A 131,273-nucleotide genomic window follows, 5' to 3' on the forward strand; every position below is an offset into this window, starting at 1 on the left:
GTGCCAGGAGTGAGTCAGAAAAGTCTCACCGTGGTGCTGTGGCTCCTGAGACTGGACGGGTTGCCCCTGAGAACAGTCCCCCAGTGGTCATGGGGTGTCTGCCTTAGGGTAATCCACGAAGCCCTCGATTTCTGCATCTGCACTCACAGTAAGAGATCTTTTAAAAAGTCCCTCTGAGGGCGAGGAGGCTGAGGGGCATGTCCGCCAACTGCTGACCCTTTTTGCTTGATGGTTTCTCCTGGGGCCACTTCTAGGCTGCGGAGGGTGGGGACAAAGGGAGCCCTTGAGAAACCCAGGGAGGGCTTCTGCAAAAGAAGGACTGGGACCTCCAAGGAAGGTGGAGAAGACAGGAGGGGCAGTGATGGGTCTGCCGTGTCCCCTCCACCCCAGGGATGGTGCGCCCACCCCGGTCACACCATTCCTCACCTGCATCCCAGGGGGACAGCTGCTGCCACGCTGAAGAAGTCATGCCTCAGAGCCCCTCGCTGGCACAGGGCCCTACAAGCCCTGGGAAGAGCCCTAGACTTGTGTTGGGGTTGAATTTTGTCCCCTACAGAAGACATGCTGAAGGCTGCCTATTTCAGAATGGGATCTTATTGGAGGTAGGGTCATTGGATGTGAGTAGTTAAGATGAGTTGATGCTGGTGGGGGTGGGGTGGGTATGCACAATTAAAAAGGGAGTTTGGGCTTTCCTATACACCCTACTAGGTATAAAATAGATAGCCAACAAGGACCTACTGTGTAGTTCAGGGAAATGTGCTCAATATTCTATAATACCCTAAATGGGAAAAGAATTTGCAAAAGAATAGATACATGTGTATGTATAACAGAATCACTTTGCTGTACAGTTGAGACTAACACAACATTGTTAATTAATTATACTCCAATATAAAATTAAAAACAAAAAGGCAAAATCATGCTCCTAATCCAACAAGACTTACAGGAAGATGTCAGTGCAGGAACAACGCCATGGGAAGGTGGAGGATGTGTCATCTACAAGGCAAGGATGAGCCAAGGAGGGCTGGGACAGACCTGCCCTCAGAGTCCTCAGAAGGAACCAACTGTACCTTGGATTTCTAGCCTCCAGAACTGAGAGAATTACTGTTGAAGCCTCCAGTTTGTGATACTTCGTCATGACAGCCCTGGAAAAGTAATAGCTCATGTATTCTTTTTCTAAAACCTGGCCCTCAGATAAGCTTTAGCCTCCACAAAACTGGGGTCTGGAGCTTCCCTGGTGGCCTACTAGTTAAGAATCTGCCTTGCAATGCAAGGGACACCAGTTCGATCCCTGGTCCAGGAAGACCCCACATGCCAAGGAGCAACCAAGCCCGGGAGCCACAACAACTGAACCCATGCGCCTCAGCTCCTCAAGGGCAGACATCCCAGAACCCATGCTCTGCAACGAGAGAAGCTGCTGCATTGAGAAGCCCGTGGACCACAGCGAAGAGTAGTCCCCCTCACCACAACCAGACAAAGACCTCGTTCAGCAGTGGAGACCCACCACGGCCCATAAATAAATATATCTTTAAAAAAAAAATGCAAACAATCCACAGTTGGGATCTGCCCCTGTCCATTCCCAACTTATTTCCTTCCAGGTACGTACTGCTACCACCGTTGTCCCATCCAGATATGTGCTTGCTTCAGTCATGAACCATCGCATGGGCTCTGGGAGAGAAAGGGCCGTATTTGTTTGCCACCACATCCCCAACTCTCTAACAGAGCCTGGCAGGGCTCACTAAACTTTCCTTGAACAATAAGTATGTAAATTGACTGGTTAGACCTATTTTCTCTTATTTTTAACTGGCTTTCAAGGACATTCGGGATACACGGAGCATGGCACCGTCACCGAACCAAATTCAGGAATGCTCACCCAAAAAAGCCGATTTACAGACACCAGGCTGTCGTGAAGGGCAAGTGCAGCATTTACTGCAGGCAGCGAGCAAGGAGTCCAGGTGGCGAGTGCTCAAAGGGACTGAGCTCGTCGAAGGCTTTCAGGGAAAGGTTGTTTTTTTTTTTTTTAAGGGAAAGGTTTTTAAAGAGGGTGAGGGAGGGGAGTTGCGGGGTATGTGGTCAGTTTGTGGACATTCTTCTGATTCTGGATGACTTTTTATAACTCTGTAATTTTTTTTTACAAATTCCTTTAGCAACAAAAAGATATATGAACAAAGCCATCCACAGGTGTATTAAATGGCTCTCCCATACCTAAGCTGGTCATTCTGTCTAGGCTTCTCACAAATAACCCTTGTTTGTGCCAACCCACAGGCAGTATTTAAGAGTACTTAAGTCCTCTCTGCTTTCCTGAGTAACCATTTTTTGCCTTGTGACTACACTTGGGGCATTATTTAAACCCTAGACCTTTGAACTTTCTATAACTGTGCTTTGTTTCCTTAAAGAAAGGGATTTTCTTTGTGGATAAGACTTGCCCAACTCTGCCTCTAGCCGTGGGTAATTTCCTTCATCTGCAGACTGAGGATAGTAGACACACCATCCTCCCACGGGTACAGGGAGAAGTGAATGAGCTAAAACCTGGGAAGGCAGCCAGCTCACTGCCCCTCAGCCTCAAGGTAATGACCCGTGAGGTCACAGGAGTCCAGGTATGACAGCTCTGCACACCTCCTTCCCTGCAGAGGTTAGGGGTCATTGATGGCACAGATGGAGCTTGAGAGAGCAGCAATGCAGTCATGCCCTACCCTGGAGAGTGAGGAGGATAGAGACAAGACCAGACAACCAACCTGGCCTGTTAGGAGGCTAGAAGGTATCTGAGGGGCCGCACATCCAGCAGGAAGAGGCTGCCCAGGGGTCACTATTTTGTGTGCAGGTCTAATGAAGATGTAGGTAGAAAGTGAAGGCACAGTGGCCCAGTGGGGAGTAAATGCCTTTGACTGATGGAAGTTTAGGTTCCGAGGCCTCCTGGGGAAGAAGAAGGAGCTACTGACGAACAGCAGTGGTCTAGTACCCTTAACCCCAAAGGCTGCCTGCCTCTCTCTCACTTCTTGTTCCCACTCATCCACGTAAAACAACCATTGACCCACAGACCCACAAACTGGGCTCTGCCCCTTCCCTCCTTTTTCTTAGCAGCACGTACCTCTCGTTCTATTTGATGTGCGTGTGCATAAGCATACATGTACTTGGTACTCTACAATGGACATCACCAGATGGTCAACACCAAAATCAGACTGATTATATTCCTTGCAGCCACAGATGGAGAAGCTGTATACAGTCAGGAAAATCAAGACCAGGAGCTGACTGTGGCTCAGATCATGAACTCCTATTGTAAAATTCAGGCTTAAATTGAAAAAGTAAGGAAAATCACTAGGCCATTCAAGTATGACTTAAATCAAATCCCTTATGATTATATAGTGAAAGTAACAAATAGAGTCAAGGGATTAAATCTGATCGCTAGAGTACCTGAAGAAGTATGAACAGAAGTTCATAATACCATACAGGAGGTGGTGACCAAGACCAGCCCCAAGGAAAAGAAATGCAAAAAGGCAAGATGGCTGCCTGAGGAGGCCTTACAAATAGCTGAGAAAAGAAGAGAAGCGAAACGCAAAGGAGAAAAGGAAAGATATACCCATTTCAATGCAGAGTTCCAAAGAATAGCAAGGAGAGATAAGAACGCCTTCCTCTGTTATCAATGCAAAGAAATAGAGGAAAACAACAGAATGGAAAAGACTAGAGATCTCTTCAAGAAAATTAGAAATACCAAGGGAACATTTCATGCAAAGATGAGCACAATAAAGGACAGAAACAGTATGGACCTAACAGAAGCAGAAGATATTAAGAAGAGGTGGCAAGAATACACAAAAGAACTGTACAAAAATGATCTTTATGACCCAGATAACCACGATGGTGTGGTCACTCACCTAGAGCCGGATATCCTGGAATGCGAAGTCAAGTGGGCTTAGGAAGCATCACTACAAGCAAAGCTAGTGGAGGTGATGGAATTCCAGTGGAGCTATTTCAAATCCTGAAAGATGATACTATGAAAGTGCTTCACTCAATATGCCAGCAAATTTGGAAAACTCAGCAGTGGCCACAGGATTGGAAAAGGTCAGTTTTCATTCCAATCCCAAAGAAAAGCAATGCCAAAGAATGTTCAAACTACTGCACAACTGCACTCATTTCACATGCTAGCAAAGTAATGCTCAAAATCCTTCAAGCTAGTCTTCAACAGTATGTGACCAAGAAGTTCCAGATGTTCAAGCTGGATTAAGAAAAGGCAGAGGAACCAGAGATCAAATTGCCAACATCTGTTGGCTGGATCATAGAAAAAGCAAGAGAATTCCAAAAAAAATCTACTTCTCTTTGTTGACTATGCTATAAAGCCTTTGACTGTGTGGGTGGATCACAACAAACTGTGGAAAACTCTTAAAGAGATGGAAATATCAGATCACTTAACCTGCCTCCTGAGAAACATATATCCAGGTCACGAAGCAACAGCTAGAATTGGACAGAGAACAATGGACTGGTTCCCAATTGGGAAAGGAGTACGTCAAGGCTGTATATTGTCACCCTGCTTGTTTAACTTGTATGCAGAGTACATCATGCGAAATGCCCGGTTGGATGAACCACAAGCCAGAATCAAGATTGCTGGGAGAAATACCAATAACCTCAGATATGCAGATGGCCACCACCCTTATGGCACTAAGTGAAGAGGAGTTAAAGTGCTTCTTGATGAAGGAGAAAGAGGAGAGTGAAAAAGCTGGCTTAAAACTCAACATTCAAAAAACTAAGAGCATGGCATCCCGTCCCGTCACTTCATGGCAAACAGATGGGGAAACAACAGTGACAGATTTCATTTTCTTAGGGTCCAAAATCACTGTGGACAGCGACTGCAGCTATGAAATTAAAAGACGCTTGCTTCTTGGAAGATAAGCTATGACAGATAGCATATTAAAAAGCAGAGACATTACTTTACCAACAGGGGTCCATATAGTCAAAGCTATGGTTTTCCCAGTAGTCATCTATGGATGTGAGAGTTTTTTCCAGTAGTCTATGGATGTGAGACTATAAAGAAGGCTGAGAACCGAAGAACTAATGCTTTTGAACTGTGGTGTTGGAGAAGACTCTAGAGAGTCCCTTGGACTGCAAGGAGACCAAACCAGTCAATCCTAAAGGAAATCAGTCCCGAATATTCATTGGAAGGACTAATGTTGAAGCTGAAACTCCAATAATTTGGCCACCTGATGCAAAGAGCTGGCTCATTGCAAAAGACCCTGCTGCTGGGAAAGATTGAAAGCAGGAGGAGAAGGAGTCGACAGAGGATGGGATGGTCGGACGACATCACTGACTCAGTGGACATGAGTCTGAGCAAGCTCCGGGAGATGGTGAAGGACAGGGAAGCCTGGGGTGCTGCAGTCCAAGGGATCGCAGAGTCAGACACGACTGAGTGACTGAACAACACTTGGACTTATCAACTCCGTGTTTTTATCTCCCCACACCTCTCAGAGGAATGACTTGGGTTTTGCTCCAGGCTGAGCTGTACTGTCTACAACTAGCACCAAACCTGCTCTCAGTCGTCAGTCAAGAAATATTTGTTGAACAAATTAATGAAATCTCTCCTCCCACTTATATGACTGCCTTTCAGTTTCTGATTTCAAGTTACGAGTGGACTATGGACTGCAAACTACTATAGCTACTGTGCCCTGATGCCAATGAAAATTCAATCATTAGACTCACCTTAAATGAACTTGAGTTTCATCTAGCAGCAGAAACTGTTATGGGTTCCCAAATGCAAACAAATTTAGGATTCTTCATGATTTGAGACCTCATGTAAATCTGAAAGTCTTCCCCCTTTTCCAGCTTTGTCACATGCTGAGCAGCAGGAAAGAGGGCTCCTAGTATCTGTCCCTCAGCCCCTTTGCTGCCAATCATGTGTGTTCCCTGCCCAGCACACCCTCTTGATCTGAAAAGCCTCTCCTGCTCTCTTGCACTGTATGAAAGGAATGCGTGAACTTCCACTGGGACAAATTTTGTCATGTGTCAGCTCACCCCACAGCTAGCTGTGTGGATTTAGCTAAAGGTGAAGGAAAGAAATAGGAGGGGGAAACTGTGGCACCAAAGCCATCCCTGGGTTGGTAACTCTCCAGACTTCACCTTGAGAAGGAGGGTGGCAGGCACGTCTGGATGGCCCATATTTGCTCACCAAGGCTGGCTTGTTTGCTTGGTCAAGGTCAGCAGAAAGCCAAGGTTGAACCCACTTTTTAGCTTTCTCTTTTGTTTTCAACATGACTGAGGCTTTACCTGGTCATGTGTTGTTATTGTTTAGTCGCTCAGTAATGTCCGGCTTTTGCAACGTTATGGACTGTGGCCCGCCAGGCTCCTCTGTCCATAGGACTTTCCAAGCAATAATACTGGAGTGGGTTGCCATCTCCTTCTCGAGGGGATCTTCCTGACCCAGGGATTGAACCTGTGTCTCCTGCATTGGTAGGCGAGTTCTTTACCACTGAGCCACCAGGGAAGCATACAATATAGAAGCAGCCAATAATATTATAATAATTTTGTATGGTGATAGATGCTGGCTAGACATTGTGGTGACTAATTCACAATGCATATAAATGTTAATGTACTATATTCTATACCTGACACCAATATATTATTGTATGTCAACTATATTGCAAGTGAAAAGAAAATCACCTAGGGAGATTCAAGTTGCAGCCCCCCAAGCCCCACCCAGGGACTCTGATTCAATAGGACTGCAGTGAGGCCCAGGTTGCATTTTTTAAAAAACATTTATTGAAGTAAAGTTGATTTACAAAGCTGTGTTCATTTCTGTTGTATTACAAAGTGATTCAGTTATATGTATTCTTTTTTGTACTCTTCTCATTATGGTCTGTCACAGGATACTGACTATGGTTGCCTGTGTAATACAGTAGGACTTTGCTGTATATCCATCCTACATATAATAGTTTGCATCTGCTGGTCCCAAACTTTCAGTCCTTCCCTCCCCTCCACCTTGGCAACCACAACTCTGTTCTCTACGTGTGTGAGCCTATTTCTGTTTCATAGATATGTCCATTTGTGTTGTATGTTAGACACCACATATGTGATAGCATATAGTATTTGTCTTTCTCTTAGTATGATAATTTCTAGGTCCATCTGTGTGGCTGCAAGTGGTATTTCATCCTTTCTTATCGCTGAGTTGGTGGGTTCCCTGGTGGCTCAGAGGTTAAAGCGTCTGCCTCCAATGCGGGAGACCCGGGTTCAATCCCTGGGTCGGGAAGATCCCCTGGGAGAAGGAAATGGCAACCCACTCCAGTATCCTTGCCTGGAGAATCCCATGGACGGAGAAGCCTAGTAGGTTACAGTCCACGGGGTCGCACAGAGCCGGACACGACTGAGCGACTCCACCTATTGCTGAGAACTATTCCATTGTGTATGCGTACCACATCTTCTTCGTCCATTCATCTGTCAGTGGACATTTAGGTTGCTTCATGTCTGGGCCATTGTAAATAGGGTTGCTATGAACATTAGGGTGCATGTATCTTTTCAAATCACAGTTTTGTCTGGACATATGCCTAGGAGTGGGATTGCAACAGTTTTGTCTGGACATATGCCTAGGAGTGGGATTGCAACTCCATTGTTAGTTTCTTGAGGAACCTCCATTCTGTTTGCCATAGTGGTTGCACCCATTTATATTGCCAGCAACATAAGAGGGGTCCCCTTTCTTCACATCCTCTCCAGCATTTACTATTTGTAGATTTTTTTTTCTGATGTAGACTATTTTTAAAGAGAATTTTATTTGTTACCATATTGTTCCTGCTTTTTATTCTGTTTCTTTTTGGCCAAGATGCACGAGTGATCCTAACTCCCTGACCAGGGATCGAATCCTCCAATGGAAGGTGAAGTCTTAACCACTGGACTGCCAGGGAACTCCCTGTAGATTTTTTAATGATGGCCACTGTGTCTGGTGTGAGGTGTTACCTCATTGTAGTTTTGATTTGCATCTAATAATTACCAATGAGCATCTTTTCATGTGCCTATTGGCCAGCTGTATGTCTTCTTTGGAGAAGTGTCTGTTTAGGTCTTCTGCCCATTTTTTGGTTGGACTGTTTAGGGGTTTTGTTGTTGTTTTGAATTGTATGAGCTGCTTGTATATTTTGGAAATTAAGTTCCTTATCCGAGGCATCATTTGCAAATATTTTCTCCCTATCTGTAGGCTTTTGTTCTAATGGTTTCCTTTGCTGTGCAACAGCTTATAAATTTGATAAGTCCCATTTGTTTATTTTTGCTTTTATTTGTATTGACTTGGGAGACAGGCAGATAACATATTTTTTAAAAGCCTCAGTTGATTTTTCTGTCATCCAGAATTGAGAAACACTGACAGAGGATTCAAAGGGCTCTTGTAGCATGACAATTCAATAGTCTTGAGAAGGAGGCCGTAAGTAAACTGGAGGTAATAATCTGCAAGATAAAACCCAAATGGTAATGCTGCTAGATGACCTGAGATCCCTGGAGATGTGGAGAAATAACCATTGTTCTCCAGAATTCAATGGAATTTGACAAGCACAATGCAAACAATGGTTTCCGATTATGCCTAAGGAGGGACTTGAGCATTGTCTAATGTCCCCAGAGTTAAACATTTTCTTAAATCTTTTACTCCCAAGGCTGGAGAGTAAGATAGCTATTTCTCTGCCTACACCCTGTTGTTGTCCAGTCCTGTCCAACTCTTTGCGACCCCATGGACTGCAGCACGCCAGGCCTCCCTGTCCCTCACCATCTCCCGAAGTTTGCCCACGTTCATGTAGATTGCATCAATGATGCCATCCAGCCATCTCATCCTCTGATGCCCTCTTCTCCTTCTGCCCTCAATCTTTCCCAGCGTCAGGGACTTTTCCAGTGAATTTTCTGCCTCCAGCCTACCTATTTAAAAATCACTATTTAAAATATACACAGGCAGTATCTCCCTGGTGGCCCAGTGGTTAAGTCTACAAAGCTTCCACTGCAGGCAGTGAGGGATCAATTCCTGGTCCACAGGTTCCAGCTCTGATTGGGGAATTAAGATCCTACATGGCACATGGCAGAGCCAAAAATAAATGTATGTATGCATATATATAAAACTTACACATGGCATTTCTGTATACATATGGATTAAATGATAGGTTGTCTCAGACTTCCTTCACAATTATTCAGGGTGGGGAGTAGCAAGGGAAAGAACAGATGAAAAGACTGAGCGTGAGGTGATCGCTGGTGAAGCTGGATGATGGGGCACATGGGAATCATTCTATTTAGTTGAACCATGTGGCATTGGTAAATTTGATCCTTTTATAAAAATGACAATTTCATTTGGTATAACAATTATTTTTTTATACATATATTTGAATAGTTCCATGGTGAACAGTGAAATCACACACTCAGCTATATCCTCACTCCTCTTGCTTTTACCTTTGTGCTTACATTTTGCAGTTTAGAGCTTGACCAACAGTTAAGTCCTGAAAAGGACCCTATACAGTCACTATACTGACAGAGTACCTGAAGAACTATGGACGGAGGTTCGCAACATTGTACAGGAGGTGGTGACTAAAACCATCCCCCCAAAAAAAGAAATGCAAGAAGGCAAAGTGGTTGCCTGAGAAGGCCCTAAAAATAGCTGAGAAAAGAAGAGAAAGGCAAAGGAGGAAGGGAAAGATATACCCATTTGAATGCAGAGTTCCAGAGAACAGCAAGAAGAGATTCTCTTAACTGAACAATGCAAAGAAACAGAGGAAAACAACAAAATGGGAAAGACTAGAGATCTCTTCAAGAAAATTAGAGATACCAAGGGGATATTTCATGCAAAGATCGGCGCAATAAAGGACAGAAACAGCAAGGACCTAACAGAAGCAGAAGAGATTAAGAAAGGTGGCAAGAATACACAGAACTGTACAAAAAAGTCTTTTAATGACTCAGATAACCACGATGGTGTGGTCACTCACCTACAGCCAAATGTTCTGGAGTGTGAAGTCAAGTGAGCCTTAGGAAACATCACTACAAACAAAGTTAAGTGGAGGTGATGGAATTCCAGCTGAGCTAATTCAAATCTAAAAGATGATGCTGTGAAAGTGCTGCACTCAATATGCCAGCAAATTTGGAAAACTCAGCAGTGACCACAGGACTGGAAAAGGTGTTTTCATTCCAGTCCCAAAGAAAGGCAATGCCAAAGAATGTACAAATTACTGTACAGTTGCACTCATTTCACATGCTAGCAAGATTATGCTCAAAATCCTTCAAGCTAGGTTTCAGCAGTATGTGAACTGAGAAGTTCCAGATGTTAAGCTGGATTTAGAAAAGGCAGAGGAACCAGAGATCAAATTGCCAACATCTGCTGGATCATAGAAAAAGCAAGTGAATTCCAAAAAACATCTACTTCCGTTTCACTGACTATGCTAAAGCCTTTAACTGTGTGGATCACAACAAACTGTGGAAAATTCTTAAAAAGATGGGAATACCAGGCCACCTTACCTGTCTCCTGAGAAACCTGTATGCAGGACAAAAAGCAACAATTAAAACAAGACATAGAACCTACTGGTTTAAAATTGGGAAAGTAGCACGTCAAGGCTGTATATTGTCACCCTTCTTATTTGACTTCTATCCAGAGTCCATCATGCAAAATGCCAATGCTGGGCTGGATGAATCACAAGCTAGAATCAAGATTACCGTGAGAAGTATCAACAACCTCAAATATGCAGATGATGCCATTTAAATAGCAGAAAGTGAAGAGGAACTCAAGAGCCTCTTGACGAAGGTGTAAGAGAAAAGTGAAAAAGCTGGCATAAAACTCAACATTCAGAAAACTAAGATCATGGCATCCAGTCCCATCACTTCATGGCAAATAGATGGGGAAAAAGCGGAACAGTGAAAGACTTCATTTTCTTGGGTTTCAAAGTCACTGCAGATTGTGACTAGAGCCATGAAATCAAAAGACGTTTGCTTCTTGGAAGAAAAGCTATGACCAACCTAGACAGCGTATTAAAAAGCAGAGCCATTACTTTACCAACAAAGGGCCATATAGTCATAGCCATGGTTTTTCCAGAAGTCATGTATGGATGTGAGAATTGGATCATAAGGATGGTTGAGCACCAAAGAACTGATGCCTTTGAACTGTGGTGGTGGAGAAGACTCTTGAGAGTCACTTGAACTGCAAAGAGATCAACCCAGTCAATCCTAAAGGAATTCTACCCTGAGTATTCATTGGAAGGACTGAGGCTGAAGCTGCAGCTCCAAAGCTTTGGCCACCTCATGTGAACAGCCGACTCACTAGAAAACACCCTGATGGTGGGAAAGACTGAGGGCAAGAGGAGAAGGGGGCGACAGAGGATGAGATGGTTGGATGGCATACTGATGCAGTGGACATGAATATGAGCACACTCAGGGAGACCGTGGAGGACAAGGAAGAATGGCATGCTGCAGTTCACGGAGTCACAAAGAGTCAGACATGACTTAGCAGCTGAAGAACAAAGAGTCACTTCAAAGCTTGTCTGCTAAAATCTTATGAGTTTTCTGAGTGGCAAGAGTGTACAGAGGTTTCTGATATTAGCTGCTTGAGTTCAAAGGAAAAAAAAATGTTATTCACTATTTAATAAAGAATATTATTATTACAACTCAACACTAGTTAATGACACAGAAGTCCATTTTCTGCCCCCCAAAGCCAGTAAGATGTAGGAGAAGGGCAAAGTCTTTAAAGGCAATACACTCTTGAGTTTGATTTTTCCAGATAATAAGTTATTAGCTGAGAACCAAGATAAGTTGTTCAACCTCTGAGAGCCTCGTGCTAATTTGCTGCAGTTGTGTTTGATTCTTTGTGACCCTATGGACCGTAGCCCGCCAGGCTCCTCTGTCCATGGGATTCTCCAGGCAAGAACACTGGAGTGAGCTGCTGGGCCCTTCTCCAGGGATCTTCCCAACCCAGGGATCAAATCCACATTCTGTCTCCTGCATTGGCAGGAGGGTTCTCACTAGTGTCACCTGGGAAGCCCCTCTGAGCCTCAGTTTCCTCAAATGTAAGATACTATGTGTCTCAGTTTTAATGTGTCAGTAAAGAAAGTTTGTAAGTCCCCCTTCCTCTTCCTCATCCCATGCCACAGGCAATAACAACAAAGCCTGAGATATTTTGTTTATCAAAGCACAAATGCTCCAAACCTCTGCCATGCAAGGTACAAAATTAAAGTGGCACAAATAATTTCATTTTAAATAAATGAATCTAAGTTGGACTACAAATTGAGTTTGACAATAAAGTGTCAGAGAATCTGTTGCTCCAACATCCAAGTTCTAAGTGGGCTGAGAATAATGAAAGAGGCAAATGAATAAAAAAGCAAAAGCAGATGTGAAATAGATGTTCCGAAAGTATTGAATTAATTAATTTGCTTGTTGTTTAGTTGCTAAGTCTGACTCTTTTGTGACCCCATGGATTGTAACCCACCAGGCTCACCCATCCATAGGATTTCCCAGGCAAAATTACTGGAGTGGGTTGAATTTCCTTCTCCTGGGGATCTTCCCAAGCCAGGGATCAAACCCAAATTTCCTGCTTAGTAGGTAGATTCTTTACCACTGAGCCACCCAGGAAGCCCAGACTTTCTTATACATATACTGCAAAACAGCGATTCTCCAGTTCCCTGAATTAAGCTACTTCTGCCACCTGGTATTTCCACTTTCAATGGCCTCAGTTCCTGTGAAACTCATTTAGCTTTCTGTAATATTAGTTTTGAGACAGTTTAAGCTAGAAAAACTTCCTGGAGTCTGTAAAGAAGACCCATTGTCCATTTATCAGGCTCAGTCAGTCACAAAGTAGGAGAGCAGGTTTTCCTTCTGTGTAAAGAAGGTTGTAATAAATATATATAATCTCTTCTTTAAAGCTTTCTGCTTTAGAGAGAGAATATTTGTGTAGACCAAGCTCTTAGAAATAGTTTCTTTTGAATGCCTTGAGCACTCCTAGAGGGGTTCCTTAGCCATGGAGAAGTATTGCTAAAAGGACTTCAGACAAGCAATAACTAAATGCCAGAGAAAGCCACACCTTCCAAAACTTTGCTGATTTCTCTTCAGAGAGCCATGAGCCATGAAGTTCCAGTCTGGTAGATTCCTCAGGTGAAAACCACATAAAATCTCAACCAAATCTCCCCACTGTTGACAGTGCTTTGTGCCATAGAGCAAAGTGATTCAATTGTGCTATTAAGAAGCTACTTTGTTCTTATTGTGTCAAGTGCTGTAATGCAAACTCTGCACACTGAGAATCTAGTACTTAAAGCATAGAGTCTAGGTCAGAACAGTGAGCAAAAAGCAGAGTGAGGGATTGGGCAAGGCTTCTCAACAGGAGTGTTTCAAGCCTGGAAGAGGGTCCTGTGTTTGGGTGGAAGGATTTGCCAGGTAATGGGAACCTCATGAGCCAAGGCTGAGATGTGAAACAATACGTTGTTCTACTTGAATGGCAATGAATCCAGTCAGGGGAGAGGAGGTTGGATGGGTGTCAGAGGTGTACTGCCTGCAAAGGTCCATGCATAATTAGACCAATGAGTTTAGGCCACAGGAGGATGCCAAGCTGAAAATGACATAATGAATAAGTATCTTCTGACAGCAATCCTGGTTTTACTAAGAGTTTGGAATAGGAGATTAATTAGGTCAAAGTAAACCTATGAAAGCTGACGACAAATTGAATTAGGTCAGTGTCTGTGAGAATAAATAATAAATGTCTGATCACTGATCAGTAGTACTCAAGATGACTTTCATCCTTCTGGCCTGGGTGGTGAGGACTGTGGGAGGAAGAGAAGATGTTTCAATGCAGAGGTGGGGCACAAAGGAAAGGAAGGAGCTGTTGAGTTTCTCCATCTTGAAGCTTACTGCAGTCGTGGACAATAGAACATCCTTGACTATGATGTAATGTGGACTGTTCACCTGCACACCTAAGAAAGAGGTCTTTGGAACAAACATTGCTAAGTTCCTCCTGCTCTCCTACTCTTAGGGGCAAAGCTTACCTGGAAGCGGGATCAGACTGCATGGCCAACATGCCATCTAAAGAAACATTCTAGGAGGCAGCATTTGTCCAGACAATCTTGATGGCTACAGACATCCTTGAAGCTCACATTCTCCCAGGTGGAGAGAGAATTAGAACTGGGGTAATTTAAACAACCAAATTCCACTCCCACTCACCTCTTTTACATCACTTTCTTAACTCTAACCAGCTGAAGGGACAGTATGAGCAACGTGCCTGGTGTTTCAGGGGAAAAAGCAACATGCGGCTGGCTTTCCTTCAAGCATACTGGGCTCTATGTGGTTCTTTACCTTTAAATGACCTACATTTTTAATACTGCTACTCCTATCCTTTCAAATTTTTGAAATGTTTATCGTAAATAAAATCAGACGAAACCATAAATTATAGATAAATCTTTATAAGCTTTTTAAAAAAAGCTTTTAAACTGAAGTGAACATACTTACAAAAAAGAGTTATGATAAGCATATGGAGCAATGAATCATCACTAAGAAAACACACGCAGGAAACTGTCATCAGATCCAGGAGGGTGTGGCCACCAACCGAGAGGCCACACCACTTGGTGCTTCTTCCAGGCACTGCCCTCTAATATTAACCGTCAGCCTGATTTCTAATGGCACTACCAGTTGCCTTTTTGAATGTTATATATTAAGTAGAATTGCCCAAGATGATTTCAGGACAGGCTTCTTCCGCTCAGTATCTGTGAGAATCATCTGCGTTGTTGCGTATAGTTCATCACTGTGCAGTATTCTAGTGCCTGAAGACACCGTGTTTACCCGCTCTACTACTGACAGATACGTAGGTTTCCGTTTTTGGTCAATTATGAATTTTGCTGTCTGCGTGTATGCATTTCTATTTTGGATATTTGTGTTAGAGTGAAACTGTTGGTTATAGGTTATTCACTTGTTCCTTTATCTTTTTTCATATGACACACAGTGAGGTTTCTATTACCCAGTGAATCAACACTTACAGTTCTCCCACAGAGGGAGAGGCTGGGCACAGTGTCTAATATTGACAGTCCTGTTGCCTAAGAACATTTAATATTTATTAAATGCTTCCTGTGATCCAGGCACCGGGCTGGATGCTAAGGAGACAAGGCTGACAGGACCCCTCCCCTCATGAAACTTAGCAGGAGACCTGAAGTCAGTCAGCCAGCTACAATACGCAGTCAGCCTGTGTATTTAATTGAATTTGTTGTCCTTATTTTATAAAAAATAAGTTGAGAATTAAAAATGCTGATGCCAGCGATAAGCATAAGTCTCATGGAGCTAAAGCAATGGAGTTAAGGATAGCATCTGAGTGATGTGGGATTCCGTTTTATCCCAAATGAAACTGGCCTCTAGGCTTTGGAACTGAGTGGTGCAAAAACATATCCAAATCCATTTAGTTCTGAGTTCAACAGTGAGAGAGATAAACAATGACTGAAGATTGTGCCTAACACGTAACTAAGTGCTTTCTCACTATTTCAGCTTTTGGAAGTAAGATCCTCTTGTAAACACAACTTTGATGGATGAACAGGAGAATTAGTTTCCCAGACATCAGTCCCTCTCACATCTTGAGGTTTCTACCGTCTGTCAGATCACTTATTCTCTTCCTGCATTTCCCTCTCAAGCCTTCAGGACTCAGCTGAGGTGAGGCATCATTTTCTTTGGAGAATTTTCCCTGACCCCATGATGAACCAGCTGCCTTTCCTCGGTGCTCCTCCTAACAGCATCTATTCTCATCCCTTCACAGCCATTTGCGCCGTTTTGCAACTTCCTCCTTACTCGTCTCAACACGTTATTAACTAGGATATTAGTCTGGCTGGTGTAACAGAGATAAAAATTTAACTGGCTTAAGCAAGACAAAGGTCACACATAAAAGTTCAGGCTAAATGAGACTTCAATGGTGAGCAAATTGCCCAACAAGCGCTTAGGGACCCTAAGTTTCTTATGTCTTATGGTTCTGTCACCTCCTAGAATGTCCCCCTTTATATGGGCAAAGCCAGTTCATCTTCACTTCATCATTCCAGCCTAGGGAAGGGAAAACTAGAATTAAATGGGCAAGGAGTGTTTTCTTTTTTAAACCAGGTGTGGTTTCTGAGGACATTTTCCAGAGTCTGCTTATGGGCTAAGATGCATTGAGTTCAAGGCAGACTGCCCCCAGTTAATGATAGGTTTGCAGTTCAAGCTTCTTCTTTTTAAGGATATGACAAGAACTAAGGTCATCACTGGTGTTCATATTACACTAGACAGAACACAGTCACTCTCCTGGCAGCAAGAACCCTTCCTACTAAAAGGAAGAAGGGAAGAATGGATATTACGGGACAACTGGCTATTTCTGCTATACATACCAAATTAGGCAGTAAGTTCCGAGTTTACCATTATGTTATCAGTGTGCAGCACAAAGCATTTAACGAGACTGTTGAATCTTTCACAGCATTAGAACAGAGGATACAACTCCAGATGTTTCCTAACACAGGCCTGGAACTTTTTCTCAAGAGAAAGAAAAGCTGGACAGCTGTGGACCAGAATTCAGACTGTCCCATATACACGCATGGATATACAGCAGGTGACTGTGAAGAAGCTCTTCTTCTTTTTAATAAAATGAAGATGCTATTTGATCCCTATTGTATCGGTAGTAAGAGCTAGGAGAATTAAAACAATACAACACTGTCCAGCATACAGATGGTGCTTAGAACATGTTATCTTTCCTTCCTTATGGAGAGTGTTGGCAATATTCTCTGTGACATTAGTTGGCTAACTTCCTGCCCAATAACTCCCTGCTGTCCAACCTACATCACAGCTGATTTGCAAAGCTGATGGACAAATGCAGCCTAACCTGTGATGCAGTCAACACTTGGCATTTAGGATAAGCTAAACAACCAGAAAGTTCGGTACTTTAGACCTACTTGTCTAGAAATTGTCAAGAAAATTCAACTGTCAAGACGATCTTCATGATCTCTTATATTATATATACGACATACCAGACTGCGTTTCTCTCTTGATTTGGCTGATATCAAGCCCAATTAAATCTTTTACTCAAATTACATAACTCTTTAAGACCTTCTGGCCTACACTTTATAGCTTTCGTTCTTAATCATCTATGCTGAAGACATGATCCTGATTTGCTTTTTCTTTTGGTGTTCTTGCTCTGGGGTCCTACAGCACCCTCCTTTTCATGCCCCTCCCTTGGGTATTGTGATACTCTGGTTAGAAGCCTATATTCGGTTGTGAACTTGAAAAAAAAGGAGTATGCCTTACTTACCTGACGTGCTATGATCTACTACTATTTTCATTTTATCAATCACATTTTTAAAAGTAGCAAAAACACTTTTGTAGAGTCAGGTGGAATAGAAAATTTGGAAGGGGAGAAAGTAGGTAACCAAAGCCATCTACGCAACCTCAGAAACACTGTGAGCAGTGCTGTAAATCAGCAAGGAGATAAAACATGACACAAACTCTTCTGAAGATATCAGCTAGAGACTCGTCGAAAGTGCATAGAGGCAAATGTGAAGGGGCTCCCAACTGACTGAACCTGGGACAATCTGAACATCGTAAAAGATAACACACTAAAACAGCAGCAATACCTGAGTTTGATGAGAGTAACTTTATAGTGTAAGAAGCTTGGCAGAACCCTCTTAGAGTGATCAAAGTGAATGGAACAAACCGAAACTGCACCTACCTGACAGCATGCAGTGAGAAGACCATCACGTCACGACATTTATTCCTGCCAAAGATGTACAGGCTGCATTTAATTATGGGGAAACATCAGACAAACTCACATTGAAGGCATTTTACAAAGCAACTGGCCAATAACCTTCAAAAGTGTCAAAAGTTACGACAGGAGCTGTTCTAGATTTAAGGAAAATAGCAGGATTTCTCTGGTGGTTCAGGGGTTAAGAATCTGCCTGCCAATGTAGGGGACACAGGTTTGATCCCTGGTTTGGGGAAGACCCCACATGCTGCGGGCAACTAGAGCCTGTGCTCTACAGCAAGAGAAGCGGCTGCCACGAGAAGCCCGGGCACAGCAAGGAAGAGCAGCCCCTACTTGCCACAACTGGAGAAAGCCTGCATGCAGCAATGAAGACCCAGTGCAACCTCCCGCCCAAAAAGAAAAGCAATGAGTTGCAATAGCTATTTCCAAACTAGATTCCTCTGTTATAAAGGACTTTATTGGGACAGCTGGAGAAACCTGAATGCGGCTGAGGATTTGGCAGGGAAGTATCACAGCGGACATGGCTGATCTGATGTGGATGGCTGGTTATGTAGGGGACTATCCTGCTGTGCAGGAAACAAAAGTATTTACGGGTGATCAGGCATCAGGTTGGGAAGCACCCTCAGATAGTTATGGGGGGGGGGAGTTCTTTTTACTGTAATTGCAACTTTTCTGTACAGTTGAGGTTGTTTCAAAATAAACATTTTATTTTAAAAAGGTTATCTGTTATTTTCTTTTGACAATTAATTTTTTTTCCCTTAAATAGGAGGTAGGGTGTTTCCATATGAGGTTGTCCAGATGGGAAGAATCTTCAGCTTTGACTTGGCTTCATTAATTTGAGGATAAAATGCTTAGGTGAGACCACATGTGTCAAGTTGAAAGTGGGCAGCTCAGAGCACGTGGGCATCTCTGGCATCTCGAGGCACTGGACTCCCGGAAGGCTCGCTGCTGGAGAAGTCACCGGCTGAGGGACCACTGCAGAGCCTCATACATTGCTCGATCCTGAGAGGAGAGGACAGGACAGAACATGGAGCTAGACACTGAAATGAGCTGAACTGTGTTCCCCAGAATTCACGTGTTGAAGTCCTCACCTCCAGTACCTCAGAGTGTGACTGGATTTGGAAATGAGGGTCTTAAAGAGATTTAAGCTAAAATGAAGTCATTAGGGTGGGCTTTAGTACATCCAATGTGATCTGGTGTCCTCCTGAGAAGAGGAGTAAGACACAGAGGGAAGACTACGTAAAGACTGATGCACAGAAGACCATGTAAAGATTAATTAAAAAAAAATTCTATATATTTATTTCAGTGATTTTTTTCAAGTACCTCTCTCTTCTTTTTTTTGGTCGCACTATGTAACTTGCAGGATCTTAGGTTTCCTGTCCAGGGATTGAACCTGGGCCCATGGCAGTGAAAACATCATTTTGTAACCCTTGGACCAACTCCTGGCAAGCAGCTCTCAAACAGTGTCAACAGTGAATATAAAACAGGTATTAGTGAAATGCTGAATTAACTCTGAAGTAGGGTAAGAGGGCCTTGGCATTTCAACTCACTGCTAAATAATAAAGGTATAGTAAAGACATTCAATCTTAAGGGAGATCAACCCTGAATATTCACTGGAAGAACTGATGGAATTCCAGACAACTAACTGGAAAAGTCCCCGATGCTGGGTAAGATTCAGGGCAGAAGGAGAAGAGGGCGTCAGAGGATGAGATAGCTGGACAGCATCACCAACATAATGAACATGAACTTGGGCAAACTCTGGAAGATGGTGAGGATCAGGGAGGCCTGGCGTGCTACAGTCTATGGGGTCACAAAGAGTCAAACAGGACTGAACAACAACAAAGACATTTTAAGCATGCTGTGTTTACAGCCAGATGAGTGATTCCCCTTTATTGTAGAAATATTAGAATATACAGATCAGCAGAAAAAATTAAAAAGTAATCCTTCATTTCCAGACATAACTATCATTACTACTTTGGTCCCTCAAGATCTTTTAAGTGATTATTTTTTTAGTATTTAAGTTTTTAAATTAGGTAATACATTTACATGGTTCAAAATTCAAATAAGATGAAAGGTCAATTTTCAAACTTCTGTCCTCCAGTCACTCCGTTTCTCTCCCTACAAGCAATCATTATTAGTTTCATAAGGGCCAGTTATGATGCCAAACAAGGAAAGCTGTCTCTCTACCTTAATTGTTGTGCCTTAATTTTTAAAAAGATCTCACAAAGTAATAATCAGCTTGGTCATCTCTTTATTATTTATTCAAAATTCATACTATGCCTATCTCCAAAAGAGAAGTGATAGCTTATGATTCACTAGGGTAGTTTTCAGAAATTAAATATGTGAAAGTTTTAAGGTTTATGACCATCAAAAGTATTAAAGAGAATATACTGGAATCAAGTAGTATCACTGGGACACACACGTAGCCTTCCCGTGGATGTTCTTCAGAGGATAAAAATTATACAGTGTGTGGAACTACTGGTTCAGATATGTTGGTAATAAAACCAGTCACATTGCCTTTGTCACACTGTGCTGATACCTTCTAAGCAAAAGTTACTTGCAAACTATTTTCTAAGGAATCTGAGTGATCAGGTTAATATGTATTCTACATACACATCTATGGTAGTGTTTACAACTCTTTAATTGCTCAAAATGGTTCCTAACCCAGGTCTTATGCAACTTTGTATCTTGTGAGTCTAGCACAAAGCCTGGCATGTGTATGGTAGGTACAGGATATATATATGTTTCTGGATGGATGAAAGGATGGGATCTGAGGCAACTCAATACACAGCTAGAGGCAAGAGCAACTCTACTTGGCAAGTTTTTCTCTCTCAATGTGACAGACTTGATCAAGCAAATGGATGAACCATATAATCCTGAGTGTGAAGAAGAGGATCGAAGTGTGCCAGCCAGTGGGTGTGAAAAACACTAAACCAGTGAGTTAATAAAACAGGAGAGTTTCTATGGTGTGGTTTTAAGAGAGGAGGAAGGAAAAAGAATACCTAACGTACGTTTGAGTGAGGTTTCCTTCCTGACAGTTAAACAATGTCAGAGTAGGCAGAGGGAAAGACTATGTATTTGAGATAATACATAGCTGGGGAAACAATTTCAAGGTCTCAACATTTACTGACGTTAACCCAGGCTCAGGTCTCTGGTGAGCAGTTATTACTGAAGAAAACCAAACCAACAAAGTAAGTTCTGCTTTACAAGTCTGTGAAGTGACACATACTGGGCAATGGTTTCATTCAGGGAAGAAAGTAAGAGCTGACTAAGAAGAAACTGGCAAGAAGAGTTCAATCACCTAAGTTGGGGTATGTGTCATAATGAATCGCCAATCTGTTCAGTCTTCTTAGGACCACAATAGGACGTGGCCTCTGATGAGAAACTAGGAGCCCGCAGGGATCTTCAGATGGAGCCTAAAAGTTTGCTAGCAATGAAGTAGGAATGAATGAAGAATACACGCAGAGACTAGGAAGGAATGTTTGCAAACTGTTCACATCTCACCCTCAGCTGGTTATGAGGATTTATTTATTATTTTTTCATTTCATATTCTTTTAAAAATATGGAACGCTTCACGAATTTGCGTGTCATTCTTGTGCAGGGGCCATGCTAATCTTCTCTGTATTGTTCCAATTTTAGTATATGTGCTGCCGAGGCGAGCACATGGGGATTTATTGGGTCAGATGACAAGTTTCTGCATCTGGCCTCTAAACCAGACCCTACTATCATATTAGCCAATTGCTGGACACTGAATCCACTTCACACACTGTTGTTTTCCAACCTCAAACTAAAAACCATGCAGCACCAGGGAGCCAACTGCTTCAAGGAAAGAGAAGGCACCAGCTAGCAGGGCAGATTTACCTAGCCTGAGAACAGGCTGAACTTTTCCGAACTATACAGACCAGCTCTGTGGACTTTTGGACAGAATGTGCACACTGTTCTCCTTTCATTTTTCTTTTTCGACATCTCCCAATCATTTATTTAATGTTTTAACTCACTTCAAAGCAACTGCTATCTCTGTAAGTATGTCTGAAAGGTTAAAATGTAAAATGTAATTAAATGTTCCTTTTGTGTTTAACAAGCCTAGCAGATTTTCTTTTAGTGTAAGACTTAAGTCCGCCTTATTTACGGCTTTTTATCCTGGGGCCTGAAGTCATGATCTTTAGAAAACTATGCCTCCCCTTACATTCCACCTGGCCAGAGTATCTAACTTTCGAGCTAATCATACTGATTAGTTTTGCCATGGGCTCTAACCTGAGCTGGACCAATCACAGGTTCCCTGAAACTCTCCTGTTGGAGCTATCAGAAAATTCTCTTGCTATGGGGGTTAATAAACAAGTAGCCTGTATGTCTGGGCCTGAACGCAGCCTTTTCCTCCAAGAAATGAAGCAATGTTTCTGGATCCAGCATGCCTGAAGCCAGCAGTGCTCTCAACTTCCTTATATGTGGAATGGATTCCTCTTTATTCCCACTTAGAGAGTTGGGTTTCTGTCATTTACAACTAAAGGAACCTCAATATTAAAAGTAGAAAGAGGTGGCTTACAAATGAGCCGCTCAATCCTACATTCAGAAATGTATCAACAAATGCCACACCTGTCTTTTGGTTTGATTTTTCAAATGGATTCTGTTTGACTATCCAACTCCTCTAATTTCAACTGAATTCTCCTATATCAGAAGAACGCTTCCCAAAAATAGAGTGGTCATATGATCCAGCAGTCCCACTCCTGGGCACCCTTCTGGAAGAATGAGATAATGCCCATTTGCAGCAACATGCACAGACTGAGATTATCATACTAAGTGAACTAAGTCGGACAAACAGAAAAATACCACATGAAATTACTTATATGTAGAATCTAAAACATGACACAAATGAATTTATTTACAAAACAGACTCACAGACATAGAAAACAAACTTATGGCTACCAAAGGGGAAAGGGACTGGGGAAGAGATAAATTAGGAGTTCATGATTAGCAGATACAAACTACTATATATAAAAGAGATAGGAAATTCCCCAGAGGTCCAATAGATAGGGCTCCATGCCTTCACTGCCAGGGGCCTGGGGTTCAATCCCTGGTTGGGGAACTAAGATCCTGCGTGCGTCATAGCTCAGCCAAAATAAATAAGCAAACTAGATAAAGAAGACCCCAGTGTATCGCAACAGAGAATTATATTTATCTTAAAATAATTGATAATGAAAACAATATGAAAAGTATATATACACACATACATATATAATATACATAAATATATATCTGATTCAACTTTGCTGTACACCAGAAACTAACACAACATTGTAAATCAACTATACTTCAACCAAAAACAATTTAAGGAAGGAAGATGTTCTCTGGTACAGCTGTGGACTATGAAGGATGAGAACCAGAAAGCAGAGACTGAGCGACCCCTGCCCCATCCAGCCAAAGGTAACATCCACTGGTTTCAAATTTACCAGGAGAGTTTTAGAACAGGTAACAAAATAAAGATTTACTCCTTAATTATCATAGATACAAGAATGAAAATGTGGCCCAATTTAAGGATAGGTCAAGCAAGCAATTTTCAAACTCTGCATGACATCTTTATAGCCAACTCTGATACAATTACTTAATTGTAACTGCAAAATATTACTGTAACTCTTAAATGTAAAAACATTAAACATGGAAGCTTTTCAAAATTAGAACAGGCAAATACAAACAAGATGGTTTCATTATTTTAGTCTAGAAAACTGAAGTAATTTTTTTTAGCGGTAAAGAAGGTATAAGAGTGACAAATGAAGAGCTATCCCAGGTCAATATATAAAGACCAAATGAACCTCTATAAACTAGTAGCCATTAGAGAACAATATTTTAAAAAACATTATAAAAAATAAAAACTATAAATTACTTTAATCAATTTGATGAAAAGTGTACATCCTGAAAAATCTGCATCCTGAAAATGCACAACATTACTGGGAGAGATCAAATGGCTCTAATAAGTGAATTTTTAAAAAATGAATAAATCTATATAAAAGAAATAAAATGATCTAAATAAATGAACAGATATACTAAGTTCACTGATTGAAAAACTCAGTATTTTTAATACCTCTGCTCTCCCAACTGGTCTACAGATTCAATGCAAATCCATTCAAAATCCCAGAAAGTTTACTTTGCAGAAATTGATAAACTGATTGCAAATTTTATATGGGAAAGCAAAGAGACTAAAATAGATAAAACAATTTTGGGGGAAAAAAAGAATAAATCTGAGTGACTTACACTAGCTGACTTCAAGATTAACATATCTAATCTGTAATAATCAAGGGGACTTCCTCAAAAGTCCAGTGATTAAGAATCTAAATTTCCACTGCAGGGAGCACAGGTTTGATCCCTGCTTAGGGAGCTAAGATCCCACATGCTGTGGCCAGAAAATAAATAAAAATTAAAAACTGATGTAAAATAATCAAGAGAGTAGCAAAAAATATACAGTGGCATAAAATGGATATAAAGATCAGTGGAATAGAAAAAAGAGTGAAGAAATAAATTCATGCATATATGATCAATTGGTTTTCAAAAAAAGGGCATGATAATTCAAAGGAAGGAAAATATTTTCAACCAACAGGGCCACAGTAACTAGATAGCTGCATGGGAGAAAATAATCATGACTTTTCTATCTAACTTTAAATTAAAAAAAATTAGTTTGTAATGGATCATAGTTCTAAATGTAAAAGATAAAACTATAAAACTACTAGAGAAAAGCAAAGGAGAAAATTTTCATAAACTTAGGATAATCAAGATTTCTTATGACAGAAAAAACACAAATTATTTTGAAAAATGGATTTCATACAAATTAAAAACTCCTGTTCTTCAAAAGATGCCTGTAGAAAAAAAAAAAACCCCAAACCAAATTAGGACAAAATATCCTCAATATGCACGTGTGTACTGCAGCCATAAAAAGGAACAAAATAATGTCATCTGCAGCAACATGGATGAACCTAGAGATTATTATAGTAGGTAAAGTAGGTTAGAAAGAGAAAGACAAATATGATACCGCTTATATGTGGAATCTAAAAAAAATGGTACAAATGAACTTCTATTTATAAAATAGAAATAGAGTCACAGACATAGAAAACAAACTTATAGTTACCAAGGAGGGAAGAGGGAGGGATGGATAAATTTGGTGATTGGTATTGACATAACACATACTATTAAATACAAAATAGATAACTAATAAGGACCTACGGTACAGCACAGAGAACGCTACCCAATACTCTGTAATGACCTATATGAGGAAAAAAAATCTAAAAAAAAAAGAGTGGAGATATATATACATAACTGATTCATTTTGTTGTATATATCTTGCAACACATTTTAAATTAACTATACTCCAAAATAAATCCTACAGATATTTCAGAAAAAAATGTGTATCTCATAAAAGCCAAGATAAACTAAGAATTTGCACAACTTAATAAGAAAACAACTCAATGTTTTAAGAGCAAAAACTGAGGACACAAAATAAGATATCCAAATGATCAATAAGCATATGAAAAAATGCTTAGCATTTTAGTCATTAGGAAAACAAATTTAGACCACAACAGGATACTATTTCACATCCAGTAGAATGGCTAAAATTAAAAGACTGAAAATAGTCAAGTGTTGGTGAGAGTGTAGGCCAACTGGAACGCTCACAAAATGCAAAACGGTATTACAGTCACTTGGAAAGAAGGTTGGCGGTTTCCTATAAAGTTAAACATACACTTGCCACAAGATCCAGCAATTCCTCTCCTAGTTATTTACTCAAGAGAAATAAAAACCCATGTTCTCGTTCTCTCACTCTGACACACTATTATCTGAGGAAGTCAAAAACTGGAAAAAACCCAAGTGCCCACCAGCAGGGGAAAGGCTACACAAACTGCAGTATATTCCTATAATGGAAAACTACTCAGCAAGAGAATGGATCAAACTAGTGAAAAACAGCAATGTGGATGAGTCTCTGCAACACTACATTGAGCAAAAGAAGCCAGACAAATGAGTGTATCAATACGATTCTATTTACATAAAGTTCCAAAACAGGTGAAGTTAGAGCATGATGACAGAAGTCAGATTAGGGGTTACCTGGTACCTCATTTGTAAAGGGACTGACGACTAGAAAGGAACACAGGAACTTTCTGAAGTGATGAAAATGTTCTCTATATTGACTGAAGTACCAGTTAAGTTTGCCAAAACTTACAGAACTGTAGGACTTCCCAGATGGCGCTAGGGGTAAAGAACCTGTCTGCCAATGTGGGAGACATAAGAGACGTGGGTTCGATCCCTGGGTCGGGAAGATTCCCTGGAGGAGGGCATGGCAACCCACCCCACTATTCTTGCCTGGAGAATCCCCATGGACAGAGGAGCCTGGTGGGCGACAGTCCACGGGGTTGTACAGAGTCAGATACGACTGAAGCAGGTTAACGCGCACATGCACGGGACGGTATCTGTGCATTACAAAGGTAAATAAAATTTCCATTTAAAAAAAGGAAGGTTACAGGATGAGAGTGACAAATGTGGAGCTATGCCAGTATGTCCTGTTTCTTGAAAAGCCTCAAATAAAAACTCTGATTACAGGTAATAAACATAAGGAAGATTTGTTTTTCAATGACTAAATCTTTGGGCGGGGGGACACTTATATCACTACTTTCTTGTTGATCAGAATGAAAAAAGCCAGTAAGATTAACTGTAAAACTGTTCGATTTTAATTAGTAAGACTATCTTATTCAAAGACAATGAAAGAAAAACATTTCCTCTAGTGTACAAAATGCCTGAGAGGTCAAAACAGACTTTCATTTCTCCACATATGGTAAAAGACCCAGGCCAGGTTCAGCAGATTAGACTTGAGCTGAAAAAGCAGCAGCTATATACTTAAAAGACACCATCACCAGCCCAAACTCCTTAACTGATTACTTTAGTTAAAAGTGGTAAGATGGTCAAATAAGAGTATTTACACCAGGACTGGAGGCACTGGAACACAGCAACCCATCTCATATAACTGACCCAGGAATAGAACTCGGGTCTCCTGCATTGCAGGCAGATGATTTACCCACTGAGCTATGAGGGAAGCCCTAAGATATTCAGTTTAACTCAGACATTACTTTGGGTTGGGTACTTCCCTGCAAACTCTTTTGTGTTACAGTAACCTCACTTCACTTAACAGCAAACATTTTAACTTATTACAGACAGAATATCTCAACACAGTAAGAAATAAATACAGTAAAATTCAGCATTTTTTGTAAGGACAAGTCTGAGTGATTTTTAACTCTTCTCTGACCTTACAGTGAAGGTATTTTTACTTTCCTGAAACTGGGTAAGTGTAAAGGGTGATACAGGTCAAGTAATACTTGAATGAGAATGACTAAAAATTCTGAGATTATGAAAACATACATGAGGTTATTTTCTCTCTGTGTTTAGTCTCCAGAAACATTAAAAATTACAGTCTCTCAACAACACTCTCTCAGGGGCAACCATTTTGCTTTTTGTCATGAATTCATACTTACTACTCTCAATTCTAATTGCTCTTCTACCTTTAAGAGCATTGCTTACCTCTTTTGATATAGATGATTTTACTTTCTTGAAAGCTTCTTCAAAGTGCTTCTGACTTATCTTCAGTTCACCTGTGGAGCAAATGCATGGACATACATAATATTTGGGTATAGTAAGCTAACTGATTTATAACTAAATTTCTCTTGAGAGATTTATAAGCATTCAAGGGGAACACTGAGGCAATTAACGACACTGGCTCTATTCTTTTTCAGAGTAATGTTCAAGCCAGATATATTCTGCTCATCAAAGTTATAGACAGTTTTTCATTTTCATTTAATTTACATATGGATGTGAGAGTTGGGACTGTGAAGAAGGCTGAGCACTGAAGAATTGATGCTTTTGAACTGTGGTGTTGGAGAAGACTCTTGAGAGTCCCTTGGACTGCAAGGAGATCCAACCGGTCCATTCTAAAGGAGATCAGCCCTGGGATTTCTTTGGAAGGAATGATGATAAAGCTGAAACTCCAGTACTTTGGCCAGCTCATGTGAAGAGATGACTCACTGGAAAAGACTCTGATGCTGGGAGGGATTGGGGGCAGGAGGAGAAGGGGACGACAGAGGATGAGATGACTGGATGGCATCACCGACTCGAAGGACGTGAGTCTGAGTGAACTCCGGGAGTTGGTGATGGACAGGGAGGCCTGGCGTGCTGCGATTCATGGGGTTGCAAAGAGTCGGACACGACTGAGTGACTGAACTGAACCATATTTAATTTTCCATAAATGCTTAAGTTATGTCATATATTTTAAAAGCGTAGTCTTTTTCTCCCCCAGCAATCCAAACAGTTTATTATGGGACAAATTATATTAAAAAGTACTCTGTCCATATTTAATTAGAAAAAGAGATGCTTATCCTTAAAAAAGATAAAGGGTTCATACATTCTGTCACTTTGTGTTCCCCTCAGCTTTACTAAGATACTGTTGGTACATAATAAATGTAAGTTCACTTTAAGAAGCACAATGTGACATGATAATCTATCACAAAATGGTTACCACAGTAAGGTTAGTTAACACCTCCAGCCCCTCATCATCACCTTTTTATTTATTTTTGTGGTGATACTTATTATGATCTACTCTCTGAACAGCTTTCAAGCTCAGCTGACCCTTGAACAATGTGAAGGTTAGGAGTGGTGGCCCTCAGTCAAAAATCTACGTATAACTTTAGAGTTGACTCTGAATCTGCAGTTCTTTTTCTGTAGATTCAGCCAAGCATGGATCGTGTAGTGCTGTGCTACATATTTACTGAAAAAAACCCACGTGTATAAGTGGATCTGCACAGTTCAAACCCAGGTTAACTGTATCTAACACACTGCTGATAATTAGCACATGGGATCCTCAGAATTTATTTATCATATAGCAGGAAATTCGTACCCTCTGATCAGTATCTCCCCATTTTTCCCACTCTCTAGCTCATCATATTTTAATGTAACACCCAAAGAGAACTATCACTCATTAACAGATAACCCCATTATCTTTGTATTGTTTAACTTAATGGCAATATTCAGGACGAAGAGTCAGAATTGTTCTCTTTCAAGATAACTCAAATTAATTTAAGAATAGAAAACGGAATTCCATATTATTTAAGAGCACATACACATAATCAGATGTATGGAGTTACATCATAATACACCATATATACAGATCATACGGCAACACTGGACTAGAAGGGTGCTTTGATTCCTTACAAGGTTCTGCCAACACACGGTAAGAGAAATCTAGTAACTAAATGTTAATTAAGTAAGGCTTCGCTTACAATTACATGACAACGTATGTGATGACAATTTATACTTAAAATAGTACTACTATAGAAATTAAGAAAGTGTTATTTACCGAAAAGTAAAATACAATGTGTAGCTGAACATGCCAAATGGAAGCTGAATGGCATTACTGATTTCAGGGTCAGTAAGATATCAGTGCAAAGTCCCTCAAGGACAGGCAGCTGGAAACGCAAACTGCAGCAAAGCAGGGATGTCAGAATCTGTTTCACATAGTTATAAAAAGACATCCCATCAGAGTTATTCGGAGCAGTCAATATATATACAGAGGCCTACTAATTTTTAGTGGCAAACAAACCCAAATGTAGTTATCATATTCAGCTCTCAGGCAGCATACTACCACGTAAGGATTTTTTACATGACATTCTAATTTTGTGAATTATATTCCACCCACTTCCAAGACAAAATAGCTTACATAAAAGAAGTTCAGATAACTGAATCTTCAAATTAAACAAGCAAAAAACTCAGGGACTTCATGATTAAGATACGTGTGTTGATTTTCTGGGTTTGCTGAGGCTGTCTGCAGTGGCGCAGGCACCAATATTGGACAGTATCCAGTCTATGTAACACTATTGGAGGATACTGCAGCAGTGTCGGGAGTGACAAGAGCAGCCACTTGTATGGGCCTTACTTCTACGGCAGGCTATCCACTGTATAACAACCTAGGTTCTTGTGTGACGGCATCTTATCAGACATGGTCTCAGCATTCCTCGGGCTTCCCTGGTGGCTCAGACAGTGGAGAATCCTCCTGAGATGTGGGAGACCTGGGTTCGATCCCTGAGCCGGGAAGATACCCTGGAGGAGGGCATGGCAACCCGCTCCAGTATTCTTGCCTGGAGAACCCCCATGGAGAGAGGGTCCTGGCGGGCTACAGTCCACAGGGTCGCAAAGAGCCAGACACACACAGCAGCATTCCTCATCTACACTAACACAGAAGCACTCTTAGGGCAATCCAGCCAGCCAGAACAAGTACAGCAGCTTACTGACCTCCTGGAGAACAACCCATCAGTAAAGGATGGGATTAGGCAAAGTAAGCTTTAAGGAAGGAGTAGATCTCAATGGATGAGCTGTTAACAAGATATTTGGAAAAACAAGATTTTGAATAAATGCTATGAGAAATTCAAGATGTGAAGACTCCGACAGAACTAGAGACTTTCATGCTTAAGCATGGAGAAAATGTTAGGAGCTGAAGTAGACAGACTTCTGAAGTCTGACATGCAGATCTGGAGATACTATAGACTTGATGGGATGAATCAATCTCCTTGTAGGGAGCCTCTGAAACAAGTTTGCCAAGGCTATTTTCCCACAATGAAGAAGTCCACGCTATTCAGAAGCCTTTTCCTTTTTTTTTAAAGATGGAGGCAATATTTATTTAAAGGGCAATTCAACAGTTCACGGAACTAAAGCAACCTTTTTACTTCTAAGAGACATGTTACAAGTTCAAACAATCTTCACATTGGTAAAAACAATTGGCATCCGTAAGATTATGATTTTTAATTTTGTTGCCAGTGAAGATTTCCTTCCATCAAACCTGTTAATCTTGAACATTCTGGCTAAATATAGCTTTGTGGTTTTTAAAAGTCACTCCATTTCAAAGTCTGTCTTTTCTTATACAAAGGTAGAAGTTATTTCAACATACCTTGTATTTTTGCCCTGAGCACTAAGAGGAATACTCTGCTAACCTAGTTACCCATAAATGTTCATTCCAGAAAGGGCTTGGTTACCAAACTGAAGGAGGATATTTCAGTACACTCTTTTTTTTAGGTCATGCTAGTTGCCATTTTGTAAAATTTCTTTTTTTTCCTTTGCTTTCTTCCTTATTTAGCTCAATTTTTCTAATGGTAGGAAATATAAAATAGCCCTAGATGGCTCCATGGGCCAGTGTGGTGACTGGTTTTTGTTTTTCACTAGGAGATAAAAAGAATCCGCCTGCCAATGCAGGGGATCCAAGGGATGCAGGTTCAATCTCTGGGTTGGAAAGAGCCCTTGGAGGAGGAAATGGCAACCCACTCCAGTATTTTTAACTGGAAAATTCCATGGACAGATTCAAGGGGTTACAAAGAATCAGGCACAACTAAGTGACTGAGCATACAGCATACAATGCCTTTATAAGCATTTTAACATTCTGTAAAGTGGATAGAAATATAATTTTACAGACAGGACAACATGTTTGCTTTTATTTTAAAGGAAGCATTACTTATGAAAATCTGAACTGTGGGATATTTTTTTATTTGAGAGAAGTAAACCTCATTTGCAGAAACTTGCGGCCATGATTCTGTAAAGTATCATAGTCAACAGTGTGTCTTTAACAAGTTTCTTGTAGTTACAAATAGGCAGTTAGCATACTGTGTGATTGTAACATTATGTAAGTAGCTTTCTAATGATCATAAGGTATCAAGGTGAAAAAACATGTAATTCAGCAATTGAAAACTTAGTGCGATGCTAAAGATGAAACTCCAATACTCTGGCTACCTCATGAGAAGAGTTGACTCACTGGAGAAGACTCTGATGCTGGGAGGGATTGGGGGCAGGAGGAGAAGGGGATAACAGGGGATGAGATGGCTGGATGGCATCACAGACTCGATGGATGTGAGTCTGGTGATGGACAGGGAGGCCTGGCGTGCTGCGATTCATGGGGTCGCAAAGAGTTGGACAGAACTGAGTGACTGAACTGAATTGAACAGGTGTGTCTTCATTGATCAAAACAATTCATATACACTTTAAATTGTCCAGGTACCAGTAAGCATTGTCTGATCAGTCTGGGAGCCTCTATATACGCATTTAAGTTTATTGGCGAACACACTCCAGTACTCTTGCCTGGAAAATCCCATGGACGGAGGAGCCTGGTTGGCTGCAGTCCATGGGGTGGCGAAGAGTCAGACACGACTGAGCGACTTCACTTTCACTTTTCACTTTCATGCATTGGAAAAGGAAATAGCAACCCCCTCCAGTGTTCTTGCCTGGAGAATCCCAAGGACGGTGGAACCTGGTGGGCTGCCATCTATGGGGTCGCGCAGAGTCGGACACGACTGAAGCGACTTAGCAGCAGCAGCAGCAGCAGCATCCCTCAACTTGGTTTTATGGAAAAGAGAACAGCTTTGTTTCTATTATACTGTATTCCACCTGTCTGATTTCTATGGCAGGTTAGACTTTCCTGGTCCTGTAGGGTACATTTGGCCTCAGTAAATGTTTGTGTACATAAGAGTGGTTCACTTCTTAGTCTGGAGCATTTTCCCCCCTTATAAATGTTTGTTAAACATAAAAAAAGGGGGTGGGGGAAGGAGAGGATGGGACAAATGGAAAGAGTAACACAGAAACACATATACTACCATATGTAAAATAGGTAGCCAGTGGGAATTTGCTGTATGACTGAGGGAACTCAAACCAAGGCTCTGTGACACCTGGAGGGGTGGGACAGGTTAGGAGGTAGGAAGAAGGTTCAAGACAGAAGGGATATATGTATACTGATGGCTGATTCATGATGATGTATGCTAGAAATCAACACAATATTATAAAGCAATTATCCTTCAATTAAAAATAAATCAATTTTTTAAAAGTAAAGCCTAAATAATTAAAAATTTTTTAAAAAAGGAGATATGTGTGTTGATAAATCTAAGCTAAGCATATGCTACTGTAACTGTAAAGAAAAGTTAGCTCCAAGATTCCTGGTAGCCAAAGAAAAAAGGGAAAAGAATAAATGAAATAAACACAAATAAAAGAAACATCTTCTGGGAAATCTAATGAAAAAAAGGAGATCAACACAGGTTTAACTTGAGATGAAAGTACAGGTTTTGAGGAAAAGGTAGGTCTTTCTGAAGAAAGTATTCGACAGTACTAAATGTATATGTTCAAAGATGGCCACACACTGCAACTGATCAAACAATTCTCCCAGGAACCAAGCAAAGCAGAGGCTATTTCTCTACTTGACAGTCAGACTGCAGGTCACAAATAAAGCATTTTCATCTACACACACCCAAATGGTATTCTCAAACACACTGTCAAATGCGAAGAACAGTGCAAAGCTGTTGAGATGTCCCCAAAGAAAGTGTAAGTATATGAAAAGTCATTTCCATTTTCATTTCTTATGTTTTCTAAGCTCTTCAGGTTAGGTTACATTTTAACAGTAGGTATTGCCCTAACAAACGAATGAGGAGGTTTTCCAGGACTGATAAACAGACCAAACTCATGATGAAAACAGTATATGTATGATGATAAGCAAAGACAGAACACATTGTATAAGGCACCAAGTAACTGGTATTATAATAGTTGTCAGCTACAGAGGTTATATAATATTCCAGAACAGCTGCTTTTAAAGGTCTCATCAGAAAAATGTCAGTTTTAATATCACAGGTGATAGATGCTAGAAAGTGGTCATTTTCCAGGTTAACAGTGGCATTAGGTACCCAGAGTGATAACTAACTAGGACTGAGAGATTCTGGAGAGAACTGTACCTTTTTCACTTCCACTCTTCTGTCTCGCCATTTCCTGCTTCAAGGCACAGATAGAAGCCTCCCGTACCAAAGCAGAGAGATCTGCACCCCTGAAATAAGAGAAGAGCTCTTCACTCATTCATTCTTAAGATACTGTGCAAAAGCTCAGAAAAAGTCTGAAAGCAATTTCCTTTTTTCTTTAACTGTATTTTTTGAAAGTACTGAATTTGTGATAATATTGCTTGTTTTATGTTTTGGTTTTTTGACCAAGAAGCATGTGGGATCTTGGCTCCTCAATCAGGGATCGAATCTGTGTCCCCTGCACTGGAAGGCAAAGTCTGGACTGGATCACTAGGGAAGTCCTGTAATTTTCAAGTCACATATTAAACACTTGGGAAAGAAACTGACCAATAAAGGTGGGATAAACCAATCGTGGTCACTAGGAAAGAGCTTTTAGTTCTTACTCAAAATACTTCTAAGTTTTAGAAAGAAGGAAATTATGAAGGAAACATGCAGTGAGTCAAATATTCTCACGCTAATCACTATAGATAGTAATGTTAATATAAAAAGTCTAAAACAGAAGAAAGCAACTTACACATTATTTACTGTAAAATTTTATTCACAAGGCTCACGTTAAAGTACAAACTGGCCCATTACAAGTATATACCATTAGTATATTTCCTAAAGTCTAAACTAAGCTTATATAAAAAGTCATTCATGACCCCTAGTTCAAAAGAGGAAAATACAGAGTAAAGAGTCTGATGCACTTGATTCAAGCTCAAGCTGAATTGACACATCATAAATTACTTAAAATACGACAAGAACTAACAAGCCTTCATTTAATTGGTCTGTGTAATAATATGCTGAATCATATGGTTCTTGCGTTCAATGAAAGATGCTGGGGTTGACTGGTGTTTCAATACATTACATCTTTAACAGGATTCTTAGAGATTCTTTTAGAAAGAGTTTCAACTGGGAGATAAAAACCTCATCTTTAAAAAAAAAATCCTCATCTCTAGACAAACTAATTTAATATATAATGCTGATAACCCATATACCTAAGATTATTAAATTTAGTTTAAGTTATTAACTGAACTCAATGTTTCTGCTGGTTAGGTGTCAGGTTTGCAATATTATTTAACAATCATACACATGCTGTTGCTGCTACAGCTGCTGTGGCTTCAGTCGTGTCTGACTCTGTGTGACCCCATAGACGGCAGCCCACCAGGCTCCCCCGTCCCTGGGATTCTCCAGGCAAGAACACTGGAGTGGGTACATACATGCTAGGGTATTCATTTCTTTGTGAAAAGCGTGAAAGTGTTAGTCACTCAGCCGTGTCCAACTCTATGTGACACCATGGATTGTAACCCACCAGGCTCCTCTGTCCATAAAATTCTTCAGACAAGAATACCAGAGTGGATTGCCATTCCCTTCTCCATGGCATCTTTCCCATCCAGGGCTCGAACCCAGGTCTCCTACATTCACAGAGGTTCTTTACTGTCTGAGACATCAGGGAAACCCTATATGTTAAATCAACACTGGTGCAGAGACACCATTAACTAATGGAACAAGGAGCTGAAGGCTGCAGTATTATACAGTCCCTGTGATGACAGTGGTATTAAAACCCAAAACACATACCATTCAAGTTTAACCCTGACCCATTTAATAAATGACCTCCTATGTGGTATAATCCAAAAGATTGGCCCAGGGTCAGTTCTGCATCAAAACTGTCTCTGTCATCAACTGAAAATCTTTTCAGATTTTTGCACTCCAGTACATAAACTACTCACTTAAGTCCTATTTCCTTTAGCATTAAGTTCACTAACTACAGGCTGGCAGGCATTTGATTCCCAGCGAGGGAAAAAGGTACATTCTCCTTAAAGGTAACGCAGGGCTTTTACACAGGCCCTTCAACGCCATGGCCTGGGACTGACCATTTCCCCTCCACTGAGACAGTCACCGCTTTCTTAAGTGAGACAAGAGTCCCGACTGGAGTGCACAAATCTCTCAGGAGCACTGGGGTTGCGGTAGCAGAAAAAAGATCAAGACTCAGATCCCTAAGATGTTTATGTATGAAAAAACTGAAATGAGACCTTGGATCCTGGCCACTCTCCCTAAAAGTGAGTAGCATGGTTTCAAGTATAATTATCTCATGAGACAGTTTTTTGAAATTCTTCAACCAGAGCTGGAAAGAACTGGGTGCCTTTATCAGTACCAGTAGCTATGTTCTTCAGATATAAATTCACACTGTGAACAACAGGCTCTAGAAGACCTCGAAGATTAAAACACCACCTTCCTTGACTGACTTAGCTTAGCTCAAGGCTACAAGAATATCATGAACACCAAGTATATTATGGACAATCAACAGGGCTTTAAAAATAAGCCAGAGGAGAACTCCCTGGTGGTCTAGTGGTTAAAACTCCATATTTCAACGGCAGGGAGCATGGGTTCAATCCCTGCTTGGGGAAGTAAGATCCCACATGTTTTGAGGTTCACCACCTCATTAAAAAAAAACACCAAAAACCAAAAACGGAGGGAGAGATGTGCGCTGTTAAATGTGGATTTCATTTTCTTCCCTGTGAGCCAAAATTGGGAAAGTTAATATAACAAACTTTTATGATAATGAAGAAAACAACAAAACCTCATAACCTGAAAGTAGAAATACCTGACCTCCCGTTTTCATATAGATTGTGTGGATATTAATAGATGCGCTATAAAAATGCATTCTGAGGCTTAAAAAGCTTACAGATTATTTTCTTTTAAATGCTGAAGCACCTAGATAATTTGGCAGCTGGTAATGAGATGTCTCCTGTACTATTCTGGAAGGACAGAGAGACAAGCTGTGAAGGGCAGTGATGGTGGTCAGGGTGGCTGAACACCAGCAGTTGACATATGAGAGGACTCCCCTATTCCTGAGAACTCCTCAGAGCCTCAAAATGGGTGGTCCTGTCTCTAAGAAGGAGGAAGAGCCAGACCCTGGAAGCTTTCCTGCACTCCTAACTTAATCCTCCTGCTATCACTCTCCCTCATTTTACACAGGAGGAAATGGGGCCTCAGAGAGTTAAGTGATCTGAGACTGACATACTTACGTATAACAATCACAGCGAAGGTCACCAGCAATTGCTTCCAAGTTTACATCTGCATCCAGGGGGGGTTTTGTACCATTCTGAGTGGGAGAGAAACAGCCACTTTAGTCAAGACTTTAAAGATCAGTATTTCCCCAAATAATAGGTTCTAAACAGATAGTAACGGCTGCTTGACTGAATGAATATAACTGACTCCCAGACTAGCATTACAGATTTTTTACAGATTTTGGGAAAGCCAAAGGCAAACAATTTTTGCTGGTGAAGCATGACAAATGTGCAAGCAAGACCGCCAAAAACAAAACACCGAGAACAAAACTCACCACCCCCAACCTTTCCAAAGGTGAAGAATCACACTTCCTTTGCCTGACTGAATATGGCAAATATACAAGCAGTAATTAGCTTTGATGTGTATATGTTAGCTTAGTTTTAGCGTGAGGTTGGCTCGGAAGGGAGAAGTAACATTGACTGTGGCCAGGAGAGAACAATCAGCAAACGGCTCTACAACAAAAGCCTAAAGCCCTCTGTGCTCAATGTCTTCTTTTCCAACCCTTTATCTAAAACTTAACCCTCACTCGGATGCCAACTCCCCTCCAGCTCATACCAAGAGAGGCTAGAAAGGACAAGTATCACAACAGTCTCAAAATTTCAACAACATTTAACATGCTACTTTGCATGCACCCAGTACATATTTACTAACATTTTTAGTGACTTACACTGAAGAGGCAAATAAAACAGATTTCAGTGACAAAGTTGATGATGTTAGATGTAGGCTTATATGTGCTTTATTATTCTGATTTATTCTGATTCATAACTTATATCTACACTGCATATTGTCTTGCCTTTGTAGCAAATATTACATGGACACAATTTAAGAAGAAATATATATATAGGAAAACAGCAAATAAACATATGTCGTTAAGGCTCAAGTGTAAATATTAGGTCAGCAGGTGCTCCCAGCAGAGGGTCAGATGAGCCGGCACCTTGAGCCATCACCTTCCTGTAGCACATGCTCAGCGGGTGTCTCTGAAGCTGGGCATGTTTAAGAATTTCACAAACTGTACATATGCTAGCTGCTATTATACGATAAAACGCAAATGTTCATCTATCACAGATTCAAGAAACAGTTATGTTTCCCATTCAATCCACTCTGACCTTGAAATAAACCTGGGAAAATAAACTTTCTGGGTGATCTCAGCAGACAATTTTGGTGCTTTTTTCCCTTCTCTCTCTGGTTGTATGTAAAACTAGACAGACTAAGTGACCCCTACGGTTCCTTTTAATATCAATGTTTTCAATTTTGTCAGGGGGCAGAGGTGGGCAGGGATTCAAGAAGGCAGGATCTAGGTTCCCAGATGAGGCATTGGGCCCAAGTCCACAGTAGCACCAAGTTCTTACCAATGGGCCACGAGGGAATCCCCCCAAAAAACCCAGGATCTTATTACCAGATAAATAGAGATAATTTGGTGCTATATTTAAGAGAGGGAGGGGAAGTCTTGTTTTTAAATAGTGATGATGAACATGTAATAAGGATTTATTATGATGGAGAAAAATGTTTGGACTTTCCAAGCTATGTCTGCAGTGGGAAAGCCTGAGAACACTGCCTTGCTCCAGTCCACTGGAGGAGGAGGGACGGGGTGGGACGAGAGGCTTCCTCATTATGCCTGAGCCCTTCTGAGTCTCTTTAATGTTCCTGAGAAACTATCAACCTGACCCTGACTGTCACCCAGCATATGGACGTTCCCTATGCTGCTAGAGAATTTTCCTTCACACTATCTACTGTCCTGTTTTGACCAAAAACTCAATCATAAGAAATCAATTCATGGAGGACTACCTGAGGATAATTCTTTTATACTTCTCAATATTTAAATTCTGTTCTTGGGTCAAGCTGGACTTCCACAGAGGTCCACACATCTCAGAATGCATATCTTTGCCCTTTCATCAAGTTGCTTTTAACAAACCCGTTTTTAGTCATGTCCTCAGCTTACCCCAGGACAACCACCAGCTTCAGTACTGAAAAGCTCATATTGTGTTTATTGTGTTATTATTGTGCTATTATTTGACAGGGATATTATCAAAAACATCTACCACATCTGAGTGCTTGCTTTATGACAACCTAGAGAAGAAACTTTTCTCACAACTACATACTGGGAGCAACTGCCAACTTCCTATATTCAGGGCACTCTTAAATATTTTGAGAAAGCCCAATATATACAGGAACACAATAAACAAATGCTTATCTAAAAGCAATATTTTAGAAAAATTAACTCCGAATATATTATCAATCGGAAAAAAGTAACAAACTGTTCTTTCTGGGGATGTGTGTGGTGTGGTAAACATAAGATACTTCCAAAAGTTTCAACAGCAACATTACTTTCCAATGAGTAGAAATGTGGGCTGAGGAATCTTGGGATCATTAAAATCTAATTATTCCTATCTGAAATGTAGAAATGTTTCTGACCTTCAGTAAGAAGTAAAATGAAAGGTCAATTCTATTTACTGTCAAGTGGGAGCAATTAGAACAATTTTAAGTGGAATATTCAGTTCAGTTGCTCAGTTGTGTCCAACTCTTTGTGACCCCATGAACTGCAGCACACCAGGCCTCCCTGTCCATTACCAACTCCCGGAGTTCACTCAAATTAGTAAGCATATAAAACCAAATATGTAAATACTATAGAGACTCATTTATTAAAATGATACTCACATGTGTATGAAAATATTTAGAACTTTTTACACTGGTCTTCTTCACTACTGATTTTATCACCTCTTGAAAGTGTGAAAGTGCTAGATGCTCAGTTGTGTCCGACTCTGCAACCTTGTGGACTCTACAGCCCACCAGGCTCCTCTGTCCATGGGATTTCCCAAGTACTCTTGAGTGGGTTGCCATTCCCTTCTCCTCCCAACCCAAGGGTCAAATCCAGGTCTCCTGCATTGCAGGCAAATTCCTTTCCCGTCTGAGCTACCAGGGAAGCCCCTCTTAATAAAGCTCTAATGGATGTCTCAATAATTTCATGACTAGAGAAAGCTGAGTCAAAGGAACTGTTAGAGAAAAATAGTCTCTTAAGAATCTGACTTTTGCGACCCCCCCATGGGGTTCGCCAAGCATACTGGAGTGGGTTGCCATCTCCTTCTCCAGGGCATGTTCCCAACCCAGGGAATGAACTTGGGTCTCCTGCATTGCAGGTGACCTGAGCCACCAGGGAAGCTGACAGAGTAATCAAATTCATAGAGACAGAAAGTAGGTGGTTGCTAAGGGGTTGGGGGATGGTGGAATGGGGAGTTTAATGGGGATAGATTTTTAGGCTGCAAAATGAAGAGTTTTAGAGATGGACTCTTCAACTATACTTCAATAAAATAAAAAAGAAAAAGAAACACACATCTCTGTATCTTGTTGCTGAGAGATAGTTAGTTCATCAGTAAAATGGAAATAATATTCATTTGAATATTTAAATATTAGAGTTCAAAAAGCAGTTGTAAGGATTAAGCACATTCATATATGCAAAGTACCTAGAACAGAGTGTTTAATAAGTATCACTTATCATCCTATCAGATATTTTTATCTTAGCTCATGAAAATTTAACAGTTATACTTCTAGGTGAGATGTTTTATATGTCTTAGTCTTCTGGAGCATATTTTAAAAACACTGAGAATCTTGGGTCTTTCAGTAGGATTTTTATCACCATTTTAAAGACTGCATATTATTATCTCAAAGCATTTGGCAGACATCAAATAACCTTTCTGGCTGAGAAAAGGGTAAGTTTTAATAACACTTATAGGGAAGAAATGGAAATTATGAAAGAAAAAAATTCCACTTGTACAAGGGGGTTTTTAGTGATAAGCCTCTCATTATCACATGATTACCAGAATCACCAAATACAAAGTATAAAAAAAGCAGTAGGTCATTGCTCACTTTTCTCTTAAGAAACTCAGGCTCCGAGAGATACTGAAAAGTTGCTCTGACCTACAGATCTTTACACTTTTCAGACCAAGACTAAAGAATTTTATTCTAATCTCCCCATAATATTTCAAGTATTAATTGGAAAAAGAGGGAAGAGTATATATAAAACAATCTGGGGACATTAAGTAAAAAGCTAGCAAACTTTGAAATACAATGGCTTACTAAACATTAAAAATGCCAATTTTCCTCACTTTTGGCTGAGTCTTTATAAAGACAACCTGTGGGCAGGAGGTCTGCCTTGTGGACTCTGCCCTGAAGTTAGAGAGTCTGCTTCCCCTCCCTCTACCCTCCTTCAGCTCCAGCCATCGACAAAGATCTTTAAACATTTCAGGCCTCTGGAGGGGAAAAGTGAGGTAAGGATGTGAAATGCAGTGCAAGGAGCTCTTCTCAGAGGGCAACAAAATGTGCCTGGCTGCCCAGGCCTGAGCGGGTCCCTTCCTGTGGAATGGGTCTGAGAACACAACACACTCATAACTGCTACAAAACCAGTCTAAGAAAAAACGGCCCACAGCCCTCCTTAGCCTTTAGCATAGACAGATGTTGAGAACTGACTCTTTAACAGTCTAAACCACAAGCCCACAAAAGCTCCTTTCAAAGCTGTACAGATTTTTATCAGTCTTCTGCTTTTTCTTTTCTTTCAACAGTCATAACTTTGTGCAGGGAAGCTGCCCAAAAAGCCTTTCTAGCAAATTCTAGGCCCTTTCCTTTTAACCTTAACATTTATGTTTTGGTTTAGAAAAAAATTCTCCATACCCCTCCCCCTAATATACAGCTATATGTTCATGATAGAAAACTCTGGAAATATAAAGCCACCAAGACAGAGAAAAGCAGGCCCTGGCATCCAGTGGCCCATGGCATTGCTATGAGTTGACTGGGCTCACAGCTAGGCAGTGGTGCTCCTCTGTTGAACATAAAGACTTTTTTATAGAATATCAACATCAAGGAAGCCCATTCTTGTCCAGGATGGGTCGACAAAAAAACAAGATTCCTGGATAATGACGTCTGTTGTTTTTCAGTCACCAAGTCATGTCCGACTCTGTCCAACTCTAAGCCATGCCAGTAGGTTCAGTGTCTGGTTCACAGATTTTCTTTTTGCTATAATATCAAACGATGAAAGCAGGGAGGGACTTTCTGGGGCCTCACTGTGTTGTTGTTCAGTCACTAAGTCGTGTCCAACTCTTTGCGATCCCATGGACTGCAGCACAGCAGGCTCTCTTGTCTTTCACTATCCCCTGGAATTTGCTCAAATTCACGTCCACTGAGTCGGTGATGCCATCCAACCATCTCATCCTCTGCTTCCATCTTCTCCTTTTGCCTTCAATCTTTCCCAGCATCATGGTCTACTCCAGTGAGTCAGTCCTCTGTGTCAAGTGGCCAAAGTACTGGAGCTTCAGATTCAGCATCAGTCCTTCCAGTGAACCTTCAGGGTTGATTTCCTTTAGGATGGACTGCTTTTATCTCTTTGGAGTCCAAGGGACTCTCAAGAGCCTTCTTCAGCACCACCGCTCGAAAGCATCAGCTCTTCGGCGCTCAGTCTTCTTTGTGGTCAAACTCTCACATCCATACATGATTCCTGGAAAATCACAGCTTTGACTACACAGACCTTTGTCAGCAAAGTGAGGTCTCTGCTTTTTAAAACACTGTCTAGGTTTGTCATAGCTTTCCTTCAAGAAGCAAGTGTCTTTTAATTTCATGGCTGCAGTCACCATCTGCAGTGATTTTGGAGCCCAAGAAAATGAAATCTGCCACAGGTTCTACTTCTTCCCCTTCTACTTGCCATGAAGTAATGGGACCAGAAGCCATGATCTTAGTTTTTTGAATGCTGAGTTTCAAGTCAGCTTTTTTTACTCTCTTCTTTCACCTTCATCAAGACACTCTTTAGTTCCTCTTTATTTTCTGCCATTAGGATGATATCATCTTCATTTCTGAGGATGCTGATATTTCATCCGGGAATCTTGATTCCAGCTTGTGCTTCATTCAGCCCAGCATTTCGCATGATGTATTCCGCATATAAGTTAAATAAGCCGGTGACAATATACAGCCTTGTCGTACTCCTGTCCCAATTCTGAACCAGGCTGTTGTTCCATGTCCCGTTCTAAGTGCTGCTTCTTGACACACATACAGGTTTCTCAGGAGACAGGTGAGGTGGTCTGGTATTCCCATCTCTTGAAGAATTTTCCAGTTTGTTGTGATCCACACAGTCAAAGGCTTTAGCATAGTCAATGAAGCAGAGTAGATATTTTTCTGGAATTCCCTTGCCTTCTTTATGATCCAATGGATGTTGGCAATTTGATCTCTGGTTCCTTAGCCTTTTCTAAAACCAGCTCGTACATCTGCAATTTCTCAGTTCACATACTGCTGAAGCTTAGCTTGAAGGATTTTGAGCATAACCTTATTAGCTTGTGAAACAAGTGCAATTGTATGCAGTTTTAACAATCTTTGGCATCGCCCTTCTTTGGGACTGGAATGAAAACTGACCTTTTCCAGTCCTGTGGCCACTGGTGAGTTTTCAAAAACTGCAGACATATTGAGTGTAGCATTTTAACAGCATCGTCTTTCAGGATCTGAAATAGCTCAGCTGGAATTCCATTACCTCCACTAGCTTTGTTCATAGTAATGGTTCTTTAGGCCCACCTGACTTTACACTCCTAGATGTCTGGCTCTAGATGAGTTACCACAACATTGTGGTTTTCTGGGTCATTAAGACTTTTTAAATATAGTTCTGTGTATTCTTTCCACTTTTACAAGAGAAATGCAAATCAAAACTATGAGGTATCACCTCACACCAGTCAGAATGGCCATCATCAAAGTCTACAGTCAATGCTGGAGAGGATGTGAAGAAATGTGACCCTTGTGTACCACTGGTGGGAATGTAAACTGATACAGCCACTATGCAGAACAGTATGAGGTTTCTTAAAAAGCTAAAAATAAAGCTACCAAATGACCCAGCAACCTTATTACTGGGCATATATCTGGAGAAAACCATAATTCAAAAAGACACAAGCACCCCTATATTCACTGCAGCACTATTTACAAAAGCCAGGACATGGAAATGACCTAAATGTCCATCACCAGAGAAATGGGTAAAGAAGATGTGGACATATACACCATGGGCTATTCCTCAGCCATAAAAAGGAATGAAATTGGGCCATCTGTAGAGAAATGGATGAACCTAAAAACTGCCATACAGAGTGAAGTGAGTCAGAAGGAGAAAAACAAATATTGTATATTAATGCACATATGTGGAATCTAGAAAAATGGTAAAGATGATCTTATTTGCAAAGCAAAAGTAGTAGAGAACAAATGTATGGGTGCCAAGGAGGAAAGAGGGGTGGTGGGAGCAAACGGGAGACTGGGACTGACGTGTATGCATACACTACCGATACTATGTATAAGATAGGTAACTAAGGAGAACCTATTACACAGCACAGGGAACTCTAGTGCTGTGCTGACCTAAATGGGAAGAGGGGATATATGTATACATATAGCTGAGTCACTCTGCTGTACAGTAGAAACACAACCCTGTAAAGCAACTACAATTCAATAAAAATTAATTTTAAAATTATAAATAATAGTTCGCCTTCTCCCTTGGGAGATACAGGGTGGGCAAATATTTAAACCTATCTATATTTAAAATGTCAGAAACATACACAAAAATATACCATTTCCTTTACTCACTTTTGTGATAGTTTTTAAGATGGCGAGACGATCTGCTGGGGGTGGTAAACCCACAAAGAGTGTTTTGTCCAGGCGGCCTGGGCGCAGGATTGCAGGGTCAATGATATCTAAAGACATAGGGAGGAAAAGCCTTAACTAAATAAAATCTTTTACAAAATATAATTAACATGAGAGATAGGAAAAGTACATTTTTAAGAGAAAAAACTGATAAATTAGACTAGTTTTAGAACTAAAAGATTCTCCTTGTCCTTAAGAAAGTGAAGTCTATCTATCCACTTCCTTCCTGCCCCAAACCTGTTTTCCTTCAGGATTCTCAAGCTAATATGATGACCCCAAATACCAGGCAGGTTTCTCCCTTCCCTCTAACTGGTGACACATTTTATCAATTTTATCAAGTCTGCTTCCTATTACCTTGAACCTCAGTCAAGGCCAAATGTAATGTCCCCTTAACTGGTTCTTTTCTTAATTTCCCCTCCCTGGGACCCCTTACAATGCTGCCAGAGTTATCTTCCTAAAATACATATTCAGTTGTCTCAAATCCTGCTCCACCCTGCAGAAGGAAGCCTGACACTTTCAACACCACGTGTCTGATAAGCCTAAGGGTCACCTGACTCTACAGGGCAAAGGTTCGCAAACATTCTGGTCTTAGGAAACCACTGCACTTTAAAAATGGAGTGCATATTACTGATGATTCCTTTTAAACCCCTCTCTCTTGTCCTTCCCTAAATCCCCTTACCCTAGGCAGCCACTGATCTGTTTTGTCACGATGGATTAGTTTGCATTTTCTTGAATTTTATGTAAGTGGAATCATACAGCATATACTGTCTGCTTTTACTCAACATAATTATTTCGAGATTCACCTAAGTTGTCATGTGTATCGGTATTTACCTATTTTTTATTGCTGAGCAGCATTCCACTGTGTGGCTATATCACATTTGTTTTTTAATTCTTCTGCTGACAAACATTTGGTTCAGTTCCAGTTTTGGACTACTATAAACAGAGATGCTATGACCACTCAAGCACAAGTCTTTGTATATGCTTTCGTTTCTCTTCAGTAAATACCTATGTATGGGATGCAAAGCAGTATGGCAATAACACACTGCAGGTGTACATTTAACTTTTAAAAATCAACAAGTTGCTTTCCAAACAAGCTGTACCATCTTACATTGCCAACAGTAATACATTCATATACTCTGTATTCTTGTCAATTCTTAGTACAGTTAATCTTTTGTTGTTGTTGCATTACGCTTTAATCTAATTGTACAAAACCTTGAAATTACAACTCCTCTACATTTCTAAGTGGAAGGTCATGTGTGCCTCCATATTCAATTCCACAGTTACCTCTGAGTGCATTTTACATCATGATGGATCAATGTAGAATTCCCATGTAATATCTCAAATTACATAAAATGAAAGCAATTTTCAAAGCTTTGTGGGAAGTCTTCGTACTAATGATAAAAGTTTTTCTTTTGTTTGGGAAACTTCGAATTATAATGTATTATGTAACTGTATTTTAAAATGTTGGTCACTGAATATCATGAACTTTGAACTGGTTTCTACTTCTAAAAGTGTACCATCACTAAGGTAAGACAACCAAAGTCTTCTATCAATTCAAAACCCTCAATTGTGTTTCTTTATAAAATAAGACTTGTGTAACCAACCAACTGCCTGCTATGGGACAAGAACTATGGTAATAGTGGGTTCAACTATTACACAATTATGTTAACATTTTATTTTTAAAACCACTTTACAAGAAAATACATTAAGTATGGCTTCCAACAGGAGTGTTATAACAGACATGTTACCAAGCTCAGATTATTTTAGTTCTTTAAGGAAAAAACAGGCTTTCAAGTTAAAACAACAATTTGTAACCAAAACTTTAATCCCAAGAATTCTCACAAAACATATTATAAATGACAGTATGGAAAAAATTCTTGCACAGTATCTCAAAGTTCAGTTCTACAATGTACCCTTAAACTGGAGGCCACAGTTATCTTGAATAGTCTCAAGTTTCCAAATAAAGAATGTTACAAAGAGCTATGTATTCATATACAAAACTCAGTGAAACTACAAACCAACTGATCTTGACTCAGTGAAACTATGAACCATGCTGTGTAAGGCCACCCAAGACAGATGGGTCATGGTGAAAAATTCTGACAAAGCATGGTCCACTGGAGGAGGCAATGGCAAACCACTCCAGTATTCTTGCCTTTAGAACCCCATGAACAGTACGAAAAGGCAAAAAGACATGACACTGAAAGATGAACTCCCCAGATCGGTAGGTGCCCAATATGCTACTTGAGAAGAGTGGAGAAATAACACCAGGAAGAATGAAGAGACGGAGCCATAGTGAAAAGAACACCCAACTGTGGATGTGACTGGTGATGGAAGTAAAGTCCAATGCTGTAAAGAACAACATTAACATTGCACAGGAGCCTGGAATGTTAGGTTAGGTCCATGAATCAAGATAAACTGATTCAAATAGGAGATGCAAAGACTGAATATCAACATTTTAGGAATCAGAGAACTAAAATGGATGGGAATGGGCAAATTTAACTTGGATGACCATTATATCTACTACTGCAGGCAAGAATCCCTTAGAAGAAATGGAGTAGCCATCAAAGTCAACAAGAGTCCAAAATGCAGTACTTGGGTGAAATTTCAAAAACAACAGAATCATCTCGGCTCATTTCCAAGGCAAACCATTCAGTATCACAGTAATCTAAGTCTATGCCCCAACCAGTAATGCTGAAGAAGCTGAAAATGAACGGTTCCATGAAGACCTACAAGATCTTCTAGAAGTAACACCCCAAAAGATGTCCTTTTCATTATAGGGGACTGGAATGCCAAAGTAGGAAGTCATGAGATACTGGTGAAGTGAAGTCGCTCAGTCGTGTCTGACTCCTTGCAACCCCATGGACTGCAGCCCACCAGGCTTTCCTGTCCATGGGATTTTCCAGGCAAGAGTACTGGAATGGGTTGCCATTGCCTTCTCCAGATACACAGATGACACCACCCTTATGGCAGAAAGCAAAGAAGAACTAAAGAATCTCTTGATGAAAAGAGGAGAGCGAAGAAGCTAGCTTAAAACTCAACATTCAAAAAACAAAGATCATGGCATTTGGTCCTACCTCATAGCAAATAGATAGGGAAACAATGGAACCAGTGACAGACTTTATTTTGGGGGGCTCCAAAATCACTGCAGATGGTGACCGCAGCCATGAAATCAAGACACTTGCTCCTTCGAAGTAAAGCTATGACCCACCTAGACAGCATATTAAGAAGCAGAGACATTACTTTGCTGACAAAGGTCCTTCTAGTCAAAGCTATGGTTTTTCTAGTAGTCATGTATGGATGTGAGAGTCAGACTATAAAGAAAGCTGAGTGCCGAAGAATTGATGTTTTTGAACTGTGGTGTTGGACCAGAAGACTCTTCAGAGTCCCTTGGACTGCTAGGAGATCAAACCAGTCAATCCTGAAGGAAATCAGTACTGAATATTCATTGGAGGGACTGATGCTGAAGCTGAAACTCTAATATTTTGGCCACCTGATGCAAAGAATTGACTCACTGGAAAGACCCCAATGCTGGGAAAGACTGAAGGTGGGAGGAGAAGGGGACGATGGAGGATTAGATGGTTGGATGGCATCATCTACTCAATGGACATGAGTTTAAGCAAGCTCTGGAAGTTGGTGATGGACAGGGAGGCCTGGCATGCTGCAGTCCATGGGCTCGCAAAGAATCACACACGACTGAGCAACTGAACTGAGTCATATACAGCAATCACATAAGGCATTAGCTGCTCAGTCATGTCCAACTCTTTGCAACCCCATGGACTGTAACTTACCAGGCTCCTTTGTCCATGGCATTTTCCAGCCAAGAGTACTGGAGTGGGTTGCCATTTCCTTCTCCAGGGGGTCTTCCTGACCCAGGGATTAAACCCAGGTCTCCCGCATTGCAGGCGAATGCTTTACCCTCTGAGCCACCAGGGAAGCCCACCACCAGGGAATCACATACAGAACTTCTGATCCAAAGCAAAGGCAAACTAACTTTCTTGAAATTTCTAGGATTCCACACCAACTGGAAAACCTCTTATCCAGTGCGAACACCAACGGTGGAACTCTCAAACCTCTAATCTAGATGTCCACAGTGTTCTCCCATCTAGCCCTGCATCTCAGGGATCTTCAAGTTCAACACAAGCAAAGCTGGGAGGGTTTCTAGCAACCCACATTCTCTGGAGTGGTCCAAAATAGCCTAAAGGTCATTCCAATTCATAGTTTCCAAGATTACCTACATAACTTTACAGTCTAATAGACAGGAATCACAATGCATTTCTAAATCTTGGGTTAGAAATACCAAGGCTCAAATATGTATACCTTCAGCTGGGTCTTCCTGGTCCCCTCCCGCCTGGCACCCACATACGCTCTCGCAGACTCAGTGTCCATGAAATGCCTTATAATGTCTCTTTCATTTCAGTCATTCTAAGGTTCACAGTGATATCTCACTGCAGCTTTAATCTGCACTTCCTTGATGACTAATGACATTGGGCACCTTTTCATCTGTCACCTGTATACTTTCTATGATGAGCTGTCTGTACAAATCTTTTGCCTATTTTTAATATCTTTTGTTGCTGTTAAGTTTTTAGTCATGTTGTTGAGTTCATGAAATATCCTTTATCAAATAATATACTCTGCAAGTATTTTCTCTCATTCTGTGGTCTGTCTATTCTCTTAGTGGCATCCTTTGAAGAGCAGGATTAAACCACTTGCTTGAAAGACTGCACTTCTGGTATCACATCTATGAAACCTTTGCTTGATCCAACGTAGGAAAAATTTTACCCTATGTTTTCTTCTAGCAGTGTTGTAGCTTTGGATTTCCATTGGTCTTTGATCAGTTGAGTTCATTTTTACACGTCATAAAAGGTATGGATTAAAGTTCACTCTTCTTGCATATGGATATCCAATTGTTCCATTACTACTGAAAAGGTCATCCTTTTCCCACCAGTGCCTTTGTGCTTTATTAAAAAAAAAAAAATTGTCCAAATATTTGTAGAAACATTGTTTTGATTCTATAATCCAATGATCTATATGTCTATGTCTATGCCAATACCATGCTGTGAAAACATCTTTTATCTTAAACATAAAAATGCAGATCTTTCTTAAAAAAAATTCTTATTTATTTAGTTTTATTTATCTGGCTGCACCAGGTCTTAGCTATGGCATGTAAACTCTTAGGTGAGGCATGCAGGTTCTAGTTCCCTGACCAGAGCCTGAACCTGCGCCTCATGCACTGAGAGCAGTCTTAACCTATGGCCCACCAGGGAAGTCCACAAAGAGCCAGATCGGCATGTCTCAAAATAAAGCTTGATATGAACAATCCCTATTGTATCTGGAAAGGATTCTTAGTTTAGGACTTCAATAATAATTTAAACTCTCTTACTGACAAACATCACATTTAGTATTTTATAGTTTACTATTTTATGAAATTATTTATTTTACTTACAGTAAAAAGCATCCTGAGTACTTTATATGCCATAAAGTGTGCGTGGGGGGGGGGGGTTAGATGATTTAAACAATGCTCCATCAAATTAAAATTTCATGTATTGCATCATTTCTCAAAGAAAAGCTGGTTCATACTCAACAATTCTGTTTCATAACTACAGGCATCTTACTGATGACTGAGATTCGGATCTTTCCCCATCAGTTCCCACCTTGGTTAAGGCCAACAGATCCTTCCAGTTTTTCAGGCCTAAAATCTGGGAGTCATACTGGATTCCATTCTTCCACATCTATACTCAAGCCATTGGCAAATCATGTCAACTCTGATACAACATATTTAGATTCTTTCTACCCCCAGATACTACCTGATTCAAACTATCATCTTTTACTTGGATTATTTTTACAGCTCCCTAAATGGTTCCTTACCTAATTGTGTCAGAATTTTAAGTAGAAGACTCAAGATAACAATTCTTACCTTCTTCAGTTTCTAACAGAACAATTCTTATCTTTGCAATGAAGAAGTCATCAACAATTCTAAAGATTTAAGGACAAAATTCATTCGCTTACAAATATGCACAACAGGAGAAACTCTTCCTCAACCATTGATCAAAAAGCAACTGCTATCCTATTAAGTACTCAAAAAAAGCTAAAATTTAAGAGCTAACAGTAGCAACTTTCAACTTACAGAAAATACTTTGTTACCAATGGACCTTCAATTTTCAACAATGCTGCCAAGACAATTCTATGGGGAAAAGATCAGTCTTTGCAACAAAGGATCCTGAGACACATGAATAGCCTGCAAAAGGATGAACACCTTTCTCACAACAGACAAAAATTAACTCAAAATGGATCAAAGACCTAAATGTGAGCACTAAAAGTATAAAACTCTTACAAGAAAGCATAGGAGTTAATCTCTGTGACCTTAGGATAGGCAAAGATTGCTTAGGTATGACAGCAAAAAAACCCGATATAAAATAAAATAGAAACCTATTTACTTCTCTCCAAGCGCTCTCCATTTCAGCAAATAGCAAACTTTTTACCCTAGCTTTTAGGTAAAAAAAAATCTAATAGTAACCTTTCTTTACTCTCTTTCTCACATCCACATCTAATAATAGTACTTTCTATTGGTTTTACCTTCAAAATATATCCCAGAGTGGGATCAGCTCCCATTGATCACTTCTTAATTTTCCCCCCAAACTCACAGCAATTCTCCCCTGGATCTTCTAACTCAGATGATCCTCTATGTTAAGAACTCCTTTGGGACTACAGTGAAATTTATGGACTCCTTGTCAAAAACGTGCTTTAATGCATAAGGCAAAATACACAGGATTACAAAGAAATCAATGGTATTAAAAGCTATCAAACTGTTAGGAAAACAAAATTTTGAATAATAATACATATGAAGTGAAGTCGCTCAGTTGTGTCTGACTCTTTGCAACCCTGTGGACAGTAGCCTAACAAGCTCCTCTGTCCTTAGGATTTTCTAGGCAAGAGTACTGGAGTAGGTTGCCATTTCCTTCTCCAAGGGATCTTCCCAATCCAGGGATCGAACCCGGGTCTCCCACATTGTAGGCAGACACTTTACCATCTGAGCCACCAGGGAAGTCTCTAATAATACATGTACTTCCTTATTAATATCTTAAACAGCAAGTTTGATTACACTAATTGTGGAGTAGTATGGGTATAAACAGTATTGTGTGATATCTGTAAAGACTGTAAGGTGACAGAGAAATAGCTACAAGTTCACAGTTCCAGGTATACTCAGTCTTGTTGCCAACGTTCATAATTCAGGGAAATGCTAAAATTCAGTTAGATGGTGGTGAAATTAAGTTTTGTCACATTTAGGCTCATGTCTGTATGCGCGTGTATGCGTGCTGTCACGCAGTCGTGTCTGACTCTTTGTGACCCTATGGACTATGGCCAGCCAGGCTCCTCTGTCCATGGGATTCTCCAAGTAAGAATACTGGAGTGGGCTGCCATGCCCTCCGTCCAGGGGATCTTTCCACCCAGGGACTGAACCTGCATCTCCTGGCAGATGGGTTCTTTACCACTAGCACCACCTGGGAAGCCCCATGTAGGTTCCTAGATCCCTTAAATTCTAGCTACAGATCCCCAAGGTTAAGAATACCATTTTTAGCTAATTTTTGTGAAAGGTGTAAGATCTATATCTATTTTTTTTTTGCATGTGAGTGTACAGTTGTTACAGCACCGTTTGTTGAAAAGACTATCCTTTCTGTTAGGATACTGTCTTTGTTCCTTTGTCAAAGATCAGTCCCCTATATTTGTGTGGGTCTATTTCTGGCTTCTGTTCTGTTCCATTGATTTATCTTATCCTTTCATTAGAACCACACTGTCTTGATTATCACAGCTTTATAATAAATCTTGAAGCTGGGTAGTGCCAGTCCTCCAATTTTATTCTCTTCTTTCTTTATTTAAATTTTTATTTACTTTTTTACATTTTGGCTGCACTGGGTCTTTGTTGCTGAACACAGGCTTTTAGTTGTGTTAAGCAGGGGCTACTCTCTAATTGTGGTGCACAGGCTTCTCAACTGCCCTGACCTCTCCTGTTTCAGAGCATAGGCTCTACAGCATGCAAGTTTCAGCAGTTGTGGTTCACGGGCTTCAATGCCAGAGGCATGTGGAATCTTCCTGGACCAGGGATTGAACCTGAATCCCCTGCACTGGCAAGTGAATTCTTAACCAGTGGACCACCAGGGAAGTCCCTATTCTCTCCTTTAATACTGTGCTTCCTCGTCTAAGTCTTTTGCATTTCCAAATAAACTTTAGCCTTTACATATAAACTTTAGAATAAACTTGCACTTTCATATAAACTTTAGAATATAAACTTTTGCCCTTCAATATCAACTTCAGAAACAAATGTTCTTTAAAAAAACTTGCTAGGATTGCTTTGAATCTACAGACCAAACTGGGAAGACTGACATCCTGACAACACTGAGTCTTCCTATCAGACACAAGAGATATCTCTCTATTTATTCAGATCTTTGATTTTTTTCCATCAGAGTTTCCTAGTTTGCTTCATACAGACCTTGTACATATTTTATTAATTTATACCTAAGTTCCTGTTTTTCTTTCTTTTTGGTGCTGATGTAAATGGTATTGTAGTTTCTTTTTTTTTTGTAAATGGTATTCTATTTTCAATTTCAAACTCCAATTGTTTATTGCTCGCACTGACCAACTTATTTTTGAAAAAGGTGTAAAATTGACTCAGTGGAGGAAGGAGTCTTCAACAAATGATGGTGGAACAACTGGATACCATAGAGGGAAAAAAAGCCCTTTGACCTAAACTTTGTGCCTCACGTAAGTTACCTAACAACAGATCACAGGTTTAAGTGTGAAACATAACCATAACACTTTGAAAGAAAACACTGCAGACAATCTTTACGACATAGTTTTGAAAAACAGATTTTAGACATGGTCCTCAGAAAGGAAATAAGGAAATAAGATGATGTATGAAAGGAAACAAGATGATGAAAAGACAAGCTACAGACTGGGACAAAGATGAAAAAAAACTGAATCTCTCTTAGCGTTACTGACAGAAATCACAGTCATTCAAGAAGAGTCTGACAATCTCTTTAAAAATGAACATATATTTATCATATGACCCAGCAACCATGCTCCTGGGCATCTATGTCAAAGAAACACATTATGTTCACGTAAGAACCAGACGTAGGTGTTCAGGGCAGCTTTATATGAAGCACTCAAAAACTGGAAACGAACATAATGCCCCCAAGAAGAGAACAGGTAAGCAAACTAGGACCTACCTCCACACCACAGAATATTACTCAGTACTGAAAAGGAACAGCCTGTGGATACATACAAGAATTCAATCAGTCTCATACTTTGCCACCTGATGTGAAGAGTTGACTCACTGGAAAAGAATCCTAATGCTGGGAAAGATTGAAGGCAGAAAGAAAAGAGGAATACACAAGATGAGATGGTTGGATGGCATCACCGACTCAATGGACATGAGTTTGAGCAAACTCTCGGAGATGGTGAAGGATAGGGAAGCCTGGTGTGCTGCAGTCCACTGGGTTGCAAAGAGTCAGACACGACTTAGCAACTGAACAACAAGGGCATTAGAATAGGTGAATAAAGCCAACCTATAGGTCACATTTTGTATGATTACTTTCATACAAAATTCTTAAAAGTGATACAGTTATAGAGATGGAGAACAGACTAGCAGTTGCCCTGAGTTAGAGACGGTGGGAGAGAGGTGGTTGTTTCCATAAAGGGACAGCAGGAAGGAGGTCTGTGTGGTGATGGAACAGTTCTTGTGTTGACTGCAATGGGATTACATGAATCCACACATGTGCTAAAAGAGCACAGAAATAGACAAAATTACACAAATGTCTATTTCCTAGTTTTGATTTTGTACCATAGTTATGTAAAATGTAACAACTGGGTAAATGGAACCTCTGTGCATTATTTTTTATGATTTCCTGTGAGTTTATAAATGTTTCAAAATGCAGTTATTAATAAAAAAAAGTCACATATTTTATAAAAAGAAAACTAGATCACATCATTCCCATTCAAAAAACCTTCACGGCAGAATAAAACCCACACCCCATACTGTGGCCTAAAAGGCCCCTTGCTCCTCTCCATTACTCACTCCCCGCTGCCCCCCACCAAGTCTTTTCACTTGAGACACACTGGCCCTGCTGGTTCTCCAAACTTGTTCTCACCTCAGGGCCTTTACACTTACTGTTTTCTACCTGGAATGCCTTCTCTCAGATTATTGTATGGCTCAATTCTTCACATTATTTGGGTTCCTGCTCATATGTCACTTCTTCTGAAGAAGCCTTCCTGGACCATGATATCTAAGTTAGCATTCACTTCCTCAAAATAGACATCCTCCATCCTCTTACCCTGTTTTACTGCACTGCCTATTACTTATTCCCTGTTCAGCTCCAAATCAGAACATATGCAGGCAAATAAGTTTTCTGAATTGTTAACCTTTGAATTCCCAAAGCTCAGTAGGACCAGGCATATAATAAAAATTCTGTAAAAATGAGTGAATGAGTAAATCTTCTGAGATTAATGGTATGACTGATCCATATACAACACCAAACCATAAGGCTGAATGTATAACTTGTACCATAATATCAAGAATATGATCAAAGAAAAATTTACATAACAAGCATTAAAGATAACTACATGTTTTTACATTCCAACTTCTCTCTCTCTGAATCTGGGTCTTCCTGTCACTGTCCTGACCAAGAGAATTTGTCTAATCTGGGCCCTACCTTCAAGAGGAATGGCAACTTCTGCCTTTATCTCTTGGAATCCAGCTGTTATCTAAGAGGGGGGAGTACTCAGAGAGCCATGCTAACAGAAGTCAAGCCACACGGCGAGGCCTTGGAATTTGACAACCGCAGAAGGAGAGGGAAGGCATAAGGCCAAGGAGCACCAAGGCACCAGACACGGAGCAGAGAAGTCACCTCAGAAGGGGTGCTCTGGCCCAGCCATGCCTGCTGGCGGCATGCGGATCACAGACGAACCACCTGGACAAGCCCTCCCTGAATTCCTGACCTACAAAACGACGAACAAGGCAGAAATGGTGATTTTAAGACACTAAGTGTTGTAGCAGTTTGTTATGCAGCAATAGCTGACCAGAACATCAGGCAAGAAAGGATTTCTTAAAGCTAACCAGGAAATAAGTTATAAACAACCAAACAGAATGTCACAGGATAGAATACAATGAGAGAGAACTGCCAAATAAGCATCAATACAAGCAAAGAGACCCAGAACATCTGTTTTTAAATTTATGTGGCTCCTCAATGTAATCGGGAGGAAGTGATGGGTGAGATACAGTAGAGAGGAAGGCAATACTCAAGGACGCTGGAAGGAACAAAACACAGGGGCCACACAATGATTCAACCTCCATTCACTGGCTAAGCTAAACAGACTACTATAGTCAGTTGTCCATTTTACAACTAAGGAGAATCTGGAGAAGGAGTTCAAAGATGAATGAAGAGATCAGAGGAGGTGAAAAAAACATGAGGAAAGACAATGTACCTGAATCCTTTTGAAAGAAAGGATTTAAGTAAAATTTAAGTAATGCTGAAGGATCCACTATTTTCTAATCTACAGAGATTAAACTAAAAGATAAGATGTCTACAATAAACATGAATGAAAAATGTTGAGTGCAGTTAAAGACAGAATAGGTTATTATGGCAGACCAAACATTGTCTTCTTGAAATCTGCTAGAAAAGATCTGCAGCTGCTTGGGAAAGGCAGGATGTGATGCTATCCAAATTTGAGACCTTCAAGGTTTCTTCTAGGATGACTCTGATTTTATGACCCAACAACTATTCCTACTGCCAATACCTGAAGTGTGTATGACGATGATAATAATTACTTAACAGCTACTTGCCACATACTACAATACATACACTACCAACATAACTTAAGCTTTGTTGACAACACTGCCTATTAGGTACTATCATCCTCATTTTACAGATGAATAAGTACTGGTTAGCAAGATGAAGTCATATTTGCTCAGGATTAATGTGGTACAGTAACGAATGAGTACACTGGTCGTTACCTCAGGCTCTTGGCTAGAGTTTTCTGTGCAACAGGAGTGTTTTTGTTATGCTAAAGAGATGACTCAAGGTTGGCCCCAATATAACTTCAGGATGGGGCTGGTTATCAGAATGACTAAGCATCTGATTAGAGGGTTGGAACTTGTAGCCAGACATCTGAGGAGGCAGGGAGACTGAGTTCAATCACATGGCTGATGAGTCAATTAATAAAAACTCTGGACATCAAACCTGAGGGAGATTCCTGGTCGATGAACACACTGATGGGACAGGAGGGTGTCGTGTCCTGACTCCGTGGAGAAAGGGCCTGGAAACCATACCATCTCTGAGATCTAGCCCCAAGTGTACCCTTTATAATAAACTGGAACTGTAGGTATAGTGCTTTTCTTTTGTTAGTCCTTCTGGCAAATTATTGAACGTGAGGGCAGTTATGGGTATCCCCAAGTCTGTGTAGCAAGTTGGTCATAAGTGCAGGTGTCCTGGAGACACCACGTGCAGCTGGCATCTGAAGCAGGGGAGTGGTCAAGATGACTCCCCCTTAACTTGCAGGTTCTGGTACTAACTCTAAGCGGTTAGTGTCAGAACTGAATTATAACCTACTCAGTTGGTATAGACTAATTAGGGTTGAAAGAGAAGAGTTGGTAAGATGTGAAGTGCTACAGCCAGGACTCACACCCAGTTCTGCCAAACTCAAAGGAAATATTTCTAATTCAAAGTAAGAATCTAATTCAAAGGTGTTAAACCATAACACCTTTCAATTTTTCTTTTTAAAATGAAATGGCATACAATTCATGAAGATTTTAGTATCTGTACTAACTTATGAGAAAGGAAAAATTATATCTGCTTAGAAAACTGAAAAATCCATTTAAGCAATTAAAGTCCCATGTCCCTGCTGGCAGACATAGTTAGAAACCTCAATGCAGGGCAGCTATGACAGAGTCGCTCATACAGATGGCAAAGTATCAAACAATATGAAAACAATTTAGGACCCAAAGTATAAGCCACCTTCAGTATTTCTGAAGTTTTGAGCCTTTTTCTAAGCCCTTCCCAGAGGACTTAAGCTTTTTAACAATTTAAAAAATAAGTTAAGTGCAGGTATATGGATAAGCTTCTAGGATAAAACCTTAAACACCCACCTTCAGCCTTCAGATACAGTGAAAAAGAGCCTGGTTCCTGTGTCCTATAAGCTTGAGAGGAACCACAGGATATAAATCCTGATAATACTTCATGGTCAAAGTGTATGTTACAAGTGTTCTTGGCCAACAAAACAACTTTCTGTGTACCAACACAGAAAAAAATCTTATAGAATCCAGGCAATACCACCACACACACACACACACACACGCACACACACATATATATATACATCCATTTTAAAAAAATTATAGCTGACTTAAATGCTTTCTAAAGTTTTATTCCAACTTATGAACCAAAAAGGGATTCCCCAAACTTAACCTTTCTTTAGTAGGATGTATGTAAATTATACTCTTTGTAAATGCTGGAAGTTTTTAGACTTAGCCGTTTTAGTCTTCTTTCTTACCTGGTCTGTTAGTGGCTGCCATAATAAAAACTTGCTGACGTGTTTCCAGACCATCCATCTCTGTAAGCAGCTGATTCACCACTCGGACACTTGCCCCTGTCTAAAAACAAATAAATATAGCTCCATCAGCTCCTAATAAAAAGAAGAACACACTGCTGTTTTTTTTCCATACAAAATATTATAATTGCTAACTTGAATGAAAGCTTCTGTCAAAAGATATAATATCATTTCTGAAGAAGTCACTGTATCTAATCACTGTGCAAAACATGTTCTTGTCAGTGTGCTTCCCCCACAATCTTGCTACTATCCACAATTCAGATGAGGAAACCAAGGCTGCGAGAGGCTATTTGTCCAAGGTCTCAAAGCTAGATAAAGATAGAAATGAAATTCAATCTCAGGCTCAGCTGGTGCCAAAGTCTTACACCTCTGAGTCAGTTGAAGAAGCAACAGCTGAGAATTCAAAATCCTGTGATAAACCATAATGGAAAAGAATATGAAAAGAAATGTACATGTGTATAACTGAATCAATTTGCTTTAATACAATTAATATTATATATAATTGCATTAATATTAAATATTAATATAACCAATAACATATAATATTAATGTATTGCTGCTGCTACTGCTAAGTCACTTCAGTCGTGTCTGACTCTGTGTGACCCCACAGACGGCAGCCCACCAGGCTCCCCCATCCCTGGGATTCTCCAGGCAAGAACACTGGAGTGGGTTGCCATTTCCTTCTCCAACGCATGAAAGTGAAACGTGAAAGAAAAGTCGCTCAGTCACGTCTGACTCTTTGCAACCCCATGGACTGCAGCCCACCAGGCTCCTCCATCCATGGGATTAATATACTAAATATCAATATAATTAATACCATCAATTAGTTTAATACAAATTAATACAACATTGTAAATCAATTATACATCAATAAAATAAATTTTTAAAAAAGATCTAATAGCTACAGTGAATTTCCCTTTGGGCAAATCTAGACTCAGCTCTTTTTTAAGGTATTTAAAGATTTGCTTGATGTGGACCATCTTTAAAGTTTTTACTGAATTTACTACAATATTTTTTCTGTTTTAGGTTTTGGTTTCTTGGCTGCAAGGCATGTGGGAGCTTAGATCCCTGACCAAGGATCAAGCATGCACCCCTTGTATCGGTAGGTGAACTTTTATCCACTGAACTGCCAGGGAAGTCCCAAGATTCAATGTTTGGATGCCAGATCAGGCTCCCCAGGACACTGGATATCCAGAGCTATCAGCTGGGACACTGAGGCCTTTTCTCTTTTCCATGAAGCATATAATACAAAGCTCAGGGCAATATCCAAGAGAAAGATGCAAGAAGTTGGTGAAGAAAGGGTTATTTACCCATTAAACAGAGAGCTTTAAAATTCACAATGGAGGAAATGAGAAAAGTAGTGGTGTGCTTCTTTTTGTCATTAATTGCCTTTTTTCAACATAAATTTTGTGTACAGAGGCAGTAATGAGTTTAACACACTGATTTCTCCAGAAAAAAATTTTGGTGTACCTTATTATCACTCGTTGGAGACATAGCATTAACAGTCAGAACATTAACAGAACTATAATCCAGATTCAAGAAAAAAAAATAAAGAAAAAAAAAAAACACACCACTATTCTACCTAAGCAAAGTAAAAACCTCAGAATTGATTTTATTATATCAAAATGTAAAATTTTATATAATAAAAAAGATAAGTGATAAAACTGGGAAAAACAGTACCAATACACGTAACTAGTCAACAGACTAATCACCATCATATATAAAGAGCTCTTATAAATTAACAACAACAAAAAAGGGAAGACATGTTATATGTGTTGCCAAAGCAAGCACAGAAAAACAAATAGAGTCAATAGTAAAAGGGTCAGAGACATGAATACTAAAATTTAATACCATGTTTTGACAATAAAACTGAGAAAAATAAAAAGATAGGTATTACTCATTATTGACAAAGATATAGGAAATAGTTATTTTACACACTGTTGTTAACAGATGTATATAACTGGCAGTTTTTGTGAAAAAAGATTTAGTATTAACTTTCAAAATATATAGGACTTCCCTGGTGGCTCAGACAGTAAAGCTTCTTGCTTACCTGGGTTCGATCCCTGGGTCGGGAAGATCCCCTGGAGAAGGAAATGGCAGCCCACTCCAGTACTCTTGCTTGGAGAACCCCATGGACAGAGGAGCATGGTAGGCTGCAGCCCATGGGGTCGCAAAGAGTCGGTCACGACTGAGCGACTTCCCTTCACTTCACTTCAAAATATATGTATACATCTTCTACCCAGAAATTCTACTTCCAGAACTCTCACAGATTGCCACATGGGCACAAAAGTATGTGATAAGAATCAATACAGATGTATTTGTAAGAGAAACAACTAGAAACAATGTAAACGTCCTAAACATAGGAATTCCTGAGTTAAATCTTCTCTATCCAGACTGTGGCATATTTATGTAATAGCTAAAAAATAAGTTATTAAGAACATGGGGAAAGTGTCAAGGTAGGATGACCACATCTATGTTAAAAAAGAAGTCGAAATCATACATGTTTTTAACATTACAGAAAAAGTTCCAGACCACAAATGCAAAACACTCAGCTGTCAGCAGAAGTAACCTCCAAGAACAACAGGGAGGAGAACAGGAAGAAAAGATTTGACTCTCTTTATACTTCATTTGAATTTTTCCCAATATGTATTCATGAGTAACTTACATGATTTAAAAAAAAAAAGGATACATTTAATTTTAAAATATTTTCAGAATCCCCTTCAGGTGAAAATGTTAAAGAAAAACATATTCTGAATACAAAAATGTGAGGGAGCAGTGAGGCATGAGAGAGAGAACCTAGAAGTCAGAAATGTAGTTCATACGGACGCAGACTTCTTTGAGGGCAGGGAGTTGACTGGACATATACCTCAGTGAACTCCTAATTTAAATTACCAGTTGATAACAGAGAGACGCAAACCAATGAACAGGCTGTCAATGAAAGAGAAGGGAGTAAAAAGTAAAATGCAGAGCGTGGCTCCACCAGCTAGACATAATGTGTAGGGTTTTGCCTGGGATACACATTAGGTTTTGGAGTGTGACAGCTGGCAAGAGAACCTTGGAAGGATCTCTGCCCTGGCCACTCACATCACTATCAGAGATAAGACTGCAATAAAAGATTTTTTGCAATACTGCTGACTACTAGGTGAGGAAACAAAAGTGCTATGATATCAAGCACATTTATCCCAGTCAAGTTTTGTTTCTGCAACTTTTGAACACTTGTGAATTTTAAGCAAAATGAGGCACCTAATGAATGTTTCACAATCTAAGAACATACATAAAATAACTATTTGAAGATAAATCACAAGAGAAATACAATCACTTCCTTAATCATCTTGTAATAAATGTACTTACAACACAGTTTTCTCTATTCTCTTCAAAAGGTTATTTTTTTTTATATTATGCTTCACTACTCTTCCAACTCTTTTATAACAGTATTCCTGAGAACTATTTCTGGGCACTTATTGTACAGAAATTTCTAAGAACAGTGATTCACAGTAGTAATGCAAGTGGTATTTAATGCAGATCAATTTATGTCTTCCCCAGATAGAAATGGTGCTGAGTCTTAAAGCATATTATCTGACCCTACTTGGAGCACATGATGTCTTAAATTACATTTTCTACTCTTTCAGGAACCCTGAAAACAATCATCAGATTACAAGGTAAGCTATCCAGAACTAACATTCCATTCCCAACAACACACTTGTGTCAAACAGGTATGAGAAACCAAAATAATACACAGAAAAACAAAATGAATACAGAGACTAATAAAAATAAAACTGTTATCCTTAGGCCATTTTCAAATTACTAGGTTTCTTCACTTAAATAGTCTCAGCGTTCTAAAGGAATGACTTTATAAAACAACTATTTGAACTCTACATAACTTTACAAGAAATTAAAAAAGGTTTGGTGCTTCAAAAAAATCTGTAATCACTAAACTATGATACCTACCTCTCTGGCTGATCTTCGAGGGCATAAGGCATCCACTTCATCAAAGAATATCACACAGGGTGCTGAGTTCTTGGCTCGTTGAAAAACCTGTCGCACAGCACGCTCACTCTCACCAACATACTGACCATACACAGAATGGAAATAAAATGTAGAAACAATTCAACTTTGGAGTTTGGGCCAGATTATAGTAATACTAGTTTTAAATGACATGTATATATCAGAGTTCAAAAAGCATTAGGTCAAAACACAGGCAACAGCTGACATTTAACCATTCTGACCTACAAAAATAGTTTTATTTGGTTCAACTTCATAAAATTAGCTCTTGGTTAAACTTATTATAAATTTCCTCATTTATAAAATGAAGACTAAATAGAATATAAGGTCTCTTCTAGGTCAAGAAAAATTCCACAATTCTATGGCATTTTAGAACTGATCAAAGCTTTATGCATATAAAACACCCAGCATATATTTTCATTAGTTCAACAGTTTTTTAAATGAGAAGAGGACAACTTACTGTCCTACTGTTGTTTCTATATAGGTCATCTTGCTAAAGGAAGAACTCATGTGATAATATAGCATCCGAGGAGGCAAATTAAGCCAGCTAGATATCTAGCAGGTTTCATAAATGCATACTGTATGGTAAAATCAAAATACAAACCAATTCACAGACAGCTACAACATTAGAACTAACTAGAATAAAAAGTTATATGTAAAACAGCTTCACTTTTAGCTAGGCACAAACAATTATTTGTGTAAAATTTCAACCTAGCTAACTAAGAAAAGCTTTTCTTCTAATAATACTAAATAAGACAGAATCTGAAAACATCTTTACAATGGCAATTATACCTAAAGTATCTTTTATATTACTGTATGATTATATGGCCATATGAAAGTAATTAAGGCACAGATGACATCAGAGATGACAGCGATTAAAGTACTTTTGTTTTCTATCTGAGTAGATCTTCTTTTCTTCAGATCTGTCCGACACCTTTCATTGTACTTTTCCTTATTCTGCTTCTCTCACATGACCTGCTTTCCCAACCTACCTCAACACAGTTCTTGCAGTCTAAAAGACCATTGATCTTTCTTCCCATTGCTCTCTCATCTCTTACAGCACCTCCTACTGTTATAATTTCTGAGCTATTCTACAATACCTTCACCATATTACAACATAAGTCCTTGGAAAGCAGAAGCCATGACCATTCCAAATTTTTCTGTGACCATAACATCCTGCACAGTGTACAAATACAGCAGACCAACTTAGTTTCCTGAAAAAAATCTAAATTAACAAAAATTAAATTTGGAATGCTGAACCAAAACATTCAGTAGATGTTTTTAAATTATTATCATTTTAAACTGATTGATTTTGGCTGCACTGGTCTTTGTTGCTGTCCTTTGACATGTATATAATGCTCAACTTAAACATCTATCCAGAAAAAAAAAACTGAGTTTTTATTTTTTAAAAATTTCTAATTGGAAGATAATAATTGCTTTATAATACTATGTTGGTTTCTGCCATACATCAACATGAATCAGCCAGAGGTATACATATTTCCCCTCCCTCTTGAACCTTCCTCCTATCTCCCAATCCATGCATCCCTCTAGGTTGTAACAGAGTTAAGTTTTTAAAACTGTGGTTATAAGTCATTCAATATACTACTACACATAAAACTAATAACTAGAGGCAAATATATCAACAAGGGAAATATTATAATGTTTAACAAAAATAACAAAATCAAGTTATAAAAGAACACATACCATTTATAAAAAGTGGCTTTGTTTTTATCATTTATGAAAGCAGTTCCAAACATATAATGAAAGTAGACATAACAATGTAATGAATCCCAAATACCTCCATCACCCAGCTTCATAATTATCAACACAATTCATGATCAGTTTTGTTTCATCTAAACCCTGTCCACTTTCTACTTGTTATTTTGATGGAAAGCCCAGACATCATAACTTTATTTATAAATATTTTACTACCTCTAAAAGATAGTAGTTTTAACATTAACTACATGACTACCACACTTAAAAGTTATTTTCTTAATTTAGGGATAAATATATAATATATATAGTAAATGTAAAAAGTGTACTGAATGAACTGAAAAAGCCTTTTTAAACAAACGATACCATTTTCATTTCTTCTTTCTTTGAATATTACGGAATGGCATTTTTACTTTTCATAGGCATAAACAGGAAATAAGAAATTCAAAGTCCCAAACTTGAGATACAAACTGCTTAAATGCAGTAAGAAGTTGTTGTATAGTAAATACTTCAGTGATTTCTTTCCCTCTAAGTATTTTTATTTATTAATCCTTAACTCATCTGAAGGAAAGCAGATTAGGAGTCTGATGACACAGATTCAAATGTCAGCTCCACTAACCCCAAGCTATTGGGGACTGGTCGAGTTATACAACTCCTTGAAACTTAAGTTTCCTCATCTGTGAATCAGGGCAACAATATGTACCTCACAGGGTTGTTGAAGAATAATACATGTAAAGTGTTGACAAATTTGGAGTTAACACTTTAAAATGCTGACTATTTTGATTATTTCCATTTTGCTGGTGAAAAAATCTAGGCTCAGATGTTAACAGACTTAATTAAAAAAGCATTTATACACAGCGAACAGTACAGCAAAGCAAAGCTCCATCTCTTCACTAATGCAGTGATTTTACCAAAATACCACAACTATTTCAAAATTCTGAGGACCCTGTAATCTGAATGACCATTACTTTTCCTAATAAAAAATAATAGCTAATGCCACAGCAACTTACCATGTTTAGTAATTCAGGGCCCTTGACAGATATAAAATTTAACCCAGACTCATTTGCAACAGCCTAGTAAGAGAAAAAAGACACAAATGAGGTAAGTACACAATAAAATACTAATAATGTGTGATAATACAAGGAATTTTTGCAGTTTATCTCTATTTCCCCCTTTTCATAGCTGCCTCTTTCTCATTAGAAGGAGAACAGACAAACGGGAATAAAAAGAAACTCAATACTCTTCACAAATTATTCAGACAAAAAATCAGATGGAAATGACCAGAAACATTTATGTAAATCTTTTGTTTGCATAAATGTGGTATATGTAAGCATATTTGAAGCGTGAGTTCAGAATCCTAGTAGAAATCTCAGTGGGCACAAATGCCCTGCCCAATGAAAGCAATCAGTCATTCACTCATTTATAATCCAAAATTCAAAAGCATCAATATCAGTCTTTACGGTACTTCAGTCAGTTCAGCTGCTCAGCTGTGTCCTACTCTTTGCGACCCCAAGGGCTGCGGCACGCCAGGCCTCCCTGTCCATCACCAACTCCCGGAGTTTACTCACACTCATGTCCATTGAGTCGGCAATGCCATCCAACCATCTCATCCTTTGTCGCCCCCTTCTCCTCCTGCCTCCAATCTTTCCCAGCATCAGGGGCTTTTCCAATGACTCAGTTCTTTGCAACAGGTGGCCAAAGTACTGGAGTTCAAATCAGTCCCCCCAGTGAATATTCAGGACTGATTTCGTTTAGGATGGACTGGATGGATTTCCTTGCAGTCCATGGGATGCTCAAGAGTCTTCTCCAACACAATTCAAAAGCATCAATTCTTTGGCGCTCAGCTTTTGTTACAGCCCAACTCTCACATCGATACATGACTACTGGAAAAACCATAGCTTTGACTAGAGGGACCTTTGTTGCCCAAGTAACAACTGCTTTGAGAGTAACAACTTTGCTTTTTAATATGCTTTCTAGGTTCGTCATAACTTTTTTTCCAAGTAGCAAGAGTCTTTTAACTTCATGGCTGCACTCACCATTGCAGTGATTTTGGAGCCCAAGAAAACAAAGTCTCTCATTGTTTCCATTGTTTCCCCATCTATTTCCCACGAAGTGATGGGACCAGATGCCATGATCTTTGTTTTCTGAATGCGGACTCTTAAGCCAACTTTTTCACTCTCCTCTTTCACTTTCATCAAGAGGCTCTTTAGTTCTTCGCTTTCTGCCATAAGGGTGGTGTCATCTGCATATCGAGGTTATTGCTATTTCTCCCAGCAATCTTGATTCCAGCCTGTGCTTCATCCAGCCCAGCGTTTCTCATGATGTACCCTGCATATAAATTAAATGGGGGGGGGGGGGCGGTGACAATATACAGCCTTGACGTACTCCTTTTCCTATTTGGAACCAGTCTGTTGTTCTATGTCCAGTTCTATCTGTTGCTTCTTGACCTGCATACAGATTTCTTAGGAGGCAGGTCAGGTGGTCTGTATTCCCATCTCTCGAAGAATTTTCCATAGTTTGTTGTGATCCACACAGTCAAAGGCTTTGCTACTGCTGCTGCTAAGTTACTTCACTTGTGTCCGACCCTCAGCGACCCCATGGACCGCAGGCTTCCAGCCTCCTCCGTCCATGGGATTTTCCAGGCAAAAGTACTGGAGTGGGGTGCCATTGCTTTTTCCACAAAGGCTTTGACACAGTCAATAAAGGAGATGTTTTTCTACAACTCTCTTGCTTTTTCAATGATCCAACGGATGTTGGGAATATGATCTCTGGTTCCTGCCTTTTGTGAATCCAGTTTGAACATCTGGAAGTTCATGGTTCAAGTACTGCTGAAGCCTGGTTTGGAGAATTTTGAGCATTACTTTGCTAGTGTGTGAGATGAGTGCAATTGTGTGGTACTTTGAGAATTCTTTGGCATTGCCTTTCTTAGGGATTGGAATGAAAACTGACCTTTTCCAGTCCTGTGGGCCACTGCTGAGTTTTCCAAATTGGCTGGCATATTGAGTGCAGCACTTTCACAGCATCATCTTTTAGGATTTGAAATAGCTCGACTGGAATTCCATCACCTCCCCAACTTTGTTCATGATGATGCTTCCTAAGGTCCACTTGACTTTGCATTCCAGGATGTCTTTCTCTAGGTGAGTGATCACACCATCATGTATCTGAATCATGAAGATCTTTTTTGTATAGTTCTTCTGTGTATTCTTGCCACCTCTTCTTAATCTCTTCTGCTTCTGTTAGGTCCATACCTTTTCTGTCCTTTATGGTACTTACAAATTATTTTTTAATAAAGATTAAGCTGTATGGTTTAAAGCCAAAGATAGCAACAAAGGAGAAATATATGGTGACACATTTAGAAGAATCCAAAAACTATACTGTGAAGGCAGAGCTGAAGTCTAAATAAAATCACTCCAAACTTCAAAATGATCAAGGAATAAAGCTCCTTTCTATGTTTAAAACTTGATATCTGAGCTCAAGATTTGTGTTCAACACACTCCTCAGTATCTCCACTTGGATCTTTCAAAAAATTTTTCCATTTGGATCTTATAGGAATTCAAGTCTGTCATTTCCAAAGCAGGACTCTTGAATCTCCCAAAGCCCAAACTCTCCAAACCCCACACCCTAAATTCTTTTCCTCCTCATCCCAGTAAATACATTTTCTAAGCCAAAGCCACGGTGTCTCCCCTTGATCTCTTGTTAGATCAGTGAACCCATACGGAAGTTCTACTGGCTCTAATGCTAAAATGTAGGTGAGTCTGTCACTTCCTATTCGTCCACTATACCATCACCTTCATCCACACCATGTCCTATTGTCTGAACACGCAAAAAACCCAGATCAAACCAAACCCCCAAAACCCTGACTAGCTTCCTTTCCCTCTTGCCTCCCTCCAGTCCATTTTCCACTTAACTGTCAAGGAATTCTTAAAAATGTAAATAAGAGGGGAGGGATAAATTGGGAGATTGCGACTGACATGCACACAGTATCATATATAACATGGGTAACTAATAAGAACCTGAGGTGCAAATATAACCAATTCAAAAACAAACACGACAAGGCACCCAGGCCAGGGAACTGCATCAACCCAGTGAATCCACATATTAGCTTGCAGGACCTTCCTTCTGGCTACAGTTTTCTAAAACTGTTGCGAAAAAAATGCAGGCCAACAACCCCCTCCTTTGTTCTCATCTGCCTCCTTTGCTCCCAAACTCCTTTACAGCAATGCTGTATAAGAGTACTAGAAGCATTCAGCAAGAAAATTTAATGATATAAGTAAAAATAAGTTTAAAAAATCTTACATGTACACACACACACGAGCAAATGGCACTGTGGATATTTGGTATTTACTGAGGAGCCACAAATTATTTGGCTGCTATGAAACTTACTAAAAATGCCATTCATTTTATTTTGATTCTATAATTTATTTTTAATCAATTAATTTATTTTTGCCATCAATTTTAATTTGTTTACAAGTAATCCAAATGTTTTTAAAAGGTGATAAGGGTTAAGTAAATTACAGATGGAATATTATACAGACACTAAAAATCATGACTAATGTAAGTTACAAATAACAAAAATGGCTCTAGTAAGCTTGATTCCAAAGGGAAGGTAGGAATCAGAAAAGACTGAGAAAACTGCCCAGATGATTACTGGGGGCAGGAGGGGAAGCCACAAAACTTAAAAAGTGTCAAAAATATGATTAACAAATTAAGAAGGCCCAAAACACTGATAAACTACAAATATAACAGATCTTACTATATGAAGAGTGATTATAAGAAAATCACATGCATGTCAATAGGAAAACAAAGGATATGAACAAACAAAGCCAATAAAACACATTATTTTTAAAAACCCACAAGTAATTTGTAAAACATAACTTAAAACCTGGAAGATAACCATGTTTACCCATAAGACTGTCAAATATTAAAAACTGTCAACGGCTATTGCTAATTCAGGGTGCTGGGGAAATAGACACTCATACTCTACTGAATGAGGAGAAACTGGCACAAACTTCTTAGAAGACACTTCGGTAATGGATCAAATGTACCTGGTTAACAAAGTATTTTGATGGAGTGGTAATGGATCAAAACCTTTAAACGCATTCTTTTCATTAAAAAAAATATTCATGAATGCACTCTATTAAAATTACCCATCAAACTACAAAAATGTCAGCACAGGACGGTTCCATGCAGTGTTGTTTAAACAGAGGATCATTTCATGAATTATAGAGCATGTTTATGGCAGGATACTCTGCAGGTATTAAAAACACTAATGTTTATCTATGTATGTTGACATGGGAAGATGTTCAAGAAGTATTGCTGAGTGAGAAATCCATGTTTAAAAATCTTACAGTTGTACATATATTTGTAAAAGTTATGTATGTTATCTTGAAATGTAAGTGGGACAATAACATCTGCAAGGACTAACAAAATGAAATTATTATCAGGCAAGAGAGAGGGGATTATAAGTAATGCTTTCCCCTTTTGCTTATCTACTTTTTCTATTAATACTGCAAAAACCTAAGTTTTCAAAATAACAACTGCAGTAAGGAACGTAGAAAAAATACTTCACTTATAAATAATAACTATACCAAGGCAGGAAACAAACTTAGCTACAAACTACAACTATGTGATAATGTGCCTTAAAATGAATATAATACACAGAATATATAATTTTTGTTAAAATTGATGGAGTTTTGATATATTGAAATTTTTCTTTTCCAAATTTTCAATGATATATCTTTTGTAATTCAAATAAAAGTGGGAAACTTCATGAAGAAAATTTGCTAGTCGTTCCAAAATGAACTTCTAATAGAAATTATGCAAAAATATCCCTCTATAACATTTAAAGTTGAATTCATATTACCCTAACTGATAGTAAGAAACAAAATACATGCCACTGATTTATTCCATACCTTTGCGAGCAGAGTTTTCCCACAGCCAGGAGGACCAGCCAGGAGGACTCCAGCTGGAGTCACCAAGCCAAGAGCTTTGAACTGATCTGGGTTACGTACTGGTGCCTGGAAAACACAATCCCAACATCAACCTGTTACAAATGTCCACTTTATACTGCATATTCAAATTATCTCTAGATGCCTATTTTCAACACTGATTGTGAGGCCTGAAGATAAGAACAGAGCTTAGCACAGAGTGCTTCCTCTGTTTCCAGCATGAGGTAAAGGGCGATAAATTTAAACTCCTTGCTCTTAAAAAATTTATACTTACAACTTACATTTAAGTTCTGGGAACATTTTAGATATAGTATTTCAACATTTTAAACTCAGAAATTTTTAGAAAATGTCTCTAGATTTCTAGGCTATAAAAATTTTAGGCACTGCCCCCCTTTAAGAAATCAGCAGCAGCAGTACTCCATGTAGTCAACAGCAGGAGATACCTTTTCACTACCATCTCCATGTATTTTCTTTTAATATTTACACACCTCTAAGGGAACACTTTATGCAAAGATGGGCACAATAAAGGACAGAAATGGTATAGACCTAACAGAAGCAGAAGATATTAAGAAGAGGTGGCAAGAATACACAGACAAACTGTACAAAAAAGATCTTTACAACCCAGATAATCACGATGGTGTGATCACTCACCTAGAGCAAGACATCGTGGAATGTGAAGTCAAGTGGGCCTTAGAAAGCATCACTAAGAACAAAGCTAGTGGAGGTGATGGAATTCCAGTGGAGCTATTTCAAATCCTAAAAGATGAGGCTTTCAAAGTGCTGCATTCAATATGCTACCAATCTGGAAAACTCAGCAGTGGCCAGAGGACTGGAAAAGGTCAGTTTTCATTCCAATCCCAAAGAAAGGAAATGCCAAAGAATGCTCGAACTACTGCACAATCGCACTCATCTCACACACTAGCAAAGTAATACTCAAAATTCTCCAAGCCAGACTTCAGCAACACGTGAACCATGAACTTCCAGATGTTCAAACTGGATCAGAAAAGGCAGAGGAACCAGAGATCAAATTGCCAGCATCTGCTGGATCATGGAAAAAGCAAGCGAGTTCCAGAAAAACATCTATTTCTGCTTTATTGACTATGCCAAAGCCTTTGACTGTGTGGATCACAATAAACTGTGGAAAATTCTGAGAGAGATGGGAATACCAGACCACCTAACCTGCCTCCTGAGAAATCTGTAAGCAAGGTCAAGAAGCAACAGTTAGAACTGGGCATGGAACACACTGGTTCCAAATTGGGAAAGGAGTATGTCAAGGCTGTATACTGTCACCCTGCTTATTTAACTTATATGCAGAGTACATCATGAGAAACGCTAGACTGTATGAAACACAAGCTGGAATCAAGACTGCCAGGAAAAATATCAATAACCTCAGATATACAGACGACACCACGGCAGAAAGAGAAGAACTAAGGAGTCCATCCTAAAGGAAATCAGTCCTTCATTGGAAGGACTGATGCTGAAGCTGAAACTCCAATACTCTGGCCACCTGATGTGAAGAACTGACTCATTTTAAAAGACCCTGATGCTGGGAAAGATTGAAGGCAAAAGGAGAAGAGGACGACAGAGGATGAGATGGTTGGATAGCTTCACTGACTCAATGGACATGAGTCTGAGCAAACTGGGAGTTAGTGATAGACAGAGAGGCCTGGCATGCTGCACTTGCAAAGTGTCAGACACGACTGAGCAACTGAATTGAACTGAAATGGACTGGAAATCATTAATGAGCCATGAAGGAACATGAAAGTGGAAAAGACTAAATGAAAATTAACCGAAAGTTTCACGGGCACTAAAAGTGTTTTGATCCCAGTAGTGTGACTGAGCTCAGAAAGTATTTCTCAAATAATTTATTCCTGATTGAATCCTAAGTCTTTTTCTCTTTAAACCTCAGTGCCATAGAATTCAAACACAACCAAAAGAGTCAATATAAAGCAAATCTCAGAAGAATGAAAAGCCATCATTGGGGTGTTACAATAATATTATTGTATTATTATACAATAATAATTATTATATTATCATATTATCATACGATAATATTATTATAATAATAGTATTAATGTATTATTATATAATAATAATATTACAACAGAAAGTATATCATCATGCCAATATTACAACAGAAAGTATATATATTAGACATATAACCCAGCACACAGGCATGGCTGTTTAGGCATCACACACACCAACAACAGTGAGTGGCAGAAACACCTACCAATATTGCCATGGTGAGCTCTTCTCTAATGTCTTCCAGGGCACCAATATCTGCCCATGTCACATTAGGGACAGTGGCAAAGCCCTCCCTTTTGGCAGAGGGTTGGACAGAGGACAGAGCAACAAGAAAATCATTCAACTCAATGCACAGTCCTTTAAGCTGCTCTTCTGAGAGGGGATCTTGGTTCCTTAGCAACCCCAGCAGCCTTTGCAATTCTTCCTTAAAGGAAACAAATGAGGGAAAAACTGAAAAACCACAAAGCTTGTTGAAAAAGTTACTGTCTATACTTTTAAATATTCTTAGTGCAACATTTCTGTAAGGTATATAAACCCCTATAGCCTGGTAGGCTGCAGTCCATGGGGTCGCTAAGAGTCGGACACGACTGAGCGACTTCACTTTCACTTTTCCCTTTCATGCACTGGAGAAGGAAATGGCAACCCACTCCAGTGTTCTTGCCTGGAGAATCCCAGGGACGGCGGAGCCTGGTGGGCTGCCGTCTATGGGGTCGCAAAGAGTCGGACACGACTGAAGCGACTTAGCAGCAGCAGCAGCATACATTTTAATAATTTTCTTCATTGATATAGGTAATTTCTTTTGCTCTGACATAGCCAAGAAAAGATATATCGACTATTAACAAAGATAAGAATAATCTGTATATACTATACTAAGGCATGAGCAATTGGTAAATATTCAACAACCCCATGTTTCCAATTTTCACTTTTTACATATTCAAAAAACAGGTGAATTTTGATAAAATTAAAGTTACTCTGGTGGCAGTATGATTTCATAATACGGTTCTTTGATGATTTATCAACCAAACAGAAAGCAGACAATTTTCTTAGTACTAATGAATCTTGAACTTCCAAGGCAGATTTCTTGCTCTTTGAGGAATATGATAAGAACAGATATAAAAAGTAACCTAATAATTCAATTAATAAAATCCTAATTTACATGGACTATTATAAAAGGAATACATCTATTATTATTCTTAACAGATACCCTTTTGATTCCAAATGAGTAAGGAAGAAACAAATGATTTGAAAACCAAAGACCTGGATCTAAGCCCCTGCTCTGGAAAGTAGAGGCCACGTGGCCTCAGGCAAGTCACCATCTCTTAAGCTTCATTTCTTTAACTATAAAATGGGGACAGGAATGGTATTTATTTGACTAAGTTATATGGATCAAATTACATAAAATCCCCCTGTTCAAGCTATAAAATGCTATATAAATGTTATACTGAGTTTTCATGACTCACAAGACTCAAAATTTTAACAGATCTTAGATGATAAACATCCCTCTCACATTCCCCGGACTGTCACCCAGCTGAAGTTAGGGCCAAGGATATAGTTATGTCAGCAGACTATTTTGGTCTGTCTAACAAAAGATAACCTGGAATTTTAACCAAATGTCAATGTTATCACAGGAGTTGACAAATTTTCTGGAAAGAATTAGAGACTAAACACCAGAGACTTTGTGAGCCGTGCAGTCTCTGCTGTACAGACACCTATGAGAATCCTGCTGTCACATATGAAAACAGAAAAAGACTCTACATCAATAAATGAGCATGCCTATGCTCCAACAGAATTTTAATTTACAAAAACAGGAGGTAAGCAAGTGGGCCACAGCATGCCACAGTGTGTCAACCCTTGCTCTAGATTTCATAATCAGTATTACAAAGCGAGTTTATTTGGAATCAACTGAAGAAAGTAAAACAACTTGTCCTTCTGAAATTTTACATATATTGGGTATAACAATTATTTTAAAGACACAGTGCCAGTGAAACAGAAAATCACGAACTTCAACTACACTGACACCTGCCTGCTTTTAAGGTTAACACAAATTAGAAACATTCAAATGGAAAGTTTAAGGTCACTTAAGGTACCTGGATAGAAAGCACCTGTGTTTTAGAAGTGGGTTCAGCCCCAGTCCTTTTTTCCTGGTCTCCTTCAGAGGGCAAAGCTTCGATCTCAGGATTTTTCTTGGGTTGCCCCTGCAGCTCCATTAAGACCCTGTTGACTGCACACATAGCTGCCTCTCGGCAGAGTGCCATCAAGTCAGCACCAACGAAGCCTGGTGTGAGGTGTGCTAAGTGACGAAAATGAAAGGTTTCGGGAAGTCTTAGTTTTCTGCACAAAGTTTGAAGTATTCTGTGGAAAAGACAAGGAAAAGAAATTGAGATTCCTAACCTACTAGTAAAAACAAGTCACCAAATATATTTATGAGGGATCCCCTTGCAATGCAGGGGACGTGGATTTGATCCCTGGTCAGGGAACTAACATCCCACATGCCATAGAGCAACTAAGTCCCCGCACCGTGACTCCTGAGCCCCCTGCCACAACTAGAAAGTCCATGCACCAAAACAGTAAAGATCTCATGTGACACAACGAAGATATTGAGTGCTGCAACTAAGACTCGACACAGCCAAATATTAAAACCTATATATTTATGGAAGTCCTTCTCTGTCAATGGTATTATAACGGACACAATTTAAGATCAAACAGTTCACTTAACAAACATAAGATCAAACAGTTCACTTATTCAACAAATGCTAACTCTCTAATATATATCCCACCTTATTCTATTAGGGATTAAGTTATAAATATCTGCTGTATTAGACAATAGAATAAAAAAATAGGTTTTAAAAAAATATTCTGCCTTTAAGAGTTTGACAGTATTACAGAAGAAATAAGATAAATGATTTATAAGAATATAAGGTAAATTCTTTTAGAGTAAATTAAACGGACATCTGCCAGAAATAAAAAAGCCTCTAAACTGAAACCATTAGCTTTATTCATCACGAAAAGTTATGTTGATACAAACTTTAATACCCAATCCTATATTAGGACAGTTATTTCTCCAACTTTATCTTTATTTACTGCTAATCCCCGGTATTGCATGTGTGAGAAACTTTGCTCAACTCAACCAGCAATAGGGTATGTGTCAATGAAATGTGGACTTTTGGATAATTATTATCACTAAAGGAATACTGAAAATAATTTCTGTTAACACTGAATAAAATTTAAAAATAGTAAAGATATTCTGGACAAAAGGTCTGATACCAGACCACTTCAGTTTGAAGTCAGCTCTGCCCCTCTGTGTTATTTCATTTCTGTGCTTTAGTTTTCTCATCTGTTAAATATATATTATAATAGCACTTAATCATAGGTATGTTAGGTGAATATATGCAAAGGTGCCAGAACACTGGCTGATGCATAGTTAAGTTCCCAATAAATGTTCATTATTATTATTTAGATATTGTGATAGTATACATTAACCTGGACAAAATAACATGTGAAATTTCCAAATTTGTAAGAGAAACTAATAGTTTAAAATGTCAAGCTATTGGACAGTAAGTTAAAGAAACATCCTTTGGGATCATGTAAGTGAATAGAACAGAAGCAGATGAACATCACTTACAAATGAAAATTGTCACTTAGATACTATAAATAGTAGGCGTGAAGAAAAAGTTCCATTACAGAACTACTTCCTGGGGTTCCCTGGTGGCTTGGTGGTAAAGAATCTGCTTGCCAATGCAGGATACACAGGTTGGATCCCTGATCTGCGAAGATGCCACATGCTGTGGAGCAACTAAGCCCGTGTGCCAAAAACACTGAGCCTGTGCTCTAGAGCCCAGGAGCTGCAATTACTCAGCACATGTGCTGCCACTACTGAAGCCCACAGCCTAGAGCCCCTGCTCCCCAACAAAAAAATCCACAGCAATGAGAAGCCTGACACAAGCAGAGAAAAGCCTGAGCAGCAACGAAGACCAGCACAGCCAAAAAAAAAAAAAAAGAAATGCTTCCTCAAAATACAGATCTGATTTGTTACTACGCATAAGAATACTAAGAAATTTAGAATGTTAAAGAAAAAATAGCTGACATAAAATAAATATCATCCTTTTTTCAGTAACATCTACTAAAAAAATGTAACTTTGGTCATCATACTAGGGCAACTCCTCAGATGGTAAAGAATCCACCTGCAGGAGACCACGGTTCAATCCCTGGGTTGAAAGATCCCCTGGAGATGGGAATGGCAATCCACTGCAGCATTCTTGCCTGGAGAATCCCCACTGACAGAGGAGCCTCGTGGGCTATAGTCCATGGGGTTGCAAAGAGTCGGACACGACTGAGAGACTAACACTGACACGGAAACTCCAAACGAGGAGAAAACTACCATTAAGAGATTTCCAGTTTTAAGACAATTGAGTAAAGAGGCTGGAGCAGGTGGCCTGGACTCAGAAACTGAGGTCTACACTGTCTACAGCAGATCAGCTAGCCCTGGAAGAAAAGTCCTGTAGCATCAGTTCCCCTGTTCTGTATTGATTGATGGGTCACTGAGGTCAGCCCAGATTCGAGAAGAGGAGACATGGGCCCACCTCCCACTAACAGGAGGGCCGAGGGTTTACAAACACATGCTTTAAAACTATCACAATAATGAACCCCCATGTTTTTATCACTCAGTTTCAATAATCATCAACATTTTCAGTCTTATTTATCCCCTACTTTTTTTTCCCTCTGGAGTGTTTTAATGCAAATCCAGGCAGTATGTTATGTCAACTATAAATATGTCCATATCTAATGACTAAAGACTTTTTAAAGGAGATTAAAGGGACATGCCACCTACATAGCAGGTTTGCTCCTTTATTCTAGGTTTTAAAAAAATGAAAGATTAAAAGAACAATGGACATTTGGGAGCAACTGGGAAAATCAGAATAGACTGTACTGAGTAATATTATTATCAGTGTTAAGTTTCTTTACTGTGGAAAATGGTATAGTTACACAGAAGTAGTTACAGCTTAAGTATTATGATTTCGTCAACTATCCTTCATATGGGCTGGCAAAAAATAAAGATATATACACATACGCACACACACACACACACGATGTTTTTACATAACGAGTGAAATCAAACATAGCAAAATGTTAACAAGTGGTAAATTTAGCTAAAGGACATACAGATATTTATTGTGTTTATTGTATTATTCTTTCAACTTTTCTGTAGGCTTGAACATTTTCAAAATATGACTACCTAAGAAAGCCCTTTAAGGATTTTGTTGATGATGGAATAGTGAGTGGATGAAGGAACAATGGATTTTATCTAGTAGGGATGGTGGGCTTTACTGTGTCTATGTCTCTATCATTAAGTTTGGCACTTAACCAAAACAAGATTTGATAAAGGATATAGGCCTTATTTCTCTTTCTGTAAACTTCCTAAAAGCAAGGATTTAGAATTCTTTTTATTCCTTACATTACCTATCCCAGTAGTATACATATACTATATGCTTAATACACATTTCCTAAATAAATACAACTTAACTTGAATAGCTGAGTAACCATTTAAAGATTATATTAATATATGTGAGAACACAATGAGCATGCCTATAGATGACGCTGAATACAACAGGTGAAGAAGCAACTGCCAATCAATCAAAAGCTGAAGCCACATTAAGTAATAGCAAGAAGGGAAGGATGACCTCTTCTTCCTAATGCTTTCTCCTGCCCAGTGTCTTCTGATCAGTTTTATGTTCAGCCTTCATGAAGTCTCCTGTTCAGCTCTATCCTTCTTCCCTGTCCCCATGCCTATCCTTTCACTATATACTACTTTCCCTAAAAGCCGCTGGTGATTGTGTACAGCAATTTAGTGTCATTAACTTAAGCTAAAAGTCATTATAAAGACGGTATTTCAGAACACTTCTTTACTAGATTTCCTTTACTCCACTGCCTGAACAGTGCCTCCCCAGATATTTTTGTTATTGAGATGCCGGTGGATACCTCTTTGCTCTGTGGACATTCAAACCCAATTACTAGGAAAGGGTGGTCTTACAGCAAACAGACAGCTTTCAACTCTCTGGCTGCCACTTAATTATCTGTCAGGGAACTTATGATTTTAGGCAGGTTAGTGCAACAGGTTACAATATGGTACTCAGATTTAACCTACATGTGAACCAGTGAGCACTATTCCATCACTCTAAACACTCTCCCTACGCTGACTGCCACCTAAAAAACACAAGACACTGTTAATAAGATCAGACAGATGAGTGTGGATACATAAATCCATTATCACTACCGAAAAAGCAGCCTGAAACAACTGCCGTGTTAGTGAATAAATTGTTTTAAGCATTCATTTAATGTGGGCTTTTTCCTTTCCAAATCAATTTCACTGGCACATAAAGAAAGAGAAAAGAGAGAAAGAAGGCTGCATGGTATTTCTCACCCCTTGTTTTCAAAGCATGCAGTTCAGATGACATAGTGGCATACAAACTTCATTCTCTAAGAGTATACCTTTCTCTGGACGCTTCATCTGGGATACCTAGGCATATTTCTCGGTCGAACCTTCCTGCACGTCTCAAAGCAGGGTCTAAGGAGTCTGGTCGGTTGGTAGCTCCAATGACTAGGACCCGAGCTGTAGCAGCCACATTATTCAGATCTAGTAAGAACCAGACAGAGGATAAGTGGTGAACAAGACACTTGACATTAACGGTAATAATGTTATCCAAGTTATTAAGTGGTTAGAGAGAAAGTATTATACAATCACAATTATGTATTATATATATGAATATGAAACTAACATTAAATGCCTAATATGTGAAAGATGTGAGGAAAATACAAACTTTGTCCTCAAGCAGCTCAATCTATTTGAAGCACAGCTGAAGTATAAACAAAGCACCACAGTGGTACAATGGAAGATATTATGAATTCAGACTGAGGAATCAGGAAGAACTTAGGGAGCAGGGAACATTCCAGAAAGGCTTAAAGGGTGAATAGGCTATTAACAAGCAGACATAGGCTAATGAAATTCTACATGGAAGAAAGAGAATGAGTGAAAGCACAGAGGTACAAACAGGTGTGCCATGTTTAGACAGGATGAGTGGCCCACCATCAGGAAGTCTGGGCAAGACACAGTAGTATGTATCTCAAACACACTCATGGCACTGAGATGGGGGAATACAATACAGTCTCCAGTTGCTCTGGCAACTAATCTAGATGCAGTTTTTTTTATTAATGGATGGGATACAGAGCCTCAAGTGTGCCTTCTCCAAGCATTATCTATCACAACTGAACCAGAGTGGGCTAGCGGAGAGACTGGGGTTTGCACACCGACCGCGCAGCCCCCGCCCCACACACAGGTAATGGCTAAGGAAGTCCTCTAACAGTCAAGTCACGGGAAGTTTATAGAGCATTCTTTTGCCAACAGAAGCCACAAAAGGTTTTTCTGTTAAGATCTGTGTTTTGGAAAGATAACTCTAATAGTAATTTTGAATGGAGTAAAAAGGAATGAATGCAAGAGTTTGCTCTGATTTGAATACAATGATCAGGTAAAAGATGAGTGAAGGCAGGCACATGGGAAATAAAAAAAGAAAACCCCAATGTAAGGTCCAAGTTGTGGATAAAATCAAAAGCACTACACAAATGATTCAATGTGAAGGAGGAGGAGAAGGAAGAGACAAAGACAACTCAGTCTGGAAGCTGTTAGCTTAAATATGGAATATAGAAGGGGGGTCAGACAGCAGAAAGGGCCACAGGGGAAGCCAGTGGGCCCACCGAGTATGAGGGGACGTGGGACAGTCACCTGCAAGGATCTAGCAGGCAGCGGTGAACATGGTTTGGAAGTTTATCAGAAATGAAGGTTAGAGATGTAATTTGAAAGTTTTCCAAAGATGAGCTGAACAGGAGATAGCTAGAAGTAGGTAGAGGGCAAGAAGAAAAGAAGATCAAGCGTAAAACCTTATGGAATATCTTTCTTTAAAGGATGGGGAAAAGGAGGCAAGAAAGAAAAAGTGCTAGAGAGCTATCAGAGAACAGGAGGACAGAGAGTGTTACTCAAGTCAACTGTGCTGACAACTATGAAGACAAGGTAATGACAGTATCAAATGCTCCCAAACCCACTGCTAACACTTACTGGGTGCTTGCCCTGGGCCAGGCACTACTCTCTGTAGAGTCCCCTCCACCAGTTAACTTTAAGAGGTGGGTTCAGAGGGGTGAGGGCTAAAAGCACGCCCAAAGATGTGGCCAAAGGTAATCATCAATGACCTTTCTGGGATTAGTTTAGGTGAATGGCAGAGAGAGAGAGAGAACTACATGGGTGGGGTCACAGAACAGAACCAAATTAGAAACATCTAGTTGGCAGTAATTACTCTTTGAATAAAGAAAATAGCATAAGGTATATCTTTAAGTGAGACAGGAAAACTCTTTAATACTTTTTGAAAAATGAAGAAAAGGAATCAGCTAAAAAAAAAAAAAGAGACTGATGCTACAAAAGGAGATCCATGAACAAACAGAACTATGATATTTTATAGGTAACAAGGTGACACCCCGTAATTGAGGCAGCACCATGAGTTACCAACCTGCAGTCACAGAAAGATGTTCTTATAACTGAACCCTCTCTGCACTAATGCTGGTACAGTTCCAAAGCTGTTCCCTTGCTAACTCAGGGGTGCTTTCATTCTCACAGCTGGAAACAATGACCAAGGGTAGCAGTCAGCTTCCTTTTCCTCGTTCATGTTGCTCAGACAATACAGTCTCGGTGATGAGTTCTGAACATAGCAAGGGTTAGTAACAGAATTCAAAAAGAACAATCATGGAAATCTGTTAACTCTTCAGTAATGAAAAAAATCCTTTCCCAGGAAATCAATACTTAGCAACATAAAGGCTGCTTCAAAAGCTTCTAGAAAGATAAAAATCAGACCTCAGCTAGGATTGGCCATCCACTATAAGACAAATTTCATTCCTTTTCTTCCATTTCTAGAGGATTTGATCTTTTAAACTGAAGTTACATTAGCCAAAAGAATGAATTTCTGATTATTTAAAAAAATGAAGCTTCAGTTCTTTTTACACAGAGTTAATAAAAAAAAAACTAGTTAACATGTCTCGTGGGTAACAGCTCTCATAAATAAAGCATTCGTGGGCAGGTCATTAATTGTATGTGTAAATAAATATCTGGATTCTAGCCGATACTTTGCCAATGACTCAGTTTGCATCTGGCCCTCAGCTGTGTATCAGTTTTCTCATAAACAAATGGTATTTTTAACATCCTTCACAGGTCTTAGTAATTAGAATTACATCTGAGTTTCGTTATTAAAACTAGGTGAAATTAGAATTTTTTTAAAGTGGTCTTAATTATCGTTACATATTAACTTACTTAAGAGTTTTAACTTACTACAATTTCAGATTTGTAAACTCTGAATTAATAATGTTTTTACAAAATTATCAAACTGTAGGAAGAAAAATGACTACAAGTCACAGGTTATTTGGGGAGAAAGAAACAAGCCCCCCAAAATCGAGTTCCTCTGCAGAATTTATGATTGACATGTCTATCCAACACTTTATTTCCTGTCTTGTCCCACTCTTGTTCCCCCTCAGCACTGAGAAGTATCAAAGAAAAGAGAGGGCTGAGACCAAGCAAGCTCCGGCAGGGCTCTCCTGGGTACAAGCCCCTCCATGTCCTCTGCTTCTTGCCTGGTCCTCCCAGAGTTCTAAAAAGTGAACTCAAGCAGCTAATAATTAGATAAGGGAGTCATAGGAAGGGATATATAGATAACAATCTGTAGGGATCTTTGAGTTGTTCGATAGAAACTAAGACCCCCTACCCAACAGAGCACAGTGACTACATGCCGACCACAAGCAGAGAGACCCTAGACTGGCTGATGATTAAGATTCCCGAAACATCACCATGCCACCAACCAATCAGAAAAATGTCCCAAGAGCTGATCTCATGCACCCTGAAACCCTCACCTCTAATGCTGCCTTTAAAAACCCTTGCCTGATAGCATCAAGGATTTGGGTATTTCAAGCATTCGGTACCTATTCTTCTTGCCTGGTACCATGCAATAAACACTGTACTTTCTTTCACCACAAACCAGCATCAGTAAATTGGCTTTGCTGGGCGTCATGCAACTGGATCCAAGTTCAGTTCAGTAACAGGCTGACTATGTAAATTGAATTGTTTACTGTTTTCCCTATTCTGTTTTAAAAAAGGAAACCTTACAACACACACAGAGACACACCAAAAAGCTCAACTAACAGAGCTTTCAGTAATGTTCTAGTAATAAGTAGTCTGCTTAATCCCTATACTTAGTCATTTTTCCACATTTTAATATCTCTGAAATCAGAATGCTTATACTATCAATGTGATAAGCATTATGTCATATTCTGATTGGTGTTACGTCTTTTTCCTTCTCAGATGTACATAAAACGATGGTGCATCTTATGAGAACATATTAGCTTCAGTAAAAGATGGTAATTCATTGAGGTCTGACAGAAAACAACAAAATTCTGTAAAGCAATTATCCTTCAATTAAAAAATAAATTTAAAAAGATGGTAATTCAGAACATAGGCCTTAAGACACTGCAAGAAAACTTTACATAAGAATAAAACAGCAGAACAACCTACAATCTACCATCACAAGAAATGCAAATTACATACTATTTCAAATTTTCTTATGTACACAAAACATATGCTATTTTCCAGCAGGTAAGATCTAGTTCCAGAAGTTCTACTTGTACTGATTTCTTTCCTCCAAATGTGTATCCAAAAACCATTAAACAAGCTGAAAAACAAGTTACAGGTAGGAAGGAATCACACTATATTTAACAGAGGATTTGTTTCTATATTAAAATATAGTATTTACTCAAATTTTTAAAAATTCAATCAATAGGAAAAAGATAAAGGGATTTTAGAAAGAATATGAAACGCCAAAAAATATGGAAAGATGATCTACATCAATAGTAATCAGGGAAATGCAAATAACAACAAACATACTATTTTTCATCCCTCACAGTGTCATAAACTACAACAATTCAGTGTTGTGAAAAATCTGGAGGAAGGGTGACTCTCGAATAGTACTGATAGAGATGTAAATGGAAAAGTCTTTTTGGAAAGCAATTTGCCATTTCTTATAACAATTTTAAATGTATAACCTTTAACCATTACTTCATCTTAGAAAAATTTATGTGTACCAGAAAGACCCATTTAAGGATATCCCTTATAGTTCACTGTAAAGCAAAAATCAAAACAACTTGAATATCCATCAAAATGGAAATACTTAAGTACAATATAATGAATTTATCCTAAAGGATACCAAGCAACAATTAAAAAGAGGTAGATATAAATGGATTAAAATGGCAACATTTGGGCAGAAGGTAGGAGGGAGGGGACATATGTACACCTACGGTTAATTCATGATGATGTACGACAGAAATCAAACCAATATTGTAAACCAATCATCAATTAAAAATGAAATATTTTTTTAAAATGGCAACATTTCCAAGATATTATTAAGATACAAAGAGTATAGAATAGTGTATATGGTGCAGAGTATTGGAAAAAGCAACATAAGATTTTAGTGTATCTATATATGTGTGTAAATCTGTTAAAAACAAATAGTAAATGTGGGGGATTCATGTCAATGTATGGCAAAACCAGTACAGTATTGTAAAGTAAAATAAAGTGAAAATAAAAATTAATAAAAAATTAATAAATAGTAAGATACACTCCAAAAATTAATGATAGAGTTTTTTATGAAAAGAAAAAGATTTCTGTTTTGTACTCTAAGTTTTATGCTACTTAAATATTTCATATCTTCACATCTTACAGTATTTTAAAAAACACATTATCTAAAAGTGAATTCACTGTTTCAAACTCACCATCCATGCAGGTTAGGAGCTGGGCTACAATTCTTCGCTCCATATCTTTTGAAGCAATTTCTCTTTTGGGGGTAATAGCATCAATTTCATCAATAAAGAGGATACATGGTGCATTTGACTAGAAATAAGAATATCACCAAAAAAAATCATAAATGTAAATGTATTCCCTGTACTGGTGTGGTTAAGTATATATGTTTTTTTCAATCTTAAAGTTCAGAGACCATTCACCAAAAGAACTACCCTAAAGAAAGCGGTTTACACATATCTTACTGTACTGACTTTTACCAGGAAAAGGGGAGACGGGAAAAGAGGGGTATTGACCATATGTTTATCAAGTATCGGCTGTTACACCATCATACCACTGGTTCAGAGAGAGCTAGATAAACACAGAACTAATAACTAATTTTTCCCTTTGTCTCTTTTATCCTCATTCATCACTGTCTTCACCATAAACACAAATGTGGTTACCTGTCTTTCCGCTGTATGCCAATTAACAAACAAACCAAGCTCATTTTGGAAAACAGGTTAACACCTTAAAGAATGTAGCTCTGCTCTGCATAGTACCCTTCCCACCCTCCACTGCACCTTCCCTATGTGACCACTGCTTTTCTAATGCCAGTCTACGCTTAGCTCACAGGAAACATCTTGACCAGGCCCACCTGTGAATGACTACAGGAAGGAAAAAGTGAACACATTCCCTCTGGAGTCTGACTGGAACCAGGACTTTATCCCCTCTCCTTTTTGGAATAAAAGAAACCTATATTCTAACCCAGGGAGGATGGTTTGGGAGACACCAGTCTATCTTCTTCTTGGTCTGCTGGCTTTCCAAATAAAGTCACTATTCCTTGCCCCAGCTACTTGTTAACAATTTACTGACCTGACACAGCAAGCAATATAGAGCTTGGACTAGGTAACACATTTTGCTATTTCTTACTATTTAAAAAAACATTTTCAAGTACTGGTAAAATACACTTTATCTTCTCAGCTTCGCATTTCAGATGCACTGGCCATATTCACCAGTCCCATTTGGGATGCACATGATGACAATGTAAAATTAAACTTATCAGTTATTTTTTAATTCTTACCCACAGTGATGACTAGTGACTGCTCAAATGAGCATAATGTCATAACCCATATTTACATGGCTTTTGCTCTGTGTTAGACACGTTAAAAATTTACATGAACCCTTTAATACAATCAACAACCCCATGAGATTTGATCAGTATTATTTGCTAGTAAGGAAACTCAGGGCTAAGAGTGGTTAAATTTCTTGCCCAAGATTACACAATTAGTATACGGTGGCCTAAGGATTTCTGTTTCAAACTTGAAAGTACACTTAACCATAACACTATACTGAAGATAAAACTTCAATGGAATACAAATGTCATCTTCCTCAGAAGTTCTTAAGCAGCCAAATTTTAATGAGTTATAATCAGAATAAAATCCAATCTGTCATTTCTCTGGTAATAGAATCATCTTTTCATAGCTTCAATTTTGCAAATAGAGAAGAGTTTATGCTGGCAAGTCTATGGTTGCTTTTATAATAATCCTTAAATGTTAAAAATGTTCACACTGCTTACAGGTTGTCTGGGCAAACCTAAGTTGAGGAAAGTAAAAGCAAAAAAAAATATCACAAGGATAATCTATTTTCAGCATATCACCATTGGGTATGACAGTCAGAACTTCTCACCAATTATGTTATTTTCAGATTAAACAAATTATTTTACTCAACAATCTATCAATTAATCTACTTTAAACATTTGGCCATCATGAGGAACAAACTGCCATGTTTAGAAAAGAGTGGCCAGTGAATATGTTAACAAATACCAACCTTAAGGAAAACAAGAACTTCAATATAGCCTTATGCGATCTGACAACGTGACATTACGTCATTGGCTGACTCACCACAGCTTGTTCAAATAGTTCTCTTAGCTTCTGTTCGGATTCTCCAGACACTCCAGATACAATCTCTGTAGCAGCTACTTTCAGAATTGGAAGATCAAGTTCCTATGCACAAATATATTAAAAAATGACTAAATTTTCAAAGTTTCACTTACCTACTTTTTCTTTACTCAGTCCCTCTCTCAAAACTGCATTTTTTAAATGACCAATTTTCTGAGGAACGTCGTATCTTTTTGTACTGTTCCAGTGAAAAACATTACTTAAAAATCTGAAATTTTATCCAAACACATTGACTGGATACCTTCTACTTATTTTTACTTTACAGATATCATAAAACTGTTATTATCTCTTTTGAACAAAGGGTCTTGAATCTTAAGAAATATATTTACCCTTACTTAGAGCTGAGCCAAAACAAATCTGTTATTTATCTGCTGGATATGAAATAGCAGGGAGTTGTGACAGTCTTCCCACACATCCTACTGGTGTTTCTCCCAGTAAAGAAACCCAGAAAAACAGCCAGTAACAAGTCAGAGGAGGCAGATTCTTAAAGGAAGAGAAACTACCACTGTCCCACCAATATCACTGGCAACAACCCACCCTAAATCCTACTATTCTTCTGACTATCTTGAAATTTCACTTCCTCAATGATATTCTCTTTAACCCTAATTCTTAACGTGGGTAAAAGCAACATACCAACAACATACCACATAGCATTCTGCACTTCTTCTGTCTCCCACTCAGTGTAATCAGAACCATGAAGCAACATTTATTTGTGTGAAAGACAGTTTAGTGTGTCTCGCGTATTAGATCGAAAAACCCCTTATAGATAAAAAGTTGAGTTTCTTGTACTTATCACTATATCTCAATGTCTGGCGTGCAATAGTCACACAAAAGATTTATTTAACAAATGAATAAATGAGGCAGATCAATCAATTTCTCCTATAAAAACAATTTTCTTTCAAAGCACACCATCTATTAATGACAGATATAGTGTGCTCCTCTTCAAACTAAACTTACTTGGACATTTTGCATTTTGCAGTTTCTGAGAAACCTGATGGGGCTAAAACTGAAATTGCTAACCTTTTATTTTGCCAACTGAGTATCTATTATCACCATTTAAGAAAGGACATTTTTACACTAAAAAGGATAAAAACATGACTCTGGATGGAAATTCTGAATAAATTTGGTTCTATGTAAAATATGATCCTCCAGTTTAATTTTATTGCTCTTCAAAACCACTAGCTTAAAGGGAAAGAACAGTGACTAAATACAAGAACTAAAAAAATGGGTAAGACCTAGAACTAAAACAAGAACTATGGGTTAAAAAAATGGGTTGTTTATATTATTTGGCTTCCCAGCCAACACATGCCATATAATTGGATACTTAAAAAAAAATACCATCTCACAAACAGCAGCATGAAAAGAGTGAAGAAGGGATCAGTCCTCCGGAGAATATACCAAGTCTGGTTCGAGTTGACCAACGAGAAAAAATAAAAACAAGTAACAAAAGAACAAAAGCAAACAAACGTCAATAAACCTCACCCCAGCAATCGCATGTGCAAGTAATGTCTTCCCACAGCCTGGCGGTCCGTGGAGAAGAACTCCACGTGGGGGTATGACGCCCAGGTGGTGGTACACCTCTGGGTGACGCATGTGTATGAGCATCTTGCAGACCTCCTGTAGGAATAAACAGGAATGGTGTCCTTCACAGGCCCAAAGAGAATGAATCAATGTGGAATGAGAGCACCTGTTCTTTGGAGCAGCAGCATGCAGTAGACAGGCTTTAGACTTACACCAGAGTTTGAATCCTGCCTGGTAACTGTCATGAGGCATTAGCAATAACCCCTCTCTGAGCTTCCATTTCTAAAGGGTAATAATACCTACCTTGCAGCAACTAGCATAGTAACTGAAACAGAGTAAACACAAAAAAACACTAACCATTGTAACTGTTAAAGTGCTGCTCCTGATAAAGCAAGTATCTTATGCACACTGTAACTAAAGTGGTGAAAAAACTGAAGATGTTTCTTGTATCCCTCATGACCCTGAAGGGAACAAGTCAGGCTTAACCTTCTCACCTTCCTGGCCTCCTTTTCTAGACTCAGTTCCTATTAGATACGAAGAGGAAGGCCTTATTTGAATACCTGATTTGCAATATACCCATTTGAGGTAGAAATTCTGATTCTGAACTAACTTTTAATGTTGTATCATTGCCACCAACGTCTTCGAACTTCACACTGGAGATCTGTAATTCTAGCCCCTTGGCTTTAGCTGGTAAACAAAAAAGGAGGAGGTGAAAAGATTAGTGATTCAGTTGTGACTCAGAACTATACTGAATAATCTTTATATAAACAAAGGTCCATTAGATACTGAAATATTTTCTAGTAAATGTCTCCACACATAGGAGGTTCCCCAGACCAAACAGCTTGGAATCACAACGTCTCGCTCAAAGCAAACACAGCCGCCGCCACCCACAAGACTTCCATCTCACCTTTCTTCTGCAAGACAGCTTCTATTTCCCCATCTACTTCCTGAAGATCTTCTTTCTTCTTTTTGCCTCCTTTGGTGTTTAGCTTGCCTTTTCTTTTTTTGTTACTTTCCAGAAGAGAAGAATCTTTTGAATTCTGGAAAAAAAAATTAAATGTGTCACGCTTGAAATTAGGCCATTCAAAAAAGGGGAGGGGGGCATTACTAAAAAAATAAATAAATAAAAATATATTTCAGCTCTGGTACTTTCACCCATCAGCTATTCCCAACATTTTAGCTTAAGGGTGACCTCTGCTGGGGATGTCCTTTTCCAGAAACTTAATGCTTAGTTTACTAAAACCTGAAAAACCTCCCTTCCAGAATCTTTTAGTTAGAATTAATCTCTTCTTCACACTCTCAGAACACTGAATTTGCATCTGTGGTAGAGCCTATACAATCTGCTTGTAAATGAGTGGCTCACCTGTCTACGTTATTTCTTCCTCACTGAGCTGTGTACTTCTGGAGTTAAGATAATAGCACTTATCTTTTATTTCTCACTGAGCCTTTTAAGTAGTTGGTATTCATCTGATGTCTAATCAATCACTAAATTAAATATGACTAGAAAGCTGCTCTGACAGCCACATAATTCAACATAAAAGTCAAACTTTGTCCTTGACCTTGCCAACAATAATAATGTTCTTTAAAGACAAAGTAAATAGATTTGGAAAATGCCTATTAATAATTCAAAAGCAGAGGGGGAGAGGCTTCGCCAAATCAAAGAGCTTGGTGCTTGAAAACCACTTAGAATGGCATCACCCGAGAGAAACATAATACCACCCACATATGCGATTTTAAATATTCTAGCTATCATTGTTTAGTTGCTAAGTCATGTCTGACTCTTTTATGACCCCATGGGCTATAGCCCACCAGGCTCCTCTGTCCATGGGATTTCCTAGCCAAGAATATTGGAGTGCGTTATCATTTCCTACTCCAGGGGATCTTCCCGACCAAGGGATTGAACCCACATCTCCTGCATTGGCAGACATATTTTAACCACTGCACAACCAGGGAAGCCCAAATATTCTAGTAGCCACATTTAAAAAAGGAAAAAATAAGTGAAAGTATTTTTAAAGAAAATAATAATCTATTTTATTTAACCAAATATATTCAAAACAGTATCAACATATAGTCAGTTTAATTATTAATAAAATGGTTTACATTGTTTTTACAATAAGTTGTCAAAGTCCAGTGGATACTGCACATCTTAATTCAGACACTAAATTTTCACGGGAAATACTTGATGTTTATATTTTATAAAATCCATAGCTGAAAAAGTATATTCACATACTCAAGTTATTTAAAATATACATGGAAGTTTCCTAATAACTAAACTGACTGATAGTTTTTACATTTAAATTAAAAATTCAGTTCCTCATTAGCACTAGCCCCATTTCAGCGGATCAACAGACACAGGTAGCTAACATTTCCCATATCAGACAGCGAGACCCGGAGCACAAGCAGCCACTCTACTGGGAGACAGATTACCTGAAACCCCCTCTCTGCCAGGCATTAGAAGAATCAGGTAAGAATGAAGTCCAATGTGCTCACTTTGCAATAGTCCATCAAGCTTTACTTTTCTTTATATATGGTTTATTCCAATTTAAAAAGATAAAAAAAGGGACTTCCCTGGTCATCCAGTGGCTGAGATTCCTTGCTCCCAACACAGGAGGCTTGGGTTTGATCCCTGATCAGGAAACTAGATCCCACATGCTACAGCTAAGAGACTGCATGCTGCAACTAAGACCCAGGGCAGCTAAACAAAAAAATTTTTTTAAGTTAATAGAAAAATTCTTTAAGTGTCTACTTATTTTATCCATTTTCATAGTGTACCTATTTATGTTGGATCCCTCAAAGCATCATCCTAAACTAAAAATAAACCTCACAGATATTTTAGCAGCTACCTTCCTTTCTGTCTACAATCATCAATTTTCTGTGATGCACACCAGAGGTAGTTACTCCTTAACTTTCACTAATAAAAACAACTCAGGAAGTTTATCAGGCACTAATTCACAAACTAACAACTTCACACTAGACATATCTTAGCCAGGGACACATTATTAAACCAAGTCCTTCCTCTCTTGGAGTTGCCATTCTTATACAACAACCCAAAAACAATTATACAAAGAATCATTTTAAATACTTAAAATATAGTGATTTTTTTAACTACTTGAAAAAAAGCAGGGTTAGGAAACAGAATATCCAACAGTGTGCTATTTTACATGTCCCAGAAGGCCTCTCTGGGAAGATTACAAGTGAAACAAGATATGAAGAAATGATGGTGGGACCTCCCTGGTGGTCCAGTAGTGAAGACTCCGAACTCCCAACTGAGGAGCACAGTTTGACTGATCCCTGGTGGGGGAACTAAGATCCCACATGCTGCACGGTGCAGCCAAGAATAAGAATCAATTTAAAAATTAAAAGAAGAAATGACAGAGTAAGCCACAGGAATCTCGGAAAAGATGTTCCAAACAGAAAGCACAAGTGTGACTGTCCCAAATGAGAGAAGGGTCAGCATATTCTAGAAACAGCAAGAAGCCCAGTTGTGGCTGAGGCCAAACTGGGAGGTGGGAGAGGAGGGGAGCAGGAAATAAGATTAAAGAGACAGCAGGGAGCCAAGTCAGGCAGGGCTGCCAACTGCAAGATCTCTGACTGAAGACTGAATGAAGCCACTGGAGGGTTTTTAATAAAAGAATGACAATCATCAGACTTAATTCTTAAAAAAATTATCTCTGTGAGTAGAATAAACTAGGGGGGATCAAACACAGGGGCAATTGAAGGTTATTTCAAAAGTTAAGGGAAGAAAGAGTAGAAGCTTGGACCAGGACGAAAATGATGACCATAGTGGGAAGTGAGCAAATTCTATCTCAAGTTCCTAAGCCTTTTACAAAACACAAGAATCTACTTGGTATTACATTCAATGAAAAGGGTGTAATGTATTCCAACTACATGAGGCTAAAATGCCACCATAAAAAATACCTCTATCTCAGAGATCGGCTTCTTATCATTACACTTTTCATCTGATAGATCCAGGAAAAAACTGTCCTTCTTTCCACCCGGGGTTTTGTCAATAAACCATCCTCCTTCAGAACCTCCAGCAGGGGTCTTCGAAGGAACGGAGCCTGTTCTGGAAGTTATCCGTGGTGATGAAGTTATGGCTTCTTTTTGTTCCATCTCAGGAGTACTTGAAACAGAATCAGGATTTCCTTTCCGATATAAGGAGAGCAGGGAACTGTTCATATGATTTGCTGACTGGCGGAAACATGATTTTAGCATAAATTACTCAATAGGCACTCATGAAAATTTGAATACCTGTATTAAGAAGTTTTCCATATTTTCTTCTCAATACCTTTTCCCAAAACAATTACAGTCAGAAAATACATGTGCTCACAATACAATACTTCACAAACATTTACTGTTCAAAAAGATGTACCCCCTCCATTCCAAGTTAATGTACAAATTTATAACTGGCAAATAAAACCAAACAAGAAAGGTTGTTTCTAAAACACAGAAGTATGAAAATGAGCTGGTAGGCAAACACTATCCTATCAATTCAACTAGATCAAATACAACCACATCATCATGACTTTTCTGGCCATTCTCCTCCCTTCTTTTCCCCTGTGCAACAGGCTATACACACAAATACTGGAAGGACGGCCAACCCATGAGTTCAATGCTCCGCACAGAAATACTCAATCATTTACTAATGAAGATGTTCAAGTCTCTCACTCTATTCCTTACTGATCTTTTCTGAGGAGGATTCAAAATGATTTTCTAAAAATCAAAGTTGGTTCATTAAATATCTGGTTTACCTGTGGGTCTGGGTAATCTTCCATACTTGAATCATCAGAATAGCTTTCAGTATACCTCAGTAAAAAGAAGAAAAGAAATGTAAATGATTTTCTCCTACATCCTAAAAAAAACTACTACTCAAAATAAGAAAATAAATGGAGGCAAAATACTATGGTGGTAAAGAATCCAGGCTTTGGAATCAGAGAAATGTGGATTCAAAATACAGCTTAAAAAAAAAAAAATCCATCTTCACCAGATACATGCTTTGTAACCTGAGCCTCAGCTTCCTTATCTATAAAATGAAGATATAAATGATGTCTAACTCACTGGCTTATCAGATTTCCAGATGGCACAGTGATAAAGAATCTGCCTGTCAATGCAGGAGACAAGAGACACAGGTTTGATCCCTGGGTCAGGACGATCCCCTGGAGGAGGGCATGGCAACCCACTCCAGTCTTCTTGCCTGGCAAATCCCATGGTCAGAGGAGCCTGGCGGGCTACAGTCCATAGGGTGGCAAAGAGTCAGACAAGACTGAGCAGGCACATACCGCCTTATCAGATGATTACATAAGCTTTAAAAAAATTGTTTTGCCCTACAATTCATGCTCTACAAAATTAATTATAAAGAGTTAAATGAAATATCACAGATATAAGAAAAAAGTATAGGTAATTATTCTACATATTCTTGTGACAGAGGTCTAAGTATATTAGCATAAATCTTAAGAGAACAGACTGAAATATATGACCAGGTAAAGATGTTTAATTTTTCAATTAAAAGACACTATAAACAAAAATAAAATGCAAATGGAAAACTGTGACAAGCATTTGTAATACATATAAAAAAAGATACTATTTCATACAAAGAGCTCTGACAATAAGGAAAATTCAAATAGATCTCAAATGAAAAACAAAAATCCATAAATAAGCAATTCACAAAGGAAACACAAAATCAGTTATCAAAATATTACAAGTGAAAATAACACAATCAACTTTTTGCCTATAAAACTGGCAAAGATTAAATAACAGTATATATAACTCGGAGAAGGCAACGGCACCCCACTCCAGTACTCTTGCCTGAAAAATGTCATGGACAGAGGACCCTGGTGGGCTGCAGTCCATGGGGTCGCACAGTCAGACACAACTGAAGTGACTTAGCAGCAGCAGCAGCAGCATAACTAGAACTGCAAGCATGCTGAGAAATGCACGCTTTATATAAAGCTGTTCGGAATACAAACCAAAGGCAACTTTTTTGGATGGCAACTGCATATATACCAGAAATTTCAAAAATATAAATCTTTTTGATCCTAGAAATACTGCTTCAGGACTTCAACATTAAAAAATAAATCTGTACAAAGATATATACACTAAAGGATTATTTATTACATATACAATAGTGCAAAAATAGAAACAATTATATACCCACAAATGTGAAACTAATTATAACTACGGTAAAGCCAAATAAAAAAGGAGCAGCTATAAAGAATGAAAAGGAGTTATCATTCATAGATCCTACAATTATTAAAAGAAAAACAAAAGAGTATCTGGAAAACTTTTATGTCAATAAATGCCACAAATTTTCAATGCCAAAATGCCAAAATAGGTGAAATGAACAATTTTTTTAAAAGTACAATTTACCAATGCTGATGTAAGAAAAAAAAGGGGGACGAGACCTATGTCTACCAAAATTAAATGTTATCAAACTCCTATCTACAAAAATGACTCCAGGTCCACATGAATTCTGGATGAATTCTAAGAAACGTTCCAGAACAAAATAACAGTAACATTATACAAACTTGTTCATAAACTAGAGACCAAAAAACGCACATACTTCCCAACTAATATTATAAGACCAGTATAATAAAAGTCTGAAGAGGTTAGATAAATATTCTGCTGGAACTCATACCAAAACCTGACAAAGGGCAAAAAAAGAAAGAAAAAATTTGGATCAATGTCAATGCAGATGTAAACATCTACAGAAAAAGATTAGCAAATAGAATTTAAAAATATATTAAAAAGATAATGTATTAGGACCAAGCAGGGTTTGTGGCAGAAATGCAAGATTGGTTTACCACTCAAAAATCAATAAAATTCACCAGATTCATAGAATAAAGGGAGAAAGCCAATAATAAAAGCCTTAAATATCCACATAAAAAGCATTTGATGAATGTTATACCTATTCACGATGAAAACTTACCACAAACTAGGAATATTAGGAAGCTTTCTCAATCTGATAAAGAACATCTTTCAAAAAAACCTACAGCTAACATACATTTTGTTGCTTAGTCACAAAGTCGTGTCCAACTCTTTGCGACTCCATGGACAGTAGCCCACCAGGCTCCTCTGTCCTTGGGATTCCCCAGGCGAGAATACTGGAGTGGGTTGCCACTTCCTTTACAGGCTATCTAAAGTTAAAGCCTGATCATACCAAATGTTGGTAATATGTAGAACTCTCACATGGTAACAGAGGAACTCTCACATACTGCTGATGCAAAGGTAAAATGATACAAACATTCTGGAAAAGAGTCTGGCAGTCTCTTATAAAGTTAAATATGCAGTTACCATATGACTCAGCTATTCCGGTTCCAGTATTAAGAAATGAAAACACTCTCCACAAAAATGCCAGTACATAAGTGATCATAGTAGCTTTATTTGTAAAAACCAAAAAATGAAAACAACCCAACTGTCTGTTAATATGTAAGCAGATTTAAAAAAAATAGTGGTATATACATACATACATACATACATACATACATACATACATACATACAGGGCAATAAAAAGCAATGGAATTTTGATACACACAACACTGATAAATCTCAAACTTATTATCCTGAATTAAAGAATCTAAATTTTAAAGTATTAATGCATACTCTGCAATTCCATACATACAAAATTCTAGAAAATATAAACATATAGCAACAGAAAGCAAATCAAAGGCTACCTCAGAATAGGAATGGAAGGAAAAACAAACTGCAAATGGGTGCTAGAAAATTTGTGAAGTTGATGGATATGCTTAGTATCTTGCTTAGGGTAATGGTTTAATGAGTATAAACATGTCAAAACTCAATACACTGTACACTTTAAAAATGTACCACTAATTGTACATCAATTATACTGCAATATAGTTATAAAAGTGTCACCAATATTACTTCTTAAACAAAAAAATAATTGACACCTTTTTATATACCTGACATTGTATTAGGACAGAGAAAAACAAAGCTAACGAGAAAGTTCTATAAGTAACACAAATAATCTCATATGCCATATGATAGAAACACTATACTACGTTATCTATAACTATGAGTTAAGGAAAAGCTGAGAAAGGAGTCCAAAAAGGGTTGAAAGGCAAGAAAATAACCTTTTGAAGGCTGACTTTTGAAGGTTGAGTGAAAGTTCATGAAGGGGAAATGAACACTCCAGCTACAGAAGACCACCCACACAAAGGCACAAAGAAAGAATCTAACCTCTCTGAGAAAGAACGAGTATTCAGCATGTCTGAAATAAGTCTGGAGAGGATGGTAAGTATTCTGCAGGAACTTATTGGCAATGAAGAGCCAAGTTATCCTACTTGGAAGTTTTACAAGTAGGAATTAACATGGTCAGGTTAATGTTTTAGAAAAACCCTCCACTCCATAATCCTTACTCATTATCCTCTTCACCGTGTCTTGCTCTTTTGGCCAGATGTTCATCTTCTAATTCTGCTAGATCCTTATGTTCTTTCTCACTACTAATTATGCTAAAAACTGAAACAAAAAGAAAAATGCCATGAGCTGAAACAATTCTATGACTTCATTAATAATCAGCTCTAACACTAAAAGACTCACCTTTTTCCACCTGAATCCTAAAGGCATTTCTTTTCCTTCGACCATAGTCTATACTGAAAAACATAACAAGAAGTTTAGTACCATGGTCTCCACCAATATTTTCCCATTAAGCTCCATCTAAATGGAGAACTTACCCTTACATGTATATATGATTATGTCACTATACTTACATTAACCATAAACCTATTTTCATGGAATTCTCCAGGCAAGAATACTGGAGTGAGTTGCCATCTCCTTCTCCAAGTCACACTTGTACTTAAGTTAAATGATATTCAGATGAGATTTTGGATTCAGAGTTGATGCTGAAATTGGTTAAGAACTGCTGGGGCTGCTGGGATGGACAGAGTATATTTGCAAACAATGAAGGCATGAATTTGGGGGGCAAAAGGGCAGTGTTAGGAGCTGAACTGTGTTCCTCTAAAATTCATAACATTTAAATCCTAATCCTCAGTATCTCATGATGTACCTGTTTTGGGAGATATGGCTTTTAAAGATGCAACTAAAGGGAGGGAGGTAGGAGGGGGGTTTAGGATGGGAGGGATACATGCATACCTGTGGTGGATTCATGCTGATGTATGGCAAAAAAACCATCACAATATGGTAAACTAATTATCCTCCAATTAAAATAAATTAATTTAAATAAATAGACACATTAAAAAAAAAAGAGGTAACTAAAGGGACTTCCCTGGAGGTCCAGTGGTTAAGACTCTGCACTGCCAATGCATAGGTTCGATCCCTGGTCAGGGAATAAGATCCCACATGGCACGCAGTATGGCCAAAAGATAAAAAAGAGGTAACTAGGGTAAAATGAAGTCATATGGGTGGTCCTAATCCAATATGACCAGTGTCTTCTTAAGAGATTAGGGTACAGACGCACACAGAAGGAAAAGCAAGTAGAGACACAGGGAGAAGACAGCCATCTGCACGTCAGGAAGAGACCTCAAACTCCTAGATCGTGAACATGTAGCCTCCACAACATTAAGGAATACAATTTCTGTTGTTTAAGCCACCTCCTCTATGATGCTTTTTGATGGCAGCCATGGCAACCCACTCCAGTACTCTTGCCTTGAAAATCCCAGGGACGGAGGAGCTTGGTGCAGGCTACTGTCCATGGGGTCGCCAAGAGTCAGGCACGACTGAGCAACTTTACTTTCACTTCACTTAGCAAACTAATATACACAGGGAAAGAAGAAAACAGAGACACCAATATACAAAGCAGGGCTAACTAATGAGGCAAGATATCAGAAGACCTGGAACTGAGGCACAAAAGAAGGATTTAATCTGTAGTGCAAGGACTACACGAGTGACACATTTTTAGACAGTCAGGAAGCTGAAGGAGATCATGCCTGATGGTTTTCATTTTTTAGTGAAGAAAAGAAGTAATACTACTGACCAGTGAGTAAGATGCTGAAATCTAAGAAGTAGCCATTTTCATTAATAACAAGGGCAGCTCCTTGCATATAACTGGTGCTTGATAAATGCATGTATAAATGAACTGAGTTCTAAACCTGTGGATTGGTGAACTAAAGCTAGCAGCTACAAATATCACGTGGAAATTTAGGCAGGATGGAAATTTTAAAAATGGTTGGAAAGGGGCTTCCATGGTGGCTCAGTGGTAAAGAACCCACTGCCAAGGCCCGTGACGTGGGTTTGGGCCCTGGCCCAGGAAGATCCCACACGCTGCAGGACAACTAAGCCCACGTGCCTCACTGCTGAGTCTGTGCTCTAGAGCCCAGGAGCAACAACTGCTGAGCCCAAACGCTCGAGCACATGCTCTGCTATAAGAGGAGGCCCTGCAATGAGAAGCCCAAGTACCATAACTAGAGGGTAGTTCCCGACGGCTGCTAGAGGAAAGCCCTCGCAGCACGAAGACCCAGCGCAGCCACACAAATAAACAAATAAATCTTTTTTTAAAGAGAGGTAGGGAAGGAAAGCAAAACTTTGGAGACTGCATTTCTTTACCTGTACATTCTTTGTAAATCAGATGCTAAGACCCCAGTGTCCACATACTTGCCACATCTGTTACTGGTGAGGTACTGAAACAGAAAACACGACAAACACAACACAACAGTTCAGACTCAGTGACTGTAATCAACAACTAAGCAAGTGAGCTATTCGGACATGTTATACTTTAGTGCAAACTCTTCATTCATAAAGTACGCTAGAAACATAAACAAAAATCACCAGATAATTGCCAAGTCAGAATCAAAGAATTTAATTAACATTATTAATCACTATGGCAATGCAATAACAATAACCAGAATGGCTATAAGGCAGTAGGTGAGAGCTTATTATATCCTAGATTCCCAAACATACCACAGCAAAGCACTGAACTCGTAAGAGCACTAAGGGATATTTTAAATTTGAAGGAACAGAATAACAGTTGATCTGTCCATCTGCAGGAACTATATGTGACCCTCAAACAACATGAGTTTGAACTGTACTCGTCCACTTATAGCAGATTTTTTTGATAAATGCATTTTACAGTACTACATGATCCAGGGCTGGTTGACTATGCCAATATAGAACCACAAATATAAAAAGCCAACAGTAGCTATACACAGATTTTCAAATGAATGGGGTTGGGGGCAGAAAGGATATTGGCATCCCAACCCTCATATTGTTCAAAGGTCAACTGTACTAGCCTGAGACAATTCATGTTTCAATATTAAAGCATCTTCTGATGATGTCATATCTTTGCAAAACTGGGTTTCCAGCATTTCCTATAATAAAAATCAAGGTGGAACAGGAAATGAATAGCAGTGTCAATCTGATTGCTAAGTATAAGAAGTTGTGCAGTGCCCAAAAGGCATACAAATTTCACCAGTAAATAACTGTGGTTATTTAAGAATGAAATATTGGGTCAGCCAAAGTAAAAAACCTGAATGGACTTTTTGGCCAACCCAATACAAACGTATTGGGGCCTGGGCTTCCCCAGTGGCTCAGCTAGTAAAGAATCCATCTGCAACACGGGAGACCTGGGTTCGATCCCTGGGTGGAGAAGATCCCCTGGAGAAGGAAAAGGCTACCCACTCCAGTATTCTGGCCTGGAGAATTCCATGGACTGTATAGTTCACAGGGTCATAAATAGTCGGACACGACTGAAGGACTTTCACTGACTGACTTTGGGACCTAGAAACAATATGCAAAAAACTACTAAGAAACTAAGGGCCTGCTAAACCTGTTCTAGGGGCCTTTTACACATTCTCTCTTTTAGTGCTCACAATGCTGTGAGGTAGATGTTACTCTCCCTCTATTTATTTTTTAAAAATTATTTATTTATTGGCTGTGCTGGGTCTTCGTTGCTGCACGGGCTTCTCATTGCAGTGGCTTCTCTTGCTGCAGAACCGGGGCTCTAGGACGCGCGAGCTTCAGTATTCGCGGCTCCAGGCTCTAGAGCACAGCCTCAGTAGCTGTGGTACATGGGCTTAGTTACTTCGGGGCATGCAGGCTCTTCCTGGATCAGGGATGGAACCATGTCTCCTGTATTGGCAGGCAGATTCTTTATCACTGAGTAACAAGGGAAGCCCTCTCCCCTGATTTGAAACTTTAAAAGCTTACTTACTTGCTTACCAGCCTGTAAGTTACAGGGCCAGATTTCAAACCTAGAATGTTTAGTGATCAACTCCCAAGTTTCAATATTTGCTAATTATCTAGTCTAGGTTCCCCACTTCATACAGCAAGTTCTTCTCAAGGATCCCTAACAAATGAGAACTGCCTCTGCATAAATGCTGCCAATGGCAAGGGACTAGGTGTCCAAAGCTGCAGCTTCAGTTAACTGTCCCCTTCTGTGGACTCCTATAGCATGCTGTCATTTACCACAGTCAATCCTGAATTGCACATATATATCTCAAACCCACTTCAAATCAGAAAGTAGCAGGACTAAAACCACTTTAACCTGCTAAGTTTTAGAGTAATCTGTTATACAGCAATAGATTAACAAGCTAGTTAAAAGGAGGCAAGTGTACTACTTGAAAGAAGATGTCTAAAACATATTGCTCAACGAAACAAACAAGCAGCAGAAGAGATGCAGATGAGCCTGTGTGATTAAAAAAAAAAAAATCTCTAAGTACATATATGCATACAAAATTTTAAGACAGGTACAACAGAAACTCTCCATGATTACTCATGCAGAAGTGGAGATGAAAAGAATTCTTCTCATTTTATACCCTCCAGTTCCCTTTATGTTAAACCATAAGAACCTATTACTCTTATTTTTAAATTACTATTTATTTGACTGTGCCAGGTCTTAGTTGTGGCACACAGTATCCCTGGTCTTTGTTGCGGCATGTGGGATCCAGTTCCCCGACCAGGGTTCAACCCAGGTTCCCTGCATCGGAAGCATGCAGTCTCAACCACCAGACCACCAGGGAAGTCCCCCTATTACTTTTATAATGAACCAAAGTAAAAAGAGAGGAAAACTGCTAACGTCAAACGCTGCAGAGCAAGTCAAGTGTGGCAAAAATTGACAAGAGGCCACTGGATTTAGCCATTAGGAATCACTACTCGGAGATCCGAATAAACTGAAGCAGCAAATTGTGCAAACATTCAGAGAAAGAGCAATTAAGTGAGTAAACTGCAAAAACAAAAGTCCTGTGCCCAGGAAGTTTGAGAAGGTCCATATGGATAGGACCATGCAATCAAGGGAGATTACAAAAGCGGAAAAAAGCCATGGACAAAAAGGTAGATGGGGCCAAAATACAAAGGACTATTTAGGATGGATTTTACTCTAGATGTCTGAAAGTCCACAGAAGGGTTTTGAGTAGGACCCTGGCACACTCCAATTTTCCCTTTAAAATGATCTCCCTGGCTGCTCTGTGTAGAACAGACTAAGTAAAACCAGACACAGTGAGAACAGTTAGGAGGTATTTCAACAGTCTAAAGGGAGTGTGGTTTGAACTAGGGTGTTAGAAAGAAAGTGACAGTCTCTCAGTCCTGTCCGATTCTTTGCGATCCCATGGACTGTAGTCCACGGAATTCTCCAGGCCAGAATGCTGAAGTGGGTAGGTAGTCTTTCCCTTCTCCAGGGGATCTTCCCGACCCAGGAATCAAACCGGCGTCTCCTGCATTGCAGTTGGATTCTTTACCAACTGAGTTATCAGGGAAGCCCAAGTGATTAGGTTTGAAGTATATTTTGAAGGTAAAGCCAAGTAGGTCACTGATTAATTGGTTACAGGAAGCAAGAGTCAGAATGATTCTTAAGATTTGGGGCCTTAACAAATGGATGGATGGTGTGATGTCATTTACTGAAATAACACAAAGAACAGAACAGTTTGGAAAAAGATCAATACTCTAAGTTGAAATCCTATAAGATACTCATGAGCAGATGTTGAGTAGGCAGCTGGATATATCAATCTGGAATTCAAGATAAAATCAGCACTGGGTTATAAGATAAATTTTGAAGTCATGAATGAATGTATAATATTTAAAGGTACTAGACTGGATGAGATCACCTAGAAGTGTGCAGAGGTAGAATATAAAGAGAAGGTAAAAGCACAGGTGCTTAAGGCACTTCCAACATTTAAAGGTGACAGGAAGAAACAGATTCAAAAAACTGACGATATAGGAGCTGGAAGGGTAAAAGAAAAACAAGGTGAGAATATAGCTCTTAAAGTCTCTCTCCGTCCTTCTGAGTGCTTAGTAACCTAAATGTCCAAGGCATTTACGACACAATGCATTCCACTGACGATTATGAATAGGAAAAAAAAGAAAAAAAGAAAAAAAACGGCAGGTAAAGTGCCCGTTATAAAGTAAGATTCAGAATACTTGTCTTTACTGGTGTCCGAACTTGACTCCAAGTTTCCTAAGAAAGGAAGTTAACGTATTCTTTATGACCCCGAAAGCAATTCGTCTCTACAAGGTTTCGAGGAATACTTCCTTCCCAACTTCACAAGATAGGAAATTTTAAACTCAAATGCCATCTCCACTCTCTTTACGGATCTGCACAAAGGTCAGGCAGATCCGGGCAGGCCCTCATCAAGCTGCTGCCTCTCATGGTTTCGGGCTGCGCCTTGAACCTCGGCCGCACAGTGAGGAGAAAGGGGCTTGAACCACCCGCGAAGAAGTGGAGTCGTCAACAGCCCCACGCTCGAATCCAGACTGGCACTGGCGGCAAGTCAGTCTGATCTGGAAGCCTCCCCCGCTTCTCCCAGCTACTGCGAGAAAGGGCCTCTGGGGCTCCTAAGCAGCGAACGCGGACCACTCTGAGAGCTGGCCGTGCAGCATACACACCTGGATGACGCGCTGCTTCAGTTTATTATCTACGAACCTCGCGGGCCTGGGCTTCATCGCAGATGCCTCTGCTGTTGCTGCACGAGCTTCACGCGAACCGGGGGCCTCCCCGAAGCTGCCCACGGCGATTGCCGGGCCAGCTGCCCAAGTAAAGGCTCCCCAGCCGCCCTAGCCCACGCCGTTCCCTTCAAGACTTTCGTACCGCGAGTAAAGGGGGAAAAATCGCCAAGAACACGAAGGATATTTGAGAGAAGAAAGGAGTTTTTCAGAGTCTTATTTTACAGGCTTGTCCAAGAGGCCCTGGAAGACAAGGACCCATTTGAACACGCTCAACTTTATTGTTCCCGACTCTGCGGACACGCTCAGGGGCGGGAGCTGGGAGGTTCCTGAGGGGGCGTGGCCATCCACATCTGTAAGATTTCTAGCCAGTCTAGGCGCACCGTTTGCGAATTTAGTTGATCTTGACCTGGAATCTTAAAACCGAAACTAGATAATTGTGATGATTAGATCAGGGTAAAAACTCACCGCCACCCTCCTGCTTATTTTTCCACCCAGTGACCCACGTTAGTGAGTCCCAACAAAGGGGCTTGGTGTCCAAAAAAAAAAAAAAAAATAGCTTAACCAGAAAACTAAACCATCTGTTACATTTGGGAATCGCTTGGTCTTATGCGATTTTCGGCAGATAATTCCTTGAGCACATCCACTGGCAGACTCCATCTTGGGCTAGAAACTGCCGGGGATTTTTTTAACTGTATGTATTTGCCCGCAAAGAAGTTTATCTTGCATCACAGAAGATACAAATAAAGAATCAATTTTCAAAAAATTTACTGTCTTTAGTTTCTACCTGTTTGCTTGTTTCAATTGTGTTCTCAGTATTCTTATTTGAGGTCTTGCTTGGCTTATGAGACTATTAAGTGCAGCCTATATGTCAGAAAATTTGGAAAACTCAGCAGTGGCACAGGCCTGGAAAAGATCAGTTTTCATTCCAATCTCAAAGAAAGGCAATACCAAAGAATGCTCAAACTACCGCACAATTGCACTCATCTCACATGCTAGTAAAGTAATGCTCAAAATCCTCCAAGCCAGGCTTCAGCAATACATGAACCATGAACTTCCTGATGTTCAAGCTGGTTTTAGAAAAGGCAGAGGAACCAGAGATCAAATTGCCAACATCCGCTGGATCATGGAAAAAGCAAGAGAGTTCCAGAAAAATATCTGCTTTCTTGACTATGCCAAAGCCTTTGACTGTGTGGATCACAATAAGCTGTGGAAAATTCTGAAAGAGATGGGAATACCAGACCACCTGACCTGTCTCTTGAGAAACCTATATGCAAGTCAAGAAGCAACAGTTAGAACTGGACATGGAACAACAGACTGGCTCCAAATAGGAAAAGGAGTATGTCAAGGCTGTATATTGTCACCCTGCTTATTTAACTTATATGGGAAACATCATGAGTACATCATGAGATGTACTTATATGAGTATATCATGAGAAATGCTGGGCTGGATGAAGCACAAGCTGGAATCAAGTTTGCCGAGAGAAATATCAATAACCTCAGATATGCAGATGACACCACCCTTATGGCAGAAAGTGAAGACAAACTAAAGAACCTCTTGATGAAAGTGAAAGTGGAGAGTGAAAAAATTGGCTTAAAGCTCAGCATTCAGAAAACGAAGATCATGGCATCTGGTCCCATCACTTCATGGGAAATAGATGGGGAAACAGTGGCAACAGTGGCTGACTTTATTTTTGGGAGCTCCAAAATCACTGCAGATGGTGATTGCAGCCATGAAACTAAAAGACACTTACTCCTTGGAAGGAAAATTATGACCGACCTAGACAGTACATTAAAAAGCAGAGACATTACTTTGCCAACAAAGATCCGTCTAGTCAAGGCTATGGTTTTTCCAGTGGTTATGTATGGATATAAGAGTTGGACTATAAAGAAAGCTGAGTGCTGAAGAACTGATGCTTTTGAACTGTGGTGTTGGAGAAGACTCTTGAGAGTCCCTTGGACTCCAAGGAGATCCAGCTAGCCCATCCTAAAGGAGATCAGTCCTGAGTGTTCATTGGAAGGACTGATGTTGAAGCTGAAACTCCAATATTTTGGCCACCTGATGCAAAGAGCTGACTCATTTGAAAAGATCCTGATGCTGGGAAAGATTGAGGGCAGGAGGAGAAGGGGACGACAGAGGATGAGATGGTTGGATGGCATCACCGACTCAACGGACATGAGTTTGGGTAGGCTCAGGGAGTTGGTGATGGACAGGGAGGCCTGGCATGCTGCAGTTCATGGGGTCGCAAAGAGTCAAACAAGACTGAGCAACTGAACTGAACTGAACTGAAGTAGTGCATTGAGATGTGGAGAGGAGATGGAATTAAGAGAAGGTGGTGAAATGTTGACAGTGTGGATAAAGAATGTTGCCTGCCATTTTAGTAAACAAAGAATGTTGTGGCCATAATGCCATCAGCCATATCCTGCCCCTAATGGTGCACCCTGAGAGGACTACTGGAGCAGGCTGCAATTTCCTACTCGAGGAGATCCTCCTCTTGATCCAGAAATTGAACCCGTGTCTTTTATGTCTCCTGCATTGGCAGGCAGATTCTTACCACTTATCGCCACCCGGAAAGCCCACGAAGTGTTAGCCACTCAGTCGAGTCAGACTCTTTGAGACCCCATGAACTGGGGAAATGGCAACCCACTCCAGTATTCTTGCCTGGGAAATCCCATGGACAGAGGAGCCTGTCGGGCTACAGTCTATGGGGTCACATAGAGTCGGACTCAACTAAGGGACTGAGTACCAAACGTACTACATAGAATAAAACAGGCCCAGGAGCATTACAACATATACCAAGCAGCATAGTTTATTAGTCTATAGTTTGTTTGAGAGTACTATCTTATATTTGGGGTCAGCTTCATGGGTGTGTGACCTGTGCAGTTGCAAAGAGCTTTGTGCTCAGAAAGGGCTCAACACCCGGTTAATGCTCCACAATTGCTATCCTGAAATTCTTAATACTGTTTGAACATGTGGCCCCTTATTTTAATTTTGTACAGGGCCCTGAAAATTATATAACTTATTTGGACCTTAAGTACTCTAGAATGCAAACCTATTAAGGGCAAGGAGTATTTTTCACCCATTTATTGCATCAGATGCAGTAGGCACTATTTCAAAGTAAGTTAATGCTCAGCATCAATAATGGTATGCTATAACGTTTTCCATTGGAATTATTTCCAGTAATTATTGCCCTGAAGATAATTTTACATCAATTTCAGCGTTCAAATTTTACAGTACCATACAGCTAAACCAAAAAGATTGCTGAACAGTAACCTGAGTGCATGTACATCTCAAGAACTTCCTGCTGCTGCTACTGCTGAGTCACTTCAGTCGTGTCCAACTCTGTGCAACACCATAGACGGCAGCCCACCAGGCTCCCCCATCCCTGGGATTCTCCAGGCAAGAACACTGGAGTGGGTTGCCATTTCCTTCTCTGATGCATGAAAGTGAAAAGTGAAAGGGAAGTCACTCAGTCGTATCCGACTCTTCACGACCCCATGGACTGCAGCCTACCAGGCTCCTCTGCCCATGGGATTTTCCAGGCAAGAGTACTGGAGTAGGGTGCCATCGCCTTCTCCCCAAGAACTTCCTACAATAAGTTAATTGTCCTCCATTCTTTGATGGCATAATCCCACCTAGTGGTAGTGGCACATTTTACTATCTATTTTTCACAGCTTTGCCTTTCCAAACCTTGTACCTCACTAGTAAATAGCCTCTTGTCTAATTGTGCTTCTTAATTAAGGTGATATATGTCCTGATTTACTCAAAATAGTCCCAATTTTTGCCTCTTGACCCTCCACAATTATTATTTTGTCCATGCCTTGCAGCATGTGGGATCGTCTCTGACCAGGGATTGAACCCCTGCCCCCTGCACTGGGAGCATGGAGTCTTAAACACTGGACCACCAGGAAAGTCTCAGCACAAGTTATTTTATTTTAATTTTTGGCCACACTCTGTGGCATGTGGGATTTCAGTTCCCCAACCATGGATTAAACTCGCACCCCACGCATTTGAAGATGGCATCTTAACCACTGGACTGCCAGGGAAGTCCTTGGCACAGTTATTAAGAGTATTCTCATGGAAATGAGTGAAAGTCACCCAAATGAGAATAGGCAAAGACTATTCAGAGATTGCAAAAATAGCAAGGGAGTTGACCACCATCACTTACATTTTGGCAGAGACTCAAAGGTGGGTAAAGGACTGGGAAAGATTCATAGCTGAGAGAAGGGAAGATTTCAGATGTGTGCTAACTGAAGGCTGTTGGCATGGAGAAGCTGTAGAAGGGCTAACTAAAAAGCAGGGCATCTCTGTGACCAGTTGTGTGTGCTCAGTCCCTCGGTTCTGTTTGACTCTTTGTGACCCCATAGACTGTAGCCCCCCATAATACTAGAAGGGTTGCCATTTCCTGCTCCTGGGGATCTTCCTGACCCAGAAATCTAATCTGCATCTCTGTGTCTCCTGCATTGGCAGGTGGATTCTTTACCACCGTGCCACCTGGGAAGCCCAGGTGACTACTTAGCAGAGCATATTTGGTTTTTTCTGGTGAGTCCTGTCAGTGGAGTCCTAGACATTCAGGACCAATGCTACAGGGTTTATTGTTTGGCTTCTGGGACTGTTTGCTAGAGATATTGTTCTGACTTCCTATAAGTCTAACTTATAGATAGCAGGTTGGTTTCCTAGCCTGGTTGCTGCAGATTGTAAATCAGAGCATAGTTTTTCTGTTTTGTTTTACAGGGTCTGGCCATTGTTCATTTGAATACCCAGTTTCTCACCTTTATGTCTCATAAGGGTTCCAGTTTAGACAATGAATTATATAGTCATCAATGTATAATAGGAATATGGAGAAAAACTGTGAAAGTGTGCATAGCGGAGATTCCTTACCAAGGTTCAAAAGGGAGGTTGCCTGCTTGCTGTGAGCTTGAGGCTGAGTCTGTATCCATGTTTTCTGAGATGAGGAAAAAAATCTTTGATTTGGTTTATTTTGTGAAGGCCAATAATTCTGATTTCTAATCAAGTTTGTCCTCCTTTGAGATGAATGCCTTATTCACATCCCTAATTCTAAGAGAATAAAAGTAATATTTTGAGCTGGCATTTTTTTCATATATCTACAAACGTTTATTGTGTACTATATGGCAGTTGCTATGCTAAAGTCAGAGGATACAGTGATAATCACAGACATGGTCTTGGAACTTATATTCTAGTGAGAAGGTCAAGCAGTGGGCTGGCAAAATAATAAACACATGGAACTTCCCTGGTGGCCCAGTGGTTAAGAATCCACCTTGCAGTGCAGGAGACGTGGGTTTGATCCCTGATTGGAGAACTAAGATCCCGTATCCCATGCATGCTTCAACTAAGACCGGATGCAGCCAAAATAAATAAATAAACAAACGTATAATTACCATAATGACAAAGTTCAAAAGTTGAGTCTAAGATTAATGTGAACGAACAAATGGCCAAGAAGAGCAAAAGATTGTTGAATGAGAATTTAACATCATTACTCTTTAAAAAAAAAACTTTACTGATGTATCTTTCATCTATAATAAAATGTATTCATCTTAAGTGTATAATTCAATACATTTTAAATTGAGGTACAATTAACATAAAATTCACCATTTTGAGTATAATACAGATGATATTTTGTGACTTTTAGTATACTCACAGTGTTGGGCCAGTGTCATGAATATGTAGTTCGAGAATATTTTCATCAGTTCCAAAAGAAAGCCCGTGCCCTTTAAGCAATCACTCCCAATTCCTCCCTTTCCTCAGCCCCTGGAAAGCATTCTAAGCCACTTTTTGGATCTATGAAAGTGAAACTGAAAGTGTTAGTCAGTTAGTCGTTTCTCACTCTTTGCAGTCTCATGGACTATACCCCACCAGGCTCCTCTGTCCGTGGGATTCTCCAGGCAAGAATACTGGAGTGGCTAGCCATTCCCTTCTGCAGGGGATCTTCCCAACCCAAGGATCGAATTCATGTCTCCTGCACTGCAGATGGATTCTCTAGTGTCTATCTCTTTGGATTTGCCTATTATGGACATTTCATATGCGTGAAATCATACAATATGTGACTTTTTGTGTCTGGCTTCTTTCACTGAGCATAGTTTGTTTCCAAGATTTATCCAGGTTGTAGCATGTATTGGCATTTCATCCATTTTGTGGTCGTGTAATATTCCATTGTATACATATGTCACATCTTACTTATCGATTCATAATTGTTTGACATTAGGATTATTTCATCTTTTTAGCTTATAAGAATAATGCTGCTTTAAGCATTTGTATACAAATTGTTCTATGAATACCTGGTTTCAGTTTTGTTGGGTATACAGCTAAGATTGGGATTGCTAGGTCATGTGGAAATTCAATATTTATCTTTTTGGAGAACAACCAAACCATTGTCCACAGCAGATGCAGTATTTTACCTTCCCACCAGCAGTGTATGAAGGTTCCAATTTCTCCATATCCTCTCCAAGACTTATTTTCTGTCATATTGTTTTTTAATTACAGTTATCCTGATAGGTGTGAAATGATATCCAATTGTTTTTGATTTGCATTTCCCTAAAGTTTATTTCTTAATGGTTGCCCTGGGATATACAATTAAATACCTCAATTTATAACAATCTATTTTGAATTAATATATTTCAATAGCATATGAAAACTTTGCTACATATATATATATATATATATATATACACACACACACACACACACATATACAGCAAAGTAATGCTCAAAATTCTCCAAGCCAGGCTTCAACAGTATGTGAGCCAAGAAATTCCAGATGTTCAAGCTGGATTTAGAAAAGGCAGAGGAACCAGAGATCAAATTGCCAACATCTGTTGGATCATAGGAAAAGCAACAGAGTTCCAGAAAAACATCTACTTCTGCTTTATTGACTACGCCAAAGCCTTTGACTGTGTGAATCACAATAAACTGGAAAATTCTTCCAGAGATGGGAATACCAGACCACTTTACCTGCCTCCAGGCTTTCCTGTGGCTCAGCTGGTAAAGAATCCGCCTGCAATGCAGGAGACCTGGGTTTGATCCCTGGGTCGGGAAGATCTCCTGGAGAAGGGAAAGGCTACTCACTCCAGTATCCTGGCCTGGAGAATTCCATGGACTGTATAATACATGGGGTTGAAAAGAGTTGGACACGACTGAGCAACTTTCACTCATTCATTTGCCTGCCTCCTGAGAAACTGGTATGCAGGTCAAGAAGCAACAGTTAGAACCAGACATGGAACAATGGACTGGTTCCAAATTGGGAAAGGAGTAGGTCAAGGCTGTATACTATCACCCTGCTTTTTTAACTTCTATGCAGAGTACATCATGTGAAATGCCGGGCTGGATAAAGCACAAGCTGGAATCAAGATTGCTGGGATAAATACAGTAACCTCAGATATGCAGATGACACCACCCTTATGGCAGAAAGTGAAAAGAAATGAAAGAACCTCTAGATGGAAGTGAAAGAGGAGAGTGAAAAAGCTGGCATATTGGCATACACACACACACACATATATACATATATATATGTAGCTTTGTCACTCTTTTTACATATTTATACATGTGTGTCCATCAGTAGATTTGTAATTATAGTTTTATGCAATTGTATTTTAAATCATATAGGGAAGAAAGAATTACAAACCAAAATTAAATTAACATTGACTCATGTTTACTTATGTTGTTACTTTTACCAGAATTCTTTATTTCCTCACATGGTTTCAAATTAGTGTCCTTCATTTCAACCTAAAGGACTGATACTCTTTATCTTTTTAGTAGTGGGTCTGCTGCTGCTGCTAAGTCCTTCAATCCTGTACGACTCTTAGTGACCCCATAGACAGCAGCCCACCAGGCTCCCTTGTCCCTGGGATTCTCCAGGCAAGAACACTGGAGTGGGTTGCCGTTTCCTTCTCCAATGCATGAAAGTGAAAAGTGAAAGTGAAGTCGCTCAGTCATGTCCGACTCTTATCGACCCCATGGACTGAAGCCTACTAGGCTCCTCCGTCCATGGGATTTGCCAAGCAAGAGTACTGGAGTGGATTGCACAGAAATCTCTGTTTTGGTTTACCTAAGAATGTTTTCTTTTCTCCTTCATTTAAAAACATTTTAGAGAGGAAAGTATGGATAATTAGGGAGTTTGGGATGGACATGGACACACTGCTATATTTAACGTGGATAACCAACAAGGACCTACTGTATAGCACATGGAACTCTGATCAATGTTTTGTGGCAGGTTGGATGGGGAGGGGAGTTTGGGGGACAATGGATACTTGTATATGTATGACTGAGTCCCTTCACTGTTCACCTGAAACTATCACAACTTTGTTAATCGGCAACCTGATTGTATTGTTATACCCCAACACAAAATAAAAAGTTAAAAAAAAACATTTAAAAATAGTGGAGGTGATGGAATTCCAGTTGAGCTGTTTCAAATCCTGAAAGATGATGCTGTGAAAATGCTGCACTCAATATGCCAGCAAATTTAGAAAACTCAGCAGTGGCCACAGGACTGGAAAAGGTCCGTTTTCATTTCAATTCCAAAGAAAGACACTGCAAAAGAATGCTCAAACTACCTCACAATTGCGCTCATCTCACATGCTAGTAAAGTAACGCTCAAAATTCTCCAAGCCAGGCTTCAGCAATACATGAACCGTGAAATCCCTGATGTTCAAGCTGGTTTTAGAAAAGGCAGAGGAACCAAAGATCAAATTGCCAACATCCGCTGGATCATGGAAAAAGTAAGAGAGTTCCAGAAAAACATCTATTTCTTCTTTATTGACTATGCCAAAGCCTTTGACTGTGTGGATCACAATAAGCTGTGGAAAATTCTGAAAGAGATGGGAATACCAGACCACCTGACCTACCTCTTGAGAAATCTGTATGCAGGTCAGGAAGCAACAGTTAGAACTGGACACGGAACAACAGACTGGTTCCAAATAGGAAAAGGAGTACGTCAAGGCTGTATATTGTCACCCTGCTTATTTAACTTCTATGCAGAGTACATCATGAGAAAAGCTGGGCTGGAAGAAGCACAAGCTGGAATCAAGATTGCCGGGAGAAATATCAATAACCTCAGATATGCAGATGACACCACCCTATGGCAGAAAGTGAAGAGGAACTAAAAAGCCTCTTGATGAAAGTGAAAGAGGAGAGTGAAAAAGTTGGCTTAAAGCTCAACATTCAGAAAACGAAGATCATGATATCCGGTCCCATCACTTCATGGGAAATAGATGGGGAAACAGTGGAAATAGTGTCAGACTTTATTTTTTTGGGCTCCAAAATCACTGCAGATGGTGACTGAAGCCATGAAATTAAAAGATGCTTACTCCTTGGAAGGAAAGTTATGACCAACCTAGATAGTATATTCAAAAGCAGAGACATTACTTTGCCGACTAAGGTCCATCTAGTCAAGGCTACGGTTTTTCCTGTGGTCATGTATAGATGTGAGAGTTGGACTATGAAGAGAGCTGAGCGCTGGAGAATTGATGCTTTTGAACTGTGGTGTTGGAGAAGACTCTTGAGAGTCTCTTGGACTGCAAGGAGATCCAACCAGTCCATTCTGAAGGAGATCAGCCCTGGGATTTCTTTGGAAGGAATGATGCTAAAGCTGAAACTCCAGTACTTTGGCCACCTCATGCGAAGAGTTGACTCATTGGAAAACACTCTGATGCTGGGAGGGATTGGGGGCAGGAGGAGAAGGGGACGACAGAGGATGAGATGGCTGGATGGCATCACTGACTCGATGGACGTGAGTCTGAGTGAACTCCGGGAGTTGGTGATGGACAGGGAGGCCTGGCACGCTGCGATTCATGGGGTCGCAAAGAGTTGGACACGACTGAGCGACTGAACTGAACTGAAGCAAATTTTCAAAAATATGTAACAGTTCACCATCTTAACCATTTCTAAGTGTATATTTCAGTAGTGTCAACCACATTAATGTTGTTGGGCAACAGATCTCCACTACGTTTTCATCTTGCAGAACTGAAACTCTGTATGCATTGACTAGAAAGTCCACATTCCCTCCTCAACTCAGCCCCTGGAATCCACCATTCTACGCTTTGTTTCTGTGAGATTGACTACTAGGGTATCTTATATAAATGGAATCATTCAGGATTTGTCTTTTTGTGGCTGGCTTATTTCAGTGTAGCATAATATCCTAAGGGTTTATCCACATCATAGCATGTGACATGAATGTTATTCATGAAAGGCTGAATAATATTCTGCTGCATTTATATACCACATTTTCTTTATCCATTGATTTGTCAAGGAACATTTGGGTTTTGACCTCTTTGCTATTGTCAATAACACTGCAATAAACATGGGTGTGCAAATCTCTCTTTAAGATTTTGCTTTCAATTTTTTCATATATATATGCCCAGTAATGAGATTGCTGGATCATATGGTAATTCTATTCTGAAATTTTTGAGACATTTCCATCTTATTTTTTTTATAGTGGTTGCACAATTTTACATTCTCATTATCAGTACAAAATGGCAGTTTCTCCATATCCTCATATATTGACCATATAAATATGTGTCTTTTTATGAATGTTCTATTTTGTTCCACTTAACCTGTGTGTGTGTGTGTGTGTGTGTGTGTGTGCTCAGTAGCTCAGTCATGATTGACTCTTTGCAACCCCGTGGATTATAGCCTGCCAGGCCCCTTGGTCCATGGAATTTTTCAGGCAAGAATACTGAAGTGGGTTGCCATTTCCTCTTCCAGGGAATCATCCCAACCTAAGGATTGAACTCAAGTCTCCTGCATTGACAGGTGGATTCTTTACCACTGTGCCACCTGGGAAGCTGACTGTGTCTCAACTCTCATTAATATCACAATGTCTTGATGGCTGTAGATTTAGTATATCTTGAAATCAGCTGATGTGAATCCTTCAATTTTTTTTCAGTTTTTCAAAATCATCTTGAAATGATATTTATATTATAATATAAAGTATTATATTTCCTTTGCCTTTTTACATAAATTTTAGAATAAGCTTGATATTTCTGTAAAAGAAATCCTACTATGGTTTTGATTAGAATTGCATTGAAACTATAGATCAGTTTTGGAGGAATTGACATTTTAAGCACTTTGAATGTTCTGATCCATCCACATTGCTTCTCTCTCTATTCATTTAAGTGTTTGATTTATTTCATGAGTGTTTTGTAGTTATTGAAACAAGATCCTGAAGATAACTTATTAGCTTTATCCCTAATATCTCACACATTTTTGGTGATAGCGTAAGTGGTACTGTTTTAAAATTTTCGTTTCTAACTGTTAATTGGTAGTATGTGCTTAATTGTGTAGAACTCTTTCCAGTCCCATGGACTACAGCCCACTAGACTCCTCTGTCCATGGGGTTTTCCAGGCAAGAATAATGAAGTGGTTGCCACTTCTGATTCCAGGGGATCTTCTTTTTTTTTTAGGATTTATTTTCTTTACTTTACAATATTGTATTGGTTTTGCCATACATCAACATGAATCCGCCACGGGGGTACACGCGTTCCTCATCCTGAACCCCCTCCCACCTCCCTCCCCATACCATCCATCTGGGTCATCCCAGTGCACCAGCCCCAAGCATCCAGTATCATGCATTGAACCTGGACTGGCAATATTATATATGTTTCAATGCCATTCTCCCAAATCATCCCACCCTCTCCCTCTCCCTCTCCCACAGAGACCAAAAGACTGTTCTATACATCTGTGTCTCTTTTGCTGTCTCGCATACAGGGTTATCGTTACCATCTTTCTAAATTCCATATATATGCGTTAGTATACTGTACTGCTGTTTTTCTTTTTGGCTTACTTCACTCTGTATAATAGGCTCCAGTTTCATCCACCTCATTAGAACTGATTCAAATGTATTCTTTTTAATGGCTGAGTAATACTCCACTGTGTATATGTACCACAGCTTTCTTATCCATTCGTCTGCTGATGGATATCTAGGTTGCTTCCATGTTGCAGGGGATCTTCTTGACCCAGGGATCTTAACGTCTTTTTTGTCGTCTGCATTGGCAGCCGGATTCTTTACCACTAGCGCCACCTGGGAAGCCCCAGTAGTATATAAAAATGCAATTGGTTCTGTGTATTGACTTTGTGTCTTCCAATCTTGTTAATAAGACAATCGATATAGACAAAATCAATACCCTCCTTTTTAGCCCATAAGTATTTTTTCTTCTCTTCTTGTACTGACTTCCATGGTGGCTCAGAGGTTAAAGCGTCTGCCTGGAATGCGGGAGACCTGGGTTCAATCCCTGCGTTGGAAAGATCCCCTGGAGAAGGAAATGGCAACCCACTCCAGTATTCTTGCCTGGAGAATCCCCTGGACGGAGGAGCCTGGTAGGCTACAGTCCACGGGGTTGCAAAGAGTCGGACACGACTGAGCAACTTCACCTTCACCTCCTACTTGTACTGACTAGTCATAGCAGAGAACAGAAAGGCAAACAGTGAAAACAAGATTAAGCGAAAGTCTTTGAATATGAAACCACAGTTCCATTTCCCCATTTGTCTTTCAGAACACTGGCAGCCTGGCTTGTACTCCTGTAGGTAAGAACCTGGGCTCTTTTCTGGGGTAACTGAAGGGCCCTATGGAAAAGATCCATATTTGAGGAGGTGAGGGTCAACTACTGATCAACTGGGTCACCACTGAGCAACACACAATGAAACCATTAATCAGCCAGTCCTGCTCATCCACACTGAGCTTCCCACTACCTTCTTTTTTCTTTTCTTTTGTTTTTTTGGCCACACTGTGTGGCTTGTGGGATCTTAGTTCCCTGACCAGGGATCGAATCTGGGCCATCGGCAATGAAAATGCAGAGTTCCAACCATTGAAGAGCCAGGAAATTTCTCCAACCACCTTTTATTAGTTTTTTTTTTTTTTTTTTTTTGCCATACATCAACATGAATCCGCCACGGGGGTTAACATATGAAAAGACTGTCAAGAATCAAAGTTTGCTTGCACTGTGAATTACAGATCAAAACAAAGTAATGGTGGAAAAAATAGAGGAAACAAAGGCAAAGCACAGAGCAAAGTATTTCAAGTACATCAAAACTTATACTCTTGTAAAAATGGGAAGGGCCTTCCCTAGCGGCTCATTGCAGGTTAAGAATCCGCCTGCAATGCAGGAGCTGCAGGTGACATGGGTTCAATCCCTGGGTCGGGATGATCCCCTGGAGGAGGGCATGGCAACCCACTCCAGTATTCTTGCCTGGAGAATTCCGTGCACAGAGGAGCCTAGTGGGCTACAGTCCATGGGGTTGCAAAGAGTCGGACATGACTGAAGCAACTTGGCATGCACGCAGAAAGGGGAAGATACTGTATCACTGAAATAAAAAGAGGGTGCTAGGGGTCGCTAAGAGTCAGTCATGACTGAGTGACTTCATTTTCACTTTTCACTTTCCTGCATTGGAGAAGGAAATTGCAACCTACTCCAGTGTTCTTGCCTGGAGAATCCCAGGGACAGAGGAGCCTGGTGGGCTGCCGTCTACAGGGTCGCACAGAGTTGGACACGACTGAAGTGACTTAGCAGCAGCAGCAGCAGCTATAAAACAGAACAATCGGAGGACAAAAAGAATCTCATAAGTAAAAATATAATATTATAGACTTCATTCAAATGTTTATAAGGTAAAGTAGAGAAATTCTTATAGAAAGTAAAAAAATACACAGGGATGAAAATAAGGAGAGGAAATATTCCTCAATCTAGGAGGTCCCAGTGTATAACTAAAAGGAGTTTTATGAACCTAGAAAACAGAAATAAAAAGCAATAATCAAAGAAGCAATCTTTAAAATGATCTGAACGGGAAAGCATGTGTATTTAAATTCAATGAGCCTACAGAATGCCTTGCACAATGAAGAAGGCATGTTATCATGACATTTCAGAATGTTGAGGCCAAGAGAAGATCCTACATCTTTCAGGGAGAACAGACAAGATGCATCCAGAGTGTCAAAAATTTTAGAATGGCACAAAATTTTCAATGTGTGCAGTAATACAATGCTGTCAAAATTATTCTGGAAAATAATTTCAACCTATAATTCTGTACTAATTCAAGGTATCAGTCAAGGTAGGAGTAAAAAGCGAGTCTTAGTAGCTATAGTTAGTAAAAAGCTAGATATACTAAAATTCCATGTAGCCTTACATTCATATATCCTTTCTCTGGGGGCTTCCCAGGTGGCACTAGTTGTAAAGAACCTGCCTGCCAATGCAGGAGACATAAGAGACGTGGATTTGATTCCTGGGTTGGGAAGATCCCCTGGAATAGGAAATGGCAACCCACTCCAGTAATTTTTCCTGGAGAATCCCACGGACAGAGTTGCCTGGTGGGCCGCAGTCCATAGCGTTGCAAAGGGCTGGACATGACTGAAGCAACTTGGAGTGCACGCACATCCTTACGCTGGAATCTACTGACAGGAGCCATACAGCAAGTGAGAAAGTGAAGCGAAAGCTGCTCAGTTGGGTCTGACTCTTTGTGACCCCGCGGACTGTCCATGGAATTCTCTAGGCCAGAATACTGGAGGGGTATGAAGAGGAAAAGTTAAAATTTTTACATAACCTCCTGCTCCTTATGTCTCTGTAACTCAGCTTGCTCCTTGCAAAGTCTGGATCACATAGGTCTCTGAAAGTGGGGACTCACAATACTAGGAACTGGAACTAATCTCACTCACCCTTGTCCTGCTCTTTGCAATTGCCCTAGCCCCTACAAACCCACAAACCCACGTAATCATGCCTGTCCATGTATAAAAACTCTGTAACCCCTTTGTCTGGGGCTCAGAGCTTGGAGTGTTAACTCCTCTGGGCCCGCCGGCATAATCAGCCTGAGTTCTCCAACTCTCCAAGTGCGGTTCTTGGTTTCTCGAGTACTGGTTTCTACATTTCTGGAGGCCCCACCGAGATTCCAACAACACCGGCCCCTTGAGTCACTGGACTGGTGGCTCAGCCGGGGTGCAGTGAAGGAACCCTGAGAAGAAGGAGGAGGCATACCACCTGATGGTATTCTGGGTTCTCTTTTGGACCAGTGTTCTGACTCTCTGGATGGCCAAGCCCCGACTGGACTCATTGGAGGGACGGACCAACTCACCAGGAATGGCCACAGGATAAGGTAAAGCCCCAGGGCCAGTCCCCGGTGAGGACCTACCCCAACGGGTAGAAGAGGAGACTGATCACCTCCTTGGGCTCCCAGGAGGGGAGCATCAGATAGTGAGAACTGGGGACTTGGGAGAAGGGAGGCATTGTGAATGATAACCTCCCTGGAGCTCCCAGGAAGGGAGCAACAGTTAAGGAAACCTGAAGACTCGGGAGAAAGGAGGCATTGTGATAGGCTCTGAATGATTGTGAGTGTGTGATTGCTGATTGAACAGAGTGAGAGAAATTTTTCTTCTTGGAAACTGCAAAACCAATTCTTTTTGCATATGCAATTAAAAACAATGGTGGACTGCCGTCTATGGGGTTGCACAGAGTCGGACATGACTGAAGTGACTTAGCAGCAGCAACTTGTTAAAAGCCCTGACTAGAAAAAAGCTTGAAGTTAACCCTTTTCATGTCCTTGAAATACACAGCCAACTTTGCCTGAAACCTCAGCCTTGGGCAAATTAGAATTTCAAGCAAAGAAAAAAAGGGGTCAAAGAGATATTTTAATCTCAAACAGAAAACTATAAGATCTCTTTCAGTCTGTCTGTCTGGATTTATGTATGTCTCAGTGCATGTCTTTTGTTTTTTTCTGATAATATTGTCTAAGTTGTAAATGGGTTCTTTTTTTTAAAATTTTTTTAATTTTTTTAAATTTTTATTTAAATGAGTTCTAATAAGGTCTGCCTAGTCAAGCCTATGGTTTTTCCTGTGGTCATGTATGGATATGAAAGTTGGACTGTGACGAAGGCTGAGTGCAAGGAATTGATGCTTTTGAACTGTGGTGTTGGAGAAGACTCTTGAGAGTCCCTTGGGCTGCAAGGAGATCCAACCAGTCCATTCTGAAGGAGATCAGCTCTTGGTGTACTTTGGAAGGAATGATGCTGAAGCTGAAGCTCCAATACTTTGGCCACCTCGTGCGAAGAGTTGACTCATTGGAAAAGATTCTGATGCTGGGAGGGATTGAGGGCAGGAGGAGAAGTGGATGACAGAGGATGAGATGGCTGGATGGCATCACTGACTCGATGGACGTGAGTCTGAGTGAACTCAGGGAGTTGGTGATGGACAGGGAGGCCTGGCGTGCTGCGATTCATGGGGTCGCAAAGAGTTGGACACGACTGAGCGACTGAACTGAACTGAACTGAAAGAAAAGTAAGCACTTACAAATCAAACAATTCTAAATACAAGAAAAATTAACCTAAATAAATTTCAGATTCACGTAAACTTGGAAATATTCAACATTAAATATCTAGTATTAATGTTTGTTTGCTAATCTAATAAGGAAGTAGGATGTACGCTTTTCAGAGAAGGCAAAGGCAACCCACTCCAGTACTCTTGCCAGGAAAATCCCATGGACGGAGGAGCCTGGTAGGCTGCAGTCCACAGAGTCGGACATGATTGAAGTGACTTAGCAACATGTATGCTTTTAATAAAGAAGGTATAATAATAAAATTACATTTTATAAAGGGAAAAGAAAGTAGGTCTGACTTACAGATGGCTGTTACAGAAAGTATTTAAAAGGTTTGTGGAAAGTGGACCTTGAAAAAAAGTTTTACGCATGGTTAGGACTAAGTTTAATATAAATTTAATTAAGTTTACCTAAATGAGTTTAAAGTAAGCTGGTGCAAAAACTTGAATTTGGCCTTTCTCTCTGTTAAGAGGACATGCTTTCTTTGGATGCTAAACTGCTTTTAATAATAGATTTAAGTTTCTTTACCCCTTAATTGATCCATTCTGTGGCTTCCCTGGTGGCTCAGAGGTTAAAGCGTCTGCCTGGAATGCGGGAGACCTGGGTTTGATCCCTGGGTCGGGAAGATCCCCTGGAGAAGGAAATGGCAACCCACTCCAGTACTCTTGTCTGGAGAATCCCATGGAGGGAGGAACCTGATAGGCTACAGTCCATGGGGTCGCAAAGAGTCGGACACGACTGAGCGACTTCACTCACTCACTCATATTTGCCTTTGAAATTTTTTGTTAACTTTGGCCAAGTGAATATTATTTCACAGTAGCTTATATGATCCTACCTGACTGAGTGTTATAAACCCTTTTGATATTTATCAACAAAACTTCCTAAATAACTTGACTTCCAGCTAACTTTGGGACGCTTCAGAGGGTCTCTGAGACATCCCCAAAAGCTATTAAGCTACCTGGGTTCATTGGACATGTTAAATTACTTGAGAAGTACTGTTGAAGGGGTGATAAGTCTTTTCAGGTTATACTGTATGGTTGATGTAACTAATATAGGTACCCTAAAATTATGTGAAATTCATATAGATCTGATATGCCCTGATAAAATATAGTCAATTATAATTCTAGTTATCATATTAAAGTGTTATGACCAGATTTGTCAATTGCAATAGAATCAGATTTTAAACATGCCTCCTATGGTTTTACTCTCATGCCTTTAGAATACTACTAGTTCTTCAAAATATATGGAAAAGACTTTCTAAGATTAAGCAGATAAATTAATTTTGTTATAAACAGTAAGCTGGTACCAGACGGGAATTTGGTCTTCTTTCTGTTTAGAGAATGAAGTTTCCTTAGAATGCAGCTTTTGATAACAGATTATGAATTTCTTTGCCTTTAAGTGATTTATATTTGTTTTAAAAATCTTTTTGTTACTTTGGTAAAGTAAATAAACATTATTTAAGATTACGGTACATGTAGACAAAGCTCATTCTGCTTCTATAAAAAAATAACCCCTCACGGTTAGACTTTTGCTATCTTGATGTTCTTAAAACATGGTAATAGTCTACTTCTAAATCAGGAAATTAAAAATGGATAAACAACAGCTAAAAATCAAAGAGCCAGGCCTATGGGAAATCCAAGACAGTAGCTTGACTTTTCTTGGCTCCCTGACAGACCTCATTTTTATTTGATGGGTTAAAGCCTTCCCTGGCTACAGTGTTAATGCCTTTACAATGAGTTCTTCAAAAAAAAAAGAGAAAAGGAAAAATTGTGTTTCACTGAATATTAAGTTCTAGTTTTGCTAATTAAGGTCTGTGATTACTAAGACTCACTTCTGAAATAGTTTCTTGTTATGTTATATTGTGAAAAGTTTTAATTAAATTATTAGAAAGAACACTCTAAGATTATTTCTAAAGCTTATGTCAGTAACCAGTCTTTGGATAAAGGTCAAATGCTCCATGATATACAACCAGGAGATTAACACTTGGCTATAATCGTTTAACTGAGTCAATTGACCTGGGGAACACCAGGCTATACCCATTGAAAGTTCTTGACTTAAATTCTTGCTTGTAACTTTACTAATAACTGCTAGCTATATTATTTTCTATGTAGATCGTTTCAAAAGATTATTTCTTATGTTACCGAATGTGTGACTGAGCCTCTGGTAAAATGCTGATATGCAGTTCCATATGAGATCAATAATTGTAATAATGTCACTCTAGATATGGGAAGAAGCAACAAGAGGAAATATTTTCCTGGACCAAGAGGCTAGTAAGACAGGTGTGGTCCAGAGATTTTTGCTACTTACAAGGTCTGGTCTAGTGACAACACATTAAGTGGCCTGTCAATGGAATCTTTGTTAGACCTGGGAATGAGCCTTCCCAACACCGCGGGACACAATGACCATGAAATACCCCCAAGACACAGTCAAATATGTGGCTATGAAGGGGCCCTGCTGACTGAAAGTTGGCCCTTGCCAGCTGCCTCTATAAAGATTAAATCATGACCACTATAAGATGCTGACCTTCAACACCCCCTTGAAAGGAGTTCAGGATGGAGACAAAAAATAAGGCACTCATGCTGTGAGGGGAAAAAAAAAACAAAACAGGCCTTCAGATAGTCAGATGTTTTGAGGTAAAGATTATTGTGAGTCTAAATTCTTGCATCATCTCAAACCTAGAGAAACACTAATGTCACAAATCAATGTCTGGACCCGGTCCTCCTGGCTAGCCCCTCGGCAGCTTGCCTACTTCTATTAATCTTTGAGCCATATATCTTTAACTTTCTTGTTAAATTTGTTTCTCCAAGTAGTTGTACGACGAGAATACCCCCTGGCCAATACCCAGACAGTGCTAGGACAAGCTGCTTTATCATTCTGTGGACTCTCACCACCCTACGTAAAGGCACCCCGAGGTCCTCAGGCTAGTCTCCCTTTGAGATCTTACACGGGGAGACCACCCCCAGTGATAGAAAAGCTCAAGGGAGACCACCAACAACAGCTAGCTGACCTGGAGATGTCTTAACACCGCCAGGCCCTGGGAAAAGTCTTCCACCATTTTGCCCGAGAAACCTTAAAAAGGACACCCATTCCTTCGGGAAATTGGGTTCATCCCTATAAGCCAGGAGATGAGGTATAAGTTAAAAGATTGGAAAAAAGAACCACTTCAGCCAGTTTGGACAGGCCCTCTCACAGTTTTCCTGACCACCCCTACTGCTGTTAAATTTACAGGCGTCATCCCTTGGATCCACCACACCAGAGTCAAGAAGGCAGTGGCTTCCTGTAATGAGGACAACTGGAAAACATTTCAGGACCCTGATAATCCCCTCAAGATCTGGTTCCAAAAACAATGGTCTTCACCCACAAAAGACACTGAGCCCTGCTCTAGTCACTCCAGAAGCTGACCAGCCCACACACGGCAGAAGCTTGAGGATTCTTCAGCCTTGCTCCAGCCACACTCCAGCAGCTGGCTGGTCAATGCACGGCGAAGCTTGAGGATCTGGCTATCAAAATGCCAATGGATTTTTATTGTCAACCCTGGCCTCTATCCTTGATTGGTATTACTGCTATGCTTTTCACTACAGGACTAGCTTCAGTAGCACTGGGATTTGGGTCAGAAGCTGCAGTTAGCTGTCTGTTATCTCACCATAGTGGGAAGCCTCATTCTTATTAGATGTTTCTTATGATCGATTCTTCCTGCTAACTAAATCACTCACAGTATAGCTGACCACTCCCCTTCATGATAGGCTCAGTTGCTATAGCCGTGACAACCCAAAGATGGGGAGAAAACCTTTTGCTAGTGTTCAGTTATCTGTTATGTGCAGGCTGCTTTGCAGACTTTTGGTGTCCCTTGTAACAGATGGTGCCGTTCCTTATCCCTCAGGCACCTGTCAACATTACAGTCAACTCTTGGAAAATCGCTTACTTAACCATCAGCTAGAACAATGTATAAATAGCCAGTCCTATAGGCTGATCACCTACTGCCTTCATAATCATGCAGTGTATATCCAGGGGCCTGGCTGCCAAAATGTCTCCCGTGATGCCTGCCGGTGCTGCTATCTTCCCCTGACCAGAGGATCCAAACGCCGGGTGGCATCCTGACACAATGGCATTGCCATCATGCCCCTGTGCCTCTGTCTACCCCCAAATGCCATGCAGACATTACAATCCAGAACAGGTGTCTGTCTGCCAAATAAATGGAAAAACCTACTGGACAGGGATAATAATGCAGACAAATGAAATCATGGACCAACTTTGCCCTAAAAAATCAGGCTCCGCCTGTTGACAGTATGACCCAGGTTACAGAGTAAACTCCCCCTTAGACTCTCATCTGTATACCATGTTCTCAACACAACTTATCACCTTTTTAATGACACCAACCCCCAGCTGGCCAGGGATTGCTGACTGCTTATCCTTAGGAGCTCCCTGGTATTTAGCCACACCAGTACCATTAAACAATGCAACGGCCATGGGACCTCCTATAGATCCACCCTTACAAGGGTAAGGCCAATCGAGTTAACTCAAAAGGCTCCAGAATGCTTTACAAATGATGGAGGAACTGAATCCGGAGGCAATTTAACCAGGGACCAATGTAATCAAACTTTAAAAGGTGAATGGCTCACTCATCCTCCTACAAACACAATATGGTGCCACCCTCATCAAGGCCTTTTATTTGTTTGTGGGACAAATGCTTACTTACATCTACCAATCAATTGGATGGGTATCTGCGCATTAGCTTTCCTCATTCCCCAGATGAACATTGTCCTTAACAACTGGACTCTTGCCATACCTCTGACAGCACATATGCGGTCAAAAAGAGCCATCCAGTTTATACCCCCTACTAATTGGTCTGGTGATTGCAGCCATGAAATTAAAAGACGCTTACTCCTTGGAAGGAAAAAAGCAGAGAGATTACTTTGCCAACAAAGGTCCGTCTAGTCAAGGCTATGGTTTTTCCAGTGGTCATGTATGGATGTGAGAGTTGGACTGTGAAGAAAGCTGAGCACCAAAGAATTGATGCTTTTGAACTGTGGAGTTGGAGAAGACTTTTGAGAGTCCCTTGGATTGCAAGGAGATCCAACCAGTCCATTCTAAAGGAGATCAGCCCTGGGTGTTCTTTGGAAGGAATGACGCTGAAGCTGAAACTCCAGTACTTTGGCCACCTCATGTGAAGAGTTGACTCATTGGAAAAGACTCTGATGCTGGGAGGGATTGAGGGCAGGAGGAGAAGGGGACGACAGAGGATGAAATGGCTGGATGGCATCTCCAACTCGATGGACATGAGTTTGAGTGAACTCCGGTAGTTGGTGATGGACAGGGAGGCCTGGCGTCCTGCGATTCATGGGGTTACAAAAAGTCGGACATGACTGAGAGACTGAACTGATCTGAATTGGTCTGGGAATTATGGCTGGTATAGGAATGGGAATAGGAGGAATTGCTTCATCAATTACCTTCTACCATACACTATCCAAGGATTTCACAGACGACATTAAGAGTTGCCAAATCTTTAGTGGCCTTACAGGACCAACTAGATTCCCTGGCTGAGGTGGTTTTACAGAATAGGAGAGGGCTAGACCTACTAACCAGAGAAGGCAATGGCAACCCACTCCAGTACTCTTGGCCTGGCAAATCCCATGGACGGAGGAGCCTGGTGGGCTGCAGTCCATGGGGTCGCTAGGAGTCAGACACGACTGAGCAACTTCACTTTCACTTTTATGCATTGGAGAAGGAAATGGCAACCCACTCCAGTGTCCTTGCCTGGAGAATCCCAGGGATGGGGGAGTCTGGTGGGCTGCCGTCTATGGGGGCGCACAGAGTCGGAGACGACTGAAGCGACTTAGCAGCAGCAGCAGACCTACTAACAGCTGAAAAGCGAGGACTCTGCCTCTTCTTAAATGAAGAATGCAGCTTTTATGTAAACCAGTCAGGAATAGTCAGGGACATGGGCCAACAGCTGAGGGAATGAATCATGAAAAGGAGACGGGAACTAGCAAAGTCCTGGGGTAACTGGAACAATCTCTGGAGCTGGGCACTGTGGCTTCTCCCTTTAACTGATCCTCTCTTCATGTGCTTTGCAGCGCTCTTGTTTGACCCTTATATTCTCAAAGCTATTACCCAGTTCATAACCTCTCGAATTGAATCCATAAAGTTACAAATGGTAATAGCTCAATATAGCTCCCTATATTGAGGGAGATCTCTGAATGTCTTACCAAAATATGAGATGATGCTTTCTACAATGAGTGATAGAAGCATCAAGAAGGGAGAGTGAAGAGGAAAAGTTAAAAATTTTTTACATAACCTCCTGCTCCTTCTGCCTCTGTAACTCAGCTTATTCCTTGCAAAGTCTGGATCATGTAGGTCTCAGAAAGTGGCGACTCATAACACTAGGAACTGGAGCTTATCTCACTCACCCTTGTCCAGCTCTCTGCAATCACCCTAGCCCCTACAAACCTGCTTAATCATGCCTGTCCATGTATAAAAACTCTGTAACCCCCTTGTCTGGGGCTCAGAGCTTGGAGTGTTAACTCCTCTGTGAGTTCTCCAACTCTCCAAGTGCGTAGCTTGGTTTCTCGAGTACTGGTTTCTACAACAGGTAGCCTTTCCCTTCTCCAGGGGAATCTTCCCAACCCAAGGATCAAACCCAGTTCTCCCACATTGCAGACGGATTCTTTACCAGCTGAGCCACAAGAGAAGCCCAAGAATACTGGAGTGGGTAGCCTATCCCTTCTCCAGTGGCTCTTCCTGACCCAGGTATCCAACTGGTGTCCCCTACATTGCAGGCAGATTCTTTACCAACTGAGCCATCAGGGAAGCCCTCTGAAAGTGAGGGAACAGTTCAGTTTGAGAAGAAAATGTATATTCTGCTCTCAGATGAAATCACCTTAGATATCAGTTCCATATACTTGGTTGATGGTATTGTTGAACTCAGCTATGTCCTTGCTGATTTTCTGCCTGCTGAAGCGATTTCTGTTAGAGAGTTGTTGAGGTCTTTGGCAGCTCAGTGTAAAGAATCTGCCCACAGTGCAGGAGATGCAGGAAACATGGGTTCGATCCCTGGGTCAGGAAGATCACCTGGAGGAGGGCATGTCAACCCACTCCAGTATTCTTGCCAGGAAGATTCCACAGGCAGAGGAGTCTGGTGGGCTATTGTTCACGGAATCGCAAAGAGGAGAACGCGACCGAGCACATCAACTATAATAGTAAATTCATTTATTTCTCCTTGCATTTCTGTCAACTTTGACTCACATATTTTGATGCTCTCTTGTTAGGTGCATACACATTAAAGATGGTTGTGTCTTCTTGGAGAATTGAACTTTTATTACCATGTAGTGCTCTCCCTTGGAGAAGGCAATGGGAACCCACTCCGGTACTCTTGCCTGGAAAATCCCATGGATGGAGGAGCCTGGTAGGCTGCAGTCCATTGGGTCGTGACTGAGCGACTTCACTTTCACCTTTCACTTTCATGCATTGGAGAAGGAAACGGAACCCACTCCAGTGTTCTTGCCTGGAGAATCCCAGGGACGGGGGAGCCTGGTGGGCTGCCGTCTACGGGGTCGCACAGAGTCGGACACGACTGAAGCGACTTAGCAGCAGCAGTGCTCTCCCTTATCTCTGATAATTTTTCTTGTTCTGAAGACTGCATTGTCTGAAATTAATATAGTTTCTCCTGCTTTCTTTTGATTAGTGTTAGTATAGTACATCTTTCTCCATCCCTAGCCCCTTGCTACTTTTTCCTCCAATTTTATGAGACTTAAGTCATATATCAGTCAGTTCAGTGGCTCAGTCGTGTCTGACTCTGCGACCTCGTGGACTGCAGCACGCCAGGCTTCTCTGTCCATCACCAACTCCCGGAGCTTGCTCAAACTCATGTCCATCAAGTCGGTGATGCCATCCAACCGTCTCATCCTCTGTTGTTCCCTTCTCCTCCTGCCTTCAATCTTTGCCAACATCAGGGTCTTTTCCAGTGAGTCAGCTCTTTGCATCAGGTGGCCAAAGTACTGGAGCTTCAGCTTTCGCATCAGTTCTTCCAATGAATATTCAGGATTGATTTCCTTTAGGATTGACTGGTTTGATTTCCTTGCAGTCCAAGGGACTCTCAAGAGTCTTCTCCAGCACCACAGTTCAAAAGTATCAATTCTTCGGTGCTCAGCTTTCTTTATAACATTCTGTAAATTTTAGGTTTACAGATTGATGCACATAAACTACTACAAAATATTTACCACAATAAAGTTAGTGAACATATCCTTTGCTTCACATAATTACCATTTTGTTATTACAGTGAGAACATTAAAGCTCTAATGTCATAGCAACCATCCTTTTACTTTTAATCTTTATGTGTTTTTATATTTAAAGTGGATTTCTTGTAGACAACATAGAGTTAGGTTGTATTTCTTAGAAATCCCCTGGCAGAGTGGTTTGGACCCTGCATTTCCTTTGCTTCAGGGATGGGTTCAATCCCTGGTCAGGGAACTAGAATCCTGAAAACTGTGCAGCACAGCCAAAAATATGAATAAATAAAAAGTGACGTATTGATATATACAGTTGGACCAATACTATATTGGATTCATGTTTGTTACTGTTTTCATTTGTTGCCTTCTCCTTTGTTGCTATTTTTGTCTTCCACTCTTTTCCTGCCATTTGCGGTTTTAATTGAGTATTTTAAATACTTCCTTTTTCTCTTCTTTCTTAGCATTTCAGTTATATTTTGTTTTTAACTTTTTTTTTAGTTGTTGCCTTAGAGTTTGCAATATACATTTACAATTAATCCAACTCCACTTTTAAATAACATTATACCATTTTGTGGATAATGCAAGTACCTTATAATAAAATATTCCTTGGGGTTTACCAGGTGGCTCAGTGGTAAAAGAATCTGCTTTCAGTGCAGGAGACGTGAGTTAGATCTCTGGATCAGGAAGATCCCCTGGAGAAGGAAATGGCAACCCAATTTAGTACTTTTGCTTGGAAATTCCATGGACAGAGGAGCCTGGAGGGCTACAGTTCATAGGGTCACAGAAGAGTCAGACATGGCTTAGTAATTAAACAATTCCTCTCTTTGGTTGTATCATTCCTGTTATTCATTTCACTTATAGTAAGCACTCATGTATATATGTATGTATATATTTGAATATATTGCTGCTATTATTATTTTGAACAAATTTTTATGTTAGATCAATCAAGAATAAGAAAAATAAAAGTTTTTATTTATTTTCACTTATTCGTTCTGTAAAGATCTTTATTAAGATCTGAATTTCTGACTTAAACCAGTTTCCTTCTTTTTGAAGAACTTATTTTAAAATTTCTTGCAAGGCAGGTCAATTGACAACAAATTTTGTTTCTTTTTGTCTAAGAAAATGTTTTTCTCCTTCACTTTTGAAGGATAATTTTGCAGGATACAGAATTCCAAGTTGGTGGTATTTTTCTCTCCATACTATTTCATTTCACTCTCTTCTTCTGAGAAAAAGTTGGATATAATTTTTATTTTTGCTTCTCTGTAGGTAAGTTGTTTTCTTCTGGCTTCTTTCAACAATTTCTAAAACTTACCTTTGATTTTCTGAAATTTGAATATGACATACCTAGTTTTTTGGCATTTATCCTGCCTTATATTCTCCAAGTTTCCTGGATTTGTGTTTTGTCTAACATTTATCTGGGAGAAATTCTCAGTTGATTGCTTCAAATATTTCTTCTGTGTGTTCCTCTCTTTCTTTTCCTTCTGGTATTCCCATATCGCATGTTATATCTTTTCTAATTGTCCCATGATTTTGAATATTTTGTCCATTTTTCAGTCTTTTTTTCCTTTGCTTTTCAATGTTGGACATTTCTATTGACATATTCTCAAGCTCAGACAGTCTTTCCTTAGTCTACTAATGAACCTATGAGAGACATTCTTCATTTCTGTTGCAATGTTTCCAATCTCTAGCATTTCTATGTGAATCTTTCTTAGAATGTCTCGTTTTGGTTACATTATCCATCTGTTCTTGCACATTACCTACTTTTTCCCTGGTGCCCTTAGCATATTACTCACAGTCATTTTAAATGCATGGTCTGATAATTCTAAGATCCCTGGCACATGAGTCTGAATCCCATGCTTGCTCTCTCTTCAGATGACTGTGTCTTTTTTTTTTTTTTTTGGCCTTTTATTATGGCTTGTAATTTTTTTGTTGTTGTTGAAAGCTGGACAAAATATATTGGGTGAAAGAAACTCCAATAAATAGGGCACCTGCAGTGACAGAGTAGTAAGGTATGGACAGGATAGTGTTTTATAGTCACATGACTGGGGGACTTCTCTGATGGTCCAGCGGTGAAGACTCTATTTGCTTCCAGACTTAGAAGTGCATATTTGATCCCTGATCAAGGAATAAGACCCACATTCCACACAGCACAGCTGGAAGATAAAAAGAAAACGTTTAGAAACAAAAAATATAGTCCTATAACTAAGTCTTAGTTTTTTAGTGACTCTTTACCCCTGAGCTGTAAACTTCACAAGTGCCTCTCATTGCTCCCCCTACTATCCCCTTAAGTGGCAACTGATGACTTAAAGGGACTGGAGTTGAGTATTTCCCTTCTCTCAGGTCATTTGGACTCTGATAAAACCCCAGTAGATTAGGCTTATGTAATATAGTTTCTCCTGAAGGCAGGACTTGTTAAGAGCAGAATGCTCTGGTGTTTTTCGAGTGGCCTCTTTTTGCCTTCTCCCATTGGAATCACCAGGACTCCCTGGTGGCGCTAGTGGTAAAGAACTGCCTGCCAGTGCAGGAGACACAAGAGACAGGGCTTCAGTCCCTAGGTGGGGAAGATCCCCTGGAGAAGGGCATGGCAACTCACTCCAGTATTATTGCCTGGAGAATCCAATGGACAGAGCAGCCTGGCAGGTTATAATCCATGAGGTTGCAGAGTCAGACAGGACAGAGGATTTTTTTGATCTTCACTAAGAAAATCTGGCAGAACTATAGGGCATAAGACTCACAAAAGTAAGCCCCTACCTTCCCTCTTCCCTCCCTGCACCAAGTTTTTATATTCAGGCCTGTCCATGTTAAGCCTCCATATTTTCCTCAGTTACAGTTCATGTTTTCCTATTCCAGTACTGGTTCCATGGAGGTCTCTACTAGAGGTTTTGTTTTGTATTTTTCCTGCTCTGGTAAATTGTGATTCTATTGGTCTGTCTCTCCCATTTTTGGAGCAGTGGCCTCATTTCTCTGACAGACCTAAGAAGACTTGATTTTTCAGTTTCTTTGGCTTTTTATTTGATGTTAGGAACTACTGATAACTTCTAAGCTCCTCGGGTGTCAGACTGGAAACTAAAACAATTTAATTTGTACTTTAAACATATAACATGCATTTTAATACACACACACACACGCACACACACACCCTGGGCCCTTGGCAGTGAAAGCCGAGAGTCCTAACCTCTGGACTGCCAGGGAATTCCCACGATAGCATGTATTTTAAACCACAAGTCCTGATAACTCACAACACACACATACCCACACACACACCCTACTTATTGATTTTTAATCCTGATTATTTCCCCTTTTAAAGTTTGCATTCCCCATAGTTTTGATATTGCAACCATGTTTTTACTTTTCACATAGATTCGACAAAGTATCTTAATTAGGACTGATATTTCTAATCCTGGATTATGGTGCCACCTTTTTTAAAATTAACTCAAGATAAAACAGCTGATAGAGAACATAAGATAGACTGCGTTTTCTGTTTGAACTGGAGGAAAATATATGTGAGATGAAGTTTATGTTTTAAATAAAATCTGGACTAATTTCAATAATATCTCTCCTATAGTCAGTATGGGTCATTCATTTGGCAAACACTTATCAAACACCAGTTATTTGCAGGAGAGAAGATACTGGGGGTACAAAAACTAATACAATATGTTACTTTTATTGTAAATTTAAGGCATGGTGGGCGAGGCATGTAAGGAAGACAGTTAATGTAATAAATGCTCTGATACAGGTACGTTCAAGGTGCAGTGGGAGTGTAATGATAGCTGGTTTATAAATAATCTTTCAGCAGTCCATCCAACTTTAGCCTATGAACCCTTTATGATCCTATGAACCCAGGCTGTGTCAGGCAAATTCAATTGGTTTTGGTTTCATACTAATTTTCCTATTCATCCTCTTCTCTCCTAAGTGGTTACCTTGCAGACAAACATCACCTTTTCATACATTCAGTGCACCAACAAGAAGGATATTTTAAAAATGTAAATCAGAGTAAAAAATGTAAACCAGATCAAGTTACTTTTATACTTAAAACTCTCCAACAGTTTATCATCTTAAGAGAATAAAAGTTAAAAACTCCTTGCTAGGGGTCTACAAGGCCCAAATGACCTTGCCCTACCCACCTCTGACATCCTTTCTCAAAACTTTCTCACCCTTATTCATTGTACTTCAGCTACACTGGCTTTCCCCCCCGATCTTTAAACACAGGAAGTTCGTAAGAGCAATTAGGCCTCTGGGATCTCTCTTCACAGTGTCTGAAACTTTGCCCACAAATCTTTACATAGCTATTGTTCAGATTTCAACTTATATGTCAGTTCCTCAGCTCGGCCTTCTCTGACCAGTTAGTCTCCAATCTGAAAACTGCTTGTCATGGATATTTACTTATATATGTATGTGTGCATGTATGGATGTGTCTGTCTCCCCAACTGTAAAGTAAGCTATATAAAAAATATATAACTTAAAGCATAAAGGATGTTTTTATATTTTAAAAATATAAAGATAATATTATACATTATTTTAAAATAATAATTTTAAAAATTGTAAACAATTTTTTACATCTGTAAAAAATACAGGGGATATTTTTCTCTTTTATTCATTCTGTATCTTTAAGGTCCAGTATTGGCATATGCTAGCTACTCGTAAAATACTGGTTGAATGAATGTATGACTTTCATAAAGTATGTTCCTAGATCCTATAACCCTTTGAAGTTATCTCTTTCTTGTATTTAGCTGCTTATTTATTGTGTGTCCCTCCCACACACCTACCTGGTAAGGGCAGCATCTTGTCTGCCTTACTCATTTCTGTATCTCTGTAGACTACAGAAGTTCTTGGCATATACAGAAATGGAGTTGATAAGTCTGTGGTAAATGAATGGATAAGACAGTATATTCAGTTTTCAAAGATCTTGAAATCTAGACTGGAGAGAAACATGGCTGTAACGAAGAATAAGCAAGAGACTGAAATCTCCGGAGAAACTGAGATCAGGATGGGCAAGTCTCAACCATTAAGCCAGGAGTACTGAGGTTAGACATGTACTTTGAGATGAAATTCTCTTACCATTCCCAAGTGAGGGGGTCCGGTGGGTCCAGTGTAGAATATAAATAATTTAG

The 131,273-nt window shown here is 39.7% G+C and overlaps 1 protein-coding gene and 1 non-coding gene across 7 annotated transcripts; both read right to left on the reverse strand.

The window, feature by feature from the left end:
* Nucleotides 1-18,356: 18,356 nt before the first annotated feature.
* Nucleotides 18,357-101,638, reverse strand: NVL (nuclear VCP like). 6 transcript variants are annotated; one of them, XM_068986035.1, is made up of 23 exons: nt 101,582-101,638; nt 97,313-97,386; nt 95,351-95,403; nt 95,170-95,269; nt 91,547-91,601; nt 90,714-90,986; nt 87,703-87,835; nt 87,406-87,482; nt 86,757-86,891; nt 85,218-85,319; nt 83,313-83,430; nt 77,952-78,096; nt 73,568-73,817; nt 71,671-71,889; nt 69,405-69,509; nt 64,503-64,565; nt 61,726-61,845; nt 57,721-57,820; nt 44,125-44,231; nt 36,495-36,571; nt 33,427-33,515; nt 27,203-27,273; nt 18,357-18,658 (listed from the first exon to the last, which is right to left on the reverse strand). In XM_068986035.1, the coding sequence occupies exons 1-23, from the start codon at nt 101,636-101,638 to the stop codon at nt 18,614-18,616; spliced, it is 2,568 nt and encodes an 855-aa protein (XP_068842136.1). In that variant the 3' UTR covers nt 18,357-18,613. The 6 variants fall into 6 exon arrangements, with proteins under 6 accessions (XP_068842136.1, XP_068842137.1, XP_068842138.1 ...); XM_068986036.1 differs by having other exon boundaries at nt 73,553-73,817; nt 101,582-101,628; XM_068986037.1 differs by having other exon boundaries at nt 73,553-73,817; nt 95,351-95,398; nt 101,582-101,624.
* LOC138090927 (U6 spliceosomal RNA) lies at nt 21,213-21,319 on the reverse strand. The gene has a single exon (XR_011145898.1). It is a non-coding gene; the product is annotated as a U6 spliceosomal RNA (small nuclear RNA).
* Nucleotides 101,639-131,273: the final 29,635 nt, after the last annotated feature.

The sequence above is a fragment of the Capricornis sumatraensis genome, chromosome 14 (genome assembly GCF_032405125.1).
Source record: "Capricornis sumatraensis isolate serow.1 chromosome 14, serow.2, whole genome shotgun sequence".
Lineage (NCBI taxonomy): Eukaryota > Metazoa > Chordata > Mammalia > Artiodactyla > Bovidae > Capricornis > Capricornis sumatraensis.

Coding starts and splice junctions, on each gene's coding strand:
- NVL (XM_068986035.1), bottom strand. CDS start 101,638: ATGAAGCCCAGGCCCGCGAGGTTCGTAGATAATAAACTGAAGCAGCGC. Junction 86,892..87,405: donor GCAATGATACAACATTAAAA/GTTAGTTCAGAA, acceptor TTATTCCTACAG/GAGGTCTGCAAGATGCTCAT. Junction 85,320..86,756: donor TTGCACATGCGATTGCTGGG/GTGAGGTTTATT, acceptor ATTTGTGCATAG/GAACTTGATCTTCCAATTCT.